The sequence below is a fragment of the Mobula hypostoma genome, chromosome 8 (genome assembly GCF_963921235.1).
Source record: "Mobula hypostoma chromosome 8, sMobHyp1.1, whole genome shotgun sequence".
In the NCBI taxonomy this organism is placed as follows: domain Eukaryota; kingdom Metazoa; phylum Chordata; class Chondrichthyes; order Myliobatiformes; family Myliobatidae; genus Mobula; species Mobula hypostoma.
Window position 1 is genome coordinate 70,320,627 of NC_086104.1, and position 107,707 is coordinate 70,428,333.

The 107,707-nt window shown below is 41.9% G+C and overlaps 1 protein-coding gene and 1 long non-coding RNA gene across 2 annotated transcripts; one reads left to right on the forward strand and one right to left on the reverse strand.

The window, feature by feature from the left end:
• Nucleotides 1–28,623: 28,623 nt before the first annotated feature.
• On the reverse strand, nt 28,624–36,470 carry LOC134350135 (uncharacterized). Its single transcript, XR_010018828.1, has 3 exons — nt 36,371–36,470; nt 33,188–33,379; nt 28,624–28,724 (listed from the first exon to the last, which is right to left on the reverse strand). It is a non-coding gene; the product is annotated as an uncharacterized LOC134350135 (long non-coding RNA).
• Nucleotides 36,471–36,888: 418 nt separating this feature from the next.
• Nucleotides 36,889–81,719, forward strand: LOC134350628 (actin-related protein 2). Its single transcript, XM_063056109.1, has 9 exons — nt 36,889–37,022; nt 41,167–41,277; nt 47,177–47,392; nt 56,790–56,862; nt 58,416–58,552; nt 72,203–72,352; nt 75,529–75,674; nt 75,907–76,039; nt 79,769–81,719. The coding sequence occupies exons 1-9, from the start codon at nt 36,975–36,977 to the stop codon at nt 79,937–79,939; spliced, it is 1,185 nt and encodes a 394-aa protein (XP_062912179.1). The 5' UTR covers nt 36,889–36,974; the 3' UTR covers nt 79,940–81,719.
• Nucleotides 81,720–107,707: the final 25,988 nt, after the last annotated feature.

Here is a 107,707-nt window from a genome sequence, read left to right on the forward strand (position 1 = left end):
GTTTTGGCTCATCGGGCTTTGGTGAGAACAGGCTTGGACAAGGTACTCACACAAAATGCTAGAAGAACTCAGCAGGCCATGCAGCATCTATGGAATAGAGTAAACAGTCGACATTTCGGGCGGAGCCCCTTCGTCAGGACTGGGAAACAAATGAGGTCAGCATAAGCAGGTGGGGGGAGGAGAGGAAGGAAAACAAAATTGTAGGTTATAGGTGGAACCAGGAGGGGGAGGGGAGGTGAAGTAAAGAGCTGGGAAGTTGATTGGGTTGTAGAAGGGGTAATCTGACAGGACAGAAGGCCATTCAAGAAAGAGAAGGGGGAGGAGCACAGAGGGAGATGAGGGGCACCTAAGGAAATAAGGTGAGAGAGGGAGAAATGGGAATGCAGAATGGTGGGGGGGGGGTGGGGGGGCAATAGCCGAAGTTTGAGAAATCTATGCTCATACCATCAGGTTGGAAGCTACCCAGACAGAATACAAGGTGTTGCTTCTCCGGTCTGTGTGTAGCCTCATCGCGGCGGTAGAGGAGGTCATGAACTGACAACTTATCACCTACTACCTTGATTCTCTTCTCCCCTCCCTCTCCGACCTCATCTTCTTTTCTCCAATTCTGATGAAGGGTCTTGGCCCAAAATGTCGACTGTTTAATCTTTTCCATAGATGCTGCCTGGCCTGCTGGGTTCCTGCCACAATTTGTGTGTGTTGCTTAGATTTCCAGCATCTGCAGAATTGTTGTTGTTTGTGATTACTGTACGTATCTGGTAAGTCTTCTTCATGTTAGTACATAGTTAGAGCAGGGGGGTGGCTCCAGGGGCCGTATTGTGTTCTTTGTGTAAAGAGCCTCCTGGATAACCAGAACACTACCAGATGCCCCAACTGGAGCCACCCAGCCTTCAGCTCATACGGGAAACAGAGGAGGTAATGGATAAGAGCTACAGGGAGGTAATCACTCCTAAGTTGCAGGAGGCAAGCACTGGGGTGTCCGTCAGGAGAGGGAAAGGAAATGGGCAGCCAGTGCAGAACAGACCCTGTGGCTGTTCCTTTCAGTAATAGGTATGCTGCTTTGGATACTGTTGTGGGGGATGACCTACCAAGGGGAATCTGCAGCAACCAGGTCTCTGGCACTGTCACTCAGAGTGGAAGGGGAGAAGAGGATTGCAGTATTGATAAGGGACTCCATAGTTCTGTGGACATGATAAAGACACCTGAAGGGTAGGTTGCCTCCGAGGTGTCAGGTCAGGGACATCTTGGATTGGGTACGTGGCGTTCTAAAAGTGGGAGGGTGAGGAACCCGGAATCTTGGTGCATATTGGCATCAATGGCATGGGTAGGAAAAGGGAGGAGGTCCTGAAGAGAGAATTTAGGAAGCTAGGAAGAAAGTTGAAAAGCGGGATCTCGAGAGTAGCCTATGCCATTGCCAGTGAAAATAAGGATGGGATGATTTGGCAGATGAATGCATGGCTAAGGAAATGGTGGAGGGGGCAGTGGGACCATTGCGATCTCTTCTGGGAAGGTATGACCTGTACGAAAGGGACAGGTTACATCTGAACATGAGGGGGACCAATGTCTTTGTGGGCCAGTTTGCTAGAACGGTTGGAGAGGGTTTAAATTAATTTGGCAGGGGGCTAGGAAACTGAGTGATAGGGTTGAGAATGAGGCATTGGTATACAAGCAGAGGCAGTGTGTAGTGAGACTGTCAGGAAGGACAGGCAGGTGGTAGGGCAAAATTGCAGTCAGTGGGATGAGTTGCAGTGTAACAGGGACAAAATAGAAAAGGATGATGAATACAGGACTGAAGGTGTTAAATTTGAATGCAGGCAGAATATGGAATAGGTAGATGATCTTGTAGCACAGTTAGTGATTGGCAGGTAACATTGTGGGCATCGCTGAGTTGTGGCTGAAAGAAGATGATAGTTGGGAGCTTAACTTCCAAGCATGCATATTGTATCGAAAGGATGGGCAGGTAGGCCGAGCGAGTGGCATGGTTGTTGGTAAAATATGACACCAAATCCTTAGAAAGAGGTGACATAGGATCAGAAGATGTAGAGTCGTCATGGGTATATTTAAAGAACTACAAGAACAAAAGGACTGATGGAGTTATATAGCCAGAATGTGGATGCCTACGAGATGGGTTTTTTGGAGCAACTTGTGGTTGAGCCCACGTGGGGATCAGCTGTTCTGGATTGGGTATTGTGTAATGAACCAGATTTGATTAGGGAGCTTAAAATGAAGGAACCCTTAGGAGGTAGTGATCATAATATGGCAGAACACCAGTGGCTGTCGTTTATAGGAGCAAATCAGAAAGTGTAGGATAGATAAATCTCAAAGACGAAGATATATTCTAAAGGCAGGATAGCACAACCATGGCTAACAAAGAGTCAAAGCCAACGTAAAAGCAAAAGAGAAGGCATATAATAATTAGTGGGAAGTTAGAGGATTTCAAAGAGGATACCAAGGTTTTTCAGACATAAAGAGTTAAAGAGAGGCGAGAGTCGATAACGGACCACAGAAAAAGACGCTGGAGAGGAAGTAATGGGGGATAAGGAAATGGTGGATGAACTGAAGAAGTATTTGGTGTCAGTCTTCATTGTGGAAGACACTTGAAGTTTGAGGGATTGGACCAGAAGTGAGTGCAGTTGCTATTATTAGGGAGAAGGTGCTTAGGAAGCTGAAAGGTCAGATGGACTACACCCCAGGTTCTGAAAGAGATAGCTGAAGAAATTGTAGAGGCATTAGAAATGATATTTCAAGAATCATTAGACTCTGAAATAGTTCTGGAGGACTGGAAAATTGCAAATGTTATTCCACTTTTCAAGAAGGGAGGAAGGCAGAAGAAAGAAAATTATAGGTCAGTCAGCCTGTCCTCAGTGGTTGGGAAGATGTTGGGAGTCATTTGTTAAGGATATGGTACTTGGAGGCACATGGTAAAATGGGCCAAAGCCAGCATGGTTTCCTCCAGGGAAAATTTCCCCTGACATACCTGTTAGAACTTCTTAAGGAAATAACTAGCAGGCGAGACTATGGAGAATCAGTTGATGTTGTGTACCTGGATTTTCAGAAGGCTTTTGACAAGGTGCTATACATAAGGCTGCTTAACAAGACCCCATGGCCTTACTAGCATGGATAGAGAATTGGCTGATTGGCTGCTGGTGATTAATGATGTTCCGCAGGGGTCAGTGTTGGGACTGATTCTTTTTACAATGATATAGATGACAGAATTGATGGCTTTCTGTCCAAGTTTGCGGACGATACAAAGATAGGTTGAGGCGCAGGTATTGTTGAGGATGCGGGAGTCTGCAAAATGATTTAGACAGATTAGGAGAATGGACAAAGAATTGCAGATGGAATACAGTGTCAGAGAGTGTTGATCATGTACTTTTGCAGAAGGAACAAAATCGTAGACTATTTCCTAAATGGGAAGAAATTTCAAAAATCATAAGTGGGAAGGGACTTTGGAAGTCCTCATGCAGGATTCTCCAAAGGTTAACCTGGAGGTTGAGTCTGTGGTAAGGAAAGCAAATGCAATGTTAGCATTCAATTTGAGAGGATTAGAACATAAGTGCAAGGATGTCATGCTGATCCTTTATAAGGCACTGGTGAGGCCTCACTTGGAGTATTGTGAGTGGTTTTGGGCCCCTTGTCTAAGAAAGGATGTGTTGACACTTTGAAGTTAATAACTCATCAGGGGTGATTGATAAGTTCATGGCCTAAGGTAGAAGGAGATGAGTTATTAACTTCAAACTTCCGGCATAATCACTCAAAGAGTTGAACTGCACGTGCATGTAACGAGAGCTGTATAACTCATCTCCTTCTACCTTAGGCCACAAACTTATCAATCACCCATCTGCGGACACTTCCTGGAGGTCCAAGATCCGTATGCTCCATGACCGCTGGACTAAGTGTGTAAATGTAGGAGGGGACTATGTTGGAAAATAAACGTGCTAGGTTTTCTAAAATTGACTCCTTCGACCTTAGGCCACAAACATATCAATCACCCCTTGTAGAGTGGTTGTGGAGAGGATGTTTCCTGTAGTGGGGGAACTAAGGCCATAAAGCACAGCCTCAGAATAGAGGGACGTCCATTTAGAACGGAGATGAGGAATTTCTTTAGCCAGAGTGTGGTAGATCTAGAATTCTTTGCTACAGATAGCTATGGAGGCCAGGTCATTAGGTGTATTTAAGACAGATTTCCTGATGTCAAGGTGTGAGATGTTACGGGGAGAAGGCAGGAGACTGGGGTTAAGAAGGAAATGAATCAACCATGGCGGAACAAACTCGATTGTCTGAATAGCCTAATTCTGCTCCAGTGTCTTATAGTCTTATGGACATTTTGGTTTGAGCTCCTGCATTGAAGTTGAGAGGGAAGAGGAAAAAATGCCAATATAAAACAATAAAAGAGAGGGAGAGGAGTGCTTGGATGAAGAACTCACTCTAATGGGAAGTGTTGGGTGGAACTAGATAAGGAGGATTGATGGGCAAATGAAGCTCCCAACTGGGGAGAGCTGGTTTTGATTGGAAAACTGAACAGGGAGGAGAATAAAAAAACTAGGTGCATAGGTATGTGTGGCATGAGAACATCGGGGGTGTGGGTTAACTGATGACACCACTATGGGACTGGTTGCTTAAAATAAGATTAATTCCAAACCTTTGAGAAATTCTTGAGTCAAACTGCATATACTGTAGTATGTACAATACTACAGATAATGAAATTAGTGATAAACCTTGAAGGTTTATAGGTTGGTTTTTAAGGCTTCTGTTGTCAATTTCTAAATGACATATGGTAGGGGTATGTTACCTTCAAGAAGACCACAACCTCGTCATAGGGTTTGGAAGCTTGTGTCCGCAATAACCCAGAGAGCTATGTATGTTGGCTGGGGTCAGGGCCTTGTGCATTGGTTGTTGGTACTGTGACACATGACAAACAGGTCAAAAGGTAGAGGCCAGACTAAAAATGATCCACCAGTACTGCAGGTTTGGGGATTCAGCTCAGGGCTAACAACCCTGACTGGTCAAAAAGGAATTGTTATGGAAACGGCAATGAAGAATCCTTCCATATCTGGGTGTGACTGAGGATCCTGAACCCCACGTGCGGCACAATAGAGAAGATGGCCAAAGACAGACAGAGACAGAGGAACTTTATTGGTGCTCTAAACACCAGTGGCATAACGGGCAGTAAGTAAGATAGAGGTACAGAAACAAGGTTGACAGTTTACCAGTTCTTAAATGAATAACTATCTCGATAGATGCCTAGTGACAACAATGGTCAGTTTTAATTTCCTAGTTGTTTCACTGTTGAAAGGCAGTGTGGAACAATTCACTACATTTCCATGTAAATTGCCTCCCACACATCACAAAGTTCCAGTAAAGTACATAGAGTTCTCGTATAGGAGTCATTATACCTCTCATTCATCCCTCTGCCAACCCGACGTCGGCGTGTAACCACATTTACACCGTCATAGCCAGATTACAAACCCAGCACCTGACTGCCCTCATTACCATCTCGGGTGACTTCAACCAGGTTACCATGGCTAGAAAACTGCCCAACTTCATGCAGTATGTGAGCTGTACAACCAGAGGGGAGAGGACTCTGGATTTGATGTACGCTAACGTCAAGGATGCATACAGCTCCTCTCCCCTCCCCCCACTGGGAAGGTCAGATCACAACCTGGTGCATCTAAAACCCTGCTACGTGCCTCTGGTGAAGAGTAAACCTGCAACCTCGAGGACAGTGAGGAAATGGTCGGAGGAGGCTTATGAGGCGCTCCAGGGTTGTTTTGAGGTGACAGACTGGCAGGCACTCTGTGAGCCACATGGAGAGGATATTGATGGGCTCACAGAATGCATCACTGACTACATCAACTTCTGTGTGGACCGCAATGTTCTGACAAGAACTGTCCTTTGTTATTCAAATCACAAGCCATGGGTGACAAAGGACATTAAGGACATCCTGAACGCTAAAAAGAGGGCATTTAGAGATGGAAATAGGGAGGAGCTGAGGGCAATACAGAGGGACCTGAAAGCCAGGATCAGGGAGGCTAAAGACAGGTATAGGAGGAAGCTTGAGTGGAAACTCCAGCAGAACAACATGAGAGAGGTCTGGAGGGGGATGAGGACCATCACTGGGTTCCGGCAAACTAGCAACAGAGGAGCTGAAGGCAGTGCGGACAGGGCCAACGAACTTAACCTGTTCTTTAACAGATTTGACATTGTGGCCCCTGCCCATCCCCCACATGAGCCATCTGTTGTCGGCCCCCAACCAACACATATTCCACTCTCCCCTCCTACCCCTCCTCACAGTCCCCCACCCCGCTCTCATGACTAAACCCCTTCCCCACACAAAACCACCACGGTGGGCTTCACAGCTCCACAGGTGAGAAGACAGCTGAAACGTCTCAACCCAGGCAAGGCTGCAGGACTGGATGGTGTCCGTACCAGGGTGCTCAAAGCCTGTGCCCCTCAGCTATGTGGAGTACTTCGCCATGTATTCAACCTGAGCCTGAGCGGAGGGTTCCTGTGCTGTAGAAGATGTCCTGCCCCGTCCCTGTGCAGAAGACGCCACGCCCCAGTGGCCTCAATGACTACAGACGGGTGGCATTGACCTCCCACATCATGAAGACCCTGGAGAGACTTGTTCTGGAGCTGCTCCGGCCTATGGTCAGGCCACACTTAGATCCCCTCCAGTTCACCTACCAGCCCCGACTAGGAGTTGAGGATGCCATCGCCTACCTGCTGAACCGTGTCTACGCCTACCTGGACAAGCCAGCGAGCACTGTGAGGGTCATGTTTTTTGACTTCTCCAGTGTGTTCAACACCATCTGCCCTGCTCTGCTGGGGGAGAAGCTGACAGCGATGCAGGTGGATGCTTTCCTGGTGTCATGGATTCTTGATTACCTGACTGGCAGACCACAGTACGTGTGCTTGCAACACTGTGTGTCCGACAGAGTGATCAGCAGCACTGGGGCTCCACAGGAGACTGTCTTGTCTCCCTTTCTCTTCACCATTTACACCTTGGACTTCAACTACTGTACAGAGTCTTGTCATCTTCAGAAGTTTTCTGATGACTCTGCCATAGTTGGATGCATCAGCAAGGGAGATGAGGCTGAGTACAGGGCTACAGTAGGAAACTTTGTCACATGGTGTGAGCAGAATTATCTGCAGCTTAATGTGAAAAAGACTAAGGAGCTGGTGGTAGACCTGAGGAGAGCTAAGGCATCGGTGAACCCTGTTTTCATCCAGAGCGTCAGTGTGGACATGGTGGAGGATTACAATTACCTGGGGATACAAATTGACAATAAACTGGACTGGTCAAAGAACACTGAGGCTGTCTACAAGAAGGGTCAGAGCTGTCTCTATTTCCTGAGGAGACTGAGGTCCTTTAACATCTATCAGATGATGCTGAGGATGTTCTATGAGTCTGTGGTGGTCAGTGCGATCATGTTTGCTGTTGTGTGCTGGGGCAGCAGGCTGAGGGTAGCAGACACCAACAAAATCAACAAACTCATTCGTAAGGCCAGTGATGTTGTAGGGATGGAACTGGACTCTCTGACGGAGGTGTCTGAAAAGAGGATGCTGTCCAAGTTGCATGCCATCTTGGACAATGTCTCCCATCCACTACATAATGTACTGGTTGGGCACAGGAGTACATTCAGCCAGAGACTCATTCCACCGAGATGCAACACAGAGCGTCATAGGAAGTCATTCCTGCCTGTGGCCATCAAACTTTACAACTCCTCCCTTGGAGGGTCAGACACCCTGAGCCAATAGGCTGGTCCTGGACTTATTTCCTGGCATAATTTACATATTTACATATTACTATTTAACTATTTATGGTTTTATGACGATTTAATTATTTATGGTGCAACTGTAATGAAAACCAATTCCCCCGGGATCAATAAAGTATGACTATGACTATGACTATTATAATCTTTTTCAGAGGGTAAATGATGTGGAATATCAAGATCTACTCGGTCACAGAAACTCAACAAAAGTAAACAATAGATTTAAAAAGACAACAAATTTAATTCAATGTTGACATAAAATACTTCCAGGCCTGCCAGCATTTCCTTTGAATTTTAAAAATGCCATCCCTGCATAATATTTTGGTCCCCATTCAGGGGTTAATGGTGGAAAGAGTGAGCAGCTTCATGCTCCTGGGTGCCAGCATCTCCGAGGATCTGTCCAGGGCCCCGCAGACTGATGCTAGCATGAAGAAGGTACACCAGTGCTTTACTTTATTAGCAGTTGAGGTGATTGGTATGTCACCAAAGATTCCAACAAACATCTACAGATGGATGGTGTCGAACATTCTGAGTGAATGCATCACGGCCTGACGTGGAGCCTCCAATGCACAGAACTGCAAGACTTTGTTGACTCCTCCAGTCCAATCATGGGCGCAACCCTCTCCCTGCCATTGAGGACCATCTTAAAGAGACAATGCCTCAAGAAAAGTAGCATCCAGCATTAACATCTGGGACATGGCCTCTGTAAGGCCGGAGATACAGGATAATACATTTATATGTATTAGGAATTTGCTGTTGGTGTGGCATGCAACAAAAAAAATTCAACAATTATAAAGAATTACATAAAATAATGTTAGTATGGATATGGAATAAAATGTGTATAAATACATATGTAATTACAATGTAAACAACATTAGCAGGAGCCTGGAGACTCTCATTCAGTGTTTTATGAACAGCTTTTTCCCCTCTGCAGTCAGATTTCTGAACGGTACACGAACACCATCTTGTTACTCGTCTTTTGCATTATTTACTTACCTTTGTAACTTATCATGACTTTTAAGTCTTGCACTGTACTGCTGCCACGAAACATCAGATTTCACAACATGTGTCAGTGATAATAAAGCTGATTCGCTTCTGAGATTAAATGTTGTAAAATTGTATAAGTCAGCATTCTGTAACAGTGACATTCCATGGTAAGAACTGAAGGAATATGTGATCTGTGCTGCTAGCATCAGGACTGTTTCTATTCCTTGACTTTCCCCTCACTGGATGAAGATTTCTAACAGTTGGCAGCACATTGGCAAGAATGGCTGACACATGGAACTGATGTAGGAATGGGCCCTTTGTCATGCTCTGTCATTCATAACATCAAAACTTTTACCTCAGTGCCTCTTCACTGCTTGATTCAAATCTAAAATAAATCACCAATCTTTGTCTTGAGTATACTCAGACACGAAATCTCCACGGCATTCTGTGTAGAGAATTCCATTAGTTTCCTTGCCTGAATGAAGATATTCCTGAATATTATTTTGAGACTGACAGACTGACTGTTCTGGACAACTAGCCAGATTAAACATAATCTGCACATCAAGCCTTTTTAGAATTTTGTGCATTTCAACGTGAGCACCCATCATTTTCTAAACTCAAGAGTATAGATCCAATTGGCTTCATCATTTGTCATCCACCAAGGGCCTTCCCAGAAAAAAATCCACAGAACCTTTTCCACACTCTCTACATCGTAAGTACAACCTTCCTTGATACCTTCATTCAAATCACTGCAGTAGGATTTGAAGAGCTACTCGCTATTCTCCCGAACTGACTCATTTATTCCTACTTTCTGTTTTCATTCCATTAACAAACTCCCGGTTCTCATGTGACCATAAGATATAGGAGCAGAATTAGACCATTTGGCCCATCGAGTTCGCTCTGCCATTTCATCATGGCCGATCCAGTTTTCCTCTCAGCCCCAATGTCCTGCCTTCTCTGTATATCCCTTCATGCCCTGACCAATCAAGAATCTGTCAACCTCTGCATTAAATATACATAAAGACTTGGCCTCCACAGCTGCCTGTGGCAAAGAATTCTACAGATTCACCACTCTCTGGCTAAAGAAATTCCTCCTTATCATTCTAAAAGGATGCCCCTCTGGCTATGTCCTCTCACTGTAAGAAACAACTCTCCACATCCACTCTATCAAGGCCTTTCACCATTTGATAGGTTTCAATGAATACAGGCCCGGAGCCATCAAACACTCTTCATATGACAAGCCATTCAATCCTGGAATCATTTTCATGAACCTCCTTTGAACCACTCCAGTTTCAGCACATCCTTTCTAAGATAAGGGGCCCAAACCTGCTCACTATATTCCAAGTGAGGCCTCCCCAGTGCTTTATAAAGTTTCAACATTACATCCTTGCTTTTATATTCTAGTCCTCTTGAAATGAATGCTAACATTGCACTTGCCTTCCTCATGACAGACTCAACCTGCAAATCAACCTTTAGGGAATCCTGCACAAGGACTCCCGAGTCCCTTTGCACCTCAGTTTTTTGTATTTTCTCTCCATTTAGAAAATAGTCAACCTTTTCATTTCTTCTACCAAAGTGCATGACCTTATACTTCCCAACACTGTATTCCCTCTGCCATTTCTTTGCCTATTCCCCTCATCTGTCCTGTAACCTCTCTGCCTTCTCAAAACTACCTGCTTCTTCACCTTTCATATCACCTGCAAACTTTGCAACAAAGCCATCAATTCCATCATCCAAACAATTGATATATAACGTAAAAAGAATCTGTCCTAACAGACCCCTGTGGAATACCATTAGTCACCAGCAGCCAGCCAGAAGAGGCTTCCTTTATTGCCACTCTTTGCCTCCTGCCAATGAGCCACTGCTTTATCCATGCGAGAATCTTTCCTGTAATACCATGGGCTCGTGTGTGGCACTTTGTCAAAGGCCTTCTGAAAATCCAAGTACACAACATAACCGATTCTCCTTTGTCTGTCCTGCTTGTTATTTCTTTAAAGAATTCCAACAGATTTGTCAGGCAAGATTTTCCCTTGAGAGAACCATATTGACTACAGCTTATTATCATGTGTCTTCAAATACCCTGAGACCTCATCCTTAATAATTGACTCCAATACCGTTCCAACCACTGACGTCAGACTAACTAACCTATAGTTTCCTTTCTTCTACCGCTCCCTCTTCTTGAAGAGTGGTGTGACTTTTGTGATTTTCCAGTCTTCCGGAACCATTCCAGAATCTAGTGATTCTTGAAAGATCATTGCTAATGCTTCCACCATCTACTCAGCCACCTCTTTCAGACTCTGGGGTGTAGACCATCTGATCTAGGTGACTTATCTACCTTCAGACATTTCAGTTTCCCAAGAACCTTCTCTCTAGTTATGGTAATGCCACACGCTTCAAGACCCCTGAGACCTGGAACTTCCACCATACTGTTAGTGTCTTCCCCAGTGAAGACTGATGCAAAATATTTATTCAATTTATCTGCCATTATGTTGTCCCCCTATTACTACCACTCCAGCATCATTTTCCAGCAGTCTGATATACACTCTCACCTCTCTTTTACACTCTATGTATATGAAGAAACTTTTGGTATCCTCTTTAATATTATTGGCTATCTTACTTTTATGTTCCATCTTTACCTTCTTAGTTGCCTTCTGTTGGTTTTTAAAAGCTTCCCAATCTCCTAACTTCCCACTAATTTTTGGTCTATTATATGCCCTCTCTTTGGCTTTTATGTTGGCCTTGACTTCTCTTGTTAGCCATGGTTGTGTCATCTTTCTTTTAGAATACTTGTTTCTCTTTGGGATGTATATATCCTGTGCCTTCCGAATTGCTTCCAGAAATTCTAGTCATGCTGCTCTGTTGTCATCCATGCCAGTGTTCTTTTCCAAACAATTCTGGCCAACTCCTCTCTCGTGCCTCTCTAATTCCCTTTACTCCACTGTAATACTGATACATTTGACCTTAGCTTCTCCTTTTCAAATTTCAGGGTGAATTTGATCATATTACGATCACTTTTCCGGTGGCTTTCTTTTACCTTAAGCTCTCTGATCAATTCTGGTTCATTGCACAACACCCAATCCAGAATAGCTGATCCTTTTGTGGGCTCAACCATGAGCTGCTCTAAAAAACCATCTTGTAGGCACTCTTGAAATCCCCCTCTTGTAATCCAGCACCAACCTAACTTTCCCAATCTACCTGCATTTTGAAGTCCCTCTTGACTATTGTAGCATTGCTCCTTTGGCATGTATTTTCTATCTCCCATTGTAATCTGTAGGCCACATCCTTACTACTGTTTGGGGATCTGTGTACAACTCCCATCAGGGTCTTTTTACCCTTGCAGTTTCTTAGATCTATCCAGTGATTCAACACCTTTTGACCCTATGTCACCTCCTTTAATGGTTTGTTTTCATTTTTTACCAACAGAGCAACACCGCCCCCTCTGCCTTCCTGCCTCTCCTTTCGATACAATGTGCATCCTTGGACGTTAAGCTCCCAGCTATTATCTTTCAGCCATGATTCAGTGATGCCTACCATATCATCCCTACCAATCTGTAACTATGCTGCAAGTTCATCTACGTTATTCCATATACTGCGCACATTCAGATACAACACCTTCAGTCCTGTCTTCACCCTTTTTGATTTTGTCCACCTTTTACGTTGCAACTCATCCTGTTGACTGCAATTTTGCCCTGTCATCAGGCTCTCCTCACTACACATTGCCTGTTTGTAAACCAGGTACCTCATCTTCAGCTCTATTATCCATCTTTCCTACAATACTTCTTGCATTGAAGTATAGGCAGCTCAGAACACTAGTTGCACCATGCTCAGCCTTTTGAATCCTGACTGCCTGAGGTCTTAACATCTGCCTCCATAAACTTTCCACTCACTGTTCTGCCACCTGGTTCCCATCCCCCTGCAACTCCAGTTTAAACCCCTCCGCACAGTATTAACAAACCTTCCTGATAGGATATTGGTCCCCCTCCACTTCAGGTACAAACCATCCGTTCTGTACAGGTCCCAATCTTACCTGGAAGAGAGCCAATGATCCAAAATTCTAATACCCTCCCTCTTACACCAACTCCTTAGCCATGTATTAAACTGTATAATCTTCCTAGTTCTAGCCTCACTAGCACGTGACACGGGTAGCAATCCTGAGATGAAAACCCTCATCCTGACATAAGGTCCTGCCCTTTAACTTAGCACCAAACTCCATGAACTCCCTATGCAGAAGCTCATCACATGTCCTACCCACGTCATTGGTACCTACATGGACTTCTGGTTGTTCACCCTCCTATAGTCATAGTCATACTTTATTGATCCTGGGGGAAATTGGTTTTCGTTACAATTGCACCATAAATAATAAATAGTAATAGAACCATAAATAGTTAAATAGTAATATGTAAATTATGCCAGGAAATTATGAAATAAGTCCAGGACCAGCCTATTGGCTCAGGGTGTCTGACCCTCCAAGGGAGGAGTTGTAAAGTTTGATGGCCACAGGCAGGAATGACTTCCTATGACGCTCTGTGTTGCATCTCGGTGGAATGAGTCTCTGGCTGAATGCACTCCTGTGCCCACCCAGTACATTATGTTGTGGATGGGAGACATTGTCCAAGATGGCATGCAACTTGGACAGCATCCTCTTTTCAGACACCACCGTCAGAGAGTCCAGTTCCATCCCCACAACATCACTGGCCTTACGAATGAGTTTGTTGATTCTGTTGGTGTCTGCTACCCTCAGCCTGCTGCCCCAGCACACAACAGCAAACATGATAGCACTGGCCACCACAGACTCATAGAACATCCTCAGCATCGTCTGGCAGATGTTAAAGGACCTCAGTCTCCTCAGGAAATAGAGACGGCTCTGACCCTTCTTGTAGACAGCCTCAGTGTTCTTTGACCAGTCCAGTTTATTGTCAATTCGTATCCCCAGGTATTTGTAATCCTCCACCATGTCCACACTGACCTGGATGGAAACAGGGGTCACCGGTACCTTAGCTCTCCTCAGGTCTACCACCAGCTCCTTAGTCTTTTTCACATTAAGCTGCAGATAATTCTGCTCACACCATGTGACAAGGTTTCCTACCGTAGCCCTGTACTCAGCCTCATCTCCCTTGCTGATGCATCCAACTATGGCAGAATCATCCGAAAACTTCTGAAGATGACAAGACTCTGTGCAATAGTTGAAGTGCACTACTTAAGAATGCTGCAGATGTGATCCGTGATATCCCAGACCTTGGCACCCGGGAGGTAACATACCATCTGGGAATCTCGTTCTTGCCTTCAGGCAAATCGGAGGGCAGTTTGGTCAGCACAGACAAGTCGGGCCAGAGGGCCTCTTTCTGCGTTCTCTATTTCTGTGAATATACACTTTGGCCGTATCTGGTTCTAATGGAATCTAGGTCAGTTCATTCCCTTTGGAGAAAGGGTTACCGTAACTTCCATCAACCTACTTGTTTAATTGTGAACAGAGCTTAGTGACATAAACTAGGCAGTTATTCTCGTTTAGTGTTGGCACGAGGCCAAGTGGTTAAGGCGTTCGTCTAGTGATCTGAAGGTTGATAGTTTGAGCCTTGGCTGAGGCAGCGTGTTGTGTCCTTGAGCAAGGCACTTAACCACACATTGCTCTGCGACGACACCAGTGCCAAGCTGTATGGGTCCTAATGCCCTTTCCTTGGACAACATTGGTGGGGTGGAGAGGGGAGACTTGCAGCATGGGCAACTGCTGGTCTTCCATACAACCTTGCCCAGGCCTGTGCCCTGGAAACCTTCCAAGGCGCAAATCCATGGTCTCATGAGACTAACGGATGCCTATATATATTCTTGTTTATGGCCTTCATTATATCCTCAAACTGCTTTTCAGTCAGTATACTAATGTATGGTTCCCACATTTGCTTTCTTAAAATCGAGAGGTGGAAACCTAGGTCTATTTGATGTATATGGGTTAGGAATTTATAAACAGGCCTGCCTGGATTAAAGAGGGAAAACCGAGCAACTCACACAAAGTGCCGGAGGAGCTCAGCAGGCCAGGCAGCATCTAACGAAAAAAGTACAGTCGACTTTTTGGCCGAAACCCTTCAGCAGGACGGGAGAGAAAAAAAAAGGCTGAGGAGTAGATTTGAAAGGTAAGGAGAGGGGAGAGAGAAAGGCCAGGTGATAGAATTCCACTTTTCATTAATTCACCTTCTTTACTCTATCTTTATGAACTGACATCCAACAATAAGACTTTCATTACCAAGATTGAAGCTTTCGCTTCAGCTGCTCCTGGAACTTCACTCCTTCCTCAGGACCACCAAGCTTTTCTTTACCATAACCTTGACCTAATCTTTTCACTTTCTCTTCCGTTATATCCTCTGAGCTAATTTTGTCCTTCAGACCCATTCCACATTCCTTTGTTTTCATTCTCAATAAACCACAGGATTTCGTTCTAACAACAGAAATTGGGAAGATTGTTGGAATCAAATGTTGCAATGCTCAGGCATGTTTTGTTTGCTGATTGAGATTCAAGGAAAGTAGCCAATCATCTGAAAAAGGTGGGAGATAATGAAAGCAAGAAAGTGAAGAATGAAGGTTATACTGCAATATAGCACAAAGGAAGATGATCCTGTCACTGCTCACACAATCTCCTCCAGATTCCTTATTCATGGTCCAATATTCAGGAAGGGGTTTCTGGCACAGACATCTCTCCAACCCCTTATGACTCTCTTGTCCACGATTCAATATATGGACTTTAACACTGACCATCTCAATATGAAACCCAATTTATAAAACATGGAATGGTCATTATTCCAAAACTTTAGAAGTTCTTAACATTTTTCAGCAAATATGTTCAAAACTCCGATTAAGAGAACCTATTGGTCCTCCTTTAGGCACCTTTGTTATAAATGTGGCTTTATCATCCCATTCATAACAAAATATAAAATAGATAACTCTATCTAAGTATGTAATAGCCACTCTCCTGGATGAGTGCAGCTCCATTAACACTCAGGAAGCTCGACACCATCCAGTACAAGGCAGCCCACTTGATTGGTACCCCTTCCACAAGTGTCCAATCCCTCCACCATCGACGGATAGTTGCAGCAGTGGGTACTCTCTACAAGATGCACTGCAACAACACACCAAAGTTCCTAAAGCAGCACTTTCCAGACCCATGACCAGTACCACCCAGAAGGACGAGAACAGCAGATTCCTGGGAACATCGCCAGTTGGAAATCCCCCTCCAAGTCACTCACCATCCTGACTTGGAAACATATCACCATTCCTTCGTTGTTGCTGGGTCAAAATCATGGAATTCCCTCCCTAACAGCACTGTGGGTATACCTACACCTCAGGGACTGCAGCGGTTCAAGAAGGCAGCTCAACACCACCTTCTCAAGGGCAACTGGGGATGGGCAATACACGCTGGCTCTGCTGATGACGCCCACATCCCATAAGTGAATAAATAAAAAAAGATTCCTTGTAATTTTTTATGAGGGTGAATCCTTGCAGGCATCAGGCCCAATGGCATGCCTGACAGGATACTGAAAATCTGTTGATCACTTGGCTGGAGTGTTCGAGGACATCTACGGCATGTCACTGCTGCAGTCGGAGGTTTCCGCCTCTTCAAAAGGGAATGAATCATACTGGTGCCAAAGAAGAGTAAGCTGAACTGCTTGAACAGCTATTGCCTGGCTGCGCGCAAATCTTCCTGTGCGATGGGGGCAGGTTTGATCGCTGCTGCTACTATAGGGTCAATCAAAGGTGGTGTCGTCTTTTTAAAATGTACTTTTAACAATTGTAAGACCCTGCTGGACACTAAGAACCTAAAGTACTTCAGACCTACTCCATCAGTGAGATCAAGCAACACACATCAAAGTTGCTGGTGAACACAGCAGGCCAGGCAGCATCTCTAGGAAGAGGTACAGTCGACGTTTCAGGCCGAGACCCTTCGTCAGGACTAACTGCAGGAAGAGCTAGTAAGAGATTTGAAAGTGAGAGGGGGAGGGGTGATCCAAAATGATAGGAGAAGACAGGAGGGGGAAGGATGGAGCCAAGAGCTGGACAGGTGATTGGCAACAGGGATACGAGAGGATCATGGGACAGGAGGCCCAGGGAGAAGGAAAGGGGGGAGGGGGGGAACCCAGAGGATGGGCAAGGGGTATAGTCAGAGGGACAGAGGGAGAAAAAGGAGAGAGAGAGAAAGAATGTGTGTATATAAATAAATAACGGATGGGGTACGAGGGGGAGGTGGGGCATTAGCGGAAGTTAGAAAAGTCAATGTTCATGCCATCAGGTTGGAGGCTACCCAGACGGAATATAAGGTGTTGCTCCTCCAACCTGAGTGTGGCTTCATCTTTACAGAGAGGAGGCCGTGGATAGACATGTCAGAATGGGAATGGGATGTGGAATTAAAATGTGTGGTCACTGGGAGATCCTGCTTTCTCTGGCGGACAGAGCGTAGATGTTCAGCAAAGCAGTCTCCCAGTCTGCGTTGGGTCTCGCCAATATATAAAAGGCCACATCGGGAGCACCGGACGCAGTATATCACCCCAGTCGACTCACAGGTGAAGTGTCGCCTCACCTGGAAGGACTGAATTTCCAAAGCTTGAATTTCCAGCATCTGCAGAATTCCTCGTGTTTACCATCAGTGAGATGCTCATTGGAGGAGAAACTGAAGGAGCTGGATTTGGTGGGGATCGTGCTACTGCCTGCATCAGAGAGGCTTTGAAGGAGTCGGTGTGTTAAGGAGGTGTGCAGTCTAACAGCAAATGACCATCTTAGTCGCTTTTCTTGTGATCTCAAGACCCTGTTGGACATTGTAAATGTGGAACACTGCAAGTCTGGTTCACTGAGTTATTGGCAGATGGAGGGGGAGCTGCGTGGCCTTAGTTGTAGCAAGGTCTAGGTCTTAAGCCACGGTGTTGCCTGTTTACAGCCACCCAAGAGAGAGGTGTGGGAGTCAGTGCACCTCACCAGAGGCAGTGTGGCAGAGCTGGAGTCAGTGCTGCCCCCCAGTGTTTGCTCAGCAGAAGTCAAATTGTATTGTGGTCAACTGCAGATTTCTGCAACATTCATGGACTCAGGGTTTGGACTATATTTTTTGTGTGTGACTGTTTCAAGTTTCAAAGTACATTTATTATCAAAGAATGTATAAAGTATATAACCTTAAGATTTGTTGTCTTACAGGCTGTTGTGTTCTTTATACGTACCTTGGGTTACTAATAATGAACCATATTCTGGAAGAATAGAACTAGAGCTTTTATTTACAGCAACAAAACAAAACCACGTTTTTACCAAGCCATGCTCTGGATCATTCTAACATTTCTGCGCATGCTCAGAACTCTCTCCAATCACGTTCTTACACGTGATATTACCACATCTTCCTTTCCTTAAAAAGAAAAACAATTCGCAACATTAACCAGAACAAATGCATAATTTACCATGTCTCTCTCAGTCTCTCTGGGGGTTTACAAATACCAGTAGACCTTCTAAGTGGTTCACACAGTTCTTGTGTTTCATTGTTATTTCCATGTTTTGTCTGGTCTGCATCAGTTAACTGAAACTCTGAAGTTGGCTCTTTCTTGAGGTCTTTACCATTTCTTCTTAACACTGCTCTTTCTTCTGTTTGGACCATGTATGATCTGGGTTGTACTTCTTCAAGTGCTGTAGCTTTCTTAATTCCTTCACTTCCATTTGTAATGAAATACGAATCTTCTTTTCTTCATCTAATTCATTCATTCACTGTGTAATCTCTTTTTTTATGCTGAGACTTCATCATTTCAATAAAATTTCTCAATTCTTTCACTTGTGATTTTACTTCTTCAATTGGATCCTGATTCTTGTCACTCTTTGGCTTCAGATCAGTATTGTACTGTACCGGCAAGTTTGGCCTCTGTCCTCCTGCAGTGGTGAGATTGTGATGGAATGCATGGCCCATTGATGCATGTGCGTTACTTCCAGAGGGCAAAATTGCAACTCCTGGTTTTGGTGGCAATGCTTTGTCAGATGCTGGTAACAAAGGGATGGGTCTGGGAGCTTCCTTTATGACTTATAGCCGTTCCATTCTGTCACTGTATTCTGATTCTGTGTCATTGTTCAGGACTAAGACTCTTTTCACCAAATTCAGTCTCTCACAGGCAGATAAACCCAGTATTGACTGTACATTCCTTGGCACCACCACAAATGAAAGCGTGTGCACAATATTTTTGTGTGATACTTTTGCCACACATGTTCTTTTAACTGCACCTCAATACCCAGTCACTTTAATATGTGTCTTATGTAACTTTGGTCTTGGCTTTAATGCATTAAACTCAGATTCTGCAAGAACATTTACATTATCAAGTTTAAACTGAATATTGTTTTGGTTCACTTGCAATGGAATAGTCCAGTCATTCTTACTTTGTTTGTTTTCACAAAGCACATCTATATAAAACTCCTCAAGTTCATTTTCAAGCACTGCATTTACTTGTTTTATTTTCTTTGTACTTCTGCAACAGTGTGAAAAATGATTACTCTTACTGTAGTCGTTGCACATTTTCCCATATGCTGGACACTGTTTTGGTCGATGCTGCCACTCACAGCGGTCACACATCTTTTTTATCTCAGATGATGTCTTGCTCCCTGTCGGTTTCGTTGTCGCTTCATTATTTTTTCTAGTATGTTCGCATGCATAGCGTGTACGTTGCAGTTCTCAATAAGAAGCTCTTTAGCTTGTGACATCACGGTTTCCGAAGCTTTGCAGAGCAACAAAGCTTTCTCCAAATCTAAATCTTGTTCTCTTAACAGTCTTTCTCTCAGACCATTATCCAGAATACTGCAAACAATTCTGTCTTTAATGAGAGAGTCTGTCAGCTCTGAAAACTCGCATGTTTTACTGCAATGTCTCAACTCCATAACAAATTGATCAATCGTTTGACCAGCTTTCTGCTTACAAGTATAAAATTTGTATCATTCATACATCACATTACGCTTTGGTATACAAAATGCTTCAAATTTATCCATTATCGCTTTTAGATTCAAATTATCTCCATTTTCAAAAGTAAAATGGTTATATACCTCAATTGCATCGTCAGCTATTATGTGGAATAGAATCGCAGCTTTCGTTTTTTCTGATTTTTTATCTGCTCTGATCACCGATAAATAGATTTCAAAATGCTGCTTGAATTTCCTGCAGTTCTCAGCTACATTCTCAGGGAAATGAAGTGACGGTGGTGGTTGCAGACCTTCCATTTGTAAAACTGTCAGCAAGCACCAAAACAGTTCACGCTCTTTTTTCAGAAACTTATCTTTGCTTCTCCCGTGTTAGCAAACATATTATTCTTCCAGACCAACTTCTGACACCATATTGTCTTCCAGACACACTTCTGACAATATGTTGTGTTCTTTATACATACCGTGGGTTACTAATAATGAACCATATTCTGGAAGAATAGAACTAGAACTTTTATTTACAGCAACAAAACCAAACCACGTTTTTACCAAGCCATGTTCTGGATCATTCTAACATTTGTGCACATACTCAGAACTCTCTTCAATCACATTCTTACACGTGATATCACCACACAGGCAGCCACAAAACAAGAAACCAGAAAGAAGCCAATTAAAAAAAAGAACACCGGATGCTCAGAGAAGGAGTAAAAAAAAAACACAAACTATGCAAACAATAAAAGTGACCAACAACATTCTGAACCAAAATGAGCCCTTAGATCTGAAGCTCGGAGTGGGCCCAAGCCTTGGTTTCACTCCATCATATTAGTGGGTGTGGAGCACCGCAGCCAGGGTCAGTTTTCAGTGCCATGGAGAGAGGAGTCACCATCATGGGAGAGAGAGTGAAATCGGCTCTCGTCTCCGATCCTGACACTCTGTCTTTCCAGTATATCCTTTAAATTGTCCAAACAGCATGCTGTACCTTGCACTAGGACCCGGGCACTGATCCAGTGAACGGATCCAGGCCTCGAACTCATCACCCAGCGACTTGCTGCAGGGCCAGGTATCACCACCCAGACTGAATCCGAATCTCAATTTCTGCAAATTGGCTCAGTGCCCAGAGCGATCCAACTTTGCATCTGTGCCAGTTGTATGGGTATTGGAACTCCTCTGCCTCAACTTCTCCTCTCCCAACGCCTCACTCCTTCTGCGTCAATTCTGCAACTTACCAGCATGAATCGTCCCTTAAATTCACTTTGCCTTCACTCGCCTCTTCATTTTTTGCGGTGATAATTTACTACAATTTACTTCAGAAAATGTGTTATCAGTAATATTTTTCAGTCAAATTTCTTGGCTTTTGAACTACCAGTGAGCTTGTTGCACGCATTCAGTAGTGCCATCTTAAACAAGAAGTATACTGATATCTTATCTGTGCTGGTTTTCTTAAATGTTCTTGCTGTCTTATATGTGCAATGTGTGACTCTTGGTACTGTGTTTTGCACCTTGGCCCTGGTGTAACACTGTTTCGTTTGGCTGTATTCGTGGGTATTTATGTATGGTTGAATAACAATTAAACTTGAACCTGCTGTGATGAAATGCTTTAGAGGTTAACCATAGCTAGAATTAACTGCTGCCTGAGAAAGGATATAGACCCACTGCAGTTTGCCTACTGCCACAACAGGTCTATAGCAGATGCAATCTCACTGATTGTCCACTGGCTTTTGGCCCACCTGAATAACAGCAATACCCACATTAGGCTGCTCTTTATTGATTAAACTCGGTGTTTGACACCATCATCATCTCAGTATTAATTAATAAGCTTCAAAACCTGGGCCTTTCTATCTCCCTCTGCATTTGGATTTTTGACTTCCTCATCAGGAAACCAGTCAGTATGAATTGGTGATAACATCTCCTCATTGACAATCAACACAGACGCACCTCAAGGATGCATGCTTAGGCCAGTGATCTACACTCTCTACATGCATGATTGTGTGGCTAAGCACGGCTTAAACACCATCTACAAATTTGTTGATGACACCCCTGTTGTTGGCAAGATCACAGAAGGTGATGAGGAGACATACAGGAGCAAAATAGACCAACTGGATGAGTGCTGTCACAACAACAACCTTGTACTCAATGTTAGCAAGTCCAAGGAATTGATTGTGGACTTCAGGAAAGGGAACTTGAAGGAACACACATGAATCCTCATTGAGGGGTCAGCGGTGGAAGGAGTCAGCAATTTCAAGTTCCTGGGCATCAACATCTTGGAAGATCTCTCCTGGGTTCACCATATTGATGCAATCACGACGAAGGCATACCAGAGACTATACTTTAGTAGGAGCTTCACATTTGGTATGTCACCAAATTTCTACAGATGTACCGTGGAGAGCATTCTGACTGGTTGCATCACCATCTAGTATGGAGGGGCCAATGCACAGGATTGTAAGGAGGCCTCAGAGGGTTATAGACTCAACCATTTCCGTCATGGGCACAAGCCTCCCCACCATTGAGAACATTTTGAGAAGGCAGTGCCTCAGGAAGATGGCATCCATCATTAAGGGCCCTCACCATCCTGAACATGACCTCAATGATTTTATTTATTGTTTATTTATTTTATTTGTTGTTTTATAGCATTGAGTATTAGAGTTGCAAACTCATTTTTGCCGTATTGGTGCATGACAAATTGTACTATGCAATGACAATAAAGATATTTCATTTCATCCTTACTACCATCAGGGAGGAGGTACAAGAACCTGAAAACCCACACTCAATGTTTAAGCAATAGTTTCTTTCCCTCTGTCATCAGACTTCCAAATGGCCCATGAACATAACCTTGCCATTCCCCTTTTGCGCTATTTATTCTTAAAATTCTAAGTTATAGTCATTTGTTATGCCTGCTGCCACAAAACAACAAATGTCAGTGACAATAAACCTGATTCTGATCCGAAGTTTCAGTGGTCAATAAGTCAGCCACCTAGCACCTAGCCTTGGTTAATGGGATGGTAACTTGTGAAAGACCATCAGTGTTCCGCAGTTTTGTAATAAGTACTGTTTTTTTGAAGCTGTGTAGTGCTATTAGTCAATTTGATGGTTTATAACAGGACTATTCTAGCTCTTCCAATGTCCCTATCCCATGAGCCCAGAATGGGGATGAAGCAGCTCCAGCTTGTTAAAAAACAAAAGTTTAGTGCATGCACTTTCACTTACCTGTGCACCTTTGCTGAGTGAATACACGTACGGGCTAAAAGCACACGACTGTACAATGTCCTGAGCTTATGCTGGAAATATGGAACCCTGGGGCATTATCAACAAGGAAAGGAACTTCCTCTGCCCTTTTGAGTAAGCTGCAATATTCACTTTTTTGGGTAAGTGCCCTGAAATGGAAAGCAGAAATGACATCCAATGACTGCTAAAAAAAAAACCAGTATCAACACTACCAGGCTGCAGACTTTGAGTGTTGCACAACTCTAAATTGTTCACAGATTTCCTTACCTGCTTCTTGTCGGAGTAGAACAGTGATATATGCTGCCTTACAGTTCCAGAAACTTGGGTTTAATCCTGACCTCCAGTGTGTGGAGTTTGTACCACACACTTTGACTGTATGAGTTTCCCAGGGTGTACTCGTTTCTTCCCATAGCCCAAAGATATGTGGACTGGTAGGTAAACAGACCATTGTAAATTCCCTTTGTACATAGATGAGTGTGGAATTTGAGAGGAATTGTTTCACGGTCAGCAGGCACAGGGCCTGTTTCCTTGCTGGATAATTCACTGGTCTAGCAACGTCCACTCACCAATTCCCAAGAGCTACTGGGGAAAATGAAATATTTCAAATACTTGTATCCTTTTTAAAAGTAAAGAAAACATTTCCCCTTTTGGAATGATACTTTTTTATGCAGTGTCTGGTTGGAAGCTGGAATGCACTGCCTGCAGAGGTTGTCGAGACGTCTCCTAATGTGGCAATCATGAGGGAATCAGTTGGTGAAGAAAAGTTTGCAAAGCTACAAGGAAAGAGATAAAGTGTGTGAAACTTGTCTGGTGGAAAGCTGGCAAGAACATGACAGGCCAAATAGTTTTCCTCCATGCTATAAACATTCTACAATTCTATGTACATAAACATTTGGCCCATGCTCTCAATAGTTCAATGATTCGTTTATTATTATCAAGACATGTGTCCATGTACAACTCTGAAATTTGTCTTCTCCAGATGGCCATGAAACAAATTAAGAACATGAAAGTTGTTCAGAGAGAAACATCAAGCCCTCCCTATACAAAAAAGAACAGCATCCCAATCATCAAACTCCCAAAACCACCCTTCCCCTGCACAAAATGGAACAGGAACATTGACCCTCCCCCCCAAAAAAAACAACCCCTCCCCCACACAAAACAGAACAGAAACATCAGCTCCCAAAAAACAACCCCACCTTGCACAAAAAACTAACAGAACATCAACCCCAAACACCCTCCCCTTGCACAACAAACATGAAAAGGAATGGAAGATTAAAAAACAGAGAAACCGTAAGTCTGAAAAAGTCCACAGCCCATAAGCGCAATAGTCCAATCCATAAGTGCAGAACCAGGATGCCATCCTCCGATATTACCAACATTCATCGAATGAGAGGGACACCAGATGAAACGGAGAGGCCTACACACCGATAGGCCGCTCACAGACGCCTTCTCTGGCACCGACCAAAAGCCAGCTGGTCCATGCTGAAACTTTCACTCGCCTTCTGCATTTACCTCAATGTCTCAGTCTCCCTCAATGCTTTAATTGGTAATTAATGGTCGCTTTAGATGGCAAAATGGAGTCGAACATCGGCTTTAGCCCTGTCTCGAAGTACCTTTGTATGAAGGCCATCCGAGTACATGCTCGCTGACCGGAATCTTCCCGGAGCCAGCAAAGCGCTGGATCACTCAGGCACTCCAAACTGTAAATCACAGGCTCTGCCATTCCCAGAAACATATTTAAGGTGAAAAAGAGAAATAAAAAAAAGTTAAAAAGCTATTTTTGTTTGCTCTCTGGAAAACGTTGACGGAGGGAGCACTGTATGCTTGTGCCATCCTGACAGGAGATGCTTTCTGTTCGGCTTTGAGAAGTTTGTCATTGAGTTTGGTTGCTCAGCTGTTTTGCCATAAGGAATCCGTTTAAACTGATACAGCAGAAAGTGTGGAAATGGAAATTTGTTAATACTGTACCAAGTTTGCAAGATCTTTGTTGGGAGCTTCACTGTAAACTACATCTTGTGGTCTGGAAAAGCTTCAGACATTTTATTTTCACTCCTGTGATTATTTTTCACATGGAAACTATTAGTAAACCATCTTGGTATAGGAATAATAAAATGAAAGCTGTATTTCTACTTTATTATAACATTTGGAAAAAAGTATGGAAATAACTAAGTGTAATTTTTATCAGCATCAGAAGATAGTTTCCTTCCTCTTCCATTCAGAGAATGTTCCTACTTCAGAAATAAAACATTAAACTGACAAAACAGCTGATGGGCTATTTTGTCTGAGATGTGACCTCAACAGTAATTCATTTGATTACACTCAAATATATCAAACTTTCTTCATAGCACGTAATTGAAATACATTTTTGGGTTAATCAACATTTTTGGAAGTGTTCATGGTTTGCAATTTTATAGTTCTAAGTTTTTTAAAATTAGGATCATTTCCTGGGTGATGGCCAAGGTGGGGATTTTAGAAAAGGTACTTCTCACACTTAAGTGGATGAACACTTTTCTGCCTGCTTCTGGTATATGCTTTAAGAAGCATTTTAACCCCGCTATCTGCAGAGGGAGCTATTCTATCTTTACCACCTATAGGTTCAATAGTTCCTGCAACAGGAACAGCATAGAGGCCCAACCAAGCAGTTTTTAATTTACATTCAGATTCAGAATTATTGATTACATGTGCATTGAAACATACAGTGAATTGCATCATTTGCGTTAACAACCAACACACCTAGAGATGTGAATGTCCAGTCCCTATATACTTCCATCCCCCATCAGGAAGGTCTCAAAGCTCTCCGCTTCGTTTTGGATTCCAGACCTAATCAGTTCCCCTCTACCACCACTCTACTCCGTCTAGCGGAATTAGTCCTTACTCTTAATAATTTCTCCTTTGGCTCCTCCCACTTCCTCCAAACTAAAGGTGTAGCTATGGGCACCCGTATGGGTCCTAGCTATGCCTGCCCTTTTGTTGGCTTTGTGGAACAATCTATGTTCCGTGCCTATTTTGGCATCTGTCCCCCACTTTTCCTTCGCTACATCGACGACTGCATTGGCGCTGCTTCCTGCACGCATGCTGAGCTCGTTGACTTTATTAACTTTGCCTCCAACTTTCACCCTGCCCTCAAGTTAACCTGGTCCATTTCCGACACCTCCCTCCCCTTTCTAGATCTTTCTGTCTCTATCTCTGGAGACAGCTTATCCACTGATGTCTACTACAAGCCTACTGACTCTCACAACTATCTGGACTATTCCTCTTCTCACCCTGTCTCTTGCAAAAATGCCATCCCCTTCTCACAATTCCTCCGTCTCCGCCGCATCTGCTCTCAGGATGAAGCTTTTCATTCCAGGACGAGGGACATGTCTTCCTTTTTCAAAGAAAGGGGCTTCCTTTCCTCCACCATCAACTCTGCTCTCAAACGCATCTCCCCCATTTCACGCATATCTGGTCTCACTCCATCCTCCCGCCACCCCACTAGGAATAGGGTTCCCCTGGTCCTCACCTACCACCCCACCAGCCTCTGGGTCCAACATATTATTCTCCGTAACTTCCGCCACCTCCAACGGGATCCCACCACTAAGCACATCTTTCCCTCCCACACCCCCTGCTTTCCGCAGGGATCGCTCCCTATGCAACTCTCTTGTCCATTTGACCCCCCCATCCCTCCCCAATGATCTCCCTCCTGGCACTTATCCTTGTAAGCGGAACAAGTGCTACACATGCCCTTACACTTCCTCCCTTACCACCATTCAGGGCCCCAGACAGTCCATCCAGGTGAGGCGACACTTCACCTGTGAGTCGGCTGGGGTGATATACTGCGTCCGGTGCTCCCAATGTGGCCTTCTATATATTGGCGAGACCCGACGCAGACTGAGAGACCATTTCGCTGAACACCTACGCTCTGTCCGCCAGAGAAAGCAGGATCTCCCAGTGGCCGCACATTTTAATTCCACATCCCATTCCCATTCTGACATGTCTATCCACGGCCTCCTCTACTGTAAAGATGAAGCCACACTCAGGTTGGAGGAACAACACCTTATATTCCGTCTGGGTAGCCTCCAACCTGATGGCATGAACATTGACTTCTCTAACTTCCGCTAATGCCCCATCTCCCCCTCGTACCCCATCTGTTATTTATCTTTATACACACATTCTTTCTCTCACTCTCCTTTTTCTCCCTCTGTCCCTCTGACTATACCCCTTGCACATCCTCTGGGTCTCCCCCCCCGCCGTCTTTCTCCCCGGACCTCCTGTCCCATGATCCTCTCATATCCCCTTTTGCCTATCACCTGTCCAGCTCTTGGCTCCATCCCTCCCCCTCCTATCATCTTCTCCTATCATTTTAGATCTCCCCCTCCCCCTCCCACTTTCAAATCTCTTACTAACTCTTCCTTCAGTTAGTCCTGACGAAGGGTCTCGGCCTGAAACGTCGACTGTACCTCTTCCTAGAGATGCTGCCTGGCCTGCTGCGTTCACCAGCAACTTTGATGTGTGTTGCACCTAGAGATCTGCTGGGGGCAGACTGCAAGTGTTGTCGCACATTTCGGTACCAACATAGCATGCCCACAATGTATGGCAGAATAACTCAGAAAACAAAATTCAACAAAACAACAGCAAAACGAGCCCCTTTCGTCCCTACCCCTAATTCCCCCACCCCACTCCCCATACACACACAGACTATCCTCCAACTCTGGGGCAGACCTCCGGCTCTCCAGTCTCCAGGCTTTGGCCATTGGATTCTGTCAATTTGGCAGCATTGTACTCTGCGTTGTACTCAGTTTTGGAATCAATAACTATTGATAACCTTCACTTTGATTAGCTTCTCTGTTGTATGGTGTTTAGAGATGTTTGATCCAGTTTACGCCACCACTCTCATTGGCCATTTATCGGTTCATCACAGCTGTGACAAATTCATTTTTTTCTAGTATTTCCTCTCCCAGATGGGACATGTCCTTGGTACAGGTTGTCAGCAGCACAGTGACCAAACTGGGCACATTGAAAGTTCTCACAGTCCTATAACATACTTCTATGTAGCATTGAAAAATGAACTGTATAAATTTTATACACAATGCATTTGGTGAAAGAAAGAATGGTGTAACACACACAAAATGCTGTCTGGCCTGCTGCGTTCCACCAGCATTTTGTGTGTGCTGCTTGAATTTCCAGCATCTGCAGATTTCTTCGTGTTTGCGAAAGAATGGTGTTCTGGATGTAAAGGACATTGTTTACACAGTAAAGCACAAAGTAACATTCAGAAGCATACAGCATGAGCAATATCAATGGGACTGTTGACCTTAACAGTCTGGAAAATGTAAGAACCTGTATGATATGTATCATTAATCCACCCCATAGAAAGTTTTGGATTGAACAAAGAAGAACTTGGAACTGAGTGGTCTGATCAAAGTATGATAATGAAGTAGGGCAAACAAATTCTCCGTGAAGATTGGCAGCAGCAAACCAACAAATAAAAATGCTCCAAAATGTCAAGAAATACTTTTTTTTAAAACTATTCCTCCAATTGGTTTATGTTTTCCAACCTCAGTATATTAATCAGTTTGGCTTCATATACTTAGAAAATTTGGCCTGTTTTATGAGAACAACATGAAATATTGAAAACACGAGATTTTGCAGATGCTGTAAATATAGTTGATTTGACAAATATATTTCAAACTGAAGGAATGAGACAGATGAAGCACCTTCAATAATTCCAAAAGACTGAAGTAGAGTAAATAATGGAAGGCTTTTATTCGCAGTAAAACGTGACCTCCATGCTGAGTGTCTGCACCCGGACTGAGGAGGAGGGGCAAGGCGAAATCGTCTTTATTCAGGGTCCTGTGGGAGGAGACAAAGGGGCAGTCAGCAGAGGGGCGTGTCCAGACAGTTAATCCAGTTACAACATATACCACATTCACCCCTCCTTTTTTTAAAAAGAGTCCCGCGGGGTGAAGTGACTGACAATATTTACAAGAAGTATATTTACAGGTTAAGTCTATCAGGCGGTCGAGTCCGTCGCTGTGATCTACGTAGCACCGGCGGTGATTGCACCGGCGATGGCGGTTGTGCTGGCTCTGGCCTGACTTCAGGTGCCAGCATGTTAGGCGTCGGTAATCCCTCGTTTGTGTGCATTGCGCCCGGTATGGGAGTGTCGTGTGGTATCCGTGTAGGGCTTGGAGTGCGCGGTGTCTGGTGGGTATATATATCGGTGGGTACAGGGTTAATAGTCACCACGGAGTGTTCAGGGTAGGGGCCCGGTGTTCCTGCGGGCGCCAGGTCGCGGATGGAGACCATGTCCTCCCGCCCATCAGGTAAAACCACATAGGCATACAGGGGGTTCGCATGAAGTAAGTGAACCCTCTCGACCATCGGGGAGTATTTATTGCTCTGCGCATGTTTCCAGAGCAGCACTGGCCCCGGGAACGTCAGCCAAGTTGGTAAGGTGGTCCCAGTGGTCGATCTTCTGGGAAAAAAAAAGAGCCACTCATGAGGGGTGGCATTGTTGGCTGTGCATAACAGGGAGCGGATGGAGTGGAGTGCCTCGGGAAGGACCTCCTGCCAGCGGGAGACCGGCAGTCCCTTTAACCTGAGGGCTAAGAGTGTGGCTTTCCACACTGTGCCATTCTCCTTCTCTACCTGTCCATTCCCCCAGGGATTATAGCTCGTGGTCCTACTGGTTGCAATTCCCCTAGCCAGTAGGTATTGGCGCAGCTCGTCACTCATAAACGAGGACCCTCTGTCACTGTGGATATAGCATGGGTATCCGAACAGAGTGAAGAGCTTGCACAGGGCTTTTATAACTGACGTGGTAGTGGTGTCGGGGCAGGGGATGGCGAAGGGGAACCGCGAGTACTCGTCAATAACGTTAAGAAAGTACACATTGCGGTCGGTGGAGAGAAGGGGGTCCTTAAAGTCAACACACAGTCACTCAAAGGGGCGGGTGGCCTTGATGAGTTGTGCCTTTTTGGGTCGGTAAAAATGCGGTTTGCACTCTGCGCAGACTTGGCAGTCCCTGGTCATCATCCTGATCTCCTCAAGGGAGTAAGGCAGGTTCCGGGCTTTCACGAAGTGGAAAAGCTGGGTGACCCCCGGGTGGCAAAGATCTACATGTAGGGCGTATAGCTGGTCGATCTGTGCGCTGGCACATGTTCCCCGGGATAGGGCATCGGAGGGCTCGTTGAGCTTCCCAGGCCTGTACATGATGTCATAGTTGAAGGTGGAGAGTTCGATTCTCCACCTTAGAATTTATCATTTTTGATTTTGCCCCACTGTTGGTTATTAAACACGAATGCAACTGAGTGCTGGTCAGTCAGCAGGATGAACTTTTGCCGGCGAGATAGTGCCTCCAGTGTCTAATAGCTTCCACTATGGCCTGGGCCTCTTTCTCCACTGCGGAGTGCCGAATTTCAGGGCCTTGAAGGGTACGGGAGAAGAACGCCACTGGTCTTCCCACATGGTTGAGGGTAGCAGCCAGTGCAAAGTCGGAGGCGTCACTCTCTACTTGGAAGGGAATGGCCTCATCCACCGTATGCATTGCTGCTTTGGCAATGTCCCCTTTTATGCGACTGAAGGCTGCGTGGGCCTCAGCAGAGAGGGGGAATGTGGTGGACTTGACCAGGGGGCGGGCCTTGTCTGCATAGTTAGAGACCCATTGGGCGTAATATGAAAAGTAGCCCAGGCACCTTTTGAGGGCTCCGAGGGTATTGGGAAGAGGGAGTTCCAACAGGGGGCTCATACGGTCGGGGTCAGGGCCAATGACTCCATCCTCCACAACACACCCAAGGATAGCAGGTCGGGTGGTCCTGAACACACACTTGTCCTTGTTATAGGTGAGATTGAAAGCTTTGGCCGCTTGGTGAAATTTTTGGAGGTTGTTGTCGTGATCCTGCCGGTCGTGACCGCAGATGGTGGTGTTGTCCAGATATGGGAACGTGGCCTTCAGTTGGCACTGGTCCACCATCCAGTCCATTGCCCTCTGGAAGACAGATGCACCATTCGTGACACCGAAGAGGATGCGCAGGAATTGATAAAGCCTGCCGTCCGCCTCGAAGGCAGTGTAAGGGTGGTCCTCCCGGCGGATGGGGAGCTGATGGTAAGCGGATTTTAGGTCTATGGTCGAGTACACCTTGTACCGTGCTATCTGATTGACCATATCCGCGATGCGGGGTAGAGGGTACGCATCGAGCTGCGTGAATCTATTGATGGTCTGGCTATAGTCCACGACCATCCTATTCTTCTCCCTGTTCCGAACAACGACCACCTGCGCCCTCCAAGGCCTTGTGCTTGTCTCAATGACCCCCTCCCTGAGCAGCCGCTGCACCTCCGACTTAATGAAAGCTCTGTCCCCCGCGCTGTACCTCCTGCTTTCAAGTTTTCACAGGTTTATAGTCAGGGGTCAGGTTGGCGAACAGCGGTGGGGGAGGGATGCTGAGGGTGGACAGGCCGCAAGTGGTGTCGGTAGTGTGGCAGTTGGCATGATGTTGGGTGGGATGCGCGGGTCGGTCTATGTGTGTGGTCAGTAGCGGGGTACGTGACATATCTCTACAAAACTGGGGATTTATGACTGTAATTGGTGGGAGGGGCCCATCAAACTCCGTTGTCACGCTTTTCAGGTGGCTCTGGAAGTCGAGCCCCAATAGCACAGGGGCACACAGTTGAGGCATGACCAGTAACATAAAGTCTCGATATTCTGTGCCCTGCACCACTAGCGTCGCTACACAAACCCCCCAGATGTCTGCTGTATGCGAACCGGAAGCCATGGCGACCCTCTGACTTACTGGCCGTATCGCGAGTCCGCATTGCTGCACCATGTCCGGGTGGATAAAACTCTCCGTGCTGCCTGTGTCAAACAGGCAGCTTGTCCTGTGCCCCTCCACCAGGATGTCCATCATTGACCTTGCGAGCTGGTGGGGAGCGCTTTGGTCGAGGGTCATGAAGGCCAGGGTTGAGTTGCTGTCTTGGCCCGGCGCAGTGGGGTGCCCCATGAGCACCCGTTGGTTGTAGGCGGTGGGAGGTGGCGCCGACCAAGATGGCCACCCCCATGTCTCGCACATGGTGGCGGCGTGCAGGGAAGATGGCGACCCCCCATGTCTTGCACGCGGCGCTGCTCGATCCCGCTCGCAGTTTGGACTTACAGACCTTGGCGAAGTTTCTTTCCGCAGCTGGAGCAGGTAGCTTGTCGAGCCGGACAGTATTTCCGGGGGTGCTTCTCGAGTCCGCAGAAGTAGCACTTCGCGGACTCACGACTGACAGCGGCCGAGGTTGATTTGCCGGCGGGTCGCGGGGTCGGCGGCGCCGAGGCCATCGGGGAACCGCATGACTGGAGAGCCTCAGCGTTGTGCAGAGCGGCCTCCAGCGTGTCGGCCAGCTCGATCGCCGAACTTAAGGTGAGATCAGCTTTTTCCAACAGCCGCTGGCGCACATACTGACCTGGTCCCCGTGACGAAGGCGTCTCTCACTAGGAGCTCTGCATGCTGTACTGCTGTCAGTTCTTGACAATTGCAGGCTCGCACGAGCGTCTGTAGTGCCCGGACAAACTCAGCAGTTGATTCCACCGGCCGCTGGTTTCGAGTCGCTAAACGATGTCGCGCGTAGACAGTGTTTACCGGCCGCAGGTATTGTCCTTTGAGTGCGCTCATCGCACCGTCGTAGCTGGGCTGGTCTCTGATCAGCGAATAGACATGTGGACTGACCCTGGAGAGTAGAACACTGCGTTTCACTACTGGGTCGGTCGCTTTAATCCCCTCTAGGTACGATTCGAAGCAGTCCAGCCAGAGTTCGAAAGCGTTTCCAGCTTCAGGTGTCTGCGAATTGAGATCTAACTTGTCGGGTCTCAGGGCGTGTTCCATGCTTTAAAATTTACTGCGAATAAAATTGAAGCACCTTCAATAATTCCAAAAGACCGAAGCAGGGTAAATACTGATAGGCTTTTATTCGCAGTAAGACGTGACCTCCATGCTGAGTGTCTGCCCCGGTCTGAGGAGGAGGAGTAATGGCGAAATTGCCTTTATTTAGGGACCCGTGGGAGGAGCCACAGGGGCAGTCAGCAGAGGGGCGTGTCCAGACAGGTAACCCAGTTACAACATATATATATGGTTTACCACAACAGAGTCAAGGGATTGACTTTTCCCTAGGGTTAACAAGGGAATAAAGTCACAAAATTTGAATCAGCAAATCAGGGGCAGAATGCAAGAGAAAGATGTTTTTTGAATAGGATTGTTGGTCTCTAGAACACCCTTTCAGAGTTTGAGAGGTAGAGACCATATGCATATGTGCTTGACGGCATTGAGATGGGTACTCACAAGAGATGACTAATTTTTTTTCTCAGGTTTCAGCCCGAAATGTCAACTGTATTCTTTTCCATAGATGCTGCTTGGCCTGCTGGGTTCTTCCAGTGTTTTGTGTGTGTTGATTAGATGACTAATACTTGTGTGATAGTGGAGCTGACTGGGCCAAAAGAATTGCTAGTGTGATATAATTGGTCATTCTTATACCTTTGAATAAAAACATAGTACGTTCTCAGCCAATGGTTGATTACATAATCTCAACTGCAACTTATTGTTGCATTATTAAAATCAGAGTCAGGTTTATTATCAATGGCATGTGTTGTGATATTTGTTATCTTAGCAAAAGCAGTACAATGCAATAAATGATAACACAGAAAGAAAAAATAAATAAGTAAATCAATTACAATAAGTATATATATGTATATTGAATAGATTAACGAGTGTATTAAAAAAAGTAAGGTAGTGTTTTTGGGTTCAATGTCCATTTAGAAATCAGATGGCAGAAGGGAAAAAGCTGTTCTTGAATCACTGAGTGTGTACCTTTAGGCTTCTGTACCTCCTTCCTGATGGTAACACTGAGAAGAGGGCATGCCCTGGGTGATGGGAGTCCTTAATGATCGGCATCACCTTTCTGAGGCACAGCTCCCTGAAGATGTCTTGGAAACAACGGAGGTTGGTACCCAAGATAGAGCTGACTAATTTTACAGCTTTCTGTAGCTTCTTTCAGTCCTGTGCAGTAACCTGCCACCACCCCTCCCCCATACCGGACAGTGATGCAGCCTGTCAGAATGCTCTCCACAGTACATCTATCGTAGTTTTTGATGTTTTAGTTGACAAACCAAATCCCTTCAAACTCCTAATGAAATATCAAAGGTTTCAAAGGTACATTTAATGTCAGAGAAATGTATACAATATACATCCTGAAATGCTTTTTCTTCGCAACCATCCACAAAAACAGTGGAGTGCCCCCAAAGAATTAATGACAGTTAAATGTTAGAACCCCACAGTGCCCCCCCAGCTCCCCTCCCTCCCATAGCAAGCAACGATAGCAGCAGAGCAATGATCCACCCTGCCCCACCAGCTAAAAAAAAGCATCAGCACCCACCACCGAGCACTCAAGCATGCAGCAAGCAACAGCAAATATAACTGCTAGTCTTGCCTTTTTTTTACGTTGGGGCCAGGTTATATCCTCAGAGATCTTGACACCAAGGAACTGTTCACTCTCTCCACTTCTGATCCCTCTATGAGGACTGGTTCATGTTCCCTTGTCTTACTCTTCCTGAAGTCCACTATCAGCTCTTTTGTCTTACTGACATTAAGTGCAATGTTGTTGCTGCGACAGCACTCAACTAGTCGGTATATTTCACTCCTGTACACCCTCTCATCTCCATCTGAGATTCTGCAACAATGGTTGTATCATCAGCAAATTTATAGAAGGTTTTTGAGCTATGCCTAGCCACACAGTCATGTCACTTTTTACCTAAGATATTAATAGTGGTACTTTTCATATGAGATATTAATACAGGTATTTTCTACTTGTTCAAAGATCCCTTGGTGTGTTTTGAAAAGAACATTTATGAGGTAACACACGTATTATCTTGACTTTTATTTCATTGTAGTTAGAAGTACCTCTCATTCTTCTAAACGACAACCATTCCACATATCAATCCCTTCTGCCAAAAAAGCAACCTGGAAAAAATATTTTCTTAGCAGCCTCCAATATAAATATATTCTTTTGTAACTCTACAAAGTAATTTTGTAGAGTAACTGTTCATGGCTACTCTCAAAGTTGTATAATGTATGCATACTTAGATAATATACTTTGAACTATCTACCTATCTGCTTAACATGGTTGCATTAAAAGATTGCTGGGGTATAAAGTTAAAAAGTGACCCAAACCTGGTCAATGCACTTTAGGTTTTTTTTAACGGGTTGGTCTGTCATGAGAAAATAAATAGTTAACATTGAAAAGTGCAAAGATTTACTAGGATGCTGCCAGAACTCAGAGTCTGAGTTTTAAGGACTCGTTGAGCGGTCTTAGTCTTTTTTCCTTGAAATGGAGATTGAAGGGTAACCTTACAGAGCCATATGAAATCATGAAGGGTATAGATAGGGTGAATGCATAAGGTCATTTTCTGGGGGAAGGAGAACTGCAAATTTGAGGGTATAGGTTTAAGGTGAGAGATGAAAGATTTAAAAAGGACCTGAGAGGCAACTTCACTTAGAGGGTGGAATGCATATGGAATAAGCTGCCGGAAAGTTAGTTGGAGCAGGTACGATAAAAACATTTAAAAGATATTTGGATAAGTACGAGCAGGAGGGGTTTGGAGGGAATGTGGGCCAAATGCACGTGGTATAGAAGATCTTGTGACACAGTTAGAGATTGGCACGTATGATGTGGGCATCTCTGTATCGTGGCTGAAAGAAGATCATCATTGGGAGATTAACATCAAAGGATAGACATATTGAAAGGCAGAGAGGGTGGGGTGGCTTCATTGGTCAAAAAAAAATGAAATCAAATCCTTGGAAAGAGGTGACATGGGATTGGAAGATGTAGAATCCTTGCGGGTGGAGTTAAAAAAACTGCAAGGATAAAAGGACCCTGATGGAAATTATGTACAAGCCTCTGAACAGTAGCCAGGGTGTGGGCTACAAATTACAATAGGAGATACAGAAAGGCATGTAAAAAGGGCAATGTTGCGATAATCATAGGGGATTTCAATATGCAGTTAGATTTGGTTGGTGCTGGTTCCAACAGAGGGAATTGTAGAATGCCAACAAGATGGCTTTTTTTGAGCCCAATTGGGCTATGTAATAGGTGTTATGTAATGACCCAGATTTTATTAGGAAGCTTAAGGAAAAGGAACCCTTAGGAGACAGTGATCATAATATGAAAGATTTCACCTTGCAGTTTGAAAAGGAGATAAAATCAGATATATCACGACATATGCCAGTGATTTTAAACCTGATTCTGACATACATTTGACACAATAAATAATGTTCTGACAGGCGTGAAGTAGATGCTTAGCTTCTAATCTGCATTATGTAAGAAGACACCCATATTCCTCCATGTACCAGCATTCTGTTGATTAATATTAGATCTTAAATCAGCATTATTTTTATTCTTCCTACCATAGCGGATTAGCTCAAATTTCCCAGTATTGCACTCCACCTGTCAAAATTTCCCAAAGGGCAAACCTTTGCAGCTTTTATGTGCCTTCAGCCCTCTTTGAACTGCGTGACAGATGCCTCGGCTGCAGTCCTGAAGCCCCTGGTGCAAACACCTGCCCGCTGCTGCCAACCATTCTCACAATGAACATTGACCCACTGCAATTAACAGGCTCCGCCTTCAATGGCCATACATCCCTCTCCTGTGATTGGTCGATCTATAGGCTCCAATACACAAAATACCAGATCGAATAGACAAGTACTTGACATTTTACTTTTTAAGAACATAGTACAAGTGAAACAAATTCAATGTATAATAATTAATCTCGCACAAATAACCCATTACATTTCTCTTCAGCTCCACCCCACTGTTGCCATAACAACTCTTTCCTTCATTTATCCAAAGGCCAGTCGGCATAGCGGTCGCTTCGCTTTATCAATCAAGTGACGTTTCCGGAGTACCCTGTATCGGATTGGATGTTCGACGACAGGAAATTCCATGTCACGTGATGGCTGGCGCCCAATGCACGGGAGCCAACGATCGGCGGCTAGTTTCCGGTGTGTGGAGGCGGGTCGACGCCCGGCGGTGAGTGGGGAAGAAGAAGCGAAGGGCGGTAACTGAAGCGATTACATTATGGACAGTCAAGGCAGGAAAGTGGTGGTCTGTGACAACGGCACTGGGGTAGGTTGTTCGACTTTTTGTTTATTCTAGAGAATAGTAAAAGCAGGAAGTAAGGAGGCGGCATCGGTGGAGCCCGGGCCTGCGGTGCTTTCCCCTCGGTGACTCCTCAGCTGCGGTGCCCGTAATGTCCGCACCGTGCTTCAAGCGTTTCTGTCTGGGAGGCTGGGCCGCTTTGGGATACTTCACTTAGCCAGTGCAGCGCCGATCGGCTCACTGCTTGCCTTCGACACGAAAATGATCTCGCCCTTCGGCCGCTCCTTCCTCTTCTCGCTTCAGCGGCTGTCTGGTTGTGAGTTCCACATTTTCTGTACCTTCTGAGTAGACAAGTTTTCAACTTCCCTTCTGATGTGTAGTTTAATATCGAATCTGCCTGTCAGGTCACTGGGGTCAGCATAAAGTCAGGTCTTTTGTTATTCTAAGGGAAAGGACTTTGTATTTCACTGTTATAGTGGTACCTCCTTGGACCTGGTACAAAGACAAGATGCCGATCTCTATAGTCAAAAGTCCGACGGCATCCATAAAGAATGGAGAAGTATTGTTGTTTGATGTAGATCTTTAATCACAATTGATAAAATGAATTTTTAATCTCTCCTGCTTTTAACACCGTCACTTAAAAGACGTTATAATACGTATGATGGTCTATTCAGTTTTGTCATTCTGTAACTAAAAAACGAAGGCTTAAACAGTCCTCTTTTGTCTTGTATCTACCTTGTAGAAAAAAAGGCTGTGGCGGGTCTCGGTGAGACAGTAAAAAGGTTCTAGATCTTTGGAGTATAAATACAATTGTTAAAAGCTGCACCACAATTTTGTTAAAATGGGTAATACAGTTTATTTCTAGTGAGGCAGAATTAAAAGTTAGCTAAACCTTTATCAAACTTTGATTAAATCATAGTTTTTACTTCACAGTTCTGGGTACTACAATAGTAAGTGCTGTAGATAGGGACACTTTTCAGAACAGATGTTAGAAAAGGCAAGGTCTTCACTTGAGAAGTTGAGGATAAACTAAAATGTTTAAAATAGAAATATTTTTGGTTCAAATTGATACAGAGATAATTCTTCCACTTGTGAAGAACATGAGAAATAATAGAAATAAGCTGCTTGGTTCCTCAAACCTCTAGTATAACTGGGGGCCATCATAAGATAGTCTCCAATAGGAGACTGAAAAAAAACTTCAGTTGTGAGATTGTGGAACTCTCTACCACAGCAGGAAGTGGTTAAGTGCAAAGTATAAATATATTCAGATGAGGCTGAGCAAGCATATGAGGGGAAAAGGAGCAGCTCATTATTAACGCAAACAACAGGAATTCTGCAGATGCTGGAAATTCAAGCAACACACATCAAAGTTGCTGGTGAACGCAGCAGGCCAGGCAGCATCTCTAGGAAGAGGTGCAGTCGACGTTTCAGGCCGAGAGCCTTCGTCAGGACTAACTGACTTCTCTAACTTCCGCTAATGCCCCACCTCCCCCTCGTGCCCCATCTGTTACTTATTTTTATACACACATCCTTTCTCTCACTCTCCTTTTTGTCCCTCTGAATATACCCCTTGCCCATCCTCTGGGTCCCCCCCCCTTGTCTTTCTTCCCGGACCTCCTGTCCCATGATCCTCTCGTATCCCTTTTGCCTATCACCTGTCTAGCTCTTGGCTCCATCCCTCCCCCTCCTGTCTTCTCCTATCATTTTGGATCTCCCCCTCCCCCTCCAGCTTTCAAATCCCTTACTCACTCTTCCTTCAGTTAGTCCTGACGAAGGGTCTCGGCCTGAAACGTCGACTGTGCCTCTTCCTACAGATGCTGCCTGGCCTGCTGCGTTCACCAGCAACTTTGATGTGTGTAGCTCATTATTAACTCTGGAATGGAAAAATCTGGAAGAGGGTCAAATAGAGTATGTGAAACTGCAGCATGTATGCATGTTGTACATCCAAAGTAATTTGACCTGTTTTATTTTGAGGGTTCTGTTTGAAGAAAAATGGTATGATATTTGGCAGGAAACATTATTGGTCAATGTACTCGTCCATAACAAATTAATTGTGCAATCTACATTTGATTAATACAATAGACAGGTAGGTTTGTACAGCTGCTTATGTGTTTTTTAAAAAAAACCTCTCTGCTGCATTAATGTACACCATTGAGGAAAATGCTCTGCAAACACCGATTAACAGGAAAAGAGCGCACTGGCCCCAAACCACATTCTTGTCAGTGGTTTGTGAACTGAATCTGCAAACTACGTGATCTAAGGTATGTGCATATAAGGGCGGAGGTGTTGTCTAAAGCTGTTATTTATCTCCTGACTACTGCTTTTGGTGAAAGGACAAAAGCTCCACACGTGGATAAACACATCATGAAACTGTATAGATCAGGATGTCACCAGTCTGATCCACATGGCCTGGCTTGTAGACATTCCACAGTGAACACTCACTGAACTTGTTAACATGAAAACATTGTAAGGTAGTTTACTTTGACTTGCTGTGTTCAAGTCATGCTTGAGGGAATTCCGCATTTGCCGTATTTCCCTGCAAAATTGTTCCTATTATGACACGAAAAGATTTGTTGGTGCATGCCAGAACACGCAAATATTTCACTGTGTACAAAGATCCTGCTGAAATTGCAATGCTATTTGCCCTGCCTTTCAAATCTTGTCCAAGATAGAAAGAATCTGGAAGTTTTAACTGTTAATGTCTGGAGTATTTATATTTCAATGTGCATACATGTTGACATCGAACACAAAATACTCTGCAGATGCTGGGTCAAAGCAACACTCACAACACGCTGGAGGAATTCAGGTCAGGCAGCATCTGTGGAAACGATCAGTCAATGTTTCGAACCAGAACCCTTCGTCCTGTTGACTGATCGTTTCCATGGATGCTGCCCGACCTGCTGAGTTCCTGCAGTGTGTTGTGATGTTGACATAAAGGTGTGAACTTAAACTTTGTGCTCATTTTGCAAATTAAATTTCTATTCTTTCTTGGTCATGTAATCAACAACAGCAATTTTCCTGTCTTACACTGATTTACAGTTCAATGAGAAGAAACTATGTTCATCTTCTGCAAGGTTTATTTGAATTTCATTGGATATCAAAGTTGTGTACACTTATTTGTTTGGAAATTAACCATTACACTGTCGGGGTATTTTCCTATGATTGTTACTTGCATCCATGGTGTACAGTATGCATCTGCTGTTGTCTTTAGGAGTAATAAAGTCCTGGTGGTGAGATTCAGCCCACAGTGCCAATTTGTTTATTCCCCTCCATAGATGCTGCCTGACCTGTCAAGTTCCTACAGCTTTGTGTGTTGTGTGTTGCTCTGGAATTCCAGCATCTACAATCTCTTGCATTTATCACTGGAAATCTGGATTTTCGTCTGATTTCCAAAGGAATAATTCAAATTGCTGAAATTTTAATAGCTTGACCACTGAATAATGCAAGAGAGCATAAAGGGCTCTGTTGCGAGTGTAGCTAAGAGGAATGGATTTAAAATGAAGTGTATTTACTTGCTGAAATTCTCATGGAAGTGATGGACCAAGATTTCAGATGTTTTAGTCATCAAGACAGTACACAGGTTGTTATAATCACTTTGCTGCATCACTACCTTTTATTATAAAAAGAAATCATAGCATTCTCTTGAACTTAGACACATGGGTGGTTTTAAGGCGAATGACCTTAATGTTTGACCAAACTTCAGGTTATAATTTTGGCCATGACACAGGTTTAAAGGAGAAAACATAACACTTAAGAAGAGAATGCCAGACTTTGAGTCCGGGCGTGCAGGATGTAAGAATTAGCTGATAACGTATTTCAAAGACTTGGAGAGCTGGATGAAGTTTGAGGTATCAATGATTGTGGTCATTAATACCTCAATTTATTTCAGACCGCTCAATATAAGAAGTGAATTTACTCCTGTCAGATGCATGCTGCACATGTCTATGGTGTTTGAGGATTGTTTTCTTGATCTGTGCATTACATTGATAAAAAAGCTTCACTGCCAATCTTCAAATCAATCTCTTTAATAGATTGGTTGAAGTGTGAATATTTTCAAATCTAGCTAGATGCACAATTTGTGAGACTGCTCAAATAAAGAATTATTTATATGGTTACTTAACTGCAAACTGGTGGTACTTAGTATATTCGTTTTTCTTTCCACTTTGTGTAGTTTGTGAAGTGCGGCTATGCTGGCTCCAACTTTCCAGAGCACATCTTTCCAGCACTGGTGGGACGTCCCATCATCCGTTCCACTGCCAAAGTTGGGAATATCGAGATCAAGGTACTGCTATGAAAAGTTTTTTTGATTAGCTAATTTGATGTGAATGCATTTTTCTTAACTATTAATCTCATGATGGTAAATACACTTTTTGGTTTCTGACATGTATTTAGATTTCTTATATAGCAGATTTAATGGAAACCTTGTCATTTAATGGTAACAAGTAGATTATGAAAGCAACTCCTTAATGTTTAGTAATTATACATTTGAAATCTGTACAATTTTCATATAAAAATCATTTCTTTTTATTAAGTGCCTTAGTTCAAGTCCAACACTCACAGATTTAAAACAGGTATTCATGTAACTGAAAAAGATTAGTAACCTAAAGCACAATGTAGTCTTAGTTGTTTGGGAAGGGATTCAGTTTTCTTGTCGATCAACTCCCTTCAGTCTTCTCTCTATGCTCCTATTATTATTTTTTGTCTGTGGTCATACATTCATATTATCTGGGGTGTCTGCAGCCAGTTTTCTCTTTCCATCATTGTCAGCAAAGTCAGTTGTTAGGGTACTTGATTTAATTATCATTCTATAGTTTATACTACAGTTAAATATATAATTTATATTCTATTAATAGTTTTTCTAATAGGTAAAATGGAGGACGATGTTGAGTAATACTGTGGATTAAATCAGATGTAACTTTATAACTTTTATCACAGGTATTTATATAGAAGACATTTTGGAATCATTGTTTTTTGGGAAAGGAGCTGATTTCTGATTAGCTCAATGGGAAAGAGGCAGTTGTTTCATCAAGTACTTGAACTGATGCCACTGTTAATCATTCAACTCGCGAATGCCAGATTATGATTTGTCTTTGTAAGTGTAATTTGAGAATGCAAAATCACAGCAGCTAATACACAATAGGATTGGTATTAATTTATTAGGAATCAGAAGTTGACTTTTACTGTTATGGCTGTGGTAATTTACAGTGTTTTGCATGGCAATAGCTAATGATATTGTTGCCTATCCCAAGCCTGTGGAGACGTTCATAAAGGAAAAAGATGGGCAGATTTTGAGGGAGAAATCAAAATTTGTGTAGTCTACTCTTGAATGAATAGCAAAATATAGTGGAAAGATTAAATGAACAGTAGGTGAGTATTTATTTATATTTAATGTAATAATGGTATGACTGGCTTTAAAATGACAGTAGAAAGCAAGCTACAGATGTAAAAACTGAGGTGGATTAAAACACCTTTCAATCACCAATTGTCCAAGGATTAAACAATTAATATTTTTAATATTGGCATGGGATTCAACCATTTGTCTTGCCTGTAAATTTTAGGGAAATGTGTGTTATTCTATTTGAAGGTTTTTAATAGTTATGCAAATTAAAAGTCAGTGAGGTGTGATGTTTTGGCCAGGTAGAACATGTTCTTAATTGGATTGAGAGAAAGAGAAACTCATCAATTTACATTACTCAGTGTAGATTCTATACCACTGAGATTTGCTAACTTAATTTGTTATTGCATTACCAACTCGTCTTTAAGGTCCATTTTGTAAACATTTGCTGAATAAATTGTTTAATTGCAAGCTTTATAAACCAGAACTGCTGCTTTAGCTGTACATTAAACTATCTTACACAATTCATGGGAAGGATTCTCAACGTTCTGTCATTTTTTTTTAATTTTGGAAGTCACTTTGAATCTTTTAGAATTCCGGGAGTGAAGTTTTCACTCGGATCTTTTCTGACCTTTCTGTTTTACCTTCTCTCTCTCTCTCTTCACCTGTTGAAGTAGAATAACAAAAAAATGGTAAGTAAGTTGAAGTGTGGTGTGTTCATTTCATTTAATTTTGGTATTGCTATCAATTTGTCCACAGTTTGCGTTGAAGTTTTCTTTCATTTAACACTTTGCAATTACTTTTCTGAAGTAAACAACATTTCATTGATTTATGTTCCCTTTTGCCTGTTCTGTTACAAGTTTAAAAGTATGGATAGGCAGACTTTCCTTGAATGTTAGTTGAGTTACACGTTGAATCTTAGTGAAAGAGGCAGTAATGTACTACTTCAGATGCTAAGTAAAAGTGAGAAGCTGGCAAGAAAAGTAAGGGCATGCTTTCCAATTGCTCTCACATACCCTGCTTATGCTGGTTGCTGACTTGGAATGAAGGAGTAATTAGTAATCAGTCACTCATCTATGGAATGTTGCATTGCTATTCAGCAGGGGTGGGAATTTGGGAAATTGTCATTCGAGGATCAAAAACAGTTTTATCAAGTTCAGCAGTAAAATCAAAGTTTTAGACCAAATTTAAGGATACTGACTTCTGACGGTCAGGGAATTGCAGATGAGGTGAAGTTTTGAAAAATTTAACAGTGACAATAGTTATATTTGTGATAGACATGAGGTGGTACTTGCGAAGCTATGTATAATTCTTGCCTGGCAGGTGTTGTGGAGCCAAAGATCTTGTCCAAAGGGGGAAGATTAAAATACTAGTTACATAATGGTCACGTCATGAGTAGTTATTTACAAGTTTAAAACTTGAGCACGTAATGGTCTGAATAATTATAAGATAATGGAAGATGAGCAAATACTTGCATTATCACAAATGCCCTGATAAATGGCATTAGACTCTAGAATTAAGTTTTTGGTCAGGCTCCTGAATGGGAATGATTAAAACATTGTTGTAGTTTTTAATTCCTAATGCCCTTTTAGGTTTAGTGTTTCATGTTGCAGCATGAATTTGCCACTGTTTTGTTTTGCTTTGAAGCATGTATTTAAACTGATATTACTTATGTTTTTGGTTGGGGCTCCAGATTAACACCATTTTGTCAGATGAAACAACGTCTACTGCTCTTTCAGTGGCATTGGAATGTGGCTGCTCAAATGGGTCATTTGATGCATTCCTAGATAAATGGACATTTGCAAGAAGCCTGCGTGTGTATTCTATCTGAAACCTCTGCTGTGCTCTTGTTAACAATGTACATTGAATCTTGCATCAATATTTTAATACTCTTGCTTGAACAGTGCTTTCAGATGCACTGCCAGAATTTAATGTATAATTTGGCCAAAACTGAATGTTTGTTCTTAATCGATCATGTAAAAATTAACTACTTTGCAGAATCACAGAAATTACTTTGTTAATTTTATAAAAATTACAGTTAAAATTGTTTTTGTCTGGTTTCATTTATGGTGCATGACATGCTTTCTAGTTCGCACTAGTCAACATTGGTATCCAGTGAACTGTCTGAGCATGACTAGTGTCAGGTATTGCGTCATTATTTTATGCTTCCTGGACTGTGCTTTGTTCTCATGCAGAGAACTTTTTGCACTGACATTCTGCAAACTGCCTTGAGTAAATGTCTATCTGTAATTTAATACTTACCCAGTTTTTGTAAGGTGGCTAAATGCACAATTTAAATTTCAATTCTTTGGTCATCAAGTTGTCAAATCATTAAATAAATTTGTAAAATTGCAAGTTTTGAACAGAATGGTCTGTCTGATGTATTCTTTTGTGAATTGTCTTTTTGAACCATAGATCGGGGCAGGATGTAATGTATTCATTCCTGAATCTTGCCCCTCTCTACCCCCAAACACCAGGTAGTTATACTACAAGACAAATGGGGAAATAATTTTTTTAGCAATTCACTGTGACTGAGGCCAAATAAGCTCTATGAACATTCTTGTTTTAAATGTGGAATCATGATCATTAAGCTCCATGTTTGGCAAGTCCCTAACAACACCAAGGTTTCATCAATCGTCAAGAAATTGCATGCATTGCTTTCCATTGCATTAGCTGTTTGTATGTGGAATTTTGGACCACTTGCATTCTGAATGGATGTCAGAATTAAAAAAAAATAATTTGGAGCCTGTGTCAGGGAAGACAAACCATGGGCTTCAAATTTACCCATTCATTACCATCAAGCAATCTCTACTTTCGGCATGGAAGTGAAGGGAAGGTTGTATCAATAATTACATTGTCAAACTTTTTTTTGTGCTTGGGTGTCACAGTGGTTTAGTAGCTAGCACAATGCTATTATAGCTCAACGCATCAGAGTTTAATTCTGATGCCATCTGTGAGGAGTTTGTATAACCTCCCTGTGAACATGTGGAATTCCTCCAGGTGCTCTGGTTTGCTCCCACATTCCAAAGACATGCCTGTTAGTGGGTTAATTGGTCATTAAAATTGTCCTGTGGCTAGGGTTAAATAGCTGGGTGCTGCAGCTCATTGGGCCTGTTCCACGCATTATCTCTTTAAATAAATCTAAAAGTGGTATGGTCCTTGGGTGAAATACCTTTTAAAGTATAAAGTGAATCTTAGAAGTCAAAGGACCTGCTCTTGTTTTGGGTGGGTATGTAGTTTGAGCTTCTGGAATCTAGATGTCCATATGCTGGATTGTATTCTGATCAACTTCGTTAATATTGCAGGTTATTTCCTCACGATTTTTAGTACTGATATAACCCTTGTGCTCCTAAATTCGATGTCTTCCCTTAACTTCACCCTCCATATAAATATTTCGGTGTGAACAACAGCCACAGGTTCTGTTTTCATTCTGTTCCATGTAATGGACGAGACCACTTGCCTCCTATTGGCCATGTTGTTTGTATATACAGTAGGTTCCAGTTAATTCGGACACATCAGGACTAGTACATTTTGGCCCAGTTCAGCAGCTGCCCCAGTATTTGCTGCTGTGTTCTTTTAGTTGACTATAAATGAACAAAATCAACGCAGATACCTAGTGCAGATAATGGACTACCTTTATATAATGCTTTTGCGGCTTCATCCTCCAAATCGTCATTTTCACTGTAACATTTAAGATGATTGTGGATACCTTTGTTCTTTGTAGTTCCTAACGTGTTGAAATGGCGACATAGTGCCATTTTCACTCCCGGCCATTTTTGGCATCTAGTGGCCACACAAATACATGCTACTGGCCCTAGATAGAAAATTTTTGGCACCAGTTTTCTGTCCCAATTTAGTGGCATAGTGTCCGAAATAAGTGAAGGAAATCCTGGCTATTTTCTTGATTAGTTTTTGTTATTTACAAGTTGTCCCAAATAAGTGGCTACCCCAATTAACTGGAATCCACTGTATTTAAAATCCTGTGTTTCGCGCAGTATTTCTCAAGCTTCTAATATACTCAGTTGTTTTCTAATATCCAGCTTTTGATTCATTTCGCCCCATGAGGCCTTCACATTCTCTTATCTTGGTCAGTGCCTGGAGCTACATATTTAATTTCTAAGGTTATGGCTGTGAGCATGACTGCATACATATATTTTGCAAGAATTACCTGGACCACACCAGGCACCAATTCTGGCCAACCCATGTTCCTCTTTTTTTAAAAAAAAATCTTGGTTTTTAATGCTAATGTTGGGTTACTTTTCTCCTCTGCCAAGCTCTCTCTTAAACACCATTCTTTCCCCAATTCACGTTGTCTCCCCACCAAGCATTGAGTTCATAACTGTTGATCCTCAAAGCTGAGGTGGTCCCTTCATAGAGCTCTTTTCACAGTCCAGTTTTCCCTACTGTGCTAGTTCTTGACCTATCTGTCTTGATTTTTGTGTGTGTGTGCTTTCAATCTTGATCCGTCTGCTGTTTTGGTGCTATTATCACCAGTGTTCCTTTCAGCCTTCTATATTTGCTGTTGATGCATTTAGGTCTGTCTGAAACTCATCGCCATTGTCAAGAAATCTATTATCTAAATTAGCTAAGCATAACCTACTACCTAGTTTCCAAAATTCTTGAATGTGAGATTTCTGGCCTTTAAATTGTAAAGTTATATTTTTAAGTGTGTACTAAGGTGTTGCTCACTGTAGGTATTCCCTGAATTCAACCGAGTTCCTTAATTTTTGGAATATGCTGGTAGTTTTTATGATTTGGCAGTGTTTTTAAATTGTACTAATACATTCTGTTTCTGCCCAAACAATGTGAAAGCAGTCTTATTTGTTTTTTTGGTTCCGTTTCACAGGATCTCATGGTGGGTGATGAAGCTAGTGAATTGCGTTCTATGTTAGAGGTTAATTATCCCATGGAAAATGGTATAGTACGAAACTGGGATGACATGAAGCATCTTTGGGATTATACGTTTGGCCCAGAGAAGCTAGATGTAGATTCAAGGAATTGCAAGATTCTTCTGACAGAACCACCAATGAACCCCACAAAGAACAGAGAAAAGATAATAGAGGTAAGAATGTTTATTGAGTAGACTTTTGGAATTCTCTTCTTAGAACCATATTGCCTCATAAATGTTTTAAATTAAGGAACTCCTTAATGATGATCTCACCAAAATCTGGTCCTTTTCACCAGATTTTATTAATAGTGTGTTTAATTTGTTCCTCTTGACCTGTTTGTTTTTTCTGCAATTTTTTTTTTAAAAGAGTTTTTTGTAAGAATGACACTTAAATGAGAATGTGGTGCGGGGGTGGGGGGGGAGGAGAAATAGAACAGAAAATTCATGGTACAACACCTTTTATTGCATCTTTTCTATTTGGATGCTTGTATGATTTTTGGCTGCATGGGAACATGTGGTTTCTGATCAAGAGAAACTGCATGGAGAGGTAGGGACGGTGGAGGAGAAACATTGCATGGAAAAGCCATTTACAAACATCTATAGCAGGTTCATTTAATTTCTCTAGAACAGTTTTGGTATTCTAATTGTGATTTAATATATTGTATGTCGAAAACTTAATGTAAGTTTGATTAACTATATATACAGTGGCATGCAAAAATTTGGGCACCCCGGTCAACATTTCTGTTACTGTGAATAGCTAAGCAAGTAAAAGATGAACTGATTTTCAAAAGGCATAAAGTTAAGGATGACACATTTCTTTAATATTTTAAACAAAACTTTTTTTATTTCCCTCTTTTACAGTTTCAAAATAACAAAAAAGGAAAAGGGCCCAAAGCAGAAGTTTGGGCACCCTGCATGGCAGTACTTAGTAACACCCTCTTTGGCAAATATCACAGCTTGTAAACACTTTTTGTAGCCAGCTAAGAGTCATTCAAATCTTGTTTGAGGGATTTTCGCCCATTCTTCCTTGCAAAAGGCTTCTAGTTCTGTGAGATTCTTGGGCTATCTTGCATGCACTGCTCTTTTGAGATCTATTCACAGATTCTCGATGATGTTTAGGTCAGGGGACTGTGAGGGCCATGGCAAAACCTTCAGCTTGCGCCTCTTGAGGTAGTCCATTGTGGATTTTGAGGTGTGTTTAGGATCATTATTCTGTTGTAGAAGCCATCCTCTTTTCATCTTTGGCTTTTTTACAAACAGTGTGATGTTTGCTTCCAGATTTTGCTGATATTTAATTGCATTCATTCTTCCCGCTACCAGTAAATGTTCCCCATGCCAATGGCTGCAACAGAAGCCCAAAACGTGATCGATCCACCCCTGTGCTTAACAGTTGAAGAAGGCTTCTTTTCATGAAATTCTGCACCCTTTTTTCTCCAAACATACTTTTGCACATTGCGGCCAGAAAGTTCTATTTTAACTACATCAGTCCACAGGACTCATTTCTAAAATGCATCAGGCTTGTTTAGATGTTCTTTTGAATAGAATTTTTTGGCTGCAATGAGCAGAAGTATGTTTGGAGGAAAAAGGGTGTAGAATTTCATGAAAAGAAGCCTTCTTCAACTGTTAAGCACAGGGGTGGATCGATCATGCTTTGGGTTTGTGTTGCAGCCAGTGGCACGGGGAACATTTCACTAGTAGAGGGAAGAATGAATTCAATTAAATACCAGCAAATTCTGGAAGCAAACATCACACCGTCTGTTTTTTTAAAAAAAAAGCTGAAGATGAAAAGAGGATGGCTTCTGCAACAGAATAATGATCCTAAACACACCTCAAGATCCACAATGGACTACCTCAAGAGGCTCAAGCTGAAGGTTTTACCATGGCCCTCACAGTCCCCTGACCTAAACATCATCGAGAATCTGTGGATAGACCTCAAAAGAGCAGTGCATGCAAGATAGCCCAAGAATCTCACAGAACTAGAAGCCTTTTGCATCAAGAATGGGCGAAAATCCCCCAAACAAGAATTGATAGACTCTTAGCTGGCTACAAAAAATGTTTACAAGCTGTGATACTTGCCAAAGGGGGTGTTACTAAGTACTGCCATGCAGGGTGCCTAAATTTTTGCTTTGGGCCCTTTTCCTTTTTTGTTATTTTGAAACTGTAAAAGATGGAAATAAAGTTTTCTTAAAATATTAAAGAAATGTATTATCTCTAACTTTATGCCGCTTCGAAATCAGTTCATCTTTTACTCGCTTAGCTATTCATAGTAATAGAAATTTTGACCGGGGTGCCCAAACTTTTGCTTGCCACTGTGTATATATGGAACGTAATACTGCACACAAACAGCTAATCAGAACTGTTTGAGGAGCTAGTCTCTTGTATTGGTTTTTATTTTTTAAATGTTATTTTGTATTTAGTTTTGTGTTGTTAATCTATTTGTTGGGTCCTTTTATGTGGGTCAACAATGGTAAAAGAAGTCTTCAAATTACACTGTGTTATTCAAAGCAAGGGCTTGGAGTTGTCCTGAAGCTGGATGCTTCAGCATGATTATCTAAGCTAGTCCCTGATACTCAGTTTGACTATTAGGAGTTTCCTGGAAGAAACTGATGGCAAGATTCCATTGTGTATTTTATTTTTTGAATAGTTTACAACTTTCTTTGCAAGTTGTGAAAAAGAAAACTGAGCTCTTAGTATTTTTTTAATCGAAGAACAAAGGACAGCTTTTAGCCCCGAACTTCCTGCAGCTGTGAGATGACTAAATTTAGTGATGTTGGTGCTAGTCTCACTAGTTGATTACTCATTTCCTGGTTTTGAGGCCCATGCAATCCCGGTGGCAAATCAGTGGTGGGTATGTGTTTGTATCATCTTAATATTTAGCTTGACTAATCACAGTATCAAGGAGCAAACAACAGGGATTCTGCAGATGCTGGAAATTCAAGCAACACACATCAAAGTTGCTGGTGAACGCAGCAGGCCAGGCAGCATCTCTAGGAAGAGGTACAGTTGACGTTTCAGGCTGAGACCCTTCGTCAGGGCTAACTGAAGGAAGAGTTAGTAAGAGATTTGAAAGTGGGAGGCGTGGGGGGGAGATCCAAAATGATAGGAGAAGACAGGAGGGGGAGGGATGGAGCCAAGAGCTGGACAGGTGATTGGCAAAGGGGATATGAGAGGATCATGGGACAGGAGGCCAGGGGAGAAAGACAAGGGGGGGGGAACCCAGAGGATAGGCAAGGGGTATGGACAGAGGGAGAAAAAGGAGAGTGAGAGAAAGAATGTGTGTATATAAATAACGGATGGGGTACCAGGGGGAGGTGGGGCATTAGCGGAAGTTAGAGAAGTCAATGTTCATGCCATCAGGTTGGAGGCTACCCAGACAGAATATAAGGTGTTGCTCCTCCAACCTGAGTGTGGCTTCATCTTTACAGTAGAGGAGGCCGTGGATAGACATGTCAGAATGGGAATGGGATGTGGAATTAAAACGTGTGGCCACTGGGAGATCCTGCTTTCTCTGGCAGACACAGCGTAGGTGTTCAGCAAAGCGGTCTCCCAGCCTGCGTCGGGTCTCGCCAATACATAGAAGGCCACATCGGGAGCACCGGACGCAGCGTATCACCCCAGCCGACTCACGGGTAAAGTGTCACTTCACCTGGAAGGACTGTCTGGGGCCCTGAATGGTGGTAAGGGAGGAAGTGTAAGGGCATGTGTAGCACTTGTTCCGCTTACAAGGATAAGTGCCAGGAGGGAGATCAGTGGGGAGGGATGGGGGGGACGAATGGACAAGGGAGTCGCATAGGGAGCGATCCCTGTGGGGTGGGGGGGGGGAGATGTTTTTAGTGGTGGGATCCCGTTGGAGGTGGCGGAAGTTATGGAGAATAATATGTTGGACCCAGAGGCTGGTGGGGTGGTAGGTGAGGACCAGGGGAACCCTATTCCTAGTGGGGAGGTGGGAGGGTGGAGTGAGAGCAGATGTGCGTGAAATGGGGGAGATGCATTTGAGAGCAGAGTTGATGGTGGAGGAAGGGAAGCCCCTTTCTTTAAAAAAGGAGGACATCTCCCTCGTCCTGGAATGAAAAGCCTCATCCTGAGAGCAGATGCGGCAGAGACGGAGGAATTGCGAGAAGGGGATGGTATTTTTGCAAGAGACAGGGTGAGAAGAGGAATAGTCCAGATAAACAACACTCACAACATGCTGGAGGAACTCAGCATGTCGGGCAGCATCAGTGGAAAAGATCGATCGACATTTCGGGCTGGAACCCTTTGTCAGGACTGTAGGGGGAAGGGGCAGAGGCCCTATAAAGAAGGTGGGGGGAGGGTGGGAAGGAGAAGGCTGGTAGGTTCCAGGAGAAAAACCAGAAAGGGGAAAGATAAAGGGGTGGGGGAAGGGAAGCAGGTAGCTGTCCAGATAGCTGTGAGAGTCAGTAGGCTTATAGTAGGCATCAGTGGATAAGCTGTCTCCAGAGATAGAGACAGAAAGATCTAGAAAGGGGAGGGAGGTGTCGGAAATGGACGAGGTAAACTTGAGGGCAGGGTGAAAGTTGGAGGCAAAGTTAATAAAGTCAACGAGCTCAGCATGCATGCAGGAAGCAGCGCCAATGCAGTTGTCGATGTAGCGAAGGAAAAGTGGGGGACAGATACCAGAATAGGCACGGAACATAGATTGTTCCACAAAGCCAACAAAAAGGCAGGCATAGCTAGAACCCATACGGGTGCCCATAGCTACACCTTTAGTTTGGAGGAAGTGGGAGGAGCCAAAGGAGAAATTATTAAGAGTAAGGACTAATTCCGCTAGATGGAGCAGAGTGGTGGTAGAGGGGAACTGATTAGGTCTGGAATCCAAAAAGAAGCGGAGAGCTTTGAGACCTTCCCGATGGGGGATGGAAGTATATAGGGACTGGACATTCATGGTGAAAATAAAGCAGTGGGGGCCAGGGAACTTAAAATCATCAAAGTTTAAGAGCGTGAGAAGTGTCACGAACATAGGTAGGAAGGAATTGAACAAGGGGGGATAAAACCGTGTCGAGGTATGCAGAAACGAGTTCGGTGGGGCAGGAGCAAGCTGAGACAATAGGTCTGCCAGGACAGGCAGGTTTGTGGATCTTGGGTAGGAGGTAGAAACGGGAAGTGCGGGGTGTGGGAACTATAAGGTTGGTAGCAGTGGATGGGAGATCCCCTGAGTGGATAAATTCGGTGATGGTGTGGGAGACAATGGCCTGGTGCTCCTCAGTGGGGTCACGATCGAGGGGTAAATAAGAGGAGGTATCCGCGAGTTGTTGCTGTGCCTTGGCAAGGTAGAGGTCAGTATGCCAGACTACAACAGCAGCCCCCTTATCGGCGGGTTTAATAGTAAGGTTAGGATTAGTGCGGAGGGAGTGGAGAGCACTGCGTTCCGAAGGAGTGAGGTTGGTATGGGGACAAGGTGCGGTGAAGTCGAGACGGTTGATGTCCCGTCGGCAGTCAGCGATAAAGAGATCCAGAGCAGGCAGAAGACCAGAGCGGGGTGTCCTTGAAGAAGAGGAGGGGAATTCAAGGAATCAGAATTCATATAGATCAGTAATAACTTGGGTGCATTAAAAATGGCTTTCATGTCAAAAATATGACAGTTAAAGGAATATTATGTAAATTCAAAATAGTCTGTCAGTAAATGAGGTTGAAAGCCAGTAAGTTACCTTCGTAATGTCCTGCTAAATTTTGTTACTTAAAATGTTTAGTTCAGTTTCATCAGAATTGGGCAGTGATGAGTATTCAGGGCTGTAATGTGTACAGAAGGAGATATGGCTCCTCAGATATGTATTTGGCTTCATTAGAACAGTAAGGAGCTCAGCAGAGGTAGTTGGGACAGAGAATTGTTGATGGGCAACTGGAAACTTCTTGTCAGAATATAGTTGTTTTGCAATATGGTCGCCCATTCTGCATTTGGTTTCTCTCATGTCGCTAACTTCACATTGAGTGCAGAATGTTGTGCACTGGATTGAAAGTAAAAATAAATTGCTGTTTCACTTAGGATAAATTTTTGGGTCTGTGTGAAGGACGGGTGTTAGTATGATGCATCTTTTCTAAGTATATGGAAATACACTGGAGAATGGATATTTATGTTCACGGAAGAGTGAGCTGCAGGTCAGAAAGGCAATGGTGAGCAGGAGAAAATGATCCACTTCGATGCTGCTGACTGAGTCCAGCAATTTCAAATGAGAAAATCTGCAGGTGCTGGAAATCCAAGCAACACACAATATGCTGGAGGAACTCAGCAGGCCAGGCAGCATCTATGGAAACGTTTTGGGCCGAGACCCTTCAGCAGAAGAATGAAGTTAGAATTGGAGAGAGGAGTGGTGAAGTCGAGATGGTTGATGTCAAGGAGTGAGGTTAGAATTGGAGAGAGCAACTTCTGTTTTCCCCTCCCCACTTTTATTGCTTTTCATTTGCATGTGGACAGTTGTATCTATTCTCTCCATAATAGATCCATGTTACAAAAGTAGTGAATGTATCACTGATGGGCAGCATTTTAATGCGAACACACTTGGTTTTGGGCAGTATTTGTTAATCTAGCTCATGGAACCTGTTCTCAAAATTTTTGTTATATTCAATGCAAACTTTAAAATTGCATTTAATTATCCAGCAGCTTATTTGCAGTTACTGATGGTGTAACAATTACTGTGAGAACTGGTTTGGGTGACTAATTTTGGTGCACTTATGGTGTGGGATATCTTGCAAATGTCATGAATGGCAAACATTTGGTTTATTTGAGTAGTAAGATGCCAACAGAGATCTGTGATTATAAAACAAAATTTGACATTGAGCCACAAGATGTTAGTGATTGGAGTTTAGAGAGTATCCTGAAGGAGAAACAAACGGTACAGGTTTGGGACAATTCCAGTGTGTGGGTTTTGAACAACTGAAGCCATAGCCACCAGTAAAGGAGCAGTGAAAACTGGAGGTCCTTGGGCCTCACTGGGCTGATTGTCTGATTGTACAGAGATTTCTGAATGGGGTGTTGGTTTCCTTTTTTAAAATAAAGTAAGTGCTGGAAACACTTAGCACTGGTGCAATCTGTATTGCATTTAGATTTTCCCATTGGCGGCTTGTGCTGTAGTGTTCTATGGCTTGTACTATTTACTCTAACTGTGCATTGCTGTTCTTCACACTTGAACCAACTAAGTGGATTTTTTTTTTGTTTCCTCCATCCCCCTTGGTAACTACTTTGCTGTACATTTAGATTGTGCTTGAGTAAGTTCCTCTTTGCCAAATCTATTTCCTTTTGACATAATCCAGTTAGTTGGACAGGATACTTTAGTGGCATCAAGAATTTTTGTGCAGATGACTGGCCTTGATTCCTGCAGACGTGCTTTCTCAGCAGTATCTATGCAGTGGTTTTTGACTTGCTGGACGAGTTGATAATTAGTGCTAAATGAAGAACATTGTAATGTAACTGTTGTAATAAGTTACTATTAACTGGACCATTGAATGATACCATTCTGGGTTTATCCCATACTGATACCAGCATTGAAAGCTTACTGTACAGAACTGCTTGATCAAGGTCATTGGCTTTTCTTTTCCTTCATGATTTCATGGCATCCTGCACAATTGTGAACCATTTAGAACTTAAGCCAGTTGCTAGTGTTGATTAATTCGTCCTGGTCTATCTATGGAGCAACTCTGTATAAATTCTCAGGTCATCTTGCCTGCCATTGTGGACCTTGTTATCTCGCCAGTTCCTGTATATATAGCAGCTGGTAAGTTTGTTTCCAATGGTTATATGATCTATTCTCTAACCACATGGAACTGTTTTTAATAATTTAAAGTTGATAGAATGAAGATTTTGGTGTGGGGGGGGAATATCATAAGATTTTTACTCAGTGGGTGTTGGGTGGAATGTGGTACCAGAGGCAGATCCATTAGTTCAGGGATTCCCAACTTGGGGTCCATGGACCGCTTGCTTAATGGTATTGGTCCATGGTGCATAAAGTGTTGGGAACTCTTAGAGACTTGGCTAGGCACATGGATGATAGAAAAACGTAGGGCTATGTGGGGGGAAAGGTTAGATTGATCTTGGAGTAGGTTAAGAGGTTGGCATAACATTATGAGCTGAAGGGCTTGTACTGTGCTATAATGTTCATTAGCGGATATTCCAGAATGTCTCTCCACAATCAATCAGGACATAGATAAATTCTCGCTTGACTATCAATGAAGCTGCCTTTCTCCTCCTCCTCCCCTCCCCCCCCCATCTTCCCCTATTTTCTTTCTTACCTGTAGCAGTGTTCTGGGAATGAAAATCATGGCGATCTAGCTGCATGTAAGAGATTTGACCCTATTCAGCTAAGGGTAGGAACTTTGCTCAGATACTTATTTTTAAATGCTTTAATATTGGAAATTTGAGATCCTATTTTAAAATAATGTTCAGTTTCATTAAATTCCCTAAGACCATTTCCTTTTCAAAAGTGAGCATTGTACTAATTGACCAAATAGGATGTGTGTTCTTACTTGTAGATAGAACTTAGCTCTTCAATTTTACACATTCGGTTGGATGCTATTGTTGTAGTTATCAGGAGTATATTGTCTGAAACTGAAGCTCTTGGCTCTACAGCCAGACTTTTAGGTGGTCAAATGGCCTTTACTGTATTCTGTACTCTCAGCTGTTTCCTGGTATTACATGAATTAGTTTCTCTGGTTTTTGACTCTAAGAGGAAACCAAGTTGATTATCCTGTTAACTCTTATTATTTAAGAAGGGTGCGCATGAATCAGATTTGTCTTTGTTATTTGCATGGGCTTTCCCATTGTCGAACTGTTGAACTTTTTACAGCTGAATATGGTAGGGCTGCACAACTGTGATCTGATCTATTAATTTATGGGAGTACTTGGCTGTTACATGTTGCATTTTGCAATTTATCATGTGCAGAACTGCTACAACATTAAAATTATTTTAATCTGTTGGTGCTGCCCCTTGCATGCCTTTTTACATTCCTTGCTGAACTGTGGGTGGTCCCAAGGTCTTGGATGTGGATTGAGTGAGAGATTTGTATGTGCATAAGGTTGTTGATGACCCATCAACCCTCACCATTGCCCTTTTCTTTTGCTGCTAGAGCTGTTCTAAAGCTGTCCTATGTAGTAGAGTGGTCAAGTCTTGTGATGCTGGAGATTGTCTTTGTAAAGACTGCTCAAGTGTGGTGCAAGCTTATGATGAACTGGGTGGGACCTGTGGCCTGATTCTCCAGTGAGTGACTGTTGGAGCTCTGGCCCAAGACAGCAGAACATCTGCGATTTGGGAAAATCTACTTGAAGTTGAGGTCAATGTTTGTTGCTAAGTTGTTCAGAATTCCTTGTGCCTCAGTTTGGAGTCTACATATAGTTGACAATTTCTTGAATACAGATTTTCTTCCCCACCTCACCTCTGCAGTTCAAATGTGCTTTCAGAGCCTGTTGACTATCCAATGTGCTCCGAAAGCAGTCCTCTCCCATTGTTCAACTGATTGCTATTTGATATTAAACAACAGAATAAAAGGATCTACTTGTATGTGGGTATATTATACTGCCTTTGTTTAACATGTAAAGCTAAAAAGGCTGTTTTCTTTGTTTCAGGTCATGTTTGAGACATACCAGTTTAATGGTGTATACATTGCCATTCAGGCAGTGCTGACGTTGTATGCTCAAGGTACGTACACCTCTGATGAAATGCTAAACATTAATTAGTCAATTCAAAGCTCGTGATGAGAGGGAATTTTGTTAATATATTGTGCTCCTTTATCCTTCCAGAATTTAGTTTAAAAGCATCAAATTGCTATCTCAAAAATTGTGTGCTGTTGGTAAATGCAATGACAGACTTGGACTGTGAGGCCAAGTGATTTTACCTTTGAATTGAGTTATATGCAAGAATGTTCATGTTGATATAAGTGTGAGGACTTTAGAAAACTCTTCCTGGGGTTGGATGGAACTTAAAAGTTTGTTCTTGGAATGGGGTTTAAACAAATTTTTGTTAAGAATTTTATAGATGAGAAAAATATTCTGGTGACTTGAATAAACAAAAGTTACAGTAACTTTTAGCTAAAAATCTCAGGATGCAGGAAGGGAAAGATTATTGGCCATCAGCATCCATAACACTATTTGAAATGCTGTTGGTTTCATAAATGTTTGAGTTACTTATGCAGGATTGAAAACTTTCAGGATATTTGCAAAGGGAGTTCTGGCACTATCAATACAACCCTTTTAAGAATCCTGTATGCCTTTGTGCTGCTAGTTTTTAGTTTGCACAAAAGTGAAGTGAAATTTAATATCAATGAATAAGAGAACTCTGTGTGGTGAAGTTTCTTCTATTGGTATGAGGGAAGCAAAATGCAAATAGGTCTAAGGTTTCTGAAACAGGAGGGACACAAGACTAGTTATTTGTAGGGTTTGAGTGAGGATTGTAAATGTGCTGTATAGAGTAATGTGAAGAAAATAGATCTGCAACAGGAGATCTGTGTTTTTAAAAGGTATGAATTTATCAACTCAAATAATGAATGACAAGCTACCAAGGAAGAAATAAAGTGGTTTTTGTTGGAAATGAGAAGTTTCATCTTGTAGTCTGAGCCAGGAGGAAGTGAGCACTTTGTTTCAAATTGCCAGGTTTAGCTAAGGTTGTTTGGAGTTACGAATCATGGTTTGTAAAATTGGATAGACTCTGAGGGAGAAATGTTCCTCTATAGATGGATGGAGTCGAAATTTGAAGCTGAAGATGAGAGGGGTAGAAGGTGGTTTTTGAAAATCTTTGCCAATATTGTCGAGGTATTGACATCTATTAAAGGGTGAGCAATTTTGGGTTCTGGGGAAGCAGCTCTATTTGTGAGATCTTTATCTGACCATAGAAGCAATTGCATAAAGCCCCTTGGAGATGAATGGGAGTGGTTTCCAATAGCAGTCCATCTACACCCTCAGTTTACTTGCAGTATGAAGATAGCTTCAGCTTGTGCGGTATGCTGTTGACTACCCAAATGAAGGATGAAAACGAGAAAGGTAAATCATTTAGTCCATAAGCTTATTCTTCTTAATCATATCAACACTGATTAGTGACTCTAGTTTGAATAAATCCTTCTTTGTAAATTAATCCTTAAGAGTTTAAGCCTTGTATTGCTAAGTAACCTACTGCATCTAAGTGCTTCCAAAGCATATATTTGTGTAAATTCACAGATGTAATCTCTGAGTCATTCTTGGACTCTTTCTTCCCTCCAGGTTTACTAACTGGTGTGGTTGTGGACTCCGGTGATGGTGTGACACACATCTGCCCCGTTTACGAAGGATTTTCATTGCCCCATCTAACAAGGAGACTTGATATTGCAGGCAGGGACATCACCCGATACCTCATTAAGGTGACAAAAAGAGTTTGATTGCATTGTTTGCCTTGAAGTTAAGGAGCCTATCATTTGTTTAATTTCTTTTTTTTTTTAAATCTTTTTATTGAGTAAGTATACAAAAAAGGTAAGCCATATAAACATTAATACAATGTTAAAGTATAATAAAATTCCAAAAGATAACAATACCAAAAAGAAAATACTACAAACAATGTAATTTAAGCATAAGAAACCAAGATAACATAATAGTATACTAGATTTTATATATATCAATGGAAAAAAAGAAAAAAAAAACCCCCAAAAAAAACCCACCGTGCAACTAACTAAAAGCAAAGCAAAGCAATGGGCTAACTTGAAACCAAACAGAGTTAAACTTAAAATCACGTCCTCAATCCCGACCTCCATTAAAACAGTGAAAAAAAACAAGAAGGGTAAGTATTACATTAAATGAAAATATCGAATAAAAGGTCCCCAAATCTGTTCAAATTTAAATGAAGAATCATAAAGGTTACTTCTAATTTTCTCCAGATTCAAACATAAAATCGTCTGAGAAAACCAAAAAAAGGTAGTTGGAGCATTAAGCTCTTTCCAATGTTGTAAAATACATCTTTTCGCCATTAAAGTAAGAAATGCAATCATTCTACGGGCTGAAGGGGAAAGATTACTAGAAATTTTAGGTAGTCCAAAGATAGCAGTAATAGGGTGAGGAGAGATATCTATATTTAATACCTTAGAAATAATATTGAAAATATCTCTCCAAAAAGTTTCCAAAGTAGGGCAAGACCAAAACATATGAGTTAAAGAGGCTATCTGCCCCGAACATCTATCACAGAAAGGATTAATATGCGAGTAAAAACGCGCTAACTTATCTTTGGACATATGTGCTCTATGCACCACTTTAAATTGAATTAGGGAATGTTTAGCACAAATAGAGGAAGTATTAACTAATTGTAAAATCTGCCCCCAATCATCCACAGAAATGGTAAGCCCCAATTCCTGTTCCCAATCTACCCTAATCTTATCAAATGGAGCTTTCCTAAGTTTCATAATAATATTATAAATCATAGCCGATGCACCTTTCTGACATGGATTAAGGTTAATTATCGAATCTAAAATATACATAGGAGGAAGCATTGGAAAGGAAGAAAGTATAGTACTTAGGAAATTTCTAACTTGTAAATATCTAAAAAAATGTATTCTTGATAAGTTATATTTATTAGATAATTGTTCAAAAGACATAAGGGAACCATCTAAAAATAAATCCAAAAACCGTAAAATACCCTTAGTCTTCCAAGTTTGAAAAGCGCGATCCGTAAAAGAGGGAGGAAAAAATATGTTACCTAAAATAGGAATCGCTAACCCGAATTGATTAAGATCAAAAAATTTTCTGAATTGAAACCAAATACGCAAAGCATATTTAACGATCGGGTTAGAGACCTGCTTAAGGCGTTTCGAATCAAAAGGAAGAGATGAACCTAAAATAGAACCAAGTGTATAACCCTGAACAGATTGTAATTCCAATGCTACCCATTTAGGAATAGATAGTATATCCCGGTCAAGTAACCAAAATTTCATATGTCGAATATTAATAGCCCAATAATAAAATCTAAAGTTAGGTAATGCTAAACCTCCATCTCTCTTAGCTTTCTGTAAATGTATTTTACCCAGTCTCGGATTCTTATTCTGCCAAATAAATGAAGAAATTTTAGAGTCAACTTTATCAAAAAAAGATTTAGGAACGAAAATTGGTAATGCCTGAAACACATATAAAAATTTTGGCAAAAAAAACATCTTAACTGCATTAATACGACCAATCAAAGTTAAATATAAGGGAAACCATTTAGATGAAAGTTGAGTAATATGGTCTATTAATGGTAAAAAGTTAGTCTTAAATAAATCTTTATGTTTACAAGTAATTTTAATCCCAAGATATGAAAGGTAATTATTAATCAATTTAAATGGAAATTTATAATATAAGGGAAGATGTTTATTAATCGGAAAAAGTTCACTCTTACTAAGATTTAATTTATAACCTGAGAAAAGACCAAATTGTGCTAATAACTCTAAAACAACAGGAATAGATCTCTCAGGATTAGAAATATATAAAAGTAAATCATCAGCATAGAGTGATAATTTATGGGACTTTAATCCCCGAGTTATCCCAGTAATATTTGAAGATTCTCGAATAGCAATTGCAAGAGGTTCTAATGCAATATCAAATAATAGGGGACTAAGAGGACAGCCTTGTCGAGTACCACGAAAGAGAGGAAAAAAAGGTGAGTTTAAAGAGTTAGTACGAACCGAGGCTACAGGGGAGTGATATAACAGTTTAATCCAGGATATAAATTTCAAGCTAAAATTAAACATTTCAAGCACCTTAAATAAATAAGGCCATTCTACTCTATCAAAAGCTTTCTCGGCATCTAAAGAAATAACACACTCAGGAACATTTTGTGAGGGAGTATAAACGATATTTAACAATGTACGAATATTATAAAAAGAGTAACGACCTTTAATAAAACCCGTTTGGTCTTCCGAAATAATAGAAGGAAGTACTTTTTCTAGTCTATTTGCTAATAACTTAGAAAAAACTTTAGAATCAACATTTAATAAAGATATTGGTCTATAAGATGCACATTGAGCAGGGTCTTTATCCTTCTTTAGTATTAAAGAAATTGATGCTCTATTAAAAGATTCCGGAAGTTTACCAAGTTTCAAAGAAGCCTCAAAAACCTTATAGAGCCAAGGAATCAATAAAGAAGCAAAACATTTATAAAATTCAACGGTAAACCCATCAGGGCCAGGAGCTTTCCCCAGATTCATAGAAAAAATAACATTCTTAATCTCATCCATTGTAATGGAAGTATCTAATAAAGAAGACATATCCTGTGAAATCTGAGGAAAGTCTAACTTATCTAAAAAATCATTCATATATTTAGAATCTCGAGGAGACTCTGATTGATATAAAGAAGAATAAAAATCACAAAAGGTTTGATTAATCCCCACATGATCCAATATCAATCGATCATTTTGGTTATAAATCTGATTGATTTAAGATTTAACATAATTAGATTTCAATTGATTAGCCAGCAGCTTGCCAATTTTATCACTGTGAACATAAAAATCACTTCTTGTTTTCTTTAATTGGTTTACAATCGAGGACGAGAGTAGTAAACTGTGTTCCATTTGAAGTTCAGTTCTTTGTTTGTATAGCTCCTCAGAAGGAGCCATAACATATTTCTTATCAATTTCTTTAATCTTGTCCACAATTGCCATCTCCTCCTGCTTCTGTTTCTTCCTCAAAGCAACGGAATACGAAATAATCTGACCCCGAATATAGGCTTTAAAAGTGTCCCAAAGAGTGTTAACCGAAATATCTTCTGTATGGTTAATTGTAAAAAAAAGCTCAATCTGTTCGTTCATAAAATTAACAAAGTCCGAGTCCTGAAGCAACAGCGAATTAAAACGCCATTGTCTATTGTTTGGTATATTGGCCATAATTTTAATAGAAAGCTTAAGTGGAGCATGATCCGAAATGGTTATAGAATCATAATCACATTTAATCACTGAAGGAATGAGACGAGAATCAATAAAAAAATAATCAATTCTTGAATAGGAATGATGAACATGTGAAAAAAAGGAAAAATCTTTTTCCTGAGGATGCAGAAAACGCCAAATGTCCGTCGACCCAGAATCAGAAAGGAAAAAATTAATCAAATTTGCAGATTTATTAGGTAAAGTCCGTAAAGGAGCCGAACGGTCCAAAGCTGGAGATAAACAGGTATTAAGATCTCCGCCCCAAATCAATGAAAACTCGTTCAAATTCGGAAACTGATCAAACAATAATTTATAAAATTCCGGACAATCCATATTAGGAGCATAAACATTAACCAAAACTACTTTTTTATTAAATAGTAAACCACTGACCAATAAAAATCTACCATTCGGATCAGAGATAATATCCTGTTGTATAAAAGTAACTGAGGAATCTATAAAAATAGAGACGCCTCGAATCTTAGCATTGGAGTTCGAATGAAATTGTTGTCCCTTCCAGAATTTGAAAAAACGTAGTCTGTCCCCCCTCCGTACATGGGTCTCTTGTAAAAATAAAATTTGTGCTTTAAGTCTCCGGAACACTTTAAAAACTTTTTTTCTTTTAATAGGATGATTAAGACCATTAGTATTCCAGGAGACAAAATTAATAATAGACTCCATAAATCCTAAAGTCAACCCACAACAAGGAGGATTGACAATAGGCGCGACCCACAAACCCGGAGAGGAAACAGAACATACAAAAGATACCGGGGAAAAGGACGCAACCAGAGCTTCAATAATGTATATAGCCCAAAGAAAAACAAACTAAAATGTGAAGCCCCTCCCGCCACCCCCCAGCCCAAGACCCCAAGGCAAAATCTAAAGCAGACCCGCCAGAAAGAAGCAAGCGCTAAAACTACCCCCATGACTTCCGGTATACGCTCCCTAAAAAAAAGGTATAAATATGAAAAGGATCAGCTAATTGTAAAACAGTAAAAAAAAAGTTAGCTCAATTAGAATACACACAGAACAGAACAAAAGCCGGAAAATATATATTAAAAAAAAACCACAATAAACCTCAAACTCATGAATAGACACAGCAACAAAAAAAAAATAGGATTATTAACATAAAGTGATTATAAAAAGCAAAACAGAATAAAATTTAAACAAAAACTACAAAATTTAAGGCCGCACAGGAAATACGTAAGATGACAAAAGGGAAGTAACCACCCAGAATCCCCTGGGAAAAGAAAGAAATGACGCAGTTAAAAAGAAAGTTTAGCAGCCATATTAAGAAATCGAAAGTAAACTTTTCTGCCCAAATAGGGCACAGAAAAGTTAAAACCAACCAATTCACAGCCTCCGATCAACGGAGAAAATTAAAAAGAAGGCAATTAAGATGTTGGAGATGAAAGTTGATCCAGATAACTCTGGGCATCCGATGGAGAATCAAAAAAACGAAGGGCTCCATCTGACATGCGAATCCTTAGACGTGCAGGGTACAGCAGCGCTGGTCTTAAATCCATCTTATAGAATTCCGACATCACGGATCTGTAACGGACCCGTTGGTCCCAGATTGGTTTACTGAAATCTTCCACGAATCGGAACTTAAGATCCGAAAAATCAATGAAACCTTTAGATCGAGCGAATCGAAACAGTCTCTCCTTGTCTTGAAAGTAATGAAAACGTAAGATAACATGCCTAGGTCTATCTGACCTAGACGAGTATGATGGGATTCTGTGAACACGATCCAGTAGCGGTGGTTGGTCAGGAAATACAGTAGGGAATGCATCTTTTAAAAGTTGAGAGAAATATTTCATGGGGTTGTTAGCTTCAACGGCTTCCCTCACGCCAATCATTCGTAAATTCTGCCGTCGCATTCTAGATTCCAAGTCAGAGTTTTTAAAAGTCAAAAAGTCAAGTTTCTTCTTCATTACATTAATTGTTTCTTCGATTTTCCCCATCTTAAGCTCACTTTGTTGCGCGAATTTTTGAAGATCAGATATAGCCGACTGATGTTCCGCAATACATGTTTGCATCTTATCAATTAAATCGGCAATTTTCTGGAAATTAGTTGAGATTTCCATATGAATCAGGTCTTTAACAAAGCCTGCAATTTCCGTACGAATCATCTCCCTAACAGAGGTTGAAATTTCCCTCTGAATTAACTCCGATATCGCTTTCAAAGTCACCGGTGATTCAGTCGGAGGGAGATCCGTAGCTTTCGGTTTAACCGGAGGTTTACCATCCTTGCCGTCTTTCCCGTTCTTAGACATAGCAGATCTAAGTATCATCCAATTGTCAGAGAATTCAGTTTAATTCAAAGTATTGTAAAAATTGATGCCTTAATGGTTAATTAAAGTATAGCTGACCATAGAGAAAAAAAACTCAGAGGTAATGGAGCGAGTCAAGAACGCGACTTCACTCCATGAGCGCTACCGGAAGTCCTCCCATTTGTTTAATTTCTGACCTTGTTCTTATTGCATATGCTTGCAAACTTTCTGGCGTACTGCAGAAGCAACAGACCATCAATCAGGCATGAGTCAGTTGTGGCTAGAATAAGCACCTGTGGAACACAGTAGTTTCAAGTCCCAAGTTCAGCAATTCAGACCAATGCTTCTGGTGATTCATTGTTTTAAATAACGTAGATGTGAGGTCATTTAGTTCTTAAAGTTTGTGCTGGCTTTTGGCACAATATCATCAGTTCTCTTGTCCTTTTATTTCTCTGCAAGCTCTTTTCCATGCCCTTCAAATCCACCTTGATGCTAACACTCTAATGCAATTGGAGTGATTTAGTGGCCATTTATATTTTTGGGACTATTTTTTGTGTGACACTTTTACTGTTATCTTGTACGTGCTTGCTCTCTTACATGTTGTATGTGCCTTGTGCTGTGTGACTCTTGGTACTATTTTGCACTGTGGCCCCGGAGTAATGTTGTTTCCCTTGGCTGTATTCATGGGTATGTATGTTTGGTTAAATGACAATTAAACTTGAACCTGAATTTAATTGCCAGCCAGCAGGATGTGGGAATAAACCAGAAAACGGAGAGCAGTGGGGGGTGGAACTTGTGCAATCACAGGGACAATGTGCAAACTCCATACATGAAGTTGTACCACCAAAGGTTTGTGATATGTGTTGTATCTTATGGAGAAGCACTCATTCTCTTGTTAATTAAAGAGTGTCACACCACAATCCCTGTTGTTTTAAAAAAAAATGATGTTAAGTTATGAGATCTTTTAACTCACTTGAAACTTTGCCTGACGAAGTCCTGACGAAGGGTCTCGGCCTGAAATGTCAACTGCACCTCTTCCTAGAGATGCTGCCTGGTCTGCTGTGTTCACCAGCAACTTTTATGTGTGTTGCTGAAACTTTGCCTATCCTGTTGAAGCCCTGGAAGCATTCTTCATTTAGACTATTGTTTTGCCTGCCTTGCAGCTGTAGCTTCAAATCTTAAAGGACCAGCTGGGACTTGGCCATATGACTTAGATATACAGTAAACTTTGAATTAGAAGTTGCATAAAATTGGCAACAAACAGTCCATTTAGCCCAATAATGTTCATACTCTATTTAAGCCAATGTGCATTCCTCTATAACTAACACTATCTACATAAATTAGTACCCTTTCTTGTGTTTATCTAGCTTGTTCTTGATTCCTTCTATACAATTCATCTTGGTAGTTCCCTGTGGTAGCAGGTCCCATATTGTTTTTTGGTGGAAAAAGTTGCTTCTGCATTTTGTGTCTTGATCACTCTTGAATTGATGTCATCATAATACTCTTTTATTTAGTTTTGTTTTGACAAATTTGTAAATGTCTACTCTTCATCTGCAAATTTAATAACTAAATGCTAGAATCACCACATCACTGAAAGCTGGTAATAAGGCTTTTGTTATAGTGCTTCAGGCAAGCTAACAGAACGGAATGGTCAATTCCTTATTGTTAAATTCATTTGTACATTTGTGATATTGTAGGTCTGAAATACGATGGTGTCATGGTCCTGTTGCAATACCAACCACCCTTTAACCTTTACATATAGTTTTTTCTCATTAGGAAAGCTCTGCACAGATTTTTCCCATTGGGAAAGCTATTTGCCCCATCACTTCTGTGCTAGATTGTTGCAGAGCAGGCTAGGCAGTGTTCTCTGCTTTTCCCTTAACCCTACAACTTTCCTTCAAATGACTTCACTTTTCTCCTTTGAAACTCCAATTAAGCATTGAATGTACAGCACAGGAACATACCATTCAGTACACCATGTTACCAAATTGAACTCTCCCCATCTGTCTGAAAATAGTTTGTATCCTCCTTTTCCCCGCATCTGTCGTATCTGCCTCTACCACCTCTCAGGGAGATTGCAAATATTCTTTGAACTACCCCCTCTCACCTTGAACCAATGCCTTCTAGTATACAAACATAGATAGGATAGACAGTTAATCTCTTCCCCCTAGAAAACAGGCCAACTGCCTACCTTGTGTCCCTGATAATTCTGTGTACTTCCATCATGTGGCCTCTGGTGCTCCAGAGAGAACAGTTGGAGTTTGTCTATTTTCTTGTAACTCAAAGTGCAGTTAAGGCACCATCTCAGTGACTCACAAACAAGAGAAAATCTGCAGATGCTGGAAATCAAAGTAATACACACAAAATTTTGGAGGAACTCAGGCCAGGCAGCACCTATTGAAAAGAGTAAACAGTCCAAGTTTTGAGCCGAGATTCTTCATCAGATCCTGAAGAAGAGTCTTGGCCAGAAACGTCAACTGAATATTCATTTCCATGGATGCTGCCTGGCCTGCTGAGTTTCTCCAGTATTTTGTGTGTTACTAACATCTTGCTGAGCCTCTTCTGCACCCACTTCAGTGTCTCCATGACCGTGTGGTGACCAGAACTGCACACAATACTCCATATGTGGCCTAAACAACATCATGTATGGCTACACTGTGACCTCCTAACTCTTGTAGCTACCAATTAAAAAATACAAGAGTTTGGAGGTCTAATTGGACAAACTATTGACCTCAATTTTGATGAGTCTTTTTGAAATGTCAATTTTGAAAATCTATGTAGAAGAGATCTATCATATTTTCTCTATCACTGTTCTGTGACATAATTTTAAAAAAATAATTTGGATTAGTAAAACCTGATTTTTTTTTTGCCTGTAACAAATCTGTGTTGACTAAGAAATCTGATCCATTGCCAATAACCTCCCTGAGCTGTAGGCATCATTCTCAGGCTGTGAGTATACTTCAGCTCAAGTTTCCTGGCCTATCATTTATTTCCAGCTGGAGGAGGGGGCTGAAGAAATTTTCATTTTTTGTCCTCTGTACCTGGATATTTGACAAATTTTCCGTTGAATTTTCCCTGGTTGTTCCAGTGAGCATTATTCTTGTCTACAATCTTCATCTGACCCTTTCATGTTAACCTGTACTCAATGTCTTCCTTCACATTGTCAAATAAGAAATTCATCGATGTGAATCGTAGCTTGCTTTCTCTTTACAATTCTCTCAAGCTTGTCCTCTCTCTCCTAAAATCATAGACAAAGATTCTACAGACTTAAAGGATATAATTGTCTGCTGAGTTCCTCCAGCATTTTGTTTCACTGAATTTTCAGCATCTGCAGAATCTCTTGTCTTTATAATTGGGTCTGTGCCTATTTCTTGTATTTTTAGGATAACCATGGAGAATGTTTCCCATAGCTAGTTGTCATTTCTTCTCCTTGGAGTACAATCACAATATGTTTCCCAGGTTTTCACCCATTTGTTTCTGGGAGCTCCAGCCTCTCTTGTACTATCCAGTTCCATCACCAGGCAGGACCGCAGTGCCACCTGGTGTCACAGGGTATAAATGCAGGAATGCTGCATTTATTTCTTGAAGGTTTCGTTTTTTGGAGACTTGTGCCTTAGTAGTTGCAATATATGGGGGAAAGAATCTTGAACAAAGTCAAAAAGGGAAAAAAATACTACTATTGAACCTGTTAATCATTTCTCCTTTTATTGCATTGTTACACTTAAAAGTAATGATGGATATTAAGTATACTGTGAATTGCAAATCTGGTGACATGATCTGTTCTTGTATTTTCTGATCATAAATTTGGACAATTTTCATTGTTGTGAAAATGAATCTTTCCTTAAACCCGAACACTGCTTGCAAGATCTCCTCAGCTGAGAAGGCTTTGGTTGATTTCTAAACTAAATTGGTCTCAATTAGCCTTGTGCTATTAACTATTGCAAAGTTTCGCATGAGTTCCAGTCTTCTGTGTCTTTGTCATGGGCACTTGTCTTTGTTTAGCTTTCGATGAGATGGACTCTTGGCCTTAAAATCTACCATATGTTGTAGCATGAATCTTATTGTCTGCGTGCACTGCACTTCGTAACTGTAACATTTTATTATACGTTGTGTTTTCTGTTATATTACCTTAATGCACTGGTGTAAATCAAATGGTCTGGATGAATGGTGTGCAAAACAATGACACCTCAATACATCAGATAATAAACCAATCCTATAATTAACTTCATTTTGGATATTGATTATATTTCATTGATTCTGCAAATACAGTGGATTCTGGACACATCAGGTCCAGTACATTTGGCCCAATTAAATGGCTGTCCCAGTTAGCTAAAGTTTCATGGTATTAGTTAAACAGGTACATAAGAAATGATGTATTTAAATACAGAACAAATTAGAGCACTACCAATGCCATTACAGTACTATAATACTGTATATTAGTCCCTAAAAGTTAACGATGGAGGACTTTATCTAGTGTACGTTGCCATTAATGGGTTGTTCAGAGATGGATAGCATCTCTGGTGATGGGGCTTGTCACGTTCATACTGGGGGTAGCTCACTCATCTTTGGTTCCCACACACTCAGCTTTCACCTGTGGCTCCAAATAGCTATTTGTGTGTAGCAGTGGCCATATCTCGCTACACAGCTTTGACAGGCCGGTGAGGGTAGCTGGTGGATCTCACCCTGGTGAAATAGGGATTTGCCTGTCCTAGCATGTAAACTCACCTTCAGCAGACTGGGTGAATGAGATTAACATTAAGGTCCAATGGCCAAAAAGGTAGTTCTGCAATATTTCATGAAGAGTGAAGGGTATAATGAGGCACAGAAGAAGTCATAGTTATCCACTGCAACTCAGGAAGTACCCAGTTTGTGACGACTGTTCATACTGCTGGACCTGGACTTCTGAGGTAAAGAGAGTGGAGCTGTCCCATGCAACGGCTTTTCCACTTTTAAAATCTCTCCCACACAGGTTTCACTGTAATCATCGGATACGGTGGACAGCCACGCTGCTGTGTTCTTCTGACTATAAATGAACAAAATTGGTGCAGATAATGAACTGTCTTCATACAAAGTTGCTGAAGTAGTGAAATTGTTTCATTTTCACTCAGCCTTTTCTGGCATCTCCATGTCTGAATGCTTGAAACCTGTGAGCAAAACAGTTTTGAATTGTCTTACAGCTTATTTCTTGCCAGTTTTGGTTCCAAAGGTCTCTGCTTTTTGAACACAAACACACTCAACGGATGCTATTTGAAGACTTGTTTCCTGTAAGCATGGTGTGGTGTCTAACGGCCACACAAGTTCACATGACTGACTCAGGCTAGAAATTGTAAAGCAGTAGTCTCCTGTCCCAATTAAGTGGCATAGTATCCCAAATAAATGAAGGGAATCCTGGCTATTTTCCGATTAATTTTTGTCCTTTAAGAGTTATAGAAACATAGAAACATAGAAAATAGGTGCAGGAGTAGGCCATTCGGCCCTTCGAGCCTGCACCGCCATTTATTATGATCATGGCTGATCATCCAACTCAGAACCCAGCCTTCCCTCCATACCCCCTGACCCCTGTAGCCACAAGGGCCATATCTAACTTCCTTTTAAACATAGCTAATGAACTGGCCTCAACAGTTTGCTGTGGCAGAGAATTCCACAGATTCACCACTCTCTGTGTGAAGAAGTTTTTCCTAACCTCGGTCCTAAAAGGCTTCCCCTCTATCCTCAAACTGTGACCCCTCGTTCTAGACCTCCCCAACATCGGGAACAATCTTCCTGCATCTAGCCTGTCCAATCCCTTTAGGATCTTATACGTTTCAATCAGATCCCCCCTCAATCTTCTAAATTCCAACGAGTACAAGCCCAGTTCATCCAGTCTTTCTTCATATGAAAGACCTGCCATCCCAGGAATCAATCTGGTGAACCTTCTTTGTACTCCCTCTATGGCAAAGATGTCTTTCCTCAGATTAGGGGACCAAAACTGCACACAATACTCCAGGTGTGGTCTCACCAAGGCCTTGTACAACTGCAGTAGTACCTCCCTGCTCCTGTACTCGAATCCTCTCGCTATAAATGCCAGCATACCGTTCGCCTTTTTCACCGCCTGCTGTACCTGCATGCCCACTTTCAATGACTGGTGTATAATGACACCCAGGTCTCGTTGCACCTCCCCTTTTCCTAATCGGCCACCATTCAGATAATAATCTGTTTTCCTATTTTTGCCACCAAAGTGGATAACTTCACATTTATCCACATTAAATTGCATCTGCCATGAGTTTGCCCACTCACCCAACCTATCCAAGTCACCCTGCATCCTCTTAGCATCCTCCTCACTGCTAACACTGCCACCCAGCTTCGTGTCATCCGCAAACTTGGAGATGCTGCATTTAATTCCCTCATCCAAGTCATTAATATATATTGTAAACAACTGGGGTCCCAGCACTGAGCCTTGCGGTACCCCACTAGTCACCGCCTGCCATTCTGAAAAGGTCCCGTTTATTCCCACTCTTTGCTTCCTGTCTGCTAACCAATTCTCCACCCACACCAATACCTTACCCCCAATACCGTGTGCTTTAAGTTTGCACACTAATCTCCTATGTGGGACCTTGTCAAAAGCCTTTTGAAAATCCAAATATACCACATCCACTGGTTCTCCCCTATCCACTCTACTAGTTACATCCTCAAAAAATTCTATGAGATTCGTCAGACATGATTTTCCTTTCACAAATCCATGCTGACTTTGTCCGATCATTTCACCGCTTTCCAAATGTGCTGTTATCACATCCTTGATAACTGACTCCAGCAGTTTCCCCACCACCGACGTTAGGCTAACCGGCCTATAATTCCCCGGTTTCTCTCTCCCTCCTTTTTTAAAAAGTGGGGTTACATTAGCCACCCTCCAATCCTCAGGAACTAGTCCAGAATCTAACGAGTTTTGAAAAATTATCACTAATGCATCCACTATTTCTTGGGCCACTTCCTTAAGCACTCTGGGATGCAGACCATCTGGCCCTGGGGATTTATCTGCCTTCAATCCCTTCAATTTACCTAACACCACTTCCCTACTAACATGTATTTCGCTCAGTTCCTCCATCTCACTGGACCCTCTGTCCCTTACTATTTCTAGAAGATTATTTATGTCCTCCTTAGTGAAGACAGAACCAAAGTAATTATTCAATTGGTCTGCCATGTCCTTGCTCCCCATAATCAATTCACCTGTTTCTGTTTGCAGGGGACCTACATTTGTCTTTATCAGTCTTTTCCTTTTTACATATCTATAAAAGCTTTTACAGTCCGTTTTTATGTTCTCTGCCAGTTTTCTCTCATAATCTTTTTTCCCCTTCCTAATTAAGCCCTTTGTCCTCCTCTGCTGAACTCTGAATTTCTCCCAGTCCTCAGGTGAGCCACTTTCTCTGGCTAATTTGTATGCTACTTCTTTGGAATTGATACTATCCCTAATTTCTCTTGTCAGCCACGGGTGCACTACCTTCCTTGATTTATTCTTTTGCCAAACTGGGATGAACAATTGTTGTAGTTCATCCATGCAACCTTTAAATGCCTGCCATTGCATATCCACCGTCAATCCTTGAAGTGTCATTTGCCAGTCTATCTTAGCTAATTCATGTCTCATACCTTCAAAGTTACCCCTCTTTAAGTTCAGAACCTTTGTTTCTGAATTAACTACGTCACTCTCCATGTTAATATCCCAAATAAGCAGCTGGATCAATTAACTGATCTCGGACTAATTAACCAGAATCCACTGTTTCGCATTAGGTGCCAATCCTCATGGGCCGTGAGTCTTTGACAAGTGCATTCTAATTTTGCTTTGAATGCTCTGCATTTGGCCCTTAATATTATTTTGGCCCTTTTTCAGTTACTTCTCCTGCGGGGATATGCTTTCAATCACTCGGCTGACTTTGAAACTGTCCGCATGATGAAGGAAAAGCTGTGTTATGTGGGGTACAACATCGAACAGGAACAGAAACTAGCACTGGAAACCACTGTTTTAGTGGAATCCTACACGGTGAGTCTCCCATTTGATTGGGTTATGGAGTTTGTGTAAATGTATGCATCCTGTAATCTATTATAATTGAGTGTGTGTTTAACAAGCAATAAAACCTGTAACTGGTCGAAACGTGGCCTGCCTGCCTTGGTGCATTTATACAAAAAATTCAGCTTTGTCTTTTAAGTTCTGGACTTTATACTTCTCCATGTATCCCATAAGACATGGGAGTAGATTTAGGCCACAGCCCATCGAACTTGCCCCACCATTCCATGGCCGATTTATTGTCTCTCTCAAACCCCATTCACCTGCCTTCTCCCCACAACCTTTGACACCCCATCTAATCAAGAACCTACCAACCTCTGCTTTAAGTACATTCAATGACTTGGCTTCCACAGGTGTCTGTGGCAATTAATTCAGATTTGCCATGCTGTTCTAAATGGACATCCCTCTGTTCTGAGGCTGTGCAATAGTTTGATCTAAAACCAGTGTATTTATGCCTAGGGCTACAATGGGATGAGGGAGGAGCTGGCTAGCGTAGACTGGGAATACAGGCTATAGCTGGGCAGTCAAGGAACAGTGGAAGACTTCTGGAGGTTTTTCCTGGTACTCGACCAGTGTGTTCTGGTTAAAAGCGAGGACAGTGAGGGTGAGGATAGCTAGCCTTGGATAACTAAGGGAATAAAGGAAACCTTCAAACTAAAGGCTGATGCATAGAAAGTGACCAAGAATAGTGGGAAACTGGAAGATTGGGAAAACTTAAAATAGCAAAGAGCCACTAAGCAAGCAATAAAGAAAGGGAGCATGGGTTATGAAAGTAAACTAGCACAGAATATAAAATAAAACGAACACAAGTCCCTTGGAAGAGAAAAAGGGAGGAACTTATAATGGGTAATACAGAAATGGCCGAGTCTTTGAGCAACAGTTTTGTATAGGTCTTCATGATGGAGGCACCTGCAGCAGGCAAAAGAGAAATGTTATGGATGCGATGGGAGGTGAGGGCCTTGATGCTGTCGTTAAAGAGGCAGAGCTGATTAGTTTATGTCCCCTAGTCCTGATGTGATGAGTCAGGAGTACGGAGAAATGTAAGTTGTAGTAAAGGTGCTTGTGATAACTTAGCAGAATTTTCTGGAATCTGGTCTGGTACCAGCAGGTTGGAAGACTGTGACCATCAAGTCACTTTTATATTTTTTTAAAAAAAGGCAAAAGGTTATTGTAGTTGGAAAAATGCTTGAAGTTATCATTATGAAAGAAATGAGACATCTGGATAGAAGGCAAATGCAGCATAGATTCAGGAAGTTTAACAAACTTACTGGAGTTTTTTGTTTATAAGTGCAAAAAACTAAGGGGACCATCCGTTGGGATTTCTGGAAGGTATTCAATAAAGGTGCCACATTAAAGAGTCATTCAAAATATAACGATGCATTGAGTTGGGGGTAGTGTATTGGCATGAATGAAGGATTAGTTCACCAACAGGAAGGCAGAGAGTCGTGATAAATGAACATTTCTCTGGTTGGCAGTCAGTAGTGAGCAGGGTACTGTAGGGATCGATGTGGGCATGTAACTGTTGAAGATATGTACAAACCATTTGGAAGATGGGACTGAGTATAGCTTATCTATTTGCTGTTTACACTCAATTAAGTGGAAAAGCAAATTGGTCAGAGGGTGTGGAGTCTGCAGAAAGATGTAGGTTAAAGGACTGGGCAGGGGTCTGACTGCAGTACAGTGTAAGGTCATCCACTTTGGGAAGAAAAATAGAAGATTGATTATTATTTAAATGGTGAAAGATTGTAGCAGGTTCAGAGTCTTGAGTGCTTGTGCATAAATCACGTAAGGTTGGTTGGCCTTTGAGGAGAGATTGAATTGCATGTGACCATACTTGCTAGAATTCACAAGAAGGAAGGGGATCTGGTAGAAACAGAAAATTGTAAATGGGAGTGAGATGAAAGCAGCAGAGATGTTTCCACTGATAAGCAAGACTAGAACTAGGGGGCCTAGTTTCTAGATTTGGGAGAGTAGATTTAGGACAGAAATGAGGAAGGATTGCTTTTCACAGTCGTGAACCTGTGGGATTCTGTGCCCAAGGAAGCAGTGGAGGCTACCTCATAAAGTGTATTTAAGATACAGGGAGATATTTGCTTTGTAGGGAAATTGAGAGTTATAAGGAAAAGATCGATTGGTGTTCAGCTATAATCTGATAGAATGGCAGAGCAATCTCAATGGGCCAGATGACCCACTCTTCTTTTATGTTCTTGTGTTTTCCCAAGTTGATTTTTTCCCCTTATTTCTTGTTCATAGTTCATCCTTTATCTTAAATGTATCTCCTGGTTTCCATATCTTCTCACAATCTTACATCGGTTACAGCATAAACTGGAGGCAGGAGAGAAGCTACTCACTGTTATATAGATCCTTAATTTTGTGCCCATGGTAATAAATTGCATTTCCTGCCCCTCCAGCATGGCTTTCCATTCCCCACTGTGGATTATCAAAGCAAAGGAAGGCAATGAAGTTCATCACATTGCCTTGAAGGCAGGATCGTGACTTTGTTCTCTGATGTTGCTTGGTGAACAATCTGCCACAAGCTTTATCCAAGAGAGTGATTTCTTATCAAACTTCCAGTTAATTTCCTGCTGGTAGTAAATTTGTTTTACATATGCCACTGAGAGTTCCTTGGTCTAATTTGGGTAACTCCTCTATTTATGCAAGCATTAACTTGCATGTGGATATGGATCTAAGGGTGTGTCCGGTGGTTATCTATATGTGCACTGTAAAACACATAAATAGGATAGGATGGAGGGCTGTCATTGTAGCTGGATCCAATCCTATCTGTGGTCCTTCAATACCTCCACGTTTGCCTTCTATCAGCATTCATTGGCTACTGGGTAATTGTGGTTTGGGTTCTGAAGGTGTATGAAGAGAACAATACTTTCTGTGTGAGTTGCTTTCTGTGAAACATGTCTCTGTTCTATTGAACACAGTAATCTTGCATCTGGGCACATTAAACATGGAACAGTACAGCACTGGGACAGTGATGTCTGTGCTTATCTGAACAAAATCCCATCTGCCTGCATGTAACCTATATCCTCTGTACCCTGCCTGAACCCCAATTAACCAGGCCTTTGGAGAACAGTTTCATCTTTATAGATCTGTATGTAGTATATTTCTGGATTTGAATTTTTAAAGCAAAAATTCTTCAGCTTCCAGATGGTCGGGTCATAAAAGTTGGAGGAGAGCGTTTTGAAGCTGCAGAAGCCCTGTTTCAGCCTCACCTCATTAATGTTGAGGGTGTTGGAGTTGCTGAGTTGCTTTTCAATACCATTCAGGCTGCGGATATTGATACCAGGTATGTGGCAAAAGTGCTGTTGAAACTTTTGCTCTTTTTAAAAAAAACCATTACTAATTTCTGAGTGAAGGCTTCAGATAGTGACTTGTTTTCCAAAGAAGATGCATTTAGGTCTGCTCTTTCCATTTTAAAATTACAGTTTTAGCTAACTTGTAAGCTATTTATCTGTTCAGCCCAAGAGAATTTTTCAGTTTGTTGTAATGATTAATTTCCTACTGTAATTCTTTCCCAGATCGGAATTCTACAAACACATTGTCCTCTCAGGTGGCTCCACCATGTACCCTGGCTTACCTTCACGCCTGGAGCGTGAACTGAAACAACTGTACCTTGAACGTGTACTGAAAGGAGATGTTGAGAAGCTTTCTGTAAGTCTGACTATGGTTACAAGTTTCACTATTCTGAGAACTTTATTCAGAGAAAGGAAGTACTTTAATATCTCTCAAACCTTGAATTTGAAGAATTACTCATATCCCGTTTTTTCCAGTTGTACTTACTACTGTGAATATTTGATTGTCCAAATTCTGGTCTGCATTGAAGTTATTTTCCTTGATGGCAAATAAACCTATAATCACTTGCATAAATATTACCCAAGTCTGCAGTCCTCATTTGCCCTAGACTTTGCTCGGTCATTCCAAAATTTAATGGCGGCTTCGTTGGCAATGGTGCCTTCAGCTCTGAGCCCTATGCACCTCCCTCATTTTCAGATGTTCAATCCTTTTGAAATGATGGCCATTTAGTTTAATCTATGCATTTGGCTCAATGTTATATTTGTTTCTGTTCAGCTTTGAAGCATGTATGATGTGCTGCAATCAGTCCCTACTCTTGTTTGCCTTTTTATGGATAAGATGCTCAAGCCCCTGAATCCCTCTGGCGTTCTCTTGCAAAATCTTCATTTTGCACCTCATTGTTCGTATTCAAGTGCATTCTCAATGCATACCCTTTTGACTCTGTCTTTAGTTTCCTCTTTAAACTTCCCTTTACTTCACATATGATGACTTGTACTGCAATGCCGCTCATAAATTACTTCTGCATGTTCCGTATGCATATTGGAATGGTTCCAAAGCAAAACACTTGGTACTTTTATTCTGATTGTGATTAAAAGTGCAGAGCATTGAATCCATATCTGATATTTCTGTAAACATTTTGGTTTGTCAGTCAGAGTAATGGACAGGCACACTTTACACTGGATTTCAGTCTACAGAAATTTTTTTCAGCAGAGGGCGCTAAGTATTCTGCACACAGCCAGTGTTTGGTGAAAGGTGATGGGATAAAGACGTGCTGAAAGTGTTGAGCTGGAAATTATTTGTGCTTTTCCTGTATTCAGATTGTTGTTAGTGCATATTTGGGGGAATTTCACAGCAGTTGTAATACTGAAATTTTTTGTAAGAACATGATGTAAGAAGTAGAAACAAACAATCGAGTCTGTTGTTATTCAAAAGATCAATGCAGATATTTTGGTGCCATTTTGCTAGATGTATTCTATTTCCCCTCAGTTCCTTAAAAATCTATTGTCTTAATGATACTCAATGACTTAGCCTTGTTGGCCTGCTTGGGTAGAGAATTGCAAAGGCTGGTCACCCACTGCTTGGAGGAGTTTCTCCTCACCCAATTATGAGTGGTTGATGCATTATTTGGAAGCTGGTCCATGGTTCTCCGACCCTGGCCAGGGGAAGCATCAGCCCTGCATCTACCTTTCAGAAGTTTCAGTGAGTTCACATCTCTACTAATCTCATCGTTATGTAGTCTCTGTCTGCTGAATCTCTCCTAAAATATCCAAAAATTAGTCTGAGGAACCTTGAAAACAGTCCTGTACTATAATAGGATTGGATGAAGTCAGTGTGGATTTTTGAAAGGGAAATGGTGTCTTAAAATTGAGCTTGTAACCTGCAGATTTTGAAAGTTTGTAAATGGTGATCTTAAGTGCTATGCATGAAACACATATTTGAATGCAAATGGTTTGTCTATCAGAACTTGGAGTAGGGAATCTAGATTCCCTATGACAAATAAGCTCTTTGTATCCTTTCTGACTCCTGTATAATTTCATTAAAGCATGTTTACTTGTGTATTCATTCTCTTGCAATAAAGATGAATACACTATTTGTCATTCCAAATGCTTGTAAAATGCTTTTTAATAGGGCAGGGCATCTCTACAACCCACACCTCCAATCTCATCTCAGTAGCTGGAACACCTGACTCCAAATAGCTTTTGTAGAAGGCATTACCCCAGAGGTTCACACACTTTTTTGAACCTAGACTGATCATTTAAATGGTGTACTTGGTATTTGATGAGTACAATTGTTTGTGTATTAGTTTAGGCAGATTGTGTTTGTCTATTTTTGTGATTTAGATGAAGATTAAATCATATTTTGAGTAATTAATGCAGAAAAGCAGGTAATTGCAAAGGGTTCACAAACTTTTTCCTGCAACTGTTGGTCCCATTAAACAGCCACACCTTTCAATCTCTCACTAAGAAATAACTGATTTTTCACCTCATGCGTTAGTCTTCCAAATTAAAAACTGTTTATTCCTAATAGTTTTTGTCTGTTACCTCATTCCAATTTATTACTCTTAATTTCATACTCTGTGATGTAGTTTATAATCTTAGCAAAGGCTTTCAAAAAGTCCCAATATATCCACTGGTTTTCTCTGGTTTAAACTACAGCTACAAACTTGGTTTTAAAGTTTGTCAAACATAAGATCAAAGTCAGCAGGGACTAAAACAGAAATTTGTTTCCCAAGTGCTTGGTTGCCACTTCCATCGTATATTAGTTCTTGTATTTTCTATACAGCTGAGGTGAGGTTTGAAGAAAAGTTGCCAGTTCTGAAGAAGGGCTTCGGCTTGAAATGTTGACTGTTAATCATTTCCATAGTTGCTGCCTGACCTGCTGAGTTCCTCCAGCATTTTGTGTGTCTTGCTTTGAAATCAGACTGACTGTTCTGTCATTCCTTGTTTTCCCCCCCCCTTGCCCCCACCCTTTCCTTGGTCCGTCATTTTTTTTTTGTTTTCTTTCTAACTGTCCCTCCTTTTCTGCCTTCCTCCACCTATACCCTTCGTCTCTTTTCCCAGCTCTTTTCTTGAGTGTTAGGAAGATTTATTTACTTTTTAAGTGAATTTACCCGGTTATAATTCTATTTTATTTAATCCCAACTGTTTCACTAAAGTTCCAGTAAGAACATTAGATATTCCACCTAATCCATTATCATGTGAGGATCACATTATGCCATCATTTTTAAATCTCTGAACCCAGCCCAACAAACCAGTCTAGTTAAGGTAATGTAACAGCCTTGTGATTTTCCACATATTGACAGTTTTAAAAATCATTGCTATATTTCTATCATTTGCTAACTAGTTGATGATGCTTTCCTCTGGATACAATTAATTCGAGGTACAGGAGTCATAGCATTAGGCAATCCAAAGAACTGTAGGTTAAGACACAAATGTTCCTCTCCCACTTCCAGAACATCTGGACAGCATTTTTTCCCATTGACCACCATTGCACATCACAGTATCAGTTATTTTGTGATTATAGTTTCCCTCGATGGTGGCTTGGTGGCTGACCTTTAACAGCTTGCTGAATGAAGTAGGTGTTCATCAGCGCTTCTTGACAGTGTTTGAGCTGTCTAACTATGGCTGATCCTGACTCTGTGTTCCTACTTGATATCACAGTTCCCACCCAATGGGAAACATGAGTCAGCTGTTTCAATGCCGTTGTGAATTGAAGCTGGGATACGCTTCTTCCCTGCCCTACACCAAGTTATATAGTTTGCCACTTTTGTAGTAAATTTGATAATGCATAAAAATAATGAGCATAAGGCCATCAGGATATCTTGGTCATGCAGACTCTAAAGCAAAATGAAGCTTGTGTTTAACTATCTGGAAAATAAGTGACACCTATTGCTATACATACTAACGTAGGCACTGATAACATTTGCCGCTGTTGGCAAAAGTATACATTTGTCAATAGAAACAGACTTGTGTGCTGTCTGCTACAGTCTTATTTAAACAAACTGTCAAAGTGACTGAACTGGATTGTAAAACTCAAGGAGAATGTGCATGCTTTGGTTTTTGATTTGTGCTGTTTATTTCCTTATAGAAATTCAAGATTCGTATAGAAGATCCACCGCGTCGCAAACATATGGTGTTCCTGGGTGGGGCTGTGTTAGCAGACATCATGAAAGACAAGGATAACTTCTGGATGACCCGACAGGAGTACGAGGAAAAGGGTGTGCGTGTGCTAGAGAAACTCGGTGTGACTGTTCGATAAAGCAACACATTAACTCCAATGGTTCTTGCTGCTTTTTTTCCTCCCCTTGCTCATCTTTAAATCACTTGGATCTGACGTGAATAGGCTTCTGCCCTCTGACTCCTGGGATCAAGTTGTGTTCACTGTTTCTACTGGTTTCCTGGGAGAGCTTTGTTTAATGTTTGTCAACTTCTCTAAATTTAAAACCATTTAATTTGACCATTTCCCTGCAAATAAAAGTCAAGGCAAAAGGGGTCTGTCTGCTGCATTGTTACTGCCCTCTAGGCACTGGGATAATTCCTCTAGGCTTCTTTATTTACATCTGTAGTGTTGTACTGCTAGCTGTGGCTGGGGTATACCAGATGGTTCCTTCTGCCAAAATGGAACTACCACTTTCATTTATTTTAAAGAAACAGCTTTTATTACCACTTTATCGCAGTGGTTAGCACTATTGAAAATTGATTTTAATGTAGATGCATCGTTAGGAAAGGGGCCAGAATAAGTTGTTACCAGTGTCATTTTTTTAAAAAAAAATCTGTAGCATCTTATAATGAATTATTAATTCAACTTGGATTCTTTGTGGGGTGTTTAAATGGTAAAAGTCAGCTAAACATTGTTATGTCCAATGTTTCCTCGTGAAATAGTGGAATGCAGTGATGCACATTTGATACTGTAAAGAGAAAATGTCTATGTACAGCGAACTCTTCACATGGCACAAGGCTACAGCAGTAAAAACTAGTCAAAAGGGACTGGGTTCCCTTATGTTTATAGATTTAAAATTTGTAGCTATGTTAACTAAAATGAAACCTATATTATATAAATATATATTAAATATGAAAAGCTATAACTAGCTCATTGATACATCTGATATTTAAGCGTGTCATATGGGAACTCGCCAAACATTAAGAACAATTGCAGAAATGTGGTTACCCAGTGCCTGAAGAGTTATAACTGGATCTCACTTTCATATCATAAATTGCATAAAACAAAATAAAGCAAAACAGTTTATAGATAATTGTGCATTCATTGTTGAAATTGGTTCAGTGGTGTATTTGCTGGGGGTGGGGAAGGTCGTGTGAAGGAATTAATATTTCAGAATGTTACTGAATTAGTGTGCAACTACAGGCTACGCAGCCCATCATGCTTCTGGTGCTAACTTGCTATCCAAACTAACCATTGCACTTTACTTGCAATCGTTTAATTTGCTTTCCTTATCCAGCTATTTGAGTGCAATTGAATTGGCTTCAATAGCTACCTGTGAAATGCATTCCATATTCTATTAACTTTGTTCTGTGGGAACGGGTTTGGGGGAGAGAAATCCTTTGAACATCTGCAATTTCCATTAGAATTACCTGAAGACTGTTGGGTTAGTGACTAAATCTGATCTGCCAAATTTAGTAAAATGATCTAGACTTGAGGTTTTATCTTTGAAAAGCATGGTACCTGTAACTAATATAATATGGATGAATGGCATTCAGACTATTTAATTTGAGATTTCAACCTTCAGTTTACTTTAGAGATGTTATCTGACCTGGCAGTACTATGTCTGAACTAACATGGTCCATATCTGCATAACATACTTCAATTACTTTCAATCTTAGAGTTTAATTATGGGTTGCCTTCATTATCCTCTTTGCTTGAAACACTGTTGTTTTTAAGAATGAGTGAAACTGGTGACAGTATTGTATGAAGTTTTTAAATGGTTGCTCTGTTTTTTTTAAAGCTGTACTCTGCAACTTTCAATGAAGTTGTGCAGACAACTTGTAGACTGTTTCTATTAAAAAGTAAAGTTGATCATAAATATGTTTTTGTGCATGAGGTTACTTAACTTTCTTGGTAATAAGATTTTGGACAAATCTAGGATGAATTGTACCCACGATCACAAGATCTACCTGGGGAAACTGCTAGTCAATACTCATTTGTAGCTACATTATTACCAATCAAAGCAGATATACAGTAAATGGCAGAGCTATTTGTGTATTCTTTATTTTTTAAATTTGAATTGATTTTTCACATGTAGGGTGAATGTAACCAAGTACATATTACTTGCCTTGTTGGTCCTGTTAAACTTGTATCAGAGGTGGGGTTAATTGGTGTCTGACATTGATGCATTGCTTCACTTACAATATCATAAATTACCAGGTGATAATTCAGTGGAATTTTTGTTTCAAATTGTATTTACCTGTGAAATCTGCATACGTTGGCAGGCACGTGCAGGGCCAAAGTGCTTCTTGATGAGTTTAATTCTGAACCGTAATGGTTGTATAAAATTGGGGGGGGGGCATAGATAAGGCAAATGATCAGTCTTGGGGGAGTCTAAAATCAGAGACCATGGAAAGATTTAAATACAACTTGAGAAGAGGCAACCTTTTCCACAGTTTTGGTGATTATGTGGAATGAGTTGCTAGAGGATGTGATAGAGACATATGTTAACAGCATTTAAAGGACATTTAAGGAGTTATGTGGATGGGAAGGGTCATTGTTGTACACCGTAGAAACATTCTTTGGCCCATAACCTTCAAACTGTCCTGCAACATTATCCAGGCCTTTGCCCTTTACTGTGTACGTCCTGCCCGGTTTAATTTTCTAAAAAGTATGAAGTATTTCTTTGAGTTAAATTCCATATGCCATTCCTTGGCTTTACCAGTTGATCTAGATGCTGTTTGAATCTTAGATAACCTCCACTTGTCCACTTTATCACCAACTCTAGTGGTATTTTGCAATCTTAAAATGCCACAGATCCTTAATATAGATGACAAGAAACAATGGACTCAGCAGTCATCCATGAGGAACACCACAGGTCACAGGCCTCCAATTTGGAAAAGCAGCCCTTCACAAACATCCTTTGATTCCTACCACCAGGTTGATTTTTTTTTTATCCAATTGGCTAACTCGCCCCAGATCCCATGTGATCTAACCTTCCAGATCAGCCTACCTTGTAGGACCTTGCTAAAGTCCATATGGATGATGACTACTTTCCCTGGCCTTGTCAATCCTCTTGGTCACCTCTTCAAAAACATATCAATCAAATTTGTGGAGCATGATTGCCAGCAGAGCTATCCCTGATCAGTCCTTGTCCTTCCAAATGCAGGTAGATTCCACCTTTCATAATCTACTCCAGTAACTTTCCCATCACTGGACTTGCTCACTTGTAGTTCCCTAGCTTGTTGCTGTAGCCTTTAAAGGTACATCATCAGCCACCATCCAGTTTTTCAGCACCTCACCCATGGCTAATGATTTTAAAAAAAACACTATCTGTGCCTCAGCAATTTCTTCACTGGCTTCTTTCAATATCCAAGGTCAAGCCCAAGGTGTTTGTCCACCTTTTGGAATGTGATGTGCTTTAGGGCCCCCTAGCTCCCATGATTTTTCTCCCTAGTAAATGTAGAAAAGAAATATTAATTGAAGCATCGTGCCATCTCCTGTGGATCCACATGTAGATGACCATTCCTCCAAGATTGAGGGGAGATTTGAGCGGTATACAAAATTGATGGGTATGGATAGAGTAAAATGTGAGCAGGCTTTTTCCACGGAGGTTGGGTAGGAGTGCAACTAGAGGTCAAGGGTGAAAGGTGAAAAGTTTAAGGGGAACCTGAGGAGAAACTTTACTCAGAGTGTGGAATGAGCTGCCAGTGCAAATAGTGCATGAAGAGAAGTTTGGATAGGTACATGGATGCCAGGGGTATGAAGGGCTATGGTTCAGTTGCAGTTTGATGGGACCAGGCGGTTTATATGGTTTGGCATGGACTAGATAGGGCCTGTTTCTGTGCTGTACTTTTCTATGACTATATAAGGACCTGTTCTGTCCCTAGTAATCCTTTGCTCTTAATGTACTTAGAATCTCTAGAGATTCTCCTTTACCTTATTGCATCTCTTTATACTAATAAAGTACTTGCCAGCTGCCTCTACCTCTGTTCCTTTCCCCAATCAGAGCCTCAACATCCCCTATAAACTAGGTTTACCTTATCCTTCACTCCAACAGGATCACAGTGACTCTGAACCTTCCATTTCACCTTTTGAAAGCTCCCATCTGACAGACTTTGTTATTCTTGCAAATAGGCTTTCCAATCAACCTTAGCAAGTTCCTGTCTGATGCCTTCAAGATTAAACTTACCTTTGTTTAGAACTTTTAATTTGTGGAGTAGTTCCATCTCTCTTCCCCATTTACCTTTTTTAAAAGCTAATCGAAGTGGGGTGACTGGTGCCAGTACTCCCCCACGATGCTTCAGTTATTTGCTCTGCCTCTTTTTCCAAAAGGAAGCTCTGTTTGGCCATCTACCTGTTGCATGAATTCCACCACGTTAAAACCCTTAAGTGCTTTGGCAATCCTAGTCAACAGTCAGAAAATTAAAACCATCTATTACTGCAACCCTATATTATTTGTGATCTCCCTGCACATTTTCTAATTCCTGCTGACAGGTGGGCCTATAGTACAATCCCATCAAAGTGATCACAGCCTTCCTGATGGGTATGAATGAGTTGGGCTTGAAGGGCGGCTTTCCACGCTGTCCAGCTTCCCCACTTCATTTCTGAATGCATTAATGGGTATTGTGGCACTTAGGATGGGCAAACAATAGAGTGAATTTTCATAACACTAAAGGATATTTGCAGGATAATTTTTTGATAATCCAAAATTTGTATTTTTAGTTGAAATAAACTGAGCCTTCTCTCTCTAGCACTGGAGAGGTAGTAACAGGACAAGGAAATGGTGGACAAACTGAATAAGTATTTTGCATCAGTCTTTATTGTGGAAGACACTAGCAATAGGTCAGAAGTTTGAAAGTGTTGGGGCAGAAGTGGATGAAATGCCATTAGTAAAGAGAAGCTGCTTGGGAAACTGAGAAGGTCCAAAGATGCCCAAACCCTAATGCATGGGTAGCTTTAGAGATTATGGAGGCATTAGTAATGATCCTTCAAGAACCACTAAATTCTGGAATGGTTCTGGAGGACTGGAAAATTGCAAATGTCACTTCACTCTTCAAGAAGGGAGAGGGGCATAAGAAAAGAAATTATAAACCACTTAGTGGTTGAGAAGATGCTGCAGTCCATTATTAAGGATGTGGTTTCAGGGTACTTGGAGGCACTTGACAGGCTGAATTTTCCTCCAGGGAAAATCTTGCCTGACAAATCTGTTGGAATTCTTGAAGAAATAACAAGCAGGATAGACAAAGGAGAATCAGTGGATGTTGTGTACTTGGATTTTCAGAAGGGCTTTTAAAGGGTGCTGCACACGATGCTGTTTAACAGGTTAAGAGTCTATGTTATTACAGGAATGATACTAGCACGCATAGAGAATTGGCTGATTGGCAAGATGCAAAGAATGGGAATAAAGGGAAACTTTTCTGGTTGGTGGTGATGAGTGGTTTTCCTTGGGTCTCGCTGAGGACTGCTTTTTACGTTATACTGTATGTCAATGATTTGAATGAAGGACTTTGCGGCCACGTTTGTGGATGATACAAAGATAGGTGGAGGGACAGGTAGAGTCTAAGCAGGGAAGCTGTGGAAGCACTTAGACAGATGAGAATGGGCAAAGGCGTGGCAGATGGAATACAGTGTCAGTAAGTGTATGGCCCTGCACTTTGGTAGAAGAAATAAAAGTGTAGACTATTTTCTAAATGGGGAGAAGATCAAAATCCTGAGATGCAAAGGGACCTGGGAGTCTTTGTGCAGAATTCCCTAAAGGTTAATTTCTCGGTTGAGTCAGCAAGAAAGGCAATTGCAATGTTAGCATTAATTTCGAGAGGACGAGACTATAAAAGCAAGATGTAAGGCACTGGTAAGGCCTCACTTGGAGTATTGTGAGCAGTTTTGGGTTCCTTATTTAAGAAAGGATGTGCTAACATTGGAGAAGGTGCTGAGGAGGTTCACGAGACTGATTCCAGGAATGAAAGGATTACCATAGGAGGACAGATTAATGGCTCTCATCCTGTATTTCCTGGCATTTGAAAGAATGACTGGAAGGATCTCATTGAAACCTATTGAATTTTGAAAGGCCTTGAGAGAGAATGTGGAGTGAATATTTCCTATGGCGAGGGAGTCTAGGACCAGAGGGCACAGCTTCAGAATAGAAGGATGTCAATTTAGAATGGAGGAACTGCTTTAGCAGAGAGCGGTGAATCTGTGGAATTCATTGCCACAGGCAGCTGTTGAGGCCAATTCATTGGGTATATTTAAGACAGAGGTTGATAGGTTCTTGATTAGTCAGGGCATGAAGGGTTACAGGGAGACGGCAGGAGATAGCAGCTGGGAGGGATCAGCCATGATGAAATGGCAGAGCAGACTCAATGGGCATAATTCTCCTATATCTTATGGTCCTCTGATTATTCACTCAATTGACACGTTCAGTAAAATCGTACAACATTGATATGTAAAATGTATACACTTTTTGGCTACACCTGTTCCTTAAATGTGAAATTGTATTTACATGATGTTCAGTCATAGGCTGATAAAAGGGATAAATGGTGCCAGATAATGACTGTTGCCTTTGCTATTCATTGCTAAATCCCTCTCCTCCAACATCCACAAAATCATAGGGCATAAGATCAGAATTGGGCCTTTCAGCCCATAGTCTGTTCTGCCATTCAATTATGACTGATTTATTTTTCCCTCTTAATCCCATTCTTCTCTATGTATCCTTTGATGTCCTAACTAATCAAGAACCTATCAACCTCTGCTTTAAGTGTACCCAATGACTTAGCCTCCACAGCCGTCTGTGGCAATAAATCCTCTGGCCAAAGAAATTCCTCATCTCTGTTCTAAAAGGACCTCCTATTCTGAGGCTGTGTCCTCTGGTCCTAAACACTCGCCGTTATAGGAAACGTCCTTTCCATGGCCACCCTATTTAGGCCTTCCAATATTTGGTAAATTTCAGAATCGGATTTAATATCATTGGCATACATTGTAAAATTTGCTGTTTTACGGTAGCAGTAGCATTACTGTGCTATGCATTAAAAAGCTATAAATTACAATATGATTTTATATGTAGTGCCAAAAGAGCAAAATAATATAGCTCCCCCCGCCCCAAACTCCAGCAAATACAAGCTCAACCAAGAGCCATCCATTGCTCCTTGTGTGTTAACCCTTTTGTTCCTGGAATAATTTTAATAAACCACCTCTGGACCAGCTACATAACCTCTATACCTCCCAACGCAATTGAATCTTGGACTTCCTAATTGAAAGACCACAATGTGTGGGGATTGGAAATAACATCCACATCCCTGACAATTACCCACAGGGATATGTGCTTAGCCCACTGCTCTGCTCTCCTCTACACCCATGACTGTATGGCTAGGCATAGCTCAAATGCCATCTATAAATTTGCTGATGATACAACCATTGGCAGAATTTCAGATGGTGACTAAAGGGTGCACAGGAGCGAGATGAACCAGCTAGTTGAGTGGTATCACAGCAACAGTCTTGCACTCAACGTCAGCAAGACCAGAGAGCTGATTACGGACTTCAGAAAGGGTAAGATGAGGGAACACAAACCAATCCTCCTAAGAGAATCAGAATCAGGTTTATTATCACCGACGTGTGACGTGAAATTCGTTATTTCAGGAATCAGATGTGGAGAGACTGAGCAATTTCAAGTTCCCGGGTGCCAATATTTCTGAGGACCTAACCTGGACCAAACATATTGATGCAGCTATAAAGGAGGCAAGTTAGCGGTTATATTTCATTGGGAATTTGAGGCGATTTGGTTTGTCAACTAAAACACTCAAAAACTTCTACAAATGTACTGTGGAGAGCATTCTGACTGGCTGCATCACTGTCTTGTGGGTGGGGTTGGAGGCTACTGCACAAGATCGAAATAAGTTGCAGAAACTTGTAAAATTGATCAGCTCTATCCTGAATACCAGCCTCTGTAGAAACCAAGAAATGTTCAAGGAATGGTGCCTTAGGAAGGCAGTGTCATTAAGGATCCCATCTCACTGTTGCCACCAGGAAGGGAGTACTGAAGCCAGAAGGCACACAGTCAGTGATTGAGGAATAGCTTCTTCCCCTCTGCCATCCGATTCCTAAATGGATATTGAACCCGCGAATACTACCTCACCACATTTTTATTTCTGTTGTTTTGCATTACTTATTTTAGCCTAACTATTTAATAGATAAGTATACTTGAAATTCTGTCTTTTTCTTTAGATTTATTTATCATGTATTTCATTGTACTACTGCCATAAAGTTAACTAATTTCATGACGTGTGCCAGTGATATTAAATCAGAATCAGGTTTATTATCACGGGCATGTGATGTGAAATTTGTTAACTTAGCAGCAGCAGTTCAATGCAATACATAATATAGAAGAAAAAAAACAAAATATAATAATAAATAAATAAACTACAGTATACATATACTGAATTGCTTAAAAATCATGCAAAAAACAGAAATAACATATATTTTAAAAAGTGAGGTAGTATCCAAGGGTTCAATGTCCATTTAGGAATTGAATGGCAGAGGGGAAGAAGCTGTTCCTGAGTCACTGAGTGTGTGCCTTCAGGCTTCTGTATCTCCTACCTGATGGTAACAGTGAGAAAAGGGCATACCCTGGGTGCTGGAGGTCCTTAATAATGGACGCTGCCTTTCTGAGACACCTCTCCCTGAAGACATCCTGGGTACTTTGTAGGCTAGTGCCCAAGATAGAGCTGAGTAGATTTACAACCCTCTGCAGCTCCTTTCAGTCCTGTGCAGTAGCCCCTCTATACTAGACAGTGATGCAGCCTGTCAGAATGCTCTCCATGGTACAACTGTAGAAGTTTTTGAGTGTATTTGTTGACATGCCAAATCGCTTTAAACTCCTAATAAAGTATAGCCACTGTCTTGCCTTCTCTATAACTACATTGATATGTTGGGACCAGGTTAGATCCTCAGAGATCTTGACACCCGGGAACTTGAAGCTGCTCACTCTCTCCACCTCTGATCCCTCTATGCGGATTGGTATGTGTTCCTTCATCTTACCCTTCCTGAAGCCCACAATCAGCTCTTTCGTCTTACTGACTTTGAGTGCCAGGTTGTTGCTGCAGCACCACTCCACTAGTTGGCATATCTCACTCCTGTACGCCCTCTCGTCACCACCTGAGATTCTACCAACAATGGTTGTATCGTCAGCAAATTTATAGATGGTATTTGAGCTATGCCTAGCCACACAGTCATGTGTATATAGAGAGTAGAGAAGTGGGCTAAGCACACATCCCTGAGGTGCGCCAGTGTTGATCGTCAGTGAGGAGATATGTTATCACCAATCCGCACAGATTGTGGTCTTCCGGTTAGGAAGTTGAGGATCCAATTGCAGAGGGAGGTACAGAGGCCCAGGTTCTGCAACATCTCAATCAGGACTGTGGGAATGATGGTATTGGTCCTGGTTCTGATTCAATGCTAGTGCATCCTTTCTTTAATATAGAGTTTTAAATGCTCATAGTAGAGTTAACCAGCATCTTGAAGCTTAATTTAACTATCTGTTGGCTCAGAGACTGCATATTATGCAATACATGATTTGTCTCCTATCTTTTCTAAGTTGTTTGGTGCTTTTTTTGATCACACTATTGAGGTGCAATTTATCTCTTCAGCTGTCTGGAATAGTGTACTTGGATCATGCATTCAATAAGTTTGATGTTACCATTTTTGGCACCTTTTCCGCCAGCTAATATACTGCCTACTTCACTCTGTGACTGCAGTCAGTATCTATTCCATTGCACCAGCTCTCAAACATGCAAGTCTACCCACTAGCGGGACAAGTGCAGTAAGGTGCATGAGAAAGCTACCACTTGTAAACTGCACAGTGTCCTGCCTTGAAAATATGTTGCTGCTGCTTGGCTGATGGCTCAGGATTCTGGAAATTCTCCACAGCACTGTAGATCCTCAAGGACAACAGGAGCTATAATAACAGCTAATTGCCACACGTTGGAGGAAAATTGAGGATGGCTGCTAAGTGCTGGCTTTGCCTACCTCCAGGATATACTGTTTTAATAAACTGAATTAATTTATCAGTGAAAATCCAAATTTGAGTGTGTCTTCATGAACAGTGGTGGTATTCTCACTCTTGAGGAGGGGGCTCCACACATACTTGTAAATACAGGGACTGGACTACTTTTTGGGTTTGCATTCCACAGGCTACCTACACGGGAGTGATCCTCACCAAGGCAATCGCCTTCCCACCTCCTGTAGTGTCCTCATGCCACCTGTACTCAATTTGCCCCCATATTCTGAAACCCACAGATTGGAAATTGGCATGCTTTGAATTATATGCTGTGGAATTTCAGGTTTTGCTTTAGGAAATGTTCCTGTTAAGAAATAATATTGAAGACAATATTGACTAATCAGAGATGGCCAGCAATGGATTTGCCAAGGCCAGTCCAGTCTGACCATTCTGATGGTTGAATGATTTGTAATTTTTTAAATTAACTTTATTTGTCACATGTGCATCAAAACATACAGTGAAATGTGTTGTTTGTAACAAACCAAAGAAGCGAGGATTGTGCTGGGCCACAATTCCAGCATCAGCACAGCATATTCAGAACTTCTTAACCTATGCCATATGTTTTTTGAGTGTGGGAGGAAACAAGAGCAGCTGGAGAAAGCTTAGATGGTCATGGAGAAAATATACAAACTCCTAATAGTGGCAGTAATCAAACCCTCATCTTAAAGGAACTTTTTCTCAAACTTCCAGGTGCAGTTCTTTTTTTAAGGTGTTCATCTGGCCCAGTGTCCTGACTGAAAGGTGCACAGTTGATTTCACTTCTCCAAGAGTGCCTCACAAACCCACAGCCTACTTCACCAAGGACTGAAGTTTCAGCAGCATGGAAACAGTGCCACCTGCAGGTTCCCTACGAGTTGCGTACCATCCTGTGTTGAAAAAGTACTGCTGATTGTTCCTCTTTATTCAACATGTGGAGAAACTGAATTCCATCCTTGGGTAACTTTATAAAATACTAGCATTGGCATTGCTCGCATTATGATTTCAATTATTATGTCTACATTTATTTCCATGAAATTGGGTCTTATAACACTTTTTGTAAATAAAAGCTAACTTAAATATATTATTCTAGAAATAATATAATTAAGGAGTTCAACTTATGTAGTTTTATTAAAGTTAGAAATAAAAACATATACATCGAAAATATGCAGAATACTGTAGAAAAATCTTATGCACATATACATAGCTAAGGTGCCTAAGACTTTTGTACAGTACTGTAGTAATTCTATGTGCTGCCGCAAAAAAAAATCATGACATATGCCAGTGGTGATAAACCTGATTCTGATATGGGTCTCTATTGTGGACTGAGAGTGGGTAGGGAGAAGGGAGAGGGGAATCATGGTTGGGTAAAGGCGAAGAGGGAGGGGAGGATGCAGGAAGCACCAGAGAGACATTCTGTAATGATCAGATGACTTTGCCTGGTGTCTCAGGGCTGGGTGTGGCTGCACCTGTGTCTCCCCCACCCTTCCCTGGCACTCCTCTTCCACCTGTGCCACACCTCTAACAGGGCACTCCTTCTCTACCACCTGTGCCACACCTTCTCCTTCTCTACCCCCTGTGCCACACCTCTAACGGGGCACTCCTTCTCTACCACCTGTGCCACACCTCTAACGGGGCACTCCTTCTCTACCACCTGTGCCACACCTCTAACGGGGTACTCCTTCCCTACCACCTGTGCCACACCTCTAACGGGGCACTCCTTCTCTACCACCTGTGCCACACCTCTAATGGGGTACTCCTTCCCTACCACCTGTGCCACACCTCTAACGGGGCACTCCTTCTCTACCACCTGTGCCACACCTCTAACGGGGTACTCCTTCCCTACCACCTGTGCCACACCTCTAACGGCGCACTCCTTCCCTACCACCTGTGCCACACCTCTAACGGGGTACTCCTTCCCTACCACCTGTGCCACACCTCTAACGGGGTACTCCTTCTCTACCACCTGTGCCACACCTCTAACGGGGTACTCCTTCCCTACCACCTGTGCCACACCTCTAACGGGGCACTCCTTCTCTACCACCTGTGCCACACCTCTAACGGGGCACTCCTTCTCTACCACCTGTGCCACACCTCTAACGGGGTACTCCTTCCCTACCACCTGTGCCACACCTCTAACGGGGTACTCCTTCCCTACCACCTGTGCCACACCTCTAACAGGGTACTCCTTCCCTACCACCTGTGCCACACCTCTAACAGGGTACTCCTTCCCTACCACCTGTGCCACACCTCTAACGGCGCACTCCTTCTCTACCACCTGTGCCACACCTCTAACGGGGTACTCCTTCCCTACCACCTGTGCCACACCTCTAACAGGGTACTCCTTCCCTACCACCTGTGCCACACCTCTAACGGGGTACTCCTTCCCTACCACCTGTGCCACACCTCTAACGGGGTACTCCTTCCCTACCACCTGTGCCACACCTCTAACGGGGTACTCCTTCCCTACCACCTGTGCCACACCTCTAACGGGGTACTCCTTCTCTACCACCTGTGCCACACCTCTAACAGGGTACTCCTTCTCTACCACCTGTGCCACACCTCTAACGGGGCACTCCTTCCCTACCACCTGTGCCACACCTCTAACGGGGTACTCCTTCCCTACCACCTGTGCCACACCTCTAACGGGGCACTCCACCCTTGCTTTTCCCAACATCCTTTGTTCCCATCAGACTTAAAAACTGGCTCTCCACTCCACACTGAGAAATACAGTCACTCTGCAAAAGTCTTAGGCACCCCAGATATATATATATCAAAGATTTCTGCACAGTATTGTATATAAAGATTACATTAAAAGTAGTTCTAAAGTAGACTTGTACCTTACTACAGTGTGTGAATATACCTGATTTCAATGTCAAAGTGCTTCAGAAGACAGTTTGGTTCATCTAGTATGAAGAACATATAGATTATTTTTATCTCTGATTCTGGAGCAATCAATATGCAGATGACCATGGGTAGACCTTTGGCTTTTGTAAACCATTGCTCCTCATTAATGCTCATAACAGAATTAAGTTGAACAAGGAACTGACATCACTTGAACTAAAAAGCTGATGGGAAAGTTGGTATCTGAGGGATGAAAACATCTTCCCCAAAGGCATTACCATTTGCTATTATAGCCTCAATTATATGTGGTAACCATTTTCAAACTGCTAATTTTGCACCATTGCACTGTACCAAATTCCTGGTTTACATGACTGAAGTTACTTTATTTGAGTTTAAGGTCATATGATGGCCCACCAGGTGATGCATGAGTTTAAAAAGCAACAGGAAAATGATCCAGGTCTTGTCTATAACTGTCACACTGTCAGTAGATTTATATTATACAGGTTGTTTGGGAAGCTTTGAACAAGATAATTAAAGAGGTTATAAGTGATTACTCTCAACACTGGTACTCCACAATGCTGTATCTTCAGGTCTTTACTCCCTGTACGCTCATGACTGGCCAGATTCTGTTCTAATTCCATCTACAAGTTTGCAGATATTATTACCATAGTGGGCTGTCTCTCAAACAATGATGAGTTAGAGTGTAGGAAGGAGGTAGAGAACCTGGTGACATGGTGTCATAGCAACAACCTTTCCCTCAAAATCAGCAAACGAGCAAGCTAGTCGTTGACTGTGGTGGGGAAGGGGGAGCAGTGTACATGCTCCTGTGTTCATCAACGATGTTGAGGTAGAGATGGTCGAGAGTGTCAAGTTTGTAACCGTGAACATCACCGATAGCCTGTCTTGGCCACACCATGGCCAAGAAAAGTCAGCAATGCTTTTGCTTACTCAGGAGACTAAAGAAATTTAGCAAGTCCCCATCAACCCTTTGCAATTTTATCTTTTGCATCATTCTTTTGTATTAAATCTTGTACTTACTTGCAAACTTCAGTAATTCATATAGAGTGGCGTGACTTTTGGGAAAACAGCAAGCATCAGATCATGAAGTGGCAATTCAACTTAAGTTTTCTTATCAAAATTATTCCTGTTGAGTCTTCAAGTTTAATTTTCTTGTTTCCTAATTAGAGTAAATTTGAAGCAAGCTCACAAATTGATTACCTTTCATATGTGCTTGCATATGGTGTAATTCAAGTGTAATTGCTTAACAGCAGTTTCCCAATTTCAGTTCACCTGCTTTAGTATCATGGAATTAGTGGTAGCATTTGATGGCAATATTTTGCTAACGCTAATGTCCTTTGTGTTCCTGAGGGCCCCCTTTGGAGGATTTGAGGAAACTAAGGATGTAGTACAAAACTTTATGCATTTGCACATAAAATTAAAATTTCTAGGTTGTTCCATTACTGAGCTGTTCCACAGGCCACATGGATATTCTGTTTTATTGTATGTCTTTAGATGGTATTGTTGAATTGCTTTCTGTTGTTGAACCTGGAGCTCCTGCATCAACTAGTTGACAAATCTCACGTCACATGCAAGTGATAATAAACGTGATTCTGATTCTGATTCTGAACTGTGCTGCGGGGGTACTTTCAGGAAAAGGACCTCAGTAGTTCATGAAGCCAGCTTACCACCACTTTCTCAAGGTTACTTTGCAATGGATGACAAATACAGTTAATTAAATAAATACTGCCCTTGATGCCTGTCAAGAAAATTGAATAAATAATGTGATCTCTTTTATCAATGTTTATCTGATTTGCACAATGTCATTGCTGAAGTTTGCTCTGTGCTAATTGCCCGCCATTTCTTATGTCACAATGGTGGTTACTCTTACTGCAGCCACTTCAGTACTTCAAGATGCATTCTGACTTTCTGTATGGCACCATAAGTATAAACAGAAATAGGGACTTTCAATCTCAGATAGAGATTGAAAGCCCCTATTTACCAATCCTTTTCTTTAACTTCAAGCTGGTGTTTTAGTCGTTTAAAAAGTTCTGGCAAAAAGCTGATGTGGGTTGATTTTTGACAAGAGAATCTTTCTAGCACATTTCTTGCAGGCTCACATCAGCCTTTAAATTTGTAGTAGCTTGTTTGAGAAGACCCATGATCTACAACGTAGAGGAAGTGAATCCTATCCTTGTGTATCTCACTTGACTGAGATCCTCGCCTTGGGTGTACAGGGGAGCTAGTATTATTAATATATATTTTTAAAATAGTTTCTTTCTAATGCTTGAGGAAATAACTGCAAATAAAATACTTTTTATATAATAATTTTACAGACCAATATTGTACGTGTGCTTTTTAAGAACTTTTCTTCATTGACTTAGAAGGGGTTGAATTTTATTCTTCAACAATGAGAGCAGCAGCCATGAGTGCCCTAATTTTACTTTGACATATTTTTACGTCTCCCTGTGGATAGATCCACTTTGGTCCATAAATAGGGTAGTTTCACCAGCAGGAGACTGCAAGTGCTCACACAACTTTCCAGTGCGGCTTTGCAGCATAAATGTGAGCACAAGAGCTTCTTTCATTCCCTCTCTGCATTGCTGGAAGAGGGCAACATAGGAATGTCTGCTGTTGGTTATTTTTCATCTGTTTCAGGCTCAGTAACAATGCCGTATTGTATTACCAAAAGATTATTTAATCCTCAAGTTAAAACCAGCATGTTATTTACTTGGTCCAATGCCTTATTTACACCATTATATTAAGGTTGGACAAGTTACAATCCTGCCTCCAACAAGGAAAGTTAATGTACTTGCAGTGAAACTAGGAATAGGAATCAGCTCCATGTCAGAATGCCGTTCAGTCTGTAATGGAACAAAGTCACACACTTTGCAAATACACCTGACAAAATGCACCTGCTCAATTGTTCAAATCTGTGCACTGCTTTCAGCCTACTGCGATCGGTATCTTACAGCTTTTGATCAATCAGCATTTCATTAGCTCTATTCTTCCAAAGTAGCACAGCCGAGTCAAGCTGCTGCCTCATGATTCCAATGATCTAAGTTCAATTTCTTTCTCCAGTGAGGTCGAATTGGACGTATTGCGTGCAGTTCTGGTCACCTACCTGGAAGAATCAAACTTAAAAGAGTGCAGAGAAAATTAATCCTGCTGGGACCGGAGGACCTGCATTAACAGGAAAGGTTGAATAGATGAGGACTTTATTTCCCTGAGGGGAGAGTTGATAGAGATATTCAAAGTGATGAGGGGGATAGACAGGGTGAATGCATGCAGGTTTTTCCCCTCAGGCTGGGTGAGACTAGAACTAGAGGTCATGCCTTCATTCAGAGAGTGCTGCGACTGGAATGAGCTGTCACTGGAAGTGGTGCATGTGAGTTCAATTGTAATATGTAAGAGAAGTTTGGGCAGGTACATGGATGGGAGAGGTAGGGAGGGCTAAGGTGCAGGTAAAGTAGATGGGAGTGGGCAGGTATGGGTGAGATGGGCTGAATGGCCTGTTCCTATGCTGTAGTGCACTATGACTCTCATACTGTTTGCATGGCATTTACTCATTCTCCCTTTGGGTGTGTGGGTTTGCCCTAGAAGTTTTGCTCCACCCATGACCCACTGCTGTTCAGTTTGTGAGGTTAGTTGACCATTTTCTATTTCCCCTTGTGTATAAGTGAGTGGTAGAGTCTGAGGTAACGATGGGAGTGTGGGGTGGATGAAGTGGGACTGACGTAAGATTTATATGAGTGGTTGGTGTGGAGTCGGTGGGCTGAGGGTGGGGGGGGGCTGTTTTCATGATGTATGTACAGTGGTATGCAAAGGTTTGGGCACTCCTGGTCAAAATTTCTGTTACTGTGAATAGTTAAGTGAGTAGAAGATGAACTGATCTCCAAAAGTCATAAAGTTAAAGATGAAACATTCTTTTCAACATTTTAAGCAAGATTAGTGTATTATCAAAGTTGCTGGTGAACGCAGCAGGCCAGGCAGCACTAGAAGAGGTACAGTCGACATTTCAGGCCGAGACCCTTCGTCAGGACTAACTGAAAGAAGAGCTAGTAAGAGATTTGAAACTGGGAGGGGGAGGGGGAGATCCGAAATGATAGGAGAAGACAGGACAGTTGATTGGCAAAGGGGATATGAGAGGATCATGGGACAGGAGGCCCAGGGAGAAAGACGGGGGGGGGCGGGTACCCAGAGGATGGGCAAGGGGTATAGTCAGAGGGACAGAGGGAGAAAAAGGAGAGAGAGAAAAAGAATGTGTGTATATAAATAAATAACAGATGGGGTACGAGGGGGTGTGGGGCATTATCGGAAGTTAGAGAAGTCGATGTTCATGCCATCAGGTTGGAGGCTACCCAGACGGGATATAAGGTGTTGTTCCTCCAACCTGAGTGTGGCTTCATCTTTACAGTAGAGGAGGCCGTGGATTGACATGTCAGAATGGGAATGGGATGTGGAATTAAAACGTGTGGCCACTGGGAGATCCTGCTTTCCAGCAATTGCAGATTTCCTTGTGTATGAGTGTATTATTTTTGTTTTGTACAATTTTAGAGTGAAAAAAAGGAAAGGCACACCATGCAAAAGTTTGGGCACCCCAAGAGATTTGAGCTCTCAGATAACTTTTACCTGCTCCCAATGTGGTCTTCTATATATTGGCGAGACCCGACGCAGACTGGGAGATCGTTTCGCTGAACACCTACACTCTGTCTGCCAGAGAAAGCAGGATCTCCCAGTGGCCACACATTTTAATTCCACATCCCATTCCCATTCTAACATGTCTATCCACGGCCTCCTCTACTGTAAAGATGAAGCCACACTCAGGTTGGAGGAACAACACCTTATATTCCGTCTGGGTAGCCTCCAACCTGATGGCATGAACATTGAGTTCTCTAACTTCTACTAATGCCCCACCTCCCCCTTGTACCCCATCTGTTATTTATTTTTATACACACATTCTTTCTCTCATTCTCCCTTTTCTCCCTCTGTCCCTCTGACTAGACCCCTTGCCCATCCTCTGGGCTCCCCCCCTTGTCTTTCTCCCTGGGCCTCCTGTCCCATGATCCTCTCATATCCCCTTTGCCAATCACCTGTCCAGCTCTTGGTTCCATTCCTCCCCCTCCTGTCTTCTCCTATCATTTTGGATCTCCCCCTCCCCCTTTTCCTTCAGTTAGTCCTGACAAAGGGTCTCGGCCTGAAACGTTGACTGTACCTCTTCCTAGAGATGCTGCCTGGCCTGCTGCATTCACCAGCAACTTTGATGTGTGTTGCTTGAATTTCCAGCATCTGCAGAATTCCTGTTGTTTGTTATTCTTGAATCCCATTTTTCATCAGAGTCGGAAAGAACATCAGAAGGGGATGTTCAGTGTCACCTGTATCAGTGTCACTTTGTCAACTGAGTCGATGAGCATCTTGTAGTCTGCATCAAAGTTGCATCCTCTCCAGTGTAAGGAATGCCGCCACATAACGCTGCCCGTACTCACACTTGAAAATATGTTGACATCTCTGTTTGTGCTGTCTGCCAACTTCCCATCCTCCAAGCTGCAAGAACCTCCTTTGATTCACTTCTTGGCTGCTGCTGTCCCGTCCCGTCCCACAGCAAGTGCTGCTTATGTTTGCTGACCTACCTTGGCTCGCACTTATCACATTTATTCTTATTCTATCCTTGAGGTTCCCTCGAACGCCATACATCTATTCCCTCTGGCACAGCTAAGGCTATTTTCAGCCACGTTGTCCTCTGGCAATATTTTCCCTTAACCCCTCTGCCTCCCCCTTCCATTTTTAGACTTAAATGCCACCTTGACCTAATTAATGAGAAGAGCGATTGCAGTGACAAAGTGAGTGACCCTATTGTTTTTCCTTTTTCCCTAACTTTGACGTTGTAACTTTTCAAACCAAGATCACTATCTGCAAAGATCACCAATTCATTCTTAACATCTGGTGAATGCAAAACTAGTTTCAGTTTAATTCTCTCCATTACTGCAAGTGGAATATCAGAATTATGATTTCAAAATAAAATTTCTCTTATTCTTTGATATTTTTCTTTACAAGTAACAATTTAATTTCTGAACTGGTCTGGAAATTTTGCCCATTTTGAGCGAACATTTGTACTGGAAGGTACAACTTACTGCTCAATCATAAAAGAACAACTTGCCTTTGTTATTGTTGACTGTCACTGCTTTCTCCGTCCAGTTTAACCAATCAAAATCACCCAAAGCTGGTTTGTGTGGTCTTTGAAACAATTGTTTTCAAAGGGTAAAAACAAGAATTTACCAGGAGCTTCTATCAGAGTAACCCTTAAAGAAAAACATCTTAAATGTCAAGAAAAAAATAGATCAAAGCTCATTAAACCATGAAATGGAAGATTTTCTGTTCCCAGTATTGCACCATTTACCAGTTCTCTTACTCATTGAATCTTCAGTTTCTTATTTCTAAGAACATTCTAAAATGTTCTTGTTTCTAACTCTTCAGCTGAAGAGTTGCTGGGAGATTTGGTCATTTGTGTAGGATCCTTCTGTACACATTTATAATTCCACCCCTTTCAACCAATGTTGAAGAAACATCTGTTCTCCAAAATGATGAAATCCCGCGGCTAAGTTGCCATATGTTGGGAATTGCTGGATAGAATCTTCCCTTGGTAGCAGGGTGTGGTGGGTTCTATTTTGAGGCAGATCTAGATGTCATACAGATTAAAGATTATAAAAATATTTCAGCACAAAATTAGCTTATGAAGAGGGTCGTAAGTTGAGTGTCCCCAGTGTTCAGAGCTGAAGTTAATCTTGGGTTTAACTAAAGCACATCTTGATATAAATATAAATGGGAAAGATTCTTATAACTTTATTTTTAATAAATAACAATTCATAGACTTTAAAGAATGTAGAAGTTTTTAGCAGTCAGTAATAAAATGTCCTGTCTTTTTTAGGTTATTTTTCAGTTATATTTAAAGGTCTGTTATTATTAGAAGTAGTCTGTGTAATCACTCCCGAAAGGGAACCACTGCCTTTCCAGTTAAGTCCCTGGAGTGTGTGGGCCTGCTGTGAGTCTGGGAGACACTGAGCGATAGATGCTGACACATATATAGAACACAGAACTGTGTCGTACAGGAGCAGGCCCTTATCCCACCATGTCTATGTCAGCCATTGTGCCAATCTCTGCCTGAATTCCCTGCCTAAATATCCCTTAAACATTGCTATTGTATCTGCATCTACCACGTTCTCTTCAGCATGCTCTAGGCATCTACTGCTGCCTCTGGAAAAGAAACTTGCGTCACAAATTTGCTTTAAATGTTCCCTCTCTCACTTTAAACCTATGCCCACTAGTATTTGACTCTGGGGGAAAAAGGCTCTGATTTACTTCCCTTATACTTTATACTTTATACTTTATTGTCGCCAAACAATTGGTACTAGAACATACAATCATCACAGCGATATTTGATTCTGTGCTTCACACTCCCTGGATTACAAATATTAAATATTAAAGATATTAAAAATAGTTAAAATTAGTAAATATTAAAAATTTAAATTATAAATCATAAATAGAAAATAGAAAAATGGGAAGTAAGGTAGTGCAAAAAAAAAGCGAGAAACAGGTCCGGATATTTGGAGGGTACGGCCCAGATCCGGGTCAGGATCCGTTCAGCAGTCTTATCACAGTTGGAAAGAAGCTGTTCCCAAATCTGGCTGTACGAGTCTTCAAGCTCCTGAGCCTTCTCCCGGAGGGAAGAGGGACGAAAAGTGTGTTGGCTGGGTGGGTCGTGTCCTTGATTATCCTGGCAGCACTGCTCCGACAGCGTGCGGTGTAAAGTGAGTCCAAGGATGGAAGATTGGTTTGTGTGATGTGCTGCGCCGTGTTCACGATCTTCCGCAGCATCTTTCGGTCTTGGACAGGACAACTTCCATACCAGGTTGTGATGCACCCTAGAAGAATGCTTTCTACAGTGCATCTATAAAAATTAGTGAGGGTTTTAGGGCGACAGGCCAAATTTCTTTAGTTTTCTCAGGAAGTAAAGGCGCTGGTGGGCCTTCTTGGCAGTGGACTCTGCTTGGTTGGACCAAGTCAGGTCATTTGTGATATTGACCCCAAGGAACTTAAAGCTTTTGACCTGTTCCACTTGCACACCACCGATGTAAATGGGGTCGTGCGGTCCGCTACTCCTTTTGAAGTCCACAATCAATTCCTTCGTCTTGCTGACATTGAGGGATAGGTTATTGTCTTCGCACCATGCTACCAGGTTCTTAATTTCCTCTCTGTACTCAAACTCATCATTACCCGAGATACGACCTACAATTGTTGTGTCATCAGCAAACTTATATATTGAGTTTGTGGAAACTTGGTTACACAATCATGGGTGTACAGTGAGTACAGCAGGGGGCTGAGTACCCAGCCTTGTGGGGCACCGATGCTCAGGGTGATTGTAGAGGAGAGCTTGTTCCCTATTTTTACAGCCTGGGTCCTGTCTGTGAGGAAGTTGAAGATCCAGCTGTTGATCTGAGTGCTAAGGCCCAGGTTCCGGAGCTTAGGAATCAGTTTATTTGGAACGATGGTATTAAGGGCAGAGCTGTAGTCAATGAAGAGGAGCCTTGTGTATGCGTCTTTATTCTCCAGGTGTTCTAAGGAGGAATGTAGGGCCGGAGAGATGGCATCTGCCGTTGACCTGTTGCTCCGGTAGGTGAATTACAAAGCATCAAGGTTGACCGGTAGGCTGTGGTTGACGTGTGCCATAACCAATCTCTCGAAGCACTTCATAGCAATTGATGTCAGAGCCACAGGTCGATAGTCATTCAGGCATGCCATCTTGCTCTTCTTTGGCACTGGGATTATTGTTGCCTTCTTAAAACACGAGGGGATCTTAGACTGAAGCAAGGAGCAGTTGAAGATGTCAGCAAACACTCCAGCTAGCTCACTTGCACAGGCCCGGAGAACCCGTCCTGGGACGCCATCTGGGCCCGTCGCCTTCCTTGGATTTATCTTCAGGAAGGCCCTTCTAACATCCTCCTTGGTGACGATGAATCTCGATGCCACCAGGTCCGGTTCATCCAGAGGGAGCGGGACGCTCCTCTTCTGTACGAATCTTGCATAGAATACGTTAAGTTCGTCAGGAAGAGAAGCGCCACAGTTATTGATATTCCCAGCCTTTTCTTTGCGCCCAGTGATCTCATTTAGACCCTGCCCTAGTTTACTGGCATCCCTTTGGTTAGCCTGGGCTTCCAACTTGGCTCGATATTGCCTCTTGGCACCCTTAATGGCTTTCCGGAGTTCATGCCTGGATTCCGTGTAGCGACTGGTATCCCCGGACCTAAAAGCCACAGCTCTAGCCTTTAAAAGGGACTTTACCTCATAATTCATCTAAGGTTTCCGGTGAGGGAATACCCACTTCTTATTATCTCCACTTCTCGTAAATTTATATACTACCACGTAACTGTTAAATACAACATTCCTTATGATCCTAGACAGTTGACATAACAGAAGTTATGACTTCAACCTGGTGACAAATTTTCATTGTGAAGGAAACAGTTTGTTAAGTATCCTTTAGCACACCTTAAGAGATCTAAAATGGGAATCAAGTAGTGAAAAACTACAGAAATACTTCCATGCATGACCATGGTGTATTGAATTATGGATTATCTATCACTTTATTCCCAGAGAAAGAAAATTAATTGCACTTTGAGATATTTTACAATGATGGAGGACCTTTATAAATGCAAGATGTGTTGTTGATATTATACAGGAGAACTTCTGCGACTGCGATAAATAATAATTACTATGTTTATACAAAGCAACTATGATTATACATCAATAAGCAATTCATTAGGTTACAGTGAACAACTTCTGATATTTATTGGTGTTGAGTTTCAGCACCAGTCACATGCATGTATGAAAAATATCCCAAGGAGATTGATAGATGTGTTTCAGAAAGTGGAAGCTTAGCTAAAGGAAAACAGTGTACATAAAGTGATAGGTAATTCACAACTCAGCCTGAAGTGCGGCTTGAGCTATGATCTTCTGACTGGTGTAACAGCTGCCCTTGCCTAAGACAGACGCCAATTAATCCTCAAGCTGTGATCTGATCAATTCTGGTCTATACTCTGGTTTATATAGATGCAAGATTAAGTTTAGAGGTTTCTGGGCCTAAGTAGTCTCTTTTTTTTTATTTATTCACTGTGGACCAGCAATTCTTGAATCTTGTGTTCTGTGGGTTAAATCAAGTAGAAGTTCAAGTTCATTATCACTCAATCTACACATGTTCACAGCTAAACAAATAATCGGTTCTCTGAGGCCATATGTATTGTCACACGCAGCACACACAGTCACAAAATAACATTAGTAGAAGTTCCTGGCCTGAAGATTGACAGGTTGACATAAAGCATAAAAAACAAATGATTTCTGAATTCATTATAGTGTGGGAATATTTTATGCCTAATTCATCATCTGCTCAAGCTGTGCATTGAGGACCAGACAGGAATTGTTCATTTAAATGTAAAGGGTCTGTAGTTAATTTGTCATGTCTCTATGTGCCATAGGTCATACACCCTTCCCTGTCCTACATATCATTCATCTACAGAGTTTTCCTCTTAAGGTTTGTTACACAGGGAGCAGAGGTGTGTGCGAGGTAAATCAAAGGTTCAAAATACATTTATTATGAAAGAATGTATAAATTATACAACTTTGAGATGTGTCTCCTTACAGGCAGCCACAAAGCAAGAAACCCAAAAGAACCCAATTAAAAAAAAAGACCAACACCCAATGGAAAAAACACAAACTATGCAAACAATACAAGTGAACAAAAGTGTTCCAAACCAAATTGAGTCCTTAGATCCTTAGGTGACAAACAATTATCATCAAAAATATATGAGAAATGTGAGGTTACGGACATGCATGTAGATTTGTCCTGTAATGTGACATTCATTTTAACTTCTTGACCTGATCATTGCACCATTACAGAATGCTACAGTAACACTAGAGCGCCGACACCAATGTGTAGAGGAATAAGACTGCTTAGTGTGAGCAGACGGTCAATTGAACTTCTAATGAATCTCTGCTTATCTATCAGGAAAGCAGCTAATGGCTGGGCTTTGGATTTTACTACATAATTAATTCTTCAAAAGATGTAGATTCAGTGGTTCCATTCTCCCCAGTGCCACAGCAATAGCTCTCTGGAACTAACCGTCAAGGGGCTACACTGGGTTTGCTCGTTCTGACTCTGTCCTCCTGGAAGTCCACAGGCCTTTCTGAACTGAGTATCTTAATCAAATATTTACAGCACTCGCTTTGATGTGGATGTTTAATTCAGCATAATTTAAAGGATATTGAGGTGAATTTTTCCTTCCATCTCTTCCCCATCCTCACTCCTGAGATATAGTCCCACCCCCTACCTCCAAGGGCACCAACACCCTTCTGTTACTTCACCCATTTTCTGTGTGACAGTGCGCTATTTCCCTTGTTCTCTTCAAATGTGTCATCCTCCCCTTCCACTGAATTCACCTGATCCTAATATTGGATCCTTCTTTTTACTCAATATAGGCCAGCCTCAATCTCTCTTCTGCTTCCAACTCTCTCATCTGGATCTCAGTAAACTGCATTAACCTCTGGAGCATCACAGTGGTTTTCAATGTTAAATTACATTGTAAGTGTGAAAAAACAACGAAGTTTTGGAAACAGCAGGTCAGTGAATTTTAAGGATATCTGCATCGTGAAAAGAATGCAAATTGCAAAATATGGTAACAGTAGGAGATAAAAGCCTACGTTTATAACATAATTTATTTTTCCCTGGGTGGTGAGGTGGAGATAGGCCTCTACCAAAGGTGGAGTAGGACTCTTCTTCCCTCCGCTAGCCTGCAGGTCACCCTTGGGCAATGTATAACACCTGCTTGCCACCCCCCACCCCCAGGGTCATGTGAAGCCACGGGAACAGGCGATGGATGGTCATAGGAGCAGATGGTGCAAATCACAAGTCCTGGTTATGGCAACCACTGACACCAGGCAGAAGTGTATTGATAATGGCTGGGGTTACCCGTCTTGTAAAGACACTGCCCAGAAGAAGGCAATGGCAAACCACTCCTGTAGAGAAATTTGCCAAGAACAATCATGGTCATGAGACTATGATCGCCTACATTGGCATGGCTCATAATAATAATGATGATGATGATGAAATTTTTCCCAATAGATAGAAAAGTACAAAGTGAGATACCAATGGAGGAAAGCATTCACAAACCAAACGATGTGAAGGTAATTGGAATCATCTAAGTGTACAGTGCAGGAATGGATTCTTTCTGCCCACTTTGTCTAACCTAAGGCTGATGCCTACCTACACTAATCCCGTTGGATCATATTATCCCTATATCCCTCAACAATTTTCCTGTCCAAGTACTTGTTTGAACACCTTTTGAACATTGTTATCTCCCTCTACCACTACCTCTGGCAGCTCATTCCAGGTATTCATCTTCCTCTTGCCACCTGCAGCTCCCACTTTTGTCTACTGTACTGCCACCAAAGACTTGCCAAGATTCTGAATAAAATAAATAATTGCATGAGAATAAATACTTTTAAGAATGAGTACATCTCCTGCATCACAACAATCTATCGAGAGAGGTTGCTTTACTTTTCTATTGAGAGGAATTAATTATTTGTGTGTGTGTGTATGTATGTGTGTGGATGTTTCAAATAGTGGAAGAGTCTAGGACCAGAGGGCAGTGGCTCAGAATAGAAGGGCCTTCCACTAGAACAGAGATGAAGAGGAATTTCTTTAACTAGAGGGTGGGTGGTGAATGCCTGGAATTCATTGCCTCTGACGGCTGTAAAGGACAAGTCATTGGGTATATTTAAAGCGGAGGTTGATTGGTTCTTGATAAATAGGGGTGTCAAAGGTTATGGGGAGAAAGCAGGAGGGATAATAAATCAGCCATGATCAAATAGTGGAGAAGACTCCAATGGGCCAAATGTCTTATGGTTTTATGGCCTTATGGTGTGGTGTGGGTGTGTGTGCGTACAGTTTTAAATGGCTATAATGGCTATTTTGACGTTCAAGGAGAAGATGTCAGCATTAAAGAATAATGAATACTATACAGCAATGCAACGTATTTCCCTTTGTCTTCTTACGTCAATTAACTGATGGCTGTTTGTTTATGACCTTGCTTTTCTTTGGGAGCAACGGTTTGTTCCAGCTGCTTAAACTTGCTGGATGCATGGCCCCTACAGCTGGAAGCAATAGAGAAGGCTTTCCTTGCCCTACTCTGCTTTCAGCCAGACCTCCAGGTTACAATGATAAAAAGCTCTTGTGTTTACCCTGTTGCACATCCAGCGTTTGCTTACTAAAAACAAATGGAATGTCTTTAATCTTCCCTATCGGCATCAGGTTTAGAATGCAATGTTTGCTGCTGTGTATACTGTGGCTTGAAGATATAATATGGGAAGTGTTGCTTTTAAATGATTTGGGACAAAATTATTAGGTTTATATTTTTCTGGTCAGTGTTCCTCTCCCCGTTTTAGCAACTACGGATGGTGTTCCCCATCTTCACTTCACTGCAGCCAATAGGCAACCATATCTGACTATTAGAGTAGCCTGATTCTACCTCTCCATGAAAAAGTATGCAATTTTCACCTGCCTGGGGGTATTGGCAGAGTGAGGGACCTGGAGATTCCAGAAATAGGGAACCAGTCAGTGTGCTGTGGATCCATGGAATTCTCTCCCCTGAGAGGGCAGTGCACAGTATACCATTGGTTACGATCTGCCCAAGGCCAGATCTTTGGAGTGGAGGATCATGGGAAACAGAGATAAGACATGGAAATTAAGTTGATATAGAAGTAGATGTCTTGACCAGGAGAGATAGATATTTTCACCCAAGTGAAGCTCTTTCCCTTAATTATTATGACATATAGTATAATGGAGGGTTGTTCAGATGTAACCTGAGATGCTTTGTGTGTGTCAACCTAGGTGGTCAGTGTTGGACTGCCTGTTGTGCCGGTAGAGTAACTAGACAATATTCCAAAGAGGAAGCGTGGCAGAATTTGCCTCTTTCACATCCTGGCATTATTACCATGACCCTTATTGTTTAGGTACGAACAAATAAATCAATATAAATACACCTGTAGCAAATTGGGTCCTGTCCTTGGATCTGCATGAGAGGATGCAGCCTGGGTGTTTCCAATCATTTATACATAATTACTTTACTTTCTCTAAGCTTATGACTGTGAAACTAGGCACAGCTCAAATACCATCTTTAAATTCGCCAATAGCACCACTGTAGATGGCTGTATTTTAGATGGTGATGACAAGGTGTACAGGAGTGAGATAAGGCAACACACACAAATTGCTGGAGGAGCTCAGCAAGCCAGGCAGCATCTGTAGCTGACATTTCAGGCCAATACCCTTTGGCAGGACTGGAGATAGAGTGAGGCAGATCAGTTTGTTGAGTGATGTCATAACAACAATCTGCCACTCAGCAAGACCGAGGAATTGATTGCGGACTTCAGGAATGCAAAACCTGTAGAGCACACACCAGACCTCATGATGGGTCAGCAGTAAAAAGGGTGAACAGCTTCAATTTCCCGGGCATCAACATCTTAAAGGATCTATTCTGGACTCAAAATATTGATGGAATCAGAGAAAAGGCATGCCAGTAGCTACATGCTTCATTAGGAGTTTGAGGAGATTCGACTTCCCTTCCTGAATTCTACAATAAGTTCCTTGGTCTCACTGATGCTTAGTGTGATATTGTTACAGTGACACCACTCAACTGGCTAATCTACCTCACTCTTGAATGCTTTCTCACTGACATTTGAAATTTTACCAGCAACAGCGGTGTCATTGGTGAATTTATACTTGGCCTTTAATCTGTGCTTAGCCCACTGTTCTACACCCTGAGGTGCAGCTGTCTTGACGGTCAACAAGGAGGAAACCTTAAGGAGGATTTAAAGTAATTGGGCAGGTGGGTGGGAACCTGAGTGTTCGGGCTGAGGATGGGGCAGTTGGTTTACAAGTACATGCATTGCACAGTGAG

What these genes read in the sequence shown, in the direction of transcription:
- LOC134350628 (XM_063056109.1), top strand. Translation starts at nt 36,975, where the DNA reads ATGGACAGTCAAGGCAGGAAAGTGGTGGTCTGTGACAACGGCACTGGG. An exon ending in TTTTAGTGGAATCCTACACG is followed by an intron (nt 72,353 to 75,528) that starts GTGAGTCTCCCA and finishes AAAATTCTTCAG; the next exon opens with CTTCCAGATGGTCGGGTCAT. An exon ending in GAGATGTTGAGAAGCTTTCT is followed by an intron (nt 76,040 to 79,768) that starts GTAAGTCTGACT and finishes ATTTCCTTATAG; the next exon opens with AAATTCAAGATTCGTATAGA.